Source organism: Sciurus vulgaris (assembly GCF_902686455.1).
Source record: "Sciurus vulgaris genome assembly, chromosome: 2".
Classification (NCBI taxonomy): Eukaryota; Metazoa; Chordata; class Mammalia; order Rodentia; family Sciuridae; genus Sciurus; species Sciurus vulgaris.
This window is the reverse complement of record NC_136462.1, coordinates 193,809,886-193,950,690: the sequence shown is the minus strand read 5'-3', so window position 1 is coordinate 193,950,690 and position 140,805 is coordinate 193,809,886. Positions and strand designations below refer to the sequence as shown.

Below are 140,805 nucleotides of genomic sequence, written 5' to 3'. Positions count from 1 at the left end.
GAGGGCCCTCACCAGAGCCCTGCAGATGTTTTTGCCATGCTCTTGAACCTCCAAAACTGTGAGCTAAACAAATTTCTTTATAAACTGTCTAACCTCAGGTACTTCCTTATAGTAACAGAAAACAGACAAATGCACCAGATCTGCAGGTGGAGTCATTGTCCCCAGTTTACAGAGGACTCCCAGGTAGGATAAGCAATGTGCCAAAGCGGCACGCGATCCAGGCCCATGACCCTGCACGGCCCGGTCCCACAATGATCCTACTGAAGCAGCAACAAGAGGGAGCAGGGATGGGGGGGGGCCTAGAGCAGACACCGCTCTCCAAACAATCATTCCTAGAAGCTCAAATGCCAATGTTGTCACTTCCAGAAACTTCAACAAGCCTGCCTGTACTCGCTCAGGAGAGGGCGGGAGGGGAGTCTCCATTTCCATCTTGTTCCCGCTGGTCTCCAGCAAGCGCTCTCGTCTTCCCCGACTATCTTTCATTTGCACCTTGACCCAGAGAGCTGTGAAGGGAAAACAAGCGAGATAAACACAACGTGCACCCACACTGCCCACAGCAGGAGGACCACATAATTGAAAAGCAAATGAAATAAACAGTGCCCGGGATGGGTGCTGCCTGCAAGTGGCATGTGAGGATCTCAGCGAAACGCAGTCAGCAGGCGACTGTCACTGCAAACTCGAGGCCTGAGGTTGTGTCTGCCTTAGGGAAGGCAAAGAGTTGCCCTCTCCTAGGCAGGGCCAGAAGTAGCTGGCGCGGTGACCTGAGGTGTCCTCAAGCATCACTACTCAAAGTGTGGTCCGCGGACCAGTGGCACCTGGAAGCTTGTTGGAAATGCAGACCCTCGGTGCCCAACCAGCCCGAGGGACCGGAGTCTGCACTTCAGTAAGAGTCCAGGAGACCAGTGTGCACGGTGGACTCAGAGGTGTTGGTCCAAACCCATCCTGGGGAAGAGGCGGGAGCAGGCTGGGGTTAGGGTGAGGGGCTCGCTTTCTGGGGGCAACCGCCTTCCTGGTTTGCCCAGGTCCTTCCTAGGCTCAGCCTAGGACCTGCTGATCACCCCAACCACCTCTGCCAGCTTCTGGGGCCTGGCTGCTAGAGAGTCCCAGGGAGAAGCTCCTGGCTCCCCAGTGTCCTTGGGTGCCCTCCATGCCCTGGTCCCTTGGGTCTCCCTCTTCTGTTTCCCCCTTCCCCCTTGGAAGCCACCAGGCAAGGGTATGCAGAGTGGGGAGGCCACACAGGCCAGCCAGCCGCACTGACACCCTGAGGGTGCACGTCAAACCTCCCGGGTCTCCTGCATGACACTGGCCAAGTTCCCCTGCCTGGGAAGCTCCTCCGGCTTCTCCTCCCTCCCTGCCCTGGGAAACCCCACGGGGCCGCAGCCACCCCGACCACTCTCCGAGGCTGTTCCATGCCAGCTCCTGCCTGAGCCTGCTCAGGGCCCTCCCGCAGAGGGGCACTGCCAAGCCAGCGAGCCGGTCTGGGAAGCCGAGGCCTCAGCAGCCTGGCTGGACGGCTCCTCCTGAGGCTACCAGGGGTGCTCAGGCCTGCTCACGCTGTGATCTCCTGCGGCCTTTTAAAATCTATGGCTGCTGGGCCCTCGTACTAGAGGTTCTGGCCAAGAAGCATGGAGCTGGACCCTCAGAATCTGCAGGACGTTTTTCTCTCAACCCACCCCGTCCAAGGTCTCGGGACGGGACAGGGACATAGCTGCAGGGCCCAGCTGGGTCAGATGGAGGAGGCCGTCAACAAGGCAGCCCCAGAGAGCAGGCCCGGGGAGCAGTCGGGGGTCGAGAAGCTCCAGCTGCTGCGGCTTTCTGAGCCCACATGCTGGTCATAAACCCACCTCACAGTGTTGTCGCCAGGATAAAGTAAGTCGTTGTGCGCAGGTTGCTTAGACTGTCCCTGGGCACGTGGTAAGAGTCCCTGGCATTGCTATCAATACCATCATCTGCCACCAGGGCCCACGACCTACCTGCGGCTGCCTGAAGTTTGCGCCCCCGGGCCGCCAGCTATTTCTAGGGTTTGGAGTGGACCTCTGTCTGTTTTCGTGCTGTGGCTCTGAACGTCCTTCCTATTCTGAAGAATTCACATCGTTGTCGTGCAGAGTCCAGCTCCCCGTTGGGCTTGTTTTCCCAGCCTCCCTTGCAGCCAGGAGGCTGGCACATGACACAGGATCCACCAATCAGGTGTGGTGATTGGGAAGAGGCTGGGCCGGGCTTCGTGCCTGGGCTGCTTCTGTGGGGACCCAGCCGCCAGGTGTCCCGCTAACCCTGACGGTGGCTGGGTCTTTAAGGAGAACCCTCCTGCCACACACAGCCTGCCACAGGCTCAGCTGGGGACATGGGCACTTCCTAGCATTTACAGGAGGGTGGCATCATGGCTGGGGACAGAGGCCCGCGTTCAGTCGCTCACTTAGCTGGGGTCTGCTGAGCACCTGTTCTATCTGCACCCTGTCACAAGCACCAAGGTGACGTCAGGGACCAAAACAGGTCAGAGTCCTGACCTCATGGAGCTTGCATTTCATTCAGGGAAGTCAGACAATAAGCAAAACAAGCAAATATGACCTATATTATGTTAGTGATAAGTGCTAAAGAGAAAAATTAATTTGGGAGGTGGGGCGAGTGTGTGTGTATGATTCAGGTGGAGGGATCTGGGGACTTCCTACTAAATGCAGAACTGCACATGGAGAGACCTTTTGCCTCCCCGCTCCCTCCCTTCCTGTTTTGGATGCTGTCCTGAGAGGACATGATACCTGGAGATGCAGCAGCCATCTTGTGACTCTGAGGCAGCAAACCAAGGATGGAAGCCAACAAGCCAGGGAATGGAAAGAGAACGCACCTGGGTCCTGTGACATCTGTGAACTCCCAGAGCAGCCCTGGGCCACCTGCCCCCCAGCTTCCTCTAAGCAACAGTGCCACCCACAGAGGCCAGGCTCCCTCCTGTTGGCAGCCAGAAACATTCTGACTGAGAACTCCAAGCAATTCCTGGCTACCAGGAAGCTCAGTGCCAAGCTGGATAAATCACACCCCGGGCTACTCACCTAATGGTGCCTTCCCGTTCCATCCTCTCGTTGGTTACTATGGAGTTCGCTATAGAAAGGAGTTTTTCCTCTCGTGTTCCAGCAGGCTTCTGTTTCCACTGAGCACCAAGAGAATCAAGCACGCAGAGGTCATATTGTATGAAAAAGGTCACATCTTCTTTTATGCTTAGACTCTGCAGTTTGTTATAAGAATTCAGTGAAAAAATGAAAACTCACATCTTTAAAGGCAGAAGCACAGTTGGCAGGGTAAGACGTCACCAGCCCCCAGCCCAGAAGTTGGGAAAGTGGGGAGTCTGCCCTCTGTCTCTCTCTCCCACCTCCCCCAGATGTTCAGTTGACTTTGCGTGAGTTAAACGTGTTGACTTGACCATTTATGAGATGTAGAACTTTCGCCACTGTACAAATTACTTAGTATCTCTGCGCCGCAGTTTGCTCATCCTTAATAACCCTCCATACTCAAAGCGTGGTCCAAGGACCTGCAGCCACTGCATCCCCTGGGGGCATGTGGAAAGGCAGACCTCAGCTCCAGACCTGCTGCCTCAGAAGCTGCTCTCAATTAGACCCAGTTAGATGTGCAGATGGCAACCCTTGAACCCGCTGCCTAAACTCAGACCACGTCACCAGGATGAAATGGTAGAGATCCCAGAACAGAGCCAGGCACCAGGTTCGTCTCCATAGGAGAGCAGAGGCAGAGGGACCCAAAGTCTGATCTACCCCTACGCCCGAGGGCTTCCTTTTTTTTTTTAAATGATGCTAAAATAGGCATAACGTAACGTTCACCCTTACAACCTCGGAGCTCAGTCGCAGTGCGTGCGACCGTTGGCGCCACTAGCTCGCTCCAGAACCTCTCCACCACCCCGCGCAGGAACCCTGACCCTTCGCCACTCTGACCCCACTTCCCCAGCGCCTGCCCCTGGCAACCGCTAATCTGCTTTCTGCCCTTACTGATCTGCTGCCTCTTGCTGCTCCATACCATGGCCTTCTGTGCCTGGCTCCTTTTGCCTAACCTGGTTCCTCCATGTTGTGCAGGGCAGTCCTGTCCGTTGTGTGGACAGACCACATTCGGTTTGTTCATTCATCAACTATGGACACTGGGTTGTTTCCACCTCTGGTCACTGTGCAGAGAACTGCAGCTTCTCGATTCCTGCTCACTGACTTCTGAAGGAGGCATGTGGTCTAGCCTTGGCTCAGGCTTGTGGTCCAGCCTCAGCTCCCACTTTGCTCTTATTAGCTGAGCAACCCCAGGGAAGCTACTTGACCCTGAGAACTCAGACCTCCCAGAAAGGTATGTCATAGGGTGGGCAACGGGCAGATGAGGTGACACAGTCTCCTCCCAACACCAGGACACATGCTCTGCAGACTTGAGTGCAATCAAGTCTGCATATAACTCTTTCAAGAGATGGAAAAGTGGTATCAGGGAGACCTGCATCCAGTCCATCAATGGAGCTTATTTGAACACACATTGTAGATGAGCGCATTTTAAAACCTGGAGTTCTTACCTGGAAGTCTGGATTTCTGATCTTTTGACAGTGCCAAGTGGCCACTGATGCAGCTGTGTAATGGCCGACCCCCTTGGCTCACTGATCCTGTAACTGCCTGCCATCCAGTCAGGTCCGCTGCAGCTTCTCAGGGCTGCAATCTTTCTTGGAGTAGAAAAATATTCCGCTTTAATTCTCAGCCTGAACGGGCCAAGGGTCTGAGTCACCTTGCCGGTTCCTTGTCCTTCACCCCCACCTACTGGTACTTGTGAGAATTACAACCTGGAACCAGCGTAAAGCTCTCCCCTGTGATGTTGCTGGTGAATATCCAGGTTTGTACAATTGCAAAAGAAGTAGGAACTTTAGCCTCCCCGCCGACCTGGAGAAGTTCTCTCCAAGGCACCCCTTACTTCACGGTGTTATTTGGGGCCCTTCCACGAACCTTTCTATGTCATCTAAAAACACTTGGTGGACTTTCTTCATGGTTGCTTCATGATCCCAACCTCAAGGTAAGAGTCAACCCCAAACCCAGGATCAGGTGAGTATGAGAAGAGCAGACTTCTCCCAGATCTGTGCATGCCTGGATACTCCTCCATCTTTAGTCATTTACTGAAATGCCACCTCCTCTGTCTGGGGCCATTGGCCACCTGTATAAGAAGCCAGCAGCCCTACGCACCCCTTCCCTCTGTCAGTTTCCAGGATGGACAACCTGTATAGCTACAGCTGTTCTTGGCTTATGTGTTTTATATCTATTTACCATCCACTGACCCCAGTGGAAAGTAAGCATCCTTCTATTTTGGTCACTACCATTATTCAGGACTAGTATTATCTTTACAAATATCCTCTAAAAAAGAAAAAAAAAAGAATAAGAATGTTATCTCACGGTCCAAAATTGAAAGCATAGGTAATTTGGGTGTGGGGTGTTCTTGGGATTGAAACCAGGGCCCTTTACCACTGAGCTACATCCCAGCCTTTTTGTGTTTTATTTTGAAACAGGACTTCATTAAGTTTCTGGGTCTGACCTTGAACTTGGTGATCCTCCTGCCTCTGCCTCCCTTAGCTGGGACTACAGTTGTGCGCCACCACACCTGGCATGAAAATATTTTTAAGAGGAAATACAAAATGGCCTGTAATTTCACCACCAAGAAATCACATGTATCCGTGGGGAGGCTTTTAAACTTATAAAACATCATTTTCTATTTTTAATTTTTGAGGAAGTGCAGTTTCCCAGCAATCTCAGGGCTCTGGGGCCCTCGGACTCTCTTTTATCATCTGTTTTTTCTAAAGTGACCATCCTAGTGGGTTGATCCTGTCTACTTTGGACAGATCGGGACATCCGGAATCTGAGCGCGGAGCAGCCAAGGTAGAATTTGGAGAACGCATCCATGATTCAGCTCCCTGGAAGGAGTGAGTTGTTGTGAGGATGATTCCAAAACATCAAAGTCGGGAGAGAGCTTGCAGGACTGGGTCAGGCCCTTCCTTTTACGGATGGGGAAACTGAGGCCAGCGAGGAGGGGCGGTTAGCTCTGAGCAGCCTGAGCCGGGAGCCCGGTGGGGCTCTGCAGCACAGCTCACCACTGCCCCTCAGGTCCAAGGTGGATCTGCCTGGTCACCGGGGAGCGTGGCTCTTCTTTCTGCCCCAAGGCGGAGTGCCGCTGTGCTCCAGGCCGCTGACCCTCGGGGTCGGGAGCGGCAGCCCTCCCGGGGGGCTTCCTCCCCTCCGCGGTGACACTCAGGGCGGGGCTGTGGCTCACCAGGGTCTCTGGCTGGCGAGCTTGTGAAGGGCCTCCCCTCTCTGCCCGAAAAGGGTGGTACTCAGATCCCTGGGAAGAACTGCCTCGCAGCCCACCTCCCGCGCCTGCGCGCTGCCGGGAGAGGACCCGCGCCGCAGCGCCCGGGGCCCCACGTGGTGTCTAAGCATCCCAGCTCCTCTCCGCGCCCGGCCCTGGCTCCAAGCTCTACACGTGACAGCACCTGAGACGTCAGGTGCACGCCTGCGAGCAGAGGCCGGGCTCCGATTCCTCCTCTAACGGCTGCCTCACAGGGGCCTGGGTCTCCCTGTCCGTAACGCAGGGACCCTAGCACTGCGCTCCCGGGTCGGCGTGCGGGTGGAAGGAGCCAGTATGTCTAAAGCTGAATAAGTGTCGCTGTCGTTGCCATAGTTGTGATGTATTTACTTTAACATATTAGGAGAAATTAATGCAGCATAGAAATGCCGTGGGGTCATAGATCTTGTCGCTAAAAAAGCGAGTCAAGTATATTTTTAACGAATTTCTTAAAAGCTGATTTAAAGAGCGACCCGCTTGGAAGAGCCCGCGCTCCTGCGACGCAGCCTGGGGCGCGATCTCGCGCCCCCTGCTGGCCCCACGTCGCCGCTGTCCTGCAAGCTGGGGTTCCGGGCCGACCCAAGCACAGGCTGACGTCCAGGGCTTGGAACAGATACGGTCGTTCCCACGTGAAGACGAGGTGCTCCGAAGGCCGCATCCTGAGAATGTGGCCCCGAGGGGTCGAAGTAGCTCCCCTGCGATCAGAGATGAAGAGCTGCGGCTACCCTGTCCCCTTCCAGGGACCCAGCATGGCGCTGCCCTGGGACCCCCTGGCCTTCTCCTGTGCACGTCTACGGGTGGAGGAAGCGCCAGGAACAAGCCACCCAGGAGGCCTTGCTGGCGGCCAGGGCCCTGCTGGGGCCTCCTGCCGAGGCCGAGCCTTTCCTGCAGGTCTCTGCCAGGCCTCTCCCTGTGCCACTGTCCTGTCGTTCTTCTTCATGACATCCTCAGTACTTCAGTCTTTGCCTTTATTTCCTTCCCTACTCACTTATCATCCACTTTCCCACCAACTGTGAGCAACAAGGGACAGGTGCCTTCCTGACTGGCTCACTCCACACCTCTGGCCCCTGTGCAGGCTCCCATAAGCATCTGCTGAATGGCTGCACCTAATCCCTGCTTTGCCCACAGGAAGCTCAGAGAAGGGCAGCGACTTGCTTAAGGCCACACAGTTAGAAGTGTCCTAAAGCTCACACCTTTGGCCTATGCCACACTGCCCTGGGTCAAACATCCCACACTGAAGTCACTTTTCCCTTTGGGGTTGGGGGCTGCCTCTGGTCCATGAATCCTTCCACATCTCTGCCTCTGGTGACATCACAGGGGGAGACTGAGTCATTGGGTCTGCTCATGTGGGCCAGCCCCATGCTGCAATCCCTTGGCCCGTGAGTCATTCCCGCTGACATTTCAAAGAATGTGTAGGCTCAATATCAATGGAACTTTTCACTCACGGGAAGAGCCAGGGGTTACTCACTCCTTCAGCCACCAAACTGGCCAGCCAAGTGTTACGGCCTTTGAGACCTGGGACAAAGGCAGACCTATTCTAGATGTGCGTACAGGCATACCCAAAACCCAGACTCGTCACACAGATGTTTAGAAGAGTCAGCAAACAGTCTGACCCCTTATTCATAAGGTTGCCATAGTGACAAAATCAATCAGCCATTCCACAAATAAACAAGGAAATAACCTTCGTATGTCGGAGGGCAAAACCATGAGGATCAAAACAGCAGTCCCAAGAGATGGTGTGGTTGATAATTGTGTTTGGTTGTAAATTACTTGAATTAAGTACTAAGGGAAGACCTCCTTGAGAAAGTGACATTCAGACAAAGCAGAAGGAACAGCAAAGGCCCTGGGGAGCACGTGGGGCCCTGAGGCTGTGTGGCTGGGCAGAGCTGGGGCCCCTCTGGCTGGAGAAGAGAAGGGGGCAGATCAGAGAAGGTGGAGCTGTGGGGTTGGACAGCAGATGGAAAGCACACATAAGAGAGAGAGAGGTCCAGAAGGAGTCCAGGAGGGTGGCCTCCGCCCCTGGAAAGACACCGTGCACTGTAGAGGGGACAGCTGCAGGAGGAGAGAAGTTGGGACAGTGACCTCGGGGAAGGCCCACAGATCAAACCAAGCTTCTCTGGCTGCACAAAAGTCTAGGCGACCCCAAAATGATCACTCACAGAAATCCCAACATCAGGAGGTGCCGGGAAACACCAAGGTCCAGCCGTCTGCAAGCAGCCGGGCAACGCAAGGCGGCACAGAGCCCAGCTGAAGGCCAAGGAGAGAAGGCTGGGGCTCGGGCGACTCGTCTGTGCAGGAAGACTCCCCACTCCGAGCCCGGAGCCAGGCCCTCCCGTCCGACACATCCTACCCCAAAGCCACACGGAGGGCCTCCTAACCTGCAGAGCTGCCCGCCCGGCTCCCTTGGGAAGGACCTCTGCAAATAAGAATGGGGGACAAAAAGGGCAAAGTCGCTGGGACAGCCAGAGTGGCTCGAAGTCTGACAGCCTTCTCGGCAGAAATCGTCCAAGGGCGCTGCCTGAATGCGCGTCTCTCAGGGCCCAGGCCGCGCCTCCAGGGTGAAGAGCGGTCCTGAAGACAGACTTTCCACATTGTTCACATCACCTCCTGCTCCTGGCAACACCAGGCACTGATCCTGGACAGTTTTAAATAAAGCAAGAGGGCCGGGTGCCCGGGGAAGTGACAACCAGTCGCTGGCAGCTGCCAGCTTGTGCTGACAGTGATGTGGAATGAATGGTGGCGGCAGATGCTGCCCCTCAGACCCTGTGACTCAGAGCAGAGAAGCGCTAACCAGGAGGCGAGTGGGCCCCCTAAATCTCAGGAAGAAGGTCCTCCCGTGAGCAGGAGAGGGGGTGAGGTCTGGTGAAATTAATGGAGTCCTGAGTTGGGGTGAGAAGTTGCTGGAACTTCGTTGCTGTAGTGGGCAGCTTTAGTTTCTGCCTGCTCAGCATATGTCTCATTTTCATCTATAAAACTGTTCGCTGTGTCTTTTGATTATGTATTTTTGATGCTTGGGCATCTCGGGACCTCGCTGACCTGGAGGGCCTACTCCCCATGCCCAGGGTCAGCCAGTTCCTAGGAACCATAACCAACAACCCAACCCCCTCCTGTATAGGGCTCCCCCCATCCACCCACCCTAAGGCCACTGACGGTTAGGAAGGCAAGTGACCCCAAAGGCTTGGAGAGCTAGGCCATGTGGCGGAGATGAGAGAGGGACTATCACAGTAAGATGATCGAAATTATTATTGGGTGACTTTCAAGGTGACAGCGGTTCCTCAGGGCAGGTATGACAACATGGTACAATTGCCAGCTCTCAGGGCAGGTTCAGCAAAGACAAGACAAGTGACATTGGAAACCGAGGCTGAGCCCAAGCCCGGCTCAGTGCTGGTCAAAAGATGAGCATCTCCCAGGGCAGAGTCCAAATCAAGAAGGAAAGAGGGGAAACTCGCCTTCTTGGGGGTGCTCCCAGCAGACCCTGGATGCACTGATTTCATGCATCTCACAGGAGAGACCTCACAAAGACGAGATCTAGAACAACATGGAGGGCAGATGTATGGTAGGGCCAGAAGGCAGAGGGAGAGCCGAGCAAGCCAGCACCGGCTGGCCTGCACGCAGGAAGGGAACAAAGCAGCCCGAGGAACAATGTCAAGCAGAGGATGCCACACCACAGCCAGGGCCAGTGTTCACCTGGCCTGCAAACTGAGAATCGTTTTTTACATTTTTAACTGGGTGGAAAAAAATAAAAAGGAGAAGAATATTTCATGTTGTGTAAAAATGATTTTTAAAAAAGATGGAAATTCAAATTCCAGCATCCACTGGTGAAGTGTTATGAGGACGCAGACACACAGACTCCGTTCTTTGAGTGGCTGCTTCCCCGTAACAGCTGCAGAGTGAGTGGAGGTGACCAAGACAGCTCGGCCTGCAAAGCCGGAGGTACTTGCTGTCTGGAACCTCTCAGGGAGCTTGCTGACCCCTGTGCTAGATCATTAAACGCCAACTGGCCTTCCAGCAAGAAAAATACAAAATGAGTTCAGGGTTCTTAACGTAGGTCCAGAGACTGTCTGTAGTGTCTACAGATAGAATTCAAGGGTGTCTGCAAACTTGGATGGGGAGGGAAAATACATCTTTGTTTTTACTTACAACACACACAGTGCACTTTGGCATCAGCATATAAGTAGTCCCTATGATTGGGTCACCAATAAAAATCACAGTTATTCTTATAACTCATTAGAGTCGTTGTAAGTATCTCGAAATTCTATTTGTGCTCAAGTACACGATGGTGGACCTGCCTTCCAGGCCTCTTATTCAAGGTATCAATAACACAATAACCCTATAATAAATATCGCTGCCTCCCCACCGTGTGTTTATCAGAGGCTAACAGCCTTTCACTGTCGTTGGCTTCCTTGTAAGCCTCTGTAAGGCAAAGGAAGCCGACTAGATATTCTGAGAAGAGGTTCAAGGGATCCCCTAGACTAGGAAAGTGGCCAGGACCCAGAAAAACGTGAGGTCTCCTGCAGTAGGGCACGGTTTGCTCCTGCAGGCAGGAAACAGTCTGGCTGGGCCGTCGCCATGTCCAAGAGACGTTCTGGAGGAGCCTGGGACAGGACAGTCCTTGCTGGCCTTGGAATCAGCAGCAATGACCTCAGTTCTGGGATCGGCTGCTGAGACAGAAGCTCAGGAAGGAAAAAAAGTGTCCCCAGAAGCCAGACTCTGCAGGCCAAAGAGACCCCCAGAGAGAGTCAGGGGCCCAGCACTCAGGGCCCAAGGGGAGACAAACACCATGTGGCTCTGGACCCACCCAGACCGCCTGGGTCCTGAGCCTGTCTCTACCACTTTCTAGCAGTGTAGACTCAGACAAGCTGAGTAACTCCTCTGGGTCTCAGTTTCCTTTTGGGAAATAATGGGAGCATCTGCGTTTTGATTTCTCCCGCAAGTCAAAGGGGCTGAGCATAAAGCACTCGGGACAGTCCGGCACGCAGTCCACAGAAGGGGACCCGAATGTTTAGTAATTATTATTCTGAGTAGGAAGGAAAGGACCTCAAATAAACCCTCACACTTCAATACTGCCAGAGGACAGGAACATCTGAATTGCTGCACCCAAGGACGGAGACCCGGGCACAGTGGGTTCTACCTGAGCAGAGGGAAATGCTTCATGCTAAATGCAACCTGTTGGCAGCCGGTTTCTCCAGCTGGGGTCAGCTAATCACAAGCCACCCCACCACTCTTGAAAAGAAAGTATTACTGGCACCCAGTCCTACCTGGTTGTCCAAGGATTAGCTATGGCTGCTGTCACGCTGCACGGGGACAGTTGGGTAGTTGTGACAGAGACTGTGTGGCTCCGAAAACCACAATATTTACTTTCTGTCCCTTTCAGCAGCAAGTGCACTGCCTCGGCTCCATCTGGACTTACCACATGAGTCGGGCACAGGCGATCCTCGGCCTGGCCTGCCTGCTGGAGCTGGGTCCCTGCTAGTCCTCTGCTGTCGTCTTTGACAGGAATAATGTGGGGCTGGAGCGGGCGGAAGGGCTGGTGGGAGCTCCTCTTGCTGGGGGCTGCTCAGGACCAGGCTGGCTCCCTCAGAAAAACCCAAGGTGTGGGGCAGGTACAGCCGCCTCCTTAACCCGGGGCCACTGAGGAGGAGGGCCCAGGGGCCACATGCCACCTGAGCTCCCGGGGGAGCTGCCCCTGTTCAGGGAACAGCCCAGGTTGGCTGAAGGACCCCCTCCTCCAGCAGTGCCAGTGCCGTGGGACCTCTCCCGGCGACGCCTGAAGGAGTCAGAAGCCGGAGGAGCTGGCCGTGGGCTCTGATGGCTTTTGTCTTCCAGTCATAAGGGCAAGGGGATCTGGGTTCCGCCTTCAATTCCTTTGAACTCCAATTATTTTTCTTGCATTTTCAATTTCAAGGACTCTTGGGACATTAATTTACCCCAAGGAATGTCATAAAGAGTTTATATTCAAATGTGAAGGTTTGGGTTTAGATGTGGTGTCCCCTCAAAGCTCACGTGTGAGACAGTGCAAGAAGGTTCAGAGGAGCAACCGCTGGGTTGTGAGAGCCTTAACTCAATGGGTGCGTGAATCCCGACGGGATGAACTGAGTGGCAACCGCGTGGCGGGTGTGGCTGGAGGAGGTGGGAATTGGGGCGTGGCTCTGGGGATATTTTGGGTCTGCAGAGTGGCCTGTCTCTCTGCTTCCTGATCATCCTGTGAGCTGCTTCCCTCTGCCACACTCTTCTGCCCTGATGTTCAGCCTCACCTGGAGCCCCAAAGCATGGTGCCAGACTCCCATGGACTAAGACCTCTGAAACCTTGAGCCCACAAATAAACTTTTCCTCCTCTTCGATGGTTCGGGTTGGGTCCTTTAGTCACAGCATGGGAACAGTGAAGATACCACTGGCTTCTATTAGAGGAGGGGTTTCATCTCCTAACCAGAAGATGAGGCACACGGAAAAGCAAAGCCGGATGTAGAGCCAGATGGTGGAAGCACTGGAGCTCACTTCCAGTGGCCACCGCGTAGCCTTCACCTGACTTACTGAGCATGCCCCCCCCCCCCCCAGCCCGCTGCTGAGAAAGTCACTCAACAAGAAGCCCTGGCAGACAGGGTTCAAGAAGCCAGGACAACCCAGAGACTGGGAAAGCCGAACAGGAGGACCCCATGTTTCCTCGGCTGCATTGGGAGCTGGGCCCTCTGGACCCAGACCTTCCCCTGGCCTTACTCCGGCCAGTTGGGCTGCCCTCCCCCAGGAGACCCTCAGCAATTTAGGGAGACCCTCAGCAATTTAGGGAGACCCTCAGCAACTTAGCAAGACCCTGTCTCAAATTTTTTTTCAAAGTTTTTAAAGGGCTGGAGAGGTAACTCAGTGGTAAAGCGACCCTGGGTTCAATTCCCAGTACCAAAAACAAAAAACAAAAAACCAGGACTGGTTTAAGACAAGCTTGAGAGGAGAGAGATAAAAACGCACCCATGCCTGACGCTGAGGCTCTGGCTCACTGGGCTGGAGGCTGCCTGGCACGGCTTCCTCTAACCCCCAGGCTCCTTCCGTCTGCAGCCAAGGTGGAGGCCGCTGCCTGGAGTAACCGGCTTCCCTGCCCACCTCCCAGTCTCAGGCCCCTGCAGGCAGCACGACTGACAGCTGACCTCCGGCAGCCTGCCGTGGGCTCTGCTCGCTCCTTGCTCTGCTTTCCCACCAGGTCCTGTGGGAGGGGAGGTGTTCTGGTGAGCAGCAGGGCAGTGTTGTCCCTCTGGTGGGCGTGCAGCCTGGGACAGCACGTTAGCAAGACCGGCCATATCTGTGCACAGACCCCAGATAACTCTTGGGTGGAATTTTCATCTGGTCGACCTAACTCAGGAGTCTCTCTCTTGCTTGGTTTCGAACCCCAGGAAAGAATAAAAGGATGTTAAGCATTGGTCCCTTAAGATCCCAGCGACTGTGCCTCCCTGCTTGGCTGATCCACCTGCTTGGCTCCTGACCCTGTTCTCTTCTCCAGGAAGCCTTCTCCAAATGAAGGCAAGTCCCTTGGCTGTGCCTTCACAAAACCCCTCAACGAATCCCCAATTTCTTTCTTTCTTTCTTTTTTTTTGGGAATGAACTCAGGGGCACTTAACCACTGAGCCACATCCCAGCCCTTTTTAATATTTTACTTAGAGACAGGGTCTTGCTGAGTTGCCTAGGGCTTCACTAAGTTGCTGAGGCCGGCTTTGAACTCATGATCTTCCTGCCTCAGCCTCCAGAGCCACTGGATCACAGGTCCCCCTTTCTGACTTCTATCAAAAGACTGAAATTAACAGAATTTCTCAACCTTCACACAGTGGACACGGCAGGGCCGGGTCTGTCTTTGTAGCTGGGCAGTCCAGGCACTGTGAGCTGTTCACCAGCATCCCTGGCCTCTGCCTGCTAGATGCCAGCAGACCATCCCCCTCCAGAGTGACAGTGTCTACAGACGTCGCCAAATGTCCAGGCCAGCTTCACGAGCATCACAGGGCCTGTGCTCGGCCGGACGCCCTGCTGAGGCCGTCCTGAAGTTCTTTTTCTGGCCGGTGCCAGTTTAATTGTAGGCACCTCACGGTGAAGAGCGCAGCGCGTCGTCGTCCCTTCCGCAGCAAGTCATCCCCTGGTGACAAAACGCTCACCAGCGGTTGAACATGGGCCCCGCCAATTCCGTTGCTGGGGTCCACTGGGTCCCTACGTTATTAAGGCTGCTGTCCTGCCACAATGGGAGCTCTGGTGACTTCAGAGTGCATCCCACCTCAGTCACAGCCATGTCCCCAAGTGCTGGCAAACGAAGTGCCCAAAACTCTCCAGGCTCGCTGGAGAAGTGGGACCCAGGCCTGTGGCCACCCTCACACCAAGGAACTGAGGGGAGGAGCCTCGGCCAGGGACAGGGCAAGGGCTCCTGCCACCGCTGCCCTGCCCGAGGGACATTTGTCCACTCTCCTGCGTGTGGAATGGCGATCTGGCTGCGCGGCCTCGGGGCCTCTCCCGCAGCCCTCCATGTGCTGGGCGGCTGGACGGAGCAGCAGTCCCCGGAGGCCCTAAGATGACCAGGCCGGCGGCGGAGCGAGGGCCTCAGCTGCATTGGGAGCTGGGCCCTCTGGACCCGACCTTCCCCTGGCCTTACTCTGGCCAGTTGGGCTGCCCTTCCCCCGGGACAGTCGCAGAGGGCCAGCTGTGGCTCTCGGGGTCTGGCCAGCTGACAGCTAGGGAAGCATGGGTGCCAGGAAAAGGCCGCTGGGACAACAGCACTTGCAGTGGGAGCCGAATTCCAGAGTTCACAGTGAGGGGAACCCGGCTTCACCCTAGGAAGGGAGGCGAGTTTACAAGGATGAGCTTCCCCGTCCAGGCAGCTTTCTTCCACAGCCCGGCTCTGGGCCCCTCCCGGCGGGGGTCAGGGGAGGGCTGCAGGGAGGCCCGGGGCTCCCCTCACCGTCCGTGGCTTGGTCTGGGATTGAGCCGGTGACAGGGGTGTGTTTGGTTCGTGAAGAACCATCAGGTCGTTTTGCGCACATTTCTGTGTAGAATTGTGTGGAATTTCTAATTTTGAGAACCACGGGTCTCCCCTGGGTTGCTATCAGCAGCCCTGGGCACTATTTGGGCTTCAGTGTGGGGTGTGACGTCCCTGCTGCTGGGCTGGTTGGCCTGGGAAGGAGGGTTCTCCACGAGGGCACGCTCGCCCGGGGTGGCACCAGCCTGCTTCCCCTGCGGTGTGGCTGGTGTGGCTTCATCAGCAACACGGGAGGATGAAGTCTATTGGAGGGGAGCACGTTTCTCCTCTGCTCTCCTGGCCGCCCAGCAACACTCCCATCTCAGGCCCGAGCACAGACACCCAGCCGCTCCCCCCAAGACACAGTCCAATCCGTCTGCTCTGGCCTCCGACCACCCCACCCCAGCCCTGGTGTGCTCGGCCTCCCAGGACCTAATATGTTCCTCTACCTGGCAGAGGGGGCCCTGCAGGTGTGGCTAAGCATCTTGAGGTGGGAAGGGTGTCTCGGGCTGCCAGATAGGCAGGAGAGGAGGGAGGAGGGTCCAAGTCAGAGTGAGCGAGATGATGGTGGAGAACGAAGGGAAAGGAGAGGCTGGCAGGGAGAGACACGGGCCAGCTGGGATTGTCAGGCCACTGGTATTGGTGACGAGTAGCCAAGTTCAAGAAATGCAGGCAGCTTCCGGGCACAGGAAAGGCAGGGCATGGAGCCTCCAGAGAAAACGCAGTTGGTGACTCTGAAGACCTCTGACTTCCAGAACTCTAGGATCAGAATCCCTTGCTGTGAGCGCTACACTGGTTACAGCAGCTGCCGGAAACGCTTCCCCAGAGGACGTCCCCTCTCCCTGTGTGCCTACCACTGTCTGCCTGGCCAGCTTGCAACCTGGCCCCATAGTTCTCCCTCTCACGGAGCAGCCAGAGGGACCTCCGTGATGTGCCTACGGGGTCAGAGTGCCTTCCTTCTCCAAGCCCTCCTCCGCGGAGCTTCGGCTGTGGTTTGTCCCCTGAGGATTTACGCTGGAAGCTCGGTCCCCAGGCTGGTGATGTTAAGAATGATGGGATCCTCGTGGGTGTGGTCATTTCTTGTCTCACCATGTGATCCCTCCTTCTTAAAAGCACTTCTGCCATTACAATTCCACGCCATGACATCCTCACCTGCACTATGAGCTAAGGAAGACTCTTTTTTTTATAAAGTACTAAGCCTCAGGTATTTTGTTATAATAAAGACTAATACAGACTAATACACCTTCTCATGGTTTTCCCTTGCCCTTGAAATAAGACTCCTTGCCAAGGTTCACATCGGCTTTCCTGACCTGGTCTTGCCTTCCTCTCATGTACTCTGCCCCAGCCTTACTTGGCTCCCCTGTATATTCCAACTCAGGATGCTCTTTCTAGCCTCAGGGCCTTTGCACTTGCTATTTCCACTGCCTCGGATGCTCTTTTCCCAACTCATCTCATGGCTTCTGCCATCTCCTCAGAGATCCCACGGGTGCCACCTCAGCCATAATTCCTTTTTGAATAATCACACTCTATGATTGTATATTTGATCACCTCTCATCTCGCTTCTTCACTCAAAGAAGCCCAGTTTGTGTGTCTCTACTGCCCTGCATTAGGTGCCAGGGTCTGCTCATTAAATATTTCTTGTGCCAAGCAACTGTGTTTCCTTGGCATGATCTAAATGACTTCTCCACCGCATATCCTCTGTACCTCAGCTGTCAGATTCTAAGTCTAGCAAAGTAGAAGCGGGCTGGGAACTCGGGCCCTTGTGGTAGGCCAGGGCTCCCAGGCCTGCGGGCTGGGCAGAGGCTTCTCTGCAGAGCAACAGGGATGCGGGTGAGAGGTACTGCAGCGTTCTATTAATTAGTCCTAAAGTCTTTCTGTGAGTCCTTTTAGTTAAGTGCTCGGAGAACCTTCCGCATAACTCTCTGTGACAATAAAGGTAAAGGCAAGCATTTTGGAGGAGAAAGAAAAGGCGCTGCTTGCCTTCCGGGCACTGACGAGACCCAAGCGCATGAGACCGGGCTCACCCACCAGGCGGTTCCTGTCTATCAGCGGGCTTCGCCACACTTGAAACCTTGGTCCCATGGCTGAAGATGATCGAGCCTAACAGACATTTCTCCTCACCTTTTTCTCCTGTTCTCTGGATTTCAGGTGCACGGATTGGGCACAGAACACGTTCTCATTGCCAGGCACCCATGGCTAGTGTATCGTTTTTGACAGTCCACCACTAAACAGAGGCAGGACATGAGCAGTTGTGGGCTGCTGCCCACGGGGTCCTCTCCCTGACCCATCTCTCCCCTCACCCAAGGGAACTGCGTTCTTGGTCCTGAACTCCACAAGCCCCGCTTTCCTTTATGTAGTTTTATTATGCGTGGGGGGCAGTTCTAATACTGCAATGGTGAATTTGAATTGTCGACTTGATTGGATTAAGAGATGCAATGGTTAGGAGGCCGCTGGGTGTGTCCGTGAGGGCGTGTCTAGGAATGATTGGCATGTGGATAATGAAGTGAAGTGGAGCTCCTCCCTACGCGTGGGTGGCACTATCCAATAGGGTGGTGGCTTGGATGGAATAAAAGTTGGAAGAACAAGGAAGCAGATGCAGAGCAAGCTCGGCTCTTCTTGAACAGGATCTTGATTGCGGCTTCCATCTCTGAGGATATTGGACTCTCGTTCCTTCATTCTTCCAAAGCCGAGTCTGCCAGTGATTCTCCAGGTAGCTTCCATAACCTTGGTCTTGCTCGAGGGGTAGCACTGTTGATCCCTCTTGTTCTGGGGCTTCTGCGTCTTGTACTGCACAACTGCTGGTTCCTCCAGGTCTCCAGCTGCAGACGGACGTGTGGACTATCCAGCTTCCAATCATGTAAGTCAATCTAATAAATCCCCTTTTATAACCATACCTCCTGTTGATTCTGTTCCTCGAGAGAACCCTAATACAAATACCAAGACTTCAAAACTGTCCTGGACCTGGAAAAGTATGAATCGCTGGGGTCATTAGCCTGTGTATCTGGCGTTCAGGAATTCAACCAAGAGGACCCATTCCCATCATGTGCTTGCTTCTAAACCCAGAAGCCCGAGTGTGACACCATGCCTCAAGTCTACCTGTCGAGTGTGTGCCTGTGATCGTAAGCACACAGAAGACCTCAAAACCCTCCCTGGGAATACAGAACGTGTGCCAGAAACACCCACGGCTAGTTAATGACTCGGCTGTCCCGCCCCTGACTCCAGAAAGACCAAAGCCTGCCTCCAAGTGGTTGTGGCCTCGTGGGGAGACCATCCACGATGCACAGGCAGACGCTAGCCTCTTTACGGGGTAGTTCATTGTTCTCACAATGTCCCTCCACGGCTCCAAAGAAAATCATTCCTGGAGCCGACTGGCACATAAAATGCTTGGGAATAGCTAAAAAATGCACCCAGAACACAAAGGAATCTCTTCTAAACGCTCTGGAGGGACTAGAGAGCCGGTGCTCATTAGCCTCAGGATCCACTTTGAGGACGAGACTCACTGCCAGCTAAGTTATTTCAGGAAATCTATGGTTGCCTAGGACATGTAAGGGGACCTGTGAACAGGAGATGACTCCTGGCATCTCACTCAGTTGACAAAAAATTTAACGAAATCAGGTAGGTGGAGAAGGACTCCATAGTTAGAGACATAAAGTCAGAAATGAGCTGTGAACACCTGGAAGGCAGCCAGGTCCTCACTGTCACTCACAGCACTGGGCACAGAGCAGTCTTTCAGTGAATCTCTAAAGGACGGTGCCCCCTTTCCTAAGGGGTCTGTCTTAATCATATATACACACATATGAATATACATAGATATGAATATACTACAGTAAATTGTACAGATATGATCAAGGACACAACTTGGTAGAAATACTAAGTAGTATTTTTTAATGAAAAGTCTTTAACATGTGAAAAGCCGCTTAAGCTTGATCATAATAAACATGCAAATTAACAATGAAAACGTTTTTTGACCATCGGATCAGCAAGATCTAGAAGTTTGAAAGACTATGTTGGCAAGGTGTAGGAAACAGCCCTCTCAAGTGTGTCGAAGGCTGTTTAATACTTTCTCTTTAGCTGGGAGTTTAGCACTGCCAAAATTAATTCAAAATTAGAACCAGTCATGCTCTGACGGAGCAAGCACTTTACTACTTGTTAAATGCATTTGTACACAGCTGGGCACAGTGGCCCACGCCTGTAATCCCAGCAGCTGGGGAGGCTGAGGAAGTTCAAGGTCAGGTTCAGCAACTTAGCAATGCCCTAAGCAACTCTGCCAAACCCTATCTTTAAATAAAACATAAAAAGGACTGGAGATGTGGCTCAGTGGTTAAGTGTCCCTGAGTTCAATTCCCAGTACAAAATAAGTAAATAAATAAAGGCATTTGTACACAGATATAAACATTAAGAGATATATTTTTTAATTTAGTTAAATCAATTAATTTGGTATTGGGGATTGAACCCAGAGGTGTTCTACCACTAAGCAACATCCCCAATCCTTTTTTAATTTTTTGACACAGGATCTCGCTAATATGCTGAGGCTAATCTCAGCCTTGTAATCCTCCTGTCTCAGCCTCTCAAGTCACTGGGATTAGGCATGTGCCTACTGTGTCCAGCAACATTAAGATGTTATTTGAATGGTCAACAAATATAAGAAAAAATGTTCAACATCTCTAGCAACTAGGGAAATGAAAATCAAAATCACATTGAGATTTCATCTCTAGGCAGAATGGCAATTATCAAAAATACAAATAATAAGTGTTGGTGAGAATGTGAGGAAAGGGTACACTCACACATTGTTGGCAGGCCTGCAAATCAGGGCAACCACTCTGGAAGGCAGTACAGAGGTTCCTCAAAAAACTAAGAATGAAACAACCATATGACCCAGCTATCCCATTCCTCTGTATATATCCCAAAGAGCTAAAATCAGCATACTGTAGGAATGCAGTCACATCAATGTTTATAGTAGCACAATTCACAATAGCTAAGCTATGGAACTACCCTAGGTGTCCTTCAACAGATGCATGGATAAAGAAAATGTGGTATATATGCACAATGGAATATTACTCAGCCACAAAGAAGAATGAAATTATGGCATTTGCAGGTAAATGGACGGAGCTGAAGACTGGAATGCTAAGTGAAATAAGTCAGACTTGGAAAGTCAAGGGTGGAATGTTTTCTCTGATGTGGAAGCTAGTCTAAAATTAGGGGGGAAGAGAGAAAAGAAATGGGGAGGAATGTCATCAAAATAAAGATTAGGGGAATAGAAGAAGGGGAGGGAAGAGAGATAAGAGAAAAACAGTAGAATGAATCTGGCCTAACTTTTCAATGTAAGTATATGAATATACTACAGTGAATCTCACTATTTTGTATATGTACAAGACACCAATTTTTTTTTAAATGTAAATAAATACAAATATCAGTAGAGGAGAAGAAAGGCAAAGGGAGAAGGAGGAAGGGAGGGTAAGGGTGAGTATTGGGAACTTAATTGGAGCAAACTATACTCCATGCATTTATAATTATGTCAAAATAAATCCTAGTGTTATTTATAACTATTATGAATCAATAAAAATTTGCAGAAGATGTTATTTGAAGCATTGTTACTAATAGCAGAAAGACTAAGAATTCTAAGCGCCCATTAATGAGGAGCACGTATGCAGAGGCATTGGGAAAAGGTTAAGCGACAGGAACTGAGAACAAACGGAACAAAAAAGTGAGGCATGAGAAGAGTGTAAATGGGATGTTACTATGTGCATCTTAAATAAACACGTAGGACAGGCAGCAAGTTGTGGAGGCTGAGGCAGGAGGATCACAAGTTCTAGGCCAGCCTAAGCAAATGAGTGAGACCTTGTCTCAAAATAAAAAATAAAGATGGGGGATGTAGCACAAGGCCCTGGGTTCCATACCAGCACTGCAAAACTAAACATTACAAAAATAAAAGGTATATGTCCCTGGACTTAGAAGTAAACGCCTGTACATCCAGCTGCTCGGGGGTTTGAAGCCACGGGGCGGGGGTCACTCGAGTCCAGGAGTCATGGCCAACCTAGGCAATGTCCCATGACCCTGTCTCAAAACATAAAAAAGCACACATGCAAATCTGCATGTACAAGAGCATAATGAAGACTGATTACAGGGATGGTGTGAAGAAGGACCTGGGAAGACTGAGGGTTAGGAGAGGGAAGACTTTCACATTGTGTAAATACAATTTTTTTTGTTTGTTTTTAAACATAATGAAATAATTTTTGAGTTTCAGACATAAAGTTCCCATATACCCTCGGCCCAGTTTAACATCTTATAAATCCTTGGTAACATTTATCAAAATCAAGAAATGATCACTGGTGCAATATTATAAATGAAACTCCAGTCTTGATTCAGATGCCCACTTTCCTCCTGATCTTGTGCCCAGAATGTAGTCCTGGATGCCACAGAGCACTTAGTGAGCATACTCCCAACTGTTTAAATTTTACCCTGAGCATGAAAATCTAACCTTTAGTTCAATTATTTATGAGCATGAATTGCTGTGTGTGTGTGTGTGTGTGGCTGGGTATTGAACCCAGGGCCTTGTGCTTGCAAGGCAAGCACTCTACCAACTGAGCTATATCCCCAGCCCATGAATTACTTTTTAAAGCCTCAACATGTTTTAAAAAATAAAGGTATGCAGGATGCAGTGGTGGATGCCCGTCCAACAGTTCAGGAGGCAGAGGCCAAAGGATATCAAGTTATTTTGACATAGGGCCTCAATGAGTTGCTGAGGGTCTTGCTGCTATTGAAGCTGGCCTTGAACTTGTGATCCTCCTGCCTCAGCCTCCCAATGGAATTATGGATATGTGCCATTGCACCTGGCTCATATCTTCTAATTTTTAAAGCCTGAAAACAAACTGAAAGATTTTGAAACTGTAACACACCCACAGGCTCGATGGAACATTTAGGCCTCAGTAGAAAAATAAGTAATCAACCATGAGGCAAAATGAAACCACCATCAACTGTGATTTAGGTCTTTTTCATTTAGGCGAACCTGGAGGAAGCTGAGTGTTAGGGGGAGGCCTAAAGCTGCTTCAACAATTTAACACCTGCGTCTTGTGTTTTCCATTTATAATTATAGGTTAGTCATCACGGGCAGTGAAAGTTACAAAGAAAGGTATATTTTTGCGGAATCATTTTAGTGTCATTGAACATCAATTTAACATCTGTAAAATGACTTGAGATTCATAATTTCAGAAGACTAACAAATTGAAACTGGGATGGTACATATACTATCAGTCTATTTTTTTTCCTTTCATAGTATTTTGATGAATTGGTGATTATATGTAATTTCTTGCAGTGTACCTGCATGATAGATCACCAGAATGAAGATGTGAGTGGGTAACAGAAACAAGTTTACAAATGGTTACTTTTGGAAATTTGTACCTATAGTGTTTCAGACTGAATTATACCCATAAATTCACACTTAACACTTAAATGAATTAAGTTAAAAAATACTAAAAGATAGATTCAGTATTATCTTTAAAAATAATTTTATCCTTTTAAACATTTATTTCTATCTTAAGAAAACAAAATGTTTTCAAAGTATCCATATTATATGAACATTATGATCACACCGGTTTATATTTTTGCACTGTGGTTTGAACCCAGGGGTGTTTTACTACTGAGCCACATCCCCAGCCCAGTTTTTTTGTTTGTTTGTTTGCTTTTTGAGACAGGGTCTCACTAAGTTCCTTTGGGCCTCATTAAGTTGCTGAGGCTGAACTTCTGAACTTGACTTGTGATCCTCCTACCTGAGCCTCCCCAGTAGCTGGGATTACAGGCATGTGCCACCACACCTTGCTTGTCATTCTTTTTTGCAGTGCTGGGGATTGAACTCAGGGCCTTGTGCTTGCAAAGCAAGCACTCTACCGACTGAGCTATCTCCACTGCTCTTGCTTGTCATTCTTAACAGCCCATGTGTTTGAAAAACCTTCCACTGTTTGGGGAAACCCCACATTAGGAACTCTGCCTCCCCACTGCAGACATGGGGACTCATTCCCAACTGGGTCATAGGAATGTGACGTGGCAATGCCTGACCTGGTAATTCGGAAAAGAAAAACCCAGCAACTCTCATCACAAGGTCTGTGGCAGAAGCTATGGGCCTTCTGGGTGAGCAGAGGCCAGCTCAAGGAAGATTAATGATGGCCATGGTGGCAGTTCTCTCTAGTGCCCGATGGGGCAGTGCAGTTTGATCTTACGGGCCCAGTTCCATACGCGATTCGGGGCGTCATTCCTGGAAGTACAGCCTCAAGTCTGTCCCACAGTCTCAAAAGCACCTCCCATCACTTTAAAACCCCTCTCCCCACTTAATCAGTCAGTCAGCTTCTGTGGCCCAGTCCCACTGACAGCCAGGTTTGCAGGAACAACGACACACTGCCTGAGTTTAGGACATGAGTTTTCACTTGATTGTTCCCATATACACATTAATCAGCTTTCCCTGGAATAAGTTGAAAGACACAAGCTGGCCGCCATTCTCTCCGCTCCAGGTCTCAGTCACTTGCTTCCATAATGTCTTGTCTTTTCAACAAGTAGTTGAAAGTGACCTGCTCCAACCTCTCAACAGGGATTATACCTGTTCAGAGAATGAGTTACAAGGTCCTGCAGTTAGAAGCGATGACTATTCTAATTTTGAATTAGATAATTCTTAAACAATAAGAAGGTAATTAGGTAATTCTTAAACAATATGATCCTTTCATAATAAAACCAGACTCTGTACCAGAGGTTGCAAATTGGTGTGGAAACCTGGCCTACAAAGGGTTCTGTCCTGCCCACAATGCTTTTTAACTTTTTTTTTTTTAAAAAGGATTATTTGTTGCCAGAGATACAAAGACTTCACAATTACATCTGTGATTTCTGCTCTCTTAAGCAACAACAAAAAATTCTGATTCTGGCCTGCTGCAACAAGCAGATGGAGGGTAGAGGCCCCTTTTGACAGGCCATGTGTTCTTCGACTGGCCACTGATGTACAAGTGCATACCAGATTTTTACTTTTAATTTTGTTGTCTACATTGGAAGCTGGGTATGTGACCTGCCATTTCATGAAAGTGTTTTGTAATAAGTAAACAAACATAAAAACACCTACAATGTATACTGTTATAAAATGCTGGAATAGAGTAAACCAAAATAGAAAAGGTAATTAAAGGGGAAGAGGTGAAAAGAAAGCTTGGACTGGAAGATTTCAAAGCAAGGCAAACACTAATACGCAGTTTAGAAGACGTATGTATAGAACATAAGGTGGCCATCGAAGCTCACTACAAGAAAATTATTAGCAACTTACGAGGGAAACTGACAGACTACAAAGGTGGTTTATTTCAATAAGCAGTAAAGATCTCATTTTAATTTGAAATGCTTAATAGTATGACCACTTCCCAGATTATTAACACTTTACATATTAAACACTTATTTCTGTAGGATATATTCTATCATTTGAAGTAGAAATAAAACCCAAAGAATATCTTATTAAACAACAAACTGACACCAAATATATCATCTGTGATCAATTCAGTAAGACTAAGTTTATATCCTAATTACCGATGTATGATCTAGAGTTTCTGATTTGGAGAGGCGAAAAAATGCAAGTCGGGTAAAAAACACAAAATCCTATCACATGACATCTGATGTTCAAGACACTCTAAATGCTGAAAATTCAAGATGCCTCTCAAAGACAGCATTATAACCCATTAATATCAGTCATCTGATATATTACAACTAAAAAGGAGGCTGTGTAGTCACAGATAAAGAATGCTGGTTCTTCTACATTATTGAAAAGATGTAAATAAATTCATCTTTGAGGTATGCTACCAGTCACTTCAGTACTGGGGAAATGTCCCATCGACTTTGGCAGCCCAGGCCATAAGTCCCCCCACAACATCCTGAACCATGAAAGAGTCCGACTCTCGGGCTGCTGTTAAGGACTGCAGGATCCTCACGGCTTTCTGGGAGTCATTTCCTAGTTTGCAAATCACATAAATGGGGAGCACAGCCCCTTCCTGGATGGCCCGTTTCCCTTCCTGGATTGCTTCTCCCAGGAGTTTCAGGCTTTCTGCATCCCTCTGTTCCAAGTGTCTCAAAGGGATGTGTAGGGCATGAGGCAAACGACAGATGTCCACCTCCACTTGGGGCCTGACATCCAGCAACAGATGGGGTGCCCCAGAATCCAGAAGTCGCTTATAGTCGGTGACAGAAACCCGCTCCTCTGGGCCCAGTAACTGCAGGGAACGGCATTTATCAGTGGCTGAGGAGCCACAGAAGGCCTCATAGTCCTGCAGGTCAGTAACGGTGGGGCACTCCCCGCAAGCTGCACAGTCGGGTCTGCGCCTCCGCAGCCGAATGCAGCGGAAATGCCCTCTGAGGGCGTCGAAGAGCAACAGGCTGCCACTGTAAGAGGGACCCAGACCCGCAGCGATCTTCAGCACTTCCAACGCCTGCAGGCAGCCCAGAACCCCAGTTACTACACCGAGCACCCCACCGTCTGCACAGTTGGTCACCGTCTCTGCCGGGGGTGGTTGGGGGAACACGCAGCGATAGCAAGGCCCGCCGTCATAGTGGTAGACTGTGATCTGACCCTCCAAGCGGAGGGCACTGGCCGACACGAGAGGACGGCCGGCCAGCACACAGGCGTCATTAACCAGATAGCGAGTGGGCACGTTGTCTGAGCAGTCTGCCACCACGTCGTAACGGCGGACCAAGTCGAGGGCCGTGGCTGGGGTAAGCGCCTGAGCGTAGGGCACGCACTCCACAGCCGAATTGAGGCGGCGCAGCGAGGCGGCGGCGGAAAAGGCTTTGGCCTGTCCGGCCAGTGCTTCGCCATGCAGCACTTGGCGGGCCAGATTGCTCATCTCTACCACGTCGTAGTCCACCAGGCCCAGGCGGCCCACGCCGGCTGCTGCCAGGTACTGCGCCAGCGGGCAGCCGAGCCCACCGCAGCCCACGATTAGCACAGACGCGGTGGCCAGGCGCAGCTGTCCTTGCACGCCCAGCTCTGGCAGCACTAGCTGCCGGCTGTAGCGCAGAATCTCGTCTCGGGACAAGGCGGCCTTGGGCGGCAGCGGCGACGCCGGAACCAGCCGTTCTGGCTCAGACTCTTGTTCTGCCAAAAGAGCTGTCGCCAGCCGCTGCTTCAGAGAATCCAGCTCCTCCTCACGCTGGGCAACTTCAGCCTGTAAGGCGAGTACCTGCTCCCGGGCAGCCATGGCGACCTCCTCCGGAAATCGTCGTGAAGCGCACTTCCGTTTCCGGCTTACCGTCCCCTAGCGACTGGAATAGACTAAAACAACTTCATGAACTTGGGTGAAGACGACAAATAGGTAGGCATTTCCTGAAGAAACCTTCCGAATCAATTTAAAAGGTTCACAAATCCTGTGTACTTCCAACTGGAACATACGGAGGGCCTAGAGGTACAACTCAGCCACACGGGTCACCCCCCCCTTCCCGGATTTGGTACGGTCCGCGCGGCGTGACGTAATTCCGCCTCCGGCGTCCCGCGCTGTTCCGCCATGGCCTCCGTGGAGCCGCGTCGCCCTCCTGCCAGCTCTCGGCAGGAGCCGGAGGGGCGCTCCGGGCGACAGGACAAGTACTCGGTGCTCTTACCCACCTACAACGAGCGCGAGAACCTGCCGCTCATCGTGTGGCTGCTGGTGAAGAGCTTCTCCGAGAGGTAGCGCGCCCGGCCCTCCTCCCCGAGGACTGAGCTGAGCTGGCTTCCCCGGACTGGGTGGCGGCGGTTGGCTGCGCGAGGCGGCCCTGCCGGCCTGCCTGGGGCTACGCAGGCAGCCTCGCGGAGGCGGCCGCCCGCGAGCAGGAGAGGCGGACCCTTCCCGGGTGTTCCCGTGCCCCGGGTTCTCGTGCCAGCTCTCGGGTTTCGTGAGACACTCGTTGTCGTTGTTACGAATGCCTCTCGCCCCCGCCCGCACCCTTCCTCTTAAAGGACTGACCCCCACTTTTACTTTGGGGCGCAGCTGAACGCCTGACGCCTCTCCCTCGGCGGTCACGACCGGCCGCGGAGCCGGGAGCCTGGGCGGGCGCGCTCGCCCCGCGCCGGTGCCGCGTGCTTATGTAAGCGTGGGGTTGGGGCGGTGCGGGCTGGGGAGCTGCGGCCCGCAGGGTCAGCTCTGCAAAGGGGAGAGACGGGCATCTGCCCCGGTCCCTGGTGGATGTTTGGTGTGGTTGTTAGAAACCAGAATTTTGGGGTTTGTATTTGGAAGTGTTGCGCAATTTAAAAAAAAATCCAGAGTCGTGGTGGTTGAGAGTAACTTGTTTTACGGTTACACAAATAGGATCATGCTGCGAAGACTAAAGATTTTTTCCATAGCAACACGTACAAACGTGGCGTATTATTTTGAAGAGTTAGGCGATATTACATATGACTATGTTGTTTAACCGGGTCATGTCAGTAACCAGATTATGTCCAGAGGTGTTTTTTTGTTTTGTTTTGGTTTTTTGCTTTACAAATGAGAATAAGGATTTTGCTCACGTCATGTTTTCCAGCAGTTAGAAGAATGCTTGCTTGACACGTAGTGAATTTTCCTTTACTTAATAAATATGGCAGCAAACGCTCATGGGATCAGCCAACCTGAGTATTGCTAGACTTACATTGTTGGAAATACTTCGTGGTGGAAACCACTGATGATATGATCATATTTCTTGGAATAACTATGCACGTTTAAGGCCCCTCAAATTTTAACTCATTTCTTTTCCATTTAGTTGTACGTCTTTTTAATTTTATTCTGTAAGCTTTTTCCAAATTAGAGAAATTAATCATGTAACTAATCTTGTTCCGGTTTTATATGCTGAATTTTATGTATATATACACATATCTACACACACACAACGTACACGTGTGTGTATATACACATATGTACATATGTATGTGTATTATGAAGTTCACATTTTTTTTAATGGTTTTTGGGCATGCTTTTTTTTTAAAGTTGTCAATTAACCTTTATCTTATTTATTTATATGTGGTGCTGAGAATCAAACCCAGTGCTTCACACATGCTAGGCAAGCCCTGTATCCCTGAGCTACAACCCCAGCCCTCTGGGCATGCTTTTAAAGATCCAAATGAAGTTTACTAAAGGAAACCATTACTTTCTTCTAAGGTGCAAATGACATTAAGTCACCTCAGCTTTATTTAAGCTTCCTCACCCTAAGGTGATTTGGCTGATTTGAAGAGGGAGAGGAAAGTTTTGTATATGAATGATTCCATTTTTGTGTGTGTGAAATATGCGTCTTTCAGCATTTTCAGAGAATGCTCATCTTACTACTTGGCTTGTAAAGTTCTGTTCTCAAAGTTGGTGGGAAACCGAAGTGACCATATCTATTGGCGAATAGATTGACTGTTTTGTTTTTTCAAAGTTTGCTGGGCTCTTTCCGTCAGCAGTGGGATGTGTTTTCTGGTTCATTTCTTTCATATATGTATTACAGCAAAATCAGGAGGAAGCAGTGTTTCCTCCTTCCTTTCCCCCTTAGCTTTGCTTTGTCTCAAAGGGGGAGGTGGAGGGAAGCATGCTGGTGATCAAGGGTACATCCATAAAGTATTTACTTATTCATCAAATATCGTGTTAGCTTGTTTTTAAAATAAAAAAGAAACTATCATGTAGAGTTAATAGAAAGTGACAGATGTTGAAGCACAATAAAATCTGGTAATTTCTGTGCTTTTTAATTTGGTAGTGTAGGTTAATGGGTGCAACTGTTTGAAACGGGTTTAAAAGATTATGAAATCATTCTAAACTTTAAGAGTGAAGTTAAGTCAGATTTATTCTTGATATTTAAATATGCTTTTATTAAACTAAAAAAGACAATCAGAATACTCAATTTGATATGAGTTGCCATTTTAAAGTACTTTGAAATATTTTATATATCTAAGATTTAATATTAAGATTCTACATTTTCATTTTGAAAGTAGGTAAATAAAATTTCATAGGATATCATATATGATATGTGTGTATGATAAGTGTATATAAGGTTTTCTAACTAAAGTGTATTTTTCTGTGGAAGAATTTTTCAATATCTTGAGACATCATAATAGCATTTTCCAGCAAACTACTAGGTTTGAAGGTGAAGTATTAAATGTTTGACTTTAATTTGATACTTGAAGTTTTCTTTAGTGACTAATATGGCAGTAAGTCTTCACTTACACTGAGGAATCAATTATTAAATTATTTTTAAATTTGAGAAAGTCTCCAAACATTAATACAAATTCAATTTTTTAAATTTTAGTGGAATCAACTATGAAATTATAATCATAGATGATGGAAGCCCAGATGGAACAAAAGATGTTGCTGAACAATTGGAAAAGATCTATGGACCAGACAAGATTGTAAGTTAGATGAGCATTTTTCTGTCATATGAATTGTGTTTGTGCATAGGAAAGATGGTAAATGAACAATGCTCAAGTACAGTCTATTTACCTAGAACTGAAAAGAAAAAGAACTTATGCCCTTGAAAATGAAATGCTTTTTCATTCTGCTTAAAATTTTACGTATCATTGGTATGTTGGGTCAGTGCTAATTTTAAAGCAAAAGAGTAAACTTTTGGTTGAATGCTGTTTTTATGACCAATTTCTGCAAATAAGTTTTCTTTGGCAAAATTAAAGCATGATGTTCAATTTACAAGGAGTTTTATAGAACTGAGTTGCAGTTAGTGTGAGTCTTCGCCCTTTATGTACTCTCATTCTTTAGTGGAGAATACTACTTGCAGCTAGGTGCTTGTAGGTGAGAAAGGTGATTGGGTTTTTTGTTTGTTTTTGGTACTGGGGATTGAATGCAGGGACACTTGATTACTGAGCCATATCCCCAGCCCTATTTTGTATTTTATTTAGAGACAAGATCTCCCTCAGTTGCTTAGCACCTCGCTTTTTGCTGAGGTTGACTTTGAACTTGAAATTCTCCTGCCCCAGCCTCCCAAGCGATTGGGATTGCACACGTGTGCCACCGCGCCCAACAAGGCGACTATATATGTGAAACACAAATAGCTTTTTAGAGCATTTGGCATTTTCATTTTTGTATTTTTAGCATTATTTTGTAATTTTGTATTTTTAACTGTTCTAGGGACTGGGGATATAGTTCAGCCAGCACCACTGATTGATTGATAGATAAATAAATAAATAAAACTGTTCTAAAAATAAAATGTAATTATGTTGGTTATATTTTAAAACATCAAACATAACTATACATTCAAGAGATTTGGCTACTTAAGAGTATTGAACTTTATCCCCATACCAAAATATCTTTAACAAGGTCAGTACTCCAACTAAATAACAGATAATTCGTAAAATAAGAGCTATAAATGACCAGTAAACGTGAAAATATTGAACCATGCTAATAATTGCACAATAAAAGAGTATAATATCCCTTTCTTAGTTGAAGATTTATTTTCTTCTTTTTAACCCAGTGTTTTTGAAAGTATGGTAAATGGTTGGATTCAAATACTATTGATCCTAGAATAAGTTGACATAGTTTTTCTGAAATCTCATCTGACAATAATGTCATGACCTTAAAAAATATTTATACCTTTGATGTATTAAAGTATACAGTGGGTTATAAAACTGCATGTGTTTTGAAATACAGTAACATAATTTACTTGGAATATTTTTTACTAATTTTATTTTTTTCAAGATTGCCTGATAAAAATATTTTGCAAAGTAAGTTTCTTGTTGATCAAATTACAGTATTTCACAAAGTGTTTGATAAATAAGCATATTTCACAGAATATGTGCCTGGCACTCTTGTAAGTGTTCTACATGAATTCACTGCTTATTCCTCATGCCAACCCTTGAGGGGTTCTGTTGTGCCCCTGTGTACCCAGGATTCAAATCAAAGCAGTGTGACTCCAGAGTCCAGGTCCTATGTGCCATCTATTCTGCCATACATAAAAAGGAGCCGTTAGATTGGTGTGAGGAAGCAGAAAATGATCCCGGGAATGTGGAGAGGTGGGGTTAAGGGTCTGAAAGTAAAGCACACTAAATAGAAACAATTTGAACTTAGTACAAAAGAAATAAACAAGCATATTGTTATAAAACATAAATATCACCTGTAAAATTGAAGTTGTCTTTGATGGACATTTTCTGATCTGCATTCCAGTCCTTTCCCCAGAAGAGACTCAGGTCAACAGTTTATATGTTTTCTTCTGCACAGGTCTGTAGAACTAGGTAGTGTGGTAGGGTTTTTTCCTTTATAAGCACAATCACTGGTACTTCTAATGTTATCTTGTAGATGTTACTGTATTCCCACATTACTTTTAACTTTTCATAATATTGTTTAATAATTGATAAACCTTTGAACATTCTGAAAATAATAAGTAATTAAGTGATCTTTATAAAAAGGAATTACCAGCTAAAACAGGATTATAGAAAATGTCATTGAGCTTTAAAAGTTTTTCTTGTTTAAGGTAGACACCAGTGTTTTGTCACTAATGTATCAATCACAAAATCAAATAAAATTTAAAATCTGTCGTGTCTTTTTAGTGACTTGTAATTGTAGATGACTGAATCTCCTCCCTTTAAGGTCTTATTGGACAGGAATTATTTTATCCATCTTTGTTCCTCCCCACAACCCTTGCGTGTTGTCAAAAAGAAAAGAAATCCCTCCTGCTCGAATTGAACTGAGAAGGCTGTGTTTAGAAATTTGGCTGTCTGTGGTGACCTGCTCATACACAGCCACATGCAGAAGGGGCAGGATATGCTCACTAGTTTCCAGCCAGAAGGAAAATGCTAAACAGTGAAGTCAGAGGCCAAATATAAAGCAGAAAGTTTACAAGACTAAGTAATTGAAAAACTGTAAGAAGTGGGGGAAGAACTTCACCTTTTTCTTAGGAACATAATTTGTTCTTGGAATGGTAGAGAATGAGATGAAGTCATCTATGTGTGAAGTTAAGATTAAGTTGATGGAGGAAGGGTGAAGTCAGCATTGAAAACATGGGGAAATAGAGTAAACATGGCCATCAGCTATTCTGAAAAGGTATGGAACAATGAGAGCGTCAGTTTTGTAGGAAGGAATCAGAAGGTATTATTTTTAAAATGCAGATGTAATAGATGTAAAGTTAGTATTGTTGAAAATATGGTGGCTAGCCCCAGGAAAAAAATGGTTTGCCTATAGAGTTGGGGATAAAGAATATTGCTTTTCCTCCAAAGCTGCTTTAATGCATTTGGTTTGTTACCACCTTTTATTTTTTTTTACTTTGACCAAAAACGTTAAACATGCTCCACTTTAAGGTCTAATAAGTGCCTTGTTTCTGTTAAGATGAATACACACTTAAGCAGGAGTAAAATAAAATTTAGTCAGATTTTTTTATTGTGTTGAAGTATTGTTTCTTATCCTACAGCTTCTAAGACCACGGGAGAAAAAGCTGGGGCTGGGTAAGTAGACCCCCTAACCCTCCTTACACCTGCTACTTGCCTTGGTAAAATTATCCAGTGTGTAATTTCCCAGTTTGGAAAAGAACCAAATATAGTAATTGATTTTTAATGATCTTTATGACATTTAAATGGTTTAACTTTGGTTACCTGTGTTGTCAGTCAGGACCTACTCAGGAAAACAAACTACCGTAAGTCTTTGAGTATAGAGAATTTAATACAAAGAATTTGGTTCACAGATGAAAGAACTGCTGAGAAGCCAGAGGAATAGTGCGGGTCCTTAGAGATCTATAACAGCTGGAGGGTTGCTTGCTGCTACCTGTGGATGGAGCAGTGAAGGGGACTGGAGGAAGTTAGAGCCCAAAACCTGTTCTGCCCAGAGGGAGGTAGAAGGATCGGGTGGCCATGGGAAATAACCAGTCAATGCTGGGACAGTAAGAGAGGGAGGACTCTTAGACTCTCCTTTTTCCCCCCTTGCAGTCTTACACCTGTACCTTTCAAAGCTCTCTGTAAGCCAAATGACAAAAGAACCTGGAAATGTGGTTTCTGCGATAGAGCATACAGTAGGGAAGGACCGGAAAAAGAGTGTGACACCATGGACCAGCACGCTGCTTTAGCTGTTAACCTTTGGATACTCTTCAACTTAAAAGTTTAAAAGTTGCTTATTTTTTATTTCTAAAAAAGAAAGATTTTTCCAGCTTAAACATAGGACATTATAGAATATCTCAAATGAGCTCAGTAATTGAAACTCTGAATGCCTTTATTTCTGCCATTGCCTTCAGTTGCCCATGTTGAGAATTGGTATACTTAATGAAAAATTGGGGGATCATAGAGAAAGTATAGTTCTTAAAAACTGAAGCTGCTGTTCTGAAGACTTTCTGTTCTTTGGCAATATCAAATACTCTCAGTCATTTCCATGAAAGCTGCCAAGAAATTACCATAGTTCCTTCTTCCCCCTCACCCCAATTCAGGGAAGTTTTATTTTTAAAGCTGTAACTATTCAATTAAAAAACGTAGTAACTTTTTTTTTCTGGTACCAGGGATTGAACCTAGGGGCACTTAAAACCACTGAGCCACATCTTCAGCCCTTTTTATATTTTATTTAGACACATGGTCTCACTGAGTTACTTCGCACCTCCCTAAGTTGCTGAGGCTGGCTTTGAACTCAAGATCCTTCTGCCTCAGCCTCTCCAGCCACTGGGATTGCAGGCATACACTACTGCGCCCATAAAAACACATAGTAAACTTTTAACCTATTAGCATCTTATGAGTTCTTAAAAGAGCTCATAGGATACTAATAGGATACTTATGTTGTTTTAAAAAAATTATTTCTAATTGACACATAGTACTTGTTATGGGGTACAGTGTGACAGTTAAATATGTGCATAAAATGTGTAATGATCAGATGAAGGTAGGCATGTCATTCCTTTTTGTTAGGAACATTAAAAATTCTATTTTGGAATGTGCAATAGTTATCCTACTGGGCTGTGAAATATTAGAAATCATTCCTCTTAATTGTGATGGTGTAGGGCTAGAGAATGCAGGAATTTCCAGATCCTGCCCTTGACCAGCTACGCTACCTGCCATGGTAGACTTTAGGCATAAAAGTGGCTAAATACTTACTGGCAGTACCTTTGGCCCTGGAATGTCAGTGTCAAAAGGAGGGGTTTAGCGTACCATGCTGTGTGTAGAAGGCACTCAGTGGGTAACTGTGAAAATGGACTTAGACTGCTGGTAGAGCAGAAGCAGAGAAGCACATTAGGTAGTATAGTCACCCAGGCATCAGAAGATAGTGTGTAGAAAGCTGGAGAAGATAGACAACAGAAGGGAATTGAGAGATGGTTGTCTGTAGAATCAATAGGATAAGAGTCATTGATAAAGTCAGGGAATCAGAGATCATCCCTAGACCTGTGGATAGAACACTCAAATAGTTGGTCATTTCCTGAAAGGTGCCTATTAAAGGATTGGGTATTTAGGGGGTGGTTTTGGAATGTTATATTTGAGATTTTTGTAATATACAAGTGGAGACAGCAAATAGGAAGCTGCTATAAAAATCTGGAACTCTGATATCTGGCCTTATCAGTGTCTTGGAAGTACCAACACAAATATGACTTTTTTAAACCATGAAAATGTAATTTTTATGTATTTTGAGACAGTGTTACTATTTCTTTGTTAAAATATAGGTGGGATCTAGTAAATGACATCTGAATGTGGAGTGGGTGACCAGCCCCTTCTCAAATATATGTGTAAGGCATGTGAAGTATATACTTCAGATGGAAACAGACCAACTGATAAATAACACTTTAGAGAATTGATACTGCTTTCTGAGTGCTAAACAATTTTCTCCCTGTTCAAAGGTATATCTGCTGATTTTCCTTAATGGATATAAATGCTTTAATTTTTAGGAACTGCATATATTCATGGAATGGAACATGCCACAGGAAACTATATAGTTATTATGGATGCTGATCTCTCACACCATGTAAGTGGGATTTTTTTTTATTAGCTGTTTATGATAGTTTTAGCCTGTTTCACTGACTTACTATTTATTCTTTCTAAATTTCAGCCAAAATTTATTCCTGAATTCATTAGGTAGGTACTGTTTCTAATATTTGAAAGAATTATGATTGAAATCATTTATCTTATTTTGATTTTGGGCTTATTTCCATTTTTCATGAATTAAAAATGTACCTGGTATTTTAAGTTCACTTTTAAAATACAACCAACATACAGATTTAAGACTCACAAATGTAGATATGTAACTGAATAATATAATTTAGGAGCCCTGAGAGATGAATGAACAGATAATTCCTCTGTTATCTAACTTTTAGAGCACAAAGATTAAAGGTGGCTTCCTAGGAAATGGACGGAGCCTTGAATCATTAGAGTAAGACACCATGAGCAGATAGGGTTCACTCTGGGAGTGCCTGGGTAGATATGATTCATTCTCATGTTAGCAGAGAAAGTAGCATGACTGTCTGTAGATACTAAAAGGTATTTTATTCATTACACTTTTCTAATTAAAAACTCTGAAATAGAAACAGAAGGAAACTACTTAAGCATGATTAAGATGACCTAGTCCTAACACCAGTGTTGTGCTGAATAGTGAAATGCTGAGTCACTTCCAGTGAGTTCATGCAAATAGGTAGGCCAGCTCACATTAAACGTGGATTTAGGTAGTGCAGTAAGACAAGAGTTTAGTTAAATATTGATTGGTAAAGGATACAAAACTGTGTTTATTTGCAGGTGATATAATTATATTCTTAGAAAACCCAGGAGACCACAAAACCATGAATAAATCTCTGACAATCAGATCATGTCACCCCCCTGTTTAGAATATTCACAGTTTCCCTGAACACCTGGGGGGAAAGTCCAAACTCCCTTGTCCCTCCAGCTCCTATGTGACTGGTTCCTGCCTTCATTTTCCTGACCTGATCTTGTGCCATTGCCCATGCTCTCCAGGCCACAGCCCTTGACCTCTTGTTTCTGGGCTCTCCCAGAGCTGAAAACCTATCTCACTGCACCATAATGGCCAACTACTGCTCTTTGTTTAATCTCTACATAAAGTTGCTTAGACCTTTTCTGTTTAGCTCTAATACTCAATGTCACCTTTGACCTATAAGAAAATGGAACTCTGGGAATAGATTTTCTATTCCATTTTGGGTGAAAGACACAAGCTAGCCACGTGTAGAATAAATTCAAATGGCTAATATGAGAAAATATTCACCATCAGATGCAAAGAAATGCATAATAAAATAGCTGTTACCCATTAGTTTGTCAAAATTTTAAACTTTTAGAGCAGTTACATCCAGTACTAATAAGATTTTTTAAAAATGGACACACTCAAATATTGCAGAACAAATTATGAGTTGCTGTAACTTTTGGAAAATGATTTCTGCAGTATCTGTTAGAATTTAAAATATGAATAAACTTTGGGTAATTTTAGTATATTCCATTTTGGGGAGTCAAGGCACAATGGTGTATATTTTAAGAATGTTTATTGTAGTATTATTCATTGTGGTTTTTTTGGTCACTGGGGATAGGGAACCCACCATGAAAACAAAGATGTCTGACTTGAATGGGTTGAACACTTTTTGTGGCTTTTAAAAAGAAGAGGGGAGCATTCTGTTGACCTGTGAAGATGTCTATGATTCTGTGATGTATATTATTAACTGCCAAAAAGGAAGTGGACTTTTTTGGAGTCCATCTTTGTAAATGTAACCAAAAACTTGGGGGAGGGAGTGTCTTTGATTATTTTTTATATGCAAAGGGAAAGATCTAGAGGGATACCAGCCTGTTTTAGCATTTGTTTACTTTTGATGGGAACGGGCATGGGGGGATGAACAGAATGGAAGGCCTGGGAAAACTTATAATTTTACTAACCCTTTTAAGGGTAGTTTTACATGGTACACTCAGCAAATAGTACTATATTGTAGTTTTCCTTCATTCAAGATAAATAAAAGAAAAATAGTGAGGTTTGAAGCCCCCATACTGGAAGGTCTTTCAGTAAATAATTCATCTGTTTCCTTAGCATTGTGTTTTTTCTCTGTTTCTATTAAAAGTTCTGTTTGTGTAACTTACAAAAATACCTGTTGAACTCAGTAGTTTTTTCTCATTAACAGTTTTTTTTTTCCCTACAGGAAGCAAAAAGAGGGTAATTTTGATATTGTCTCTGGAACTCGCTACAAAGGAAATGGTGGTGTATATGGCTGGGATTTGAAAAGAAAATTAATCAGGTATATACATGTAATTTCTTTCTTCATGTAACAACTAGAAACAGTATTCTGAGGAAATTACATGCTGCCTTGGTTTGTTCTAGTAAGTATTCCCAGGTAGCTTCTTACCTACACTTTTTCCTTTGCTTTGAGTATTTTATTTTGGACATAAGTTACCACAAACATATGAACTTTTGATAGAAATGGTGTGGTTCAGCAAAAATTACTCTCCTGGACCTTCAGTTTTGATTTGAGTGAGTTCATCTATATTTTGGGACTGAGTAGGTAGGGTCCCCCCTACACACGTTTGTATTTTTATTACTTTAAGTAAATAAATATACCAGTTTTTACTAAGCAACATAAAGTAATGGGGCCCTAGAGTCAGACACACCTGGGCTAAGATCCTCTTTGTCATTTACTTCCAATTTTAACCTTTTCTGACCTTTCTCTCCTTCATCTTAAGATGGAAACAAAACCTACTGTTCCAATTTTCTGTTACTGACTTAACAGACCGTCCCAAAATTCAGTGACTTATAATAACCATCATTTCTCACAACTCGGTGGATTGGCTGGTGGTGTGTCTGCAGGCTCTGCTTGGGGTTGTTCACATAGATCCCTCCACTGAGGGTCAGTTGTGCTGGCAGGTCAGGCTGTAACTTCTGGCAGTTGGTGCTGCTTGCTGGCGAAGGAGTCTCAGTTTTATGCAGGTCTCTCATCTCCAGAAGGCAGGTGTAGCTTCTTCTCCAGGCATCCTCCGGCAGCATCCAAGGGTACAATAGTAGAAGCCGTAAGACCCCTTGAATGCTGGGCTCTGGGGTTCACACAGGGTTGGGTTTTTTGGTCAAAGCATTTCATGAACAAGAGATGGGAGCAGGAGAAATCCCTCCTTTGATGTGAACACCACAGAGAACATTTTTCATATTTAATATGCCTGACTTTTTCAGGGTTGTAGGCAGATGAGATTTATTCCTTGTCATTGGTACCTTTTATTACCCATTTCACTCTGGTTGAAGATTGATTTAAGTTCATCTCAGTTCTGTCTCTACTAGAATCTAGGGACCATCATTTAGAACATTTAAGAATCTTTGTCTTATGTAAAATGGAGTTGGATAAGGCAGTGGTTTTTGGTCCTGCTAAATATTGGAATCACGTAGGGAGAAAATCATGTACAACTACACTTATTTGTCATCCTTTCCCCCCACACACTGCAGACCATTTGATGAGAAACCAAAAGTAGGCCAAGGGCTTCAGTGCTCTTCACAGACCGCCCAGATGAATGTTGTGCAACCAGCGTTGAGAACAAGTGAACTTGATCTCTAAAGGCACTCTGAATTTGGTCTTTTACCTATGATTTAAAATTAAGGACTCCCAATCACAGACACATTACATCCTTTTATTGTACCTGATACTCATTGTTAATGTCTGCTGCAATGTCTTGGAGTATAAAGTTGAGGTCTCATTAGTATGATACATATTGTTAAATTGTGTGCATGTACGAATATTTAACAACAAATCACACCACTATGTACAACTATAATGCACCAATAAAAAAATGTGGAAAACAGAAACCTCAAGGCTTGAGTGGCTCTTACAACATGTTAATTGAAAGACCCCAGTTTAAAAATACATATTGCCTAGCATGGTGGCACACACCTGTATTCCTGACTACTTGGGAGCTAAGGCAAGAGGATTGTTTTGAGTTCAGCCTGGGCAACATGCAAGACCTCTCTCAAAAATAAAATTTAAATACACTGTCTTGCAAAGATGTACAAAAGCATATACACACATACATATATTCCTTTGCTTATACCCATTTGGGATGAGAAATAAACTATATCCTGTAATATTTTTATAGGTATTAGAAACAAATTGAAGGAACATGTTTTTGTTAACCATCATCCCACCCATATACCATACATAACCTTGGTGATTGGTATACAGACAGTCTTACCTAGGGAGGCTTGAACTTTGGAGAGAAACCTCTCACTTCAGACTGTCCCAGGAAACTTTTTCTGAACCTGAACAGGCTAAAATAGGTGCAACACAAAAGTCACTTTCTTTAAACACTTGATATCTTTTGAAATGCTAATAATAGCTATTAATCACTGTTATCTTGATGATACTATTGTGTTTGAAATAGTTACTTTGAAGTCATTGTTATGGACTGAGTGTGTTTCACCAAAGTTCCTGGGTTGAATCTAGAATCCTAAATGTGTTGGTATTTGGAGAAAAAGCCTTTGGGAGGTCTACAGAGGGTGAGCTCCCTGGTAGAATTGGTGCCTTCATAAGAAGCGGCTGGAGAGCTTGCTTTCCTCCCCTGTGTGAGGATACACAGAGCCAACCCTTGATCTTGGATTTCCCAGCGTCCAAAACTGAGCAATAAATTCCCATTGTTTAAGCCACCTAGTATATGGTATTTTGTTAAATACCACTGGCTAAGCAGATTTAAGACTCAGGAAGTAAATCAATTTCTAGAGATCATTAAAAGCCAACATTCTCATACTTACATACCTTTTTTAAATAAAAGTACCATTTTTGTACAGACGAAGTGAAAATTCAGTCTTTTTTGTGCTGATTGGAATCTGAAAAGGAAACCCTTACCAGATTCCTCTTTTTTTCCTTCTGATCAATTCCTTATCAAATTCCTGATCTTTTTCTGTCTGACAGACATTTATAATTCTAAGTAATGACCATTGCTAATATCAGTTCTATTTTCTGTTTTTGTTCTTAGCTAAAGTTTGAATGAATGGTTGCTTTATGGGTCTTAAGTTCACTTTCAAAGAATAAGAGTCCCTATTTTCTGAAAAATGAATATCAGGTCTTATTTCACTAAAATTTTCTCTTTGTTAAGGAGACAATATTTTTGTGGAATTCATGCTGCATTTATGAAATTAGCACTGTTAGCACTGTGCTCTGGGATATGTTTCTTGTTTTTCAATTGTATTTGTATTTAATAAAGAATCTGATTGTTTTATTTGACAGCCGTGGGGCCAATTTTATAACTCAGGTTTTGCTGAGACCAGGGGTATCTGATTTAACAGGAAGTTTCAGGTACAGTGAAAATTTCTATTTATAACTTCTTGCCTGAATTTCTTGCATTACAATGGCTATTGTAAACAAATGCTTTACATTCTGCCCTGTTTCTGTCCTGGAATGCTAGAAGGACAGACTGAAATTCCTTAGAAGCTGCTTGTGAAGCCTAAACATCTCTGAAGGGGAAATACTATACTTTTTTCTTTGAAAGTTGAGAGCATGGCTTAGGTCACTGTGGTGCTTACCCCTTAGTATTAGGCTCAGTTGCTCATGAGGAACATTGCTGGGAGGTCTTTGGGAATGTGCTACAGAGAACAGCATGTATCCCAGGAGTTTTCTACAGTTTTAGGAATACTTACAGTGTGCCTACAGGAAAAAAAAAAAAAAAAACTTAAAACTTTTACCATTTATGTAGAGCTTTTAGTGCTTTTAGTTACCTTTTCTCCATATAGATTTGGTGGGGAATGGGGTGGCAGTGCTGGGGATCAAGCCCAGGGACTCAGGCATGCTAGGCAAGTAATTAGTTTACCACTGTGCTACTCCCAGGCATATACACACATGCATGCACGCACACATAGTACATACATTGTGTGTGTGTGTGTGCACATACGTATGCTAGGGGTACTGAACCTAGGGCCTTGCACGTGCAAGGCAAGAGCTGTACCACTGAGCCCGTGCCCAGCCTTATGAATCGCTTTGTGTGACCAGGACAAATGATGATTAAAGATTGCCAGAATTTTTTTTCCCCCAATTTCTTAAATTAGAAAATGCCTTCTCTTTTAACTTAAGTCCCAAACCCTCTACATTACTTAATTTATGTTACTTATTATTTACTGTTTCCTATTAAATAATGTTTTTTTTCAGGTTCTTTAAGTGTCAGAATTCGTACACACAAATTAGTTGTTGGCTGAGAATTCATACACACAAATTAGTTGCTGGCTGTTGAAGGTCACATAAAAAGAAAAAATAGACCTGTATAGCTAACAAGTAAGTTGATTAGAAGGTAGAGCTTGGGCCAGGAGGTTGGTGAATGTCTATAATTCTGGCAATCTGGAGGCCAAAGTAGGAGAAACACAAGTTTGAGGCCAGCAACTTAGGGAGACCCTGTCTCAAAATTAAAAAAACTGAGCTACACTGGGATGTAGCTCAGTGGTAGCACCCGTTTAAAAAAAAAAAAAGAAAGAAAGAAAAAAAGAGCTTGGATGTATAAAGAAAGAAGTTCTATAAATATACCCTTTCAATTCCAAATTTAAAGAGGAGGAATCATGTGTGATCTGATTAAGATCTCTGGTTGCCATGCAGCAGTAATACAAAGAACAGTGGCACTCTCAAACTCTGTATGGAGAGGGAAGGCAGTGTGTATTTCACAGGCCAGTGTGATGGTTTTGAGGGATCCCCGAGCAGCTCAGCTCGTGAGTCATGGAGATAGAGGTTGCGAAGAACAGCAAGGATGGCAAGGTGAAGCTAGGGAGAGGCCTGGGAGTTCTGGATCTACGTGGCTAAAGAGGGAAGGGGCACGTTCTATAGGAGTGACAGCAAGCATCAAGTGCTGACGAAAGTGAGCCCACTAATCCCTCAGCTTTTTAAGTTCAATTTGTCATTCAACAAGGTTGTCATTAGGTCCCTAGAATTAGGAAGAAGGTAGACTTGTAAAAAATAGAAAAAGGAATCTCAGAAAGCTTGCAGTTTGGTATAAAGCCATTTAATAGCAAAGACCAGCTAGACGTTCATCATACCTGTGGGAACATGTGCTTACATATGTATCATTTTAATTTGTTAGCCATAGTTTAAAAGATACTGTGGGAGGGGGCAGTGGAGAAGAGGAAGGTAGCACTGAAGAGAAATGTCTTAGAAAATGATTCTTAAATATCTGGGCTCTTAATCTCAGTGACTTGGGAGGCTGAGGCAGGAGGTTGTAAGTTCAAAGCCAGCCTCAGCAATTAGTGAGTCCCTAAGCAATTCAATGAGACCCTGTCTAAATAAAAGATACAAAGGGCAGGGGATGTGGCTCAGTGGTAAAGAGCCCCTGGGTTTAGTCCCCAGTACCAAAAAAAGAGAAAGAAAATGAAAATGATTCTTAAAGGGAAAGAAACCATAGCCCAATTCTACTCTTAAAGGCAGTGCTAAAACATGTCCCATTCCTGTCATAGTCCTTCCCACCCCACAATCCTAATCCTCCCTCCCTCACTTAACATCATGTGACACATGACGTTTAGTTTTCAGTTCACTCCTAAAACATAGTAAGACTGTGTAAGTAAGTATCACCACCATCCTATTCTCCCCTCTCCATATTTATTACAAATCCCTTTAAATTCCTTCAGGACCTTGGCGGGAAAAGGAGTGCACACACTAAGCTTTCTTAGGTTCCTCTCAGGGCTGTGCTGCCTGGTGTCTTATACACACTTAAAAGCCAAAAGGTAGTGATAACCTTAGAAAATCCTGGGGGGAAATCTGGATTCCAGGTAACACATTTTAGGCCCAGGTGGTCTTAACTTGTCAAAGAATAAAGTTATGCCAAACTGCCTAGTAAAGGTATGAATTACTGCCATCCCTACCCACTAATAAAAACAAAAACTCTTTGGAAACAGCTCCCAGCTATTCGCAATTACTGAAGAAAGTGATTCGCCCACACGACTTCCCAGTTCCTCTCTCTGGCTTTGTAAATCTGTCAAGCTCAGTGTTTGACCTGCAGTCCACCTAAAGGTTAAGCTGCATGCTGGCCCCTTGCTAAGTGTCTGTAACCTCAGTGGGTGACAGCTGAATCCTACCAGGATCCCCTGTTCTGTGACGCCTCAGTCCCTGTCCTGACCTAGAGGCACAGCTCTTCCTAATGGGAATCTTATTATCCTAGGGAAATTCTTAAGTAAATCTTGGGAAATGGACATGTGTGGGGAAGTGCCAGTAAGTTATTGGATTCTTTCTTGACTTGTTGTATATATTGTTAACGCATTATTATCTGTCAATTGTATTTCCAATATTTGGAACAGTTTTTCCCCTTTCAACTTTAAATGTAAAGTTTTAGGAAATTTAAAAACTAAAAATAATAGGTCGTTCTGTATCAAATGATTCACTTTACCATGATTTAGCAATTCCCAGTAGTGTATGATAGGAAGATGATTCTCTAAAAGATACTGAGAATCCATTTTCCAAGTTACTCTAAACTACTTGGCACATATTCATGACCTTTCTTGTTGTGAGACAGAAGTCTCGGAGTCATCAAGTATGAGAACTTTTCTGTGTACCAGTGGCTAGTGAAAGTTTCATACTTGATAAATACCAGTGAACTCTAGAAGCTCAAGGTACATGTAGGCAAGTGAACTCATCCAGATGTTGATATATATTCTGATTTCTTACAGATTATATCGAAAGGAAGTTCTACAGAAATTAATAGAAAAATGTATTTCTAAAGGCTATGTCTTCCAGATGGAGATGATTGTTCGGGCAAGACAAATGGATTATACTATTGGTGAGGTATGTAACTGATAAGAAGTAGTAACGTCATATTCCCCATAAAGGAATAGTAAGGTGTAGGCTTTTTGTAATAAAAAGTTTAGCTTTTTAACTACTAAATTAATGTTGTGGCTTCCAGTTGTTCAGAATGTCTCCGCACTAAAGGGTAAAAATTCAGATCCCTTTTGTATGTAATACACATGACCTGAGATTTCAAACATCTGAAGACAGCTTTTCCTTCTAAATAATGGTACCTCCTCCATCTGAGCCGTATCTTCTGACCAGTCAGCCTGTTTTGAGTGCCTTAGCTGCTTTTTCTCTCAGAGCCAGCAGTTTACCATACTTTGACATGAATGATGAATCCCATGTGCCCATTTCCATTGTACAGGGTGGGAGACCTGTGATATTTCAGTCTATCAGTGAGCTCTTACTAAGACTCTGTTCACAGCAAGAAAATAGCTACTCTAGAATGCCACTTTTCTTGTGGAAGTTATAAGGTGTTTTTTAATTTTTAAAAAATTTTTTTAGTTGTCGATGAACCTTTATTTATCTATATGTAATGCTGAGGATTGTACCCAGGGCCTCACATGTGTCACGCAAGCGCTCTGCCACTGAGCCACAACCCAGCCCCATGAGATTTTCAACTTAATGCCCAAACAGTAACAGCTACACTGGACACACTGAAACAGCTCAGTGAAGGACATCATACATTTAAAATGTAGTTTTTCCTTGAAACTTCAGTAATCCAACACAACATTCAGGGTCCGTGTTTTTCAAACAGTTGTAGATTTGATTCTTACCACTTATTTTTAGATGAAAAATGTGTGTTTAAAGGCTTGGTAATGCACACAGTTGCTTTATGAATCCCCTTAATTCTGAACTCAACTGAAGGACTTGGTGTAGGACTGATCCTTTTTCTGTTTCATTAATAACGGTTGTATGCCTGCTGCACTCCCTAATTTTTTTTGAAAACTGACGTTAATGTATATTTTTTTAACCAGGTTCCAATATCATTTGTGGATCGTGTTTATGGTGAATCCAAGTTGGGAGGAAATGAAATAGTCTCTTTCTTGAAAGGATTATTGACTCTTTTTGCTACTACATAAAAGAAAGTTATTCATTTATGCTTACCGTGTTCATTTCAATTTAAACATAAAAGAAGCCTGGTTACTGATTTTTATAAAACGTACTCTTAAAGCATGAACCATGAGGTAAGGAAATTTTCATGCAAATCTTTTTTTTTTTGGAGAAACTCCAGTTTATATTTCATATTAAATAATTATATCAAATTAATGGTTCAACAAGCAATGTTTCAATTTTCATTTACATCTTACTGTATTAAGATCTATAAATAAATGTATACGGGTTTTTTTGCAAAAAATGTTGCTGCTTTCATTATAGTATGTGAATTCAGAGATTCTTACATGGAACAGAATCTTGAGTATTTATAAAAACTAGATTCATAGCTCCCTATACCTAGGAAATGTCAGAAGAGAAAGGTTCTATTTATAAGTAAGGCTGTTTGCATTATCAGCTGAAAAGAAGTACAAGTCTGCCCTTTTCTTCAAAAAGTATCAAATTTCTTAAACCAAATAATACACTTAGAGCAATTGGGGTGAATTGATGAAGCATTCCATCTACTCACAGCAAGTCTGTAAAGTATATATTGTTCATTGGAAAACAGTTGGCAGCAGGTGATTGTGTAGCTGGTTTTTGTTTTGTTTTGTTTTTAAGCAATAACCCTATCAGTAAAGAAATTTTGCCTTGCTTTATCTCAAAATCTTTGTTTATATATTATTTCCAAACCCTCAGCAAAGCTCATATCTTTATTAATGTGTCAAAAATGTCTTCCCTGTAGCTCTTTATCCAGAAAAGGTTCCTCCAGTTAAAATGTAGGATAAGTTGTACTGTAAAACCAGGGCAAATATTCCGCTTTACCTACCTTTTCTAACTACGTAATTCAAAATTATCAATTCTTTAATTGTAGCCTTGCTTTGGGGTTGTGCAGTATATTTTAATTTGAGTAAGGGCATACTTTGAGCAAATAGGCTTATCATCTAGTTGACTTTCTCTTGCAAGTAAAAGGAAGAGGAGGTGTCTCTAAGTTACTTACAGCTAAGTAACTTACTTAGTGAACAGTATTTATTTATTACATTTTCCTGGCTTAATTTGGCTACTGAAGAGAAATTGAAAGTCTGATTTGCCTTACTCTCTGATCCTACCAAAAATCAGTACTAGACTAAAACCTTCAGTGGCATTTTGAACATTAAAGTCTCTCCCCGACTCCCACAGTTAAACCCAAAGCAAGCCCTCCAGCGGAAGTGTTGCCGTGTTTCTTCTGCCCAAAGCTGTTTGGCTAGCCCACTAGGCACCACCTTTCCTTAGGAAGGAACTTCTCTTATCATCAAGAACAACTAGAACTTCACCAGTGCTTGATAAACTACTAGTTTTAAGCTGTAATGTGATTGTGATATTCTCTATTTATTTACTTATTTGAGCTTTGAGTGTCTGTTCTCTTTAAATGGAGTTTCCAGCAGCAAGTATACATGGAACAGAAATTAAGTAACCACCTCAGAGAACCTACTGTAGAGAAAGTGTTCCTTCCAGGCCTCACTAGAGTAGATTCTTAAAAATCTTTTCAATTCTTGTTCCCACAATCATTATAGCACTATCACTATTGGAATTCACGGAGAATGGTTGAGCAATGAACACTCTTTCACCATTTGGAAGTCATTTAGAAAAGAATCTGAACTATTTAGATGCATTTTTTGTAGTAAATCTGGTGACTTAAACACTGAAATCCTTTTAAACATTTACATCTGAACGCAGCATCCCTTTTTGCTTCATAAATGAGACCGTGGGTGAAATCCAGATGTTGTTCTTCGTGTCTGTTTCACTGTATGAGACCTAAGTATATCTGAGGAAAACGAAAGATAAGCTTGTTCTCGCTTATTTCATAGTAGCTTTTGCCTGTCTTCCTGGATGTGTGGATTCTTCACCTTCCGTCCTCTGGCTCAAGTGCTTTGCCCGGCCACTCTTAACAAAATTTTCTAGCTCGTTTTCCATTGCGATACTGACTTCACTTTTAAAGATGTATTTTATCACGATAGCATATAAAATACTGGAATACTGTGTTAGATGAAAGACAGGCTGTTAGATTTCCCTAGCAGTCCTAGACATTGAGCTGTATGTAGCCACAGTTCATAGACTTTAAGTCAGATTCTCTTGGTATGGTAAGTATGGTTTGAAATCTTTTTACTTGTAACTTAAACAGTATTTACAGACCACATGTTGGGAAAAAATGGTTTTGGTTCTTCGTAATTGGCATTTATTACTTTTAAATACTTTTAACCAATGATATCCTCTCAGAAGCACTCTTCTGTAAAAGATGGGTTTTAAAATGTTGAGACAATGTATTGGTTGGGGTTGACCTAAAGTTACAAAGCAAACTCCATCCATGTGTTGTCACGCCATCCATATTGTGCGAGCAAGAGAAGTTACTGGCCCTGGGACTGACTACCCAATGTGTTTCGTAGGGTTCTTGTGGGAACTCGTTGGCAACATCACTTTGCATCCTTAGGCTTCACCAAGGTGGTCTCAAAACACTAGGGATCCCACTTGTTTTCTTCAGGCCAAAGAGAAGAGTCCATCACTTTGACTTGGAAGAATGTCAAGAGCAGACCTGTAAAACTCAGCCCTATCCGCCGAGTGCCCCACCCCGCCCACCGGACGGGGCGGACGTCCACGGGTTGTCTCGTCTCCAGTGGGTGTGCGAAGCACGAGGCCCTCACACCTCATTAAAGGCAGGAGGCGTCAGGCGCGACCGGCAGGTATCCCTGCCCCTTCCCGCTGGGGCCCAGCCCATGAGCGCGCGCGCCTGGGAGCACGTGGAGCCGCCCGGCTGCCCCGCACACCCCTCCCGCCAGATGTAGTCCAGGCCCAGCTGGGCCCGCGCAGGGATCCCCAGCACGGCCACCTGACTGAGTGCTGGGCGTGCTGCGGCCCGCTGCTTCTGCCTCCGCCGCCGGCGCTGCGGCCGGAGGAAGTCGCCCGCGGAGCACACGGGCCCCGGGAGCGCACTGCGGCCATTATCCGCGGCGCCTCCTAGTGGGTCAATGGCAAATCCTCCTGCTTCTCGCGAGAGCTCCCCCTCAGTGGGGATTATATAATTTCCTCAGGCGGGGTGAGGGTGCTGGGCACCCTGCCTCAGGAAAAGTTGGGTGCAAGCACAGATGGGAGTGGGAGAGCTGTCCCTGGGGGGCACAGGGGGAAGGGGCACTGTCCCCCACTGCCCCCCCACTTAGCTGGACAATGAGTCCTCTTATGCTAATGAGGTACTTACGTCACTTCCGCTCTTTCTCGGCCGCCATTTTGGCTAGGGCAGGTTCGGGGACTCGCTCCGAGGCGCTTGTATTGTCTGCCGAGGGGAGACGCGGGATCGGCCCCCTCCCCCGCCCGCTGCCGCCGCCGCCTCCGCCGGCCCGGTCTCCCCTCCGCCGCCCGCCGGGATCCATGAGCTGAACTCCCGCCCCCCGGCCGCCGCCATCTTGTGCCCCCTCCCCCTCCCGCAGGCAGCGCTAAGGGGGATTTTGGCGTCTCCTCAGACACAGCTCCCTCTCTCGGTCCCCGCTGCCGCGGAGCGAGAGGAGCGCGGCCGCCGCCCGCCCGCCCGCCCGCGCCGGTGAAGCCGCCGCTCCCACACCCTCCGTCTCCTCCCTCCGCCCCTCCTTTGTCTGCACCGCTCGACGACGCTGCCGCCGCCGCCGCCGCCCGCGCGGGGACTGGAGGGAGCCGCTCGCGCCGCCGCCGCCGCCCGCCGCTCTGCTGCGCCCGCCGCGCCCCCCGGCAGCAGCCGCGGCCGCGGCGCGAGCCGGAGCCCGCCGAGCCGGAGCGCGACGAGGCCCGGGGCGCGCCCTCGCCGCCACCGCCGTGCCGCCGCCATCCGCCCGCCGCCGCCGCCGCCGCCCGGCCCCCGAGCACGCCGGCCCCGCGCGCGCCTCGAGGCCGAGTCAAGGTAAGCGGCGCGCGGACCGCGGCCCTGCCCTGCCCTGCCCCGCGCCCGCCCGCCCGCCCGCGCGGGGCGCATTGTGCTCCGCTGCCGCCGTCCACGCACACACTCGCTCCTCCGCGCACTCCGCTGCCGGCGGGCGCCCGTCCCGGCGCGGGCCGCTGCCCCGGCTCTGCTCGGGGGGCCAGGCGCCTCCTCCTACAGCCCGACCCCTTCCCCACCCCGCGAGCCCGCCGAGGCCGGCAGCCAGCCTGGCCGCCCGGGGCTTTTGCAGCTAATGGCATCTCCCCGCACCCCGCCCCCAGCCAGAACCCAGCTTCTCCCATCCCTGGAACTAATCCCTTCCGCCCCTCCCCCAAACGAGCCCCCCACGCACACCCCAGTGCCTGGAACGAGCCTTCTGCCAGGTCTGCCCACCCTTAGCTGGGGGAGGGGGGAGTAGGCTGGGGGGCGGGGAGCATGCATGGCATGGAGTGAAAGTCTTTGCCTCCCCGGCGCAAACCTGCCTCCCCAACATGCCAGCTTCCCTCCAGTCCTGACCACAATCCTCCACCACCCCCTTTCTCAGTCTCAGCTGCCTGGTCAGCACGGCCTCTTAGGAGCTTTTTGAGCCCCAACTTTGCAGTAAGATGGCAGAAATGCAAATCCAGAAAGCTGCGAGAAGATTTTTTTTTAATGCAATGAATGGGAAGTTTTTTGAGCACCCTCTTATTTTCTCCTCTGTTTTTCTCTGGGCTGCCTGCCTGTCCCCCCGCCCCCCACCCTAGATGTCTTGTCTGCTGGAAAAGGCGCGATTGCTTCTCTTCCTCTTCTGTCCAAGATCGGGCTCTAAAGTCTAATATCCTTTTTAGCCACATACACACACCCCCACACTAAGTCTTCTTAATGTTCTTGCATTCACCAGTTCCTCTGGACAGTTCTTGCCATAACCCCATTTCACAGACAAAGGCTTAGGAGGGAAAAAGAACCAAACTGTTTCCTGTTTGCCATTTTAATGCTGTCCATCCCCTCACACCCAGTACCCATCCCTGATGCTTCTTGTGCCTGTGTCTTGTACCTTCAAATTGGGAGGGAAGGGGGAAAAAATCTCTTGGTTAGCTTGATACAGTTTCTTTATAAATCTGCATTGTTGCTTCTGGTTTATGGCCATGAAGAAAATACCAGCCCCCACCCAAAATGCACCGCAGCCAAGTCGGCTAAAGGCGATGAGTGTTGGAGTCAGTAGGGGGCGCATTCTCTGCACTGGGTAAGGCTGCAGAGGGGGGAAGGGCCCCAGAGCTAGAACAGGATGTGCTTCACAGCGCCTTCTACAGACCATGGGAAAATGGGCCCAGCAAGACACACAATTTGCACTCTTAGTGGGGAGCTGACAGCAACATGGCGAAGGATTGAGTCAAGAGCAGTGATTTCACTTCTCTTAAGAAATCCACTCTGCATTTTGAAAGTTTTCTCTTTACTTTTTCAAAACTGTTGACCCTCAGAGGATCCATACTTGTTCTTGATGAATCACCTTGGCACATCCTTGGGTCATAGATTCCCATTCTCTGGAATTCTGGAATACTCCCTTTCAGAATATCTTTCCAGGATCAGGTGGTAAAGGGGAGCATTTTTAAATCTGAGAGGAAGAGGTTTGGGGCATTGCTGATTAGTTCAAATCCTGGTAGTCCAAATCTTTCCAACTCTTTGAGAGTTAAAGATCATCCTTGAGGGATATTAGGTTTTTGTGGGGTGTTAATTTTCATAAGCATGATAGATGGGTGTCATGATTTGCAAAGCTTTGTTGGTAAACATCAGACCCGTGTTGAGTTCTTCACTGTCAGACTCAACAGCTGATTGTAAAATTTTGCTTCCTTCCAACTTTGTACTTGTGCTTGCCATGTTATGTCAGTAGCCAACCACCTTTGCAAGTGTTGACACCAGTCTTCTGTGAGCACCCACTTTCTTAGGGTGTGTTGATTTCTATAGATTTTACTCCTCTTATTATTTCCATAGGTGTGAGATGCACATTGCGAAACCTAGGCCCCAGCTTTTGCACCATGATGCACAGGGTTGTACTTTTTGTACTGAACTGATAGGTGGCCTAGTGGTTATGCCCTGTACTGCCATTTTGAGGATCTGGACTCCGTTTCCTGCCTTGCTCTTTGGACTTCATTGTCAATTCACACCGGTGGGTATATTCATTTTGGAGGGTGGGAACTGCAGCAGCAGGGGAGCCAGAGATTTCTTCCTCCTTGGTCACCACCAAAGCCAACACTTCCACAATTTCAGCCTCCACGATTCCTCAAGGAATCGGTTAGAGCTGGTTGCAGTAGTGGGGTTTAAACACTTAAAGTAAGAAATGATATATGGCTTATTTAAGAAAATTTTAAAGTTGCCAATATTGTAATCAATTGCATTTTGCATTCTCATATATGATGTTTAAGTTCTCAGTTGCTGCTACTTTGATAATCAACTCCAGAGTCAGTAAGCTAAAAAAGCCTTAAAGACCTGATGAGATGGGTATGTAGCTCAGGGGTAGATTACTCGCCTAGCTTGCACAAGGCCCTGGGTTCAATCCCCAGTACTGCAAAAAAAAAAAAAAAAAAAATTGAGAACATGCCTTTCTATGAACTCCTCCTTTCTACCAAAGATTGACCATGGTTGTTGATGCCTATTGATACTTGAAGGCATTGTTACAAGTATCTTAAAGAGATATGCCAAGACACATTTATGAGAAACCAGAGGATGTGTTTGTTACATAGTTAACCAGGTGGTGCTTCAAGGTGAATTTTTCTTTGGATTATTGCTACCAAGTAACGTTTTGGTGAGTGAACAGGAGATAGCTTGGTTCAGGTATTTCTCTAGAAATTAACATTGCTTTTGCAAATGTTTAATAATTATAGACTAATAATAATAAATGATATTTTCATTCTAAGAGTAGTATTTGTTAAACAGACATAATTTTGACCTGAATTTAGTGTTTGATACACAGTTAACATAAGTTCTTGAAATAAGTAATTTGAAGACAGCTTGTTAGAGGTGAAGTTTGTGAACATACTTTTGTTTGATTTAGTAAATTATAAATAAGATACAGTTGGTAAGTGATATCCTTGGTGGTAATAGTCATTTTTCCCTTACAGGAAAATTTGTAGTGAGGTCTTAGCATGTATTCTATTGAGTTTCAAAGGTATCCTAGTATTTAAGCTCATAAATTAAAAAGTAGAACAATTGGGCTTGAAGGCTGGAATTGACAGTAGGTAAACTGAAGATTCATATAGTATAGTACATAGCCTCAGTTAACTAGAATGGGGAAATGGATGTTGTATGTAATTGAACTTCAGCTCAAAATTTTTTCTTTATCTTGACCCATACTGAAATATTTCCTGACTCCTGACTGCAGAGTCTACTATATATTGTCATTAACCAAATCTTTAGTTTTGGGGCTCTATAGCCCCTGTAATAGAACATATAGTCAATTGGGCTGTGAGTCTCTAATGACTTCAGGTCCTGCCAGTCCTAGAAGTTGTTGATTTTTAAACATATCCACTATGAATTTGCTTTGATTAAATTTCTTTTTCTCTTTAAGCCAGAGTGCAAAAAAAAGTTCTGGTACTATTTATATTAACTAAAACTTCACAGTGTTAAATGAATTGTTTCATTGCCACATCAAGTCACCAACTAGTAGGCTTTTACCAAGTGAAAATGACTGTTTTTTCTTTGTAACATACCTACCTTTACAATTTATGTTCAGTTACTAAAAGCTTAGGTGTATAAGGTATACTACATAGGAAATTGTTGCTGTCTTTGGAGGTAACAAATTTTGAAAATATCTATTAAAAATCTTTGTATTTAGAAAATCAAAACATTCAGAAATATGTTAGTTGATTATTAAATGGTACACACTGTCTACCTATTTATGAAAATTGTAATTTAATAGGGAAGACAGGGCTGTTTTGATTTAAAGGAGAAAGAGTAATTATGGTAGAACAGGGAAGAAGATAAAAACTTGGGAATTTAAGTGTACCTTTCCTTGTGAAAAATCATTTGAATAACAAAATAGCATGAGAGACCCCGGTAGGTTGGGTCCATTAGTGGAGGGAATTGTTGCACATATGTAGACGGACATAAAAAGTACAGTTGGAATTTAGAGTTGAAAGTGATTGTTGTGTTACTGTGTACAAATAAAATGTGAGAAAGGTCATTTGGGGGTAATACATAATACATTTACATGTAGGTGTGAAATAGTTAAACTTGATTTTTTTAAACTATTTAAATCTTAGTGGGGTAAGCATTTATAAATGATAGGATCATGAACAAAAATGAAATTTTTATTTTTTAACATGAGAATCTAATTTGTGGTTTTCACCAAAGTGCCCGTGACTGTTGTGCAGTAAGCTACTTACTCAACCTGAACTTGCAGAGAACTTTAAAGGAATGTCATAAAGCCTGTTATGTCTTAGAGAAGGAATAAAATACTCAGAGTTGGACTTTCATATACTTGCCTGAGAGGCACCTACATTAGGGCACACACCCCTGCGAATATGATTTAATAATAACTAGATTCAGAGCACTCAGCATGTTATTAGTGTCGCGTAAACTCACAAAGTTTTCTTCCTCTAGTTCTGGGATAACTGGTATTACCCTGAGCTTTCGCTGTGTTTTGCTGGGGTGCATTGCTGTCAGTTACACTTTTTTGTTGTTAGTTTAGAAACTTGGTGTTTGAAACCAAAGCCCAAGCCCCACGCTGAGTTGATGAACTGAACTGGTACTTAAACGTAAAAGTGCTTCTTGTTTATACGTGGGCCCTTTCCACCCTGATCCTCGGGACCCTTTGTAAGCCATCCGGGGTTTGCCCAGCCTGTGTTGCCCTTGTGACCTCGTGGTTTTTTTGATCCGATTATGTTCCCATAGTTTCTCTGTGTCTTAGTACTCATCGCACCTTCATTTGTGATTCACCTTTGCTGTCTGCCAGTTTAACTAGCTCTCGTGAGACTCCATATTCTGCTTCACGGGAAGGAAAAGGCTCTTCTCACATATCACCCTGTTTCTCAAATTGGGAATATACCTGTCAGTTGGATTATGTAGGGGATATACGAATGTGTGTATGTGTGCATGTGCCTGGGTGTATATGTGTAGCAAGTAATAGGTAAACGTGAAGGGACGATTTAGGAATGCACATTTTATTCTTTTCAGTGGAAAATGAAGAATTCGAATTTACTGTCCTCTCTTTGAGTTTTTTGAGAGGTACTCCCTAGCTTCTTCAGGATTATTGATTTCTGCCTTAGTTCGAGGACAGCTGCTAAAGAAACCCTGGAACCTAATAACCACTGTTAAGGTTTAAAATTCAACTTGAAAACATGTGCATAGTCTAAAAGAGACTCATACATTTATTTGATCAGCCTTTAGAATTAAAAATAAACCTCTGCACATTCCAATACTTTCTCCAGGAAGGGTATAGATTTGTAATTGAGTCACTTAGCTGTGGGTTGGTTATGTGTCTTTTCTCGTGTGACTTTAATAAGTGTGAGTCTGTAAGTGTAAGGCCCCATTGCTGGCCTTTAAGGTATTATAAAATAACATTGGTGGTTTGCCAGTTTTATTATTTAAGCACTTTATAAACCATTCTCAGTTCAATTCTCTCAGTACTGCCCTTGTTTGACAAGTAGGGAAATCAAGGCACCATCACATACAGTGATGAAGTGAGCCACAGAAATGTCCAGGCTGCTTCCCAGGCCTATGCTTGGAGCACAGGCCTTTATACTGTTCCTTAGAACTGTTCGGCTAATGAGGACTCAGGCACATGCTTCAAATTTTTATAGTGATATTTTGTGCTTATATGTCAGCTTACACTCAAGGATTTCAAGTGGCCTCTGCAGTTAAAGAAGCTGGTCACCCCACAAAGGGAAGTGTGGGTGTAAAGTGTGCAGTGGCATTTATTTGAAATAGCACGTCTGGCTTGGAGTTAACCTGTATGAGGCTGTGAAAAGAAACCTCTAACTGTGGTCCTCTTTCCTTCCTCAGTGAATTTGTTTGGAGTAGTCTTACTGCTTCTCTCCTCAGAGCACATATTTTTGCTTATATAATTGCTGACTCTTTCTCTCTCTCTCTCTCTGTGTGTCTCTCTAAATCCTCTGTGTTCCACTTGAGAGCTCATGGAAACCTGTGCTTCCCTTTAAAATCTATAATGAATGCTCCCTTTATGGTGAGAGCTGGTGACTTAAAATTGAGAACCTTGGAAGTGGTCAGTTTTTTAAAACCTGTCATATCTGAAGAAACTTCTGTCTGCTGAAAAGAGGGAAGAATTATTAAAATTTTAAATTGAATTGTAAATTTATTTGACAAAATTCTTGCTCTTGTGAAGAGATGAACTGAATCTGAGAGCATCCTGATGCAAAGTATACTCAAAATTTGGGTTCAAGGTCAGTTATACTTAAAAATGGCAATAAGAAAAATACTCCAGGGAACGTGTGAAGGTTGAGCCATCAAGTGGCAAAACTTGCTTGCAAAAATTATGACATTTGCTGGTAAATGGATAGAACCAGAGACTATCATGCTAAGTGAAATAAGCCAGTTCCAAAAAACCAAAGGCTGAATGTTCTCTCTGATATGTGGAAGCTAACCCCAGTAGGGGGTGAAGTAGAAATTCATCACCATCGAGTACAACCACAGAAATTAATTAAAAAAAAAAAAAAAAAAAAAAAAACGGGGTAAATGGCAGTAAGATCAATAGAGGGAAGGTAGCAGGGGCAGGGAAAGAAAAGGAGAAGGAGAGGTACTGGAGTCTGAACTAGAACACGATATGTTCCATGCTTTTATTATGTCAAAATGTATTCTCCTGTCATGTATAACTAAAAGAACCAATTTTTAAAATCACAGATTAGCCAAAACAAACTAAAAATAACTTGAAAATCCCATCACAGATTCTTTTTTTTTTTTTTTTTTTTTACCCCTAGGAATCCATACTTATTTATTCACTTATTATTAAAATGTGCTTATTGGTCACATTGTTTGGTAAACTGCTTTGTTACTCAACACCATATTGAGTACAACTGTTAAATATTCTTCCAATTTTAAAAAATGCTTTTGAAATACCTTTGGTCAAGCCTAGATCCTGGGAGATAGCTTAGAAAAACTTGAGAGCATGGTTTAGAAAAATTACTCTGTGATTCAAGAACAATTTGGAAAATACATTTCCCATTAATTTGGGAAAATTATTTCTCAGTAGTTTTGGCAGAACATGAAAAACTTATTACTAGGGAATCAAAATAATTTTTTGTCATGTGCCATTTAGACGCAAGGATATGGCATGTTTCTGTAATGATTATAAATGGACGTATCTGCTTGTCCTCTTAAGCCCAATTAGGAATTTATTTCCCTTTTTCACATTTCTCTTGAGCCATGTGGTCTGCTTATACTGATAGCAAGTGGCAGAGTGCTGAGGTCACTCTTGATGCTGCCTTGCTGCAATACCTGTTTTAAATGTGGTGAATCAAGAAGTGTGTCCCATCTCACACTCCCCAAGTCTAGGTTGGTGTGTTAGAAATTGTTTTCAGTCTTATCCAGGCATGTGACTCACACCTGCAGTCCCAGTAATTCAGGAGGCTGAGGCAGGAGGTTGGCAAGTTTGAGGCCAACCTCAGTAGCTTCGTGAAATTCTGTCTCAAAAAGGGCTAGGGATGTGACTTAATTGTTAAGTGCCCCTGGGTTCATTCCCCAGTGTGCCAAACAAAGGAAGAAATAAAAAAAAGAAAGAAATTGTCTTCAGCCTTTTTTCCCTCTAAGCAGTGAGACTTCCCCTACACACACACACACACACACACACACCCTTTTTATAATAAAAATCTAAGTGAACTCAAACTGATGAAGGTTTAAGGACTCACCCTTCAGGTTGCTCAGCTTTCACTTTCTCCTTCAGGCATATCTGCCCCTCCATCAGTGTATACATCTTACACTTCCTCAGGAGAATAACTTGAAAATCACAGGTTCCGTCAGTGTGCTAGAAATTCCTGGTGGTCATGATTAGGATTCTTGTCTGAAACCTAATCAGAGGATAAGTAGTGATGTAATAGCAGCTCTTCCAGTTGTGGGCACTAGTGTTTTGGTATGAATGTCTTAAAAAAGGAGTAACCCATGTGTTTTTTAAATAAATAAATAAATAAATATGCAAAATCTATATCACACCTTTATGTTTCTGCATAACTGCAGGGCACTAGGTTTATTTACAGGAGTTGCTGATGTTCTGGTGCATAACCATTTTAAGTAGCATGAGCTCGTTAAAACCAACTTGAATGCCTCACAGGGATGCATGTAAAGTACTGCAAAAGCACTGCTTTGTGTACATGTAAATGCAAATGCACGTTGTCATGTATACAGGAGCAGATGTTATGGCCACCCCTTCTGATTCTCAGGAATAATAGTAGTCCAAGTTTTTTGAAAGATTATACCCTGGAATGAACTCAGAATTTTCAAAGTGATTATTTCAGTATCTGATCTGGTTTAAGGTAATAATGATTTTTGCTTCAAGCATTAACTTGTATCATCTCTTTTAATCTTTCTGACACTTGAACAGTGGGCTAGTGTCCTTCTGGTTTTACCATAAGGAAACAGACCTGTAGGTTTTAGGGTCACAAAGCCAGTAAGTCAGTGAGCAATAAACACTTCTGTCTAGTTCTAGGGTAGATTCTTAGTCACTGTACGTTAGCCTCATTTCTAACAAAGAACAGCATTACGTACTGTGTTACCCTGAGTTGTCTTAAAGAAGTAAGACTGAGGTAAAAAAAATTTTTACATGCGACTTGTAGATTAAGTAAATTTTTGTCCATGAAAACAGGAATCTTCTTGGAAAACACAAACTTTGACTAGACTGTAAGTTCATCCTTGAAAAGGTTCTTTTCCTCTGACCTCTAGGTCATATGTGAGGCAGTGTGGTTTTAGTGGACCTTCCAGATGGAGTGGGTCTGCAATGGGTATGAGCTCCCATGGGTGACTCTGATGATTGGCTAAGCGTCCACTACTCTGCTTAATCTGCTTCTCCAGACATTTCTTAATGGGACCTGCTATCACAATCAGAGTAATCCTCTTAAAGTACCATTAAATCATCTCACTTCTTTGGGAGCTGGGGGGGTAGCTCAGTAGTAAGAGCACTTGCCCAGCATTCCAGAGTTTGATTCCCAGCACCATTACCAAAAAATTGCATCACTTCTATACTTCAGTACCTGCAGCCTCTCTAGATGCCTAACAGACACGTAGTGGACTGTAGCTCCTTGTTCAAGGCCTTCTTGCACTTGCACTGGCCTTTCCAGCCTTGTCATCATTACTCAGAAGCTTGACCAGCAGCCATTCTGACTGTGCAGTAGTTCCTAAAACTCCTTGATTTCCTGCCTGTGGCACTATGCCAGTTTTTTGCTGTAGTGTTGAACAGTTCTCAGCCTTGCTTAGCCGCCCCAACTCAGTAGCTACTTCCACCCTCTCTGTTGAGGGTGAACTTCATCCTCTGAAGCCTCCTAGCACTTAGTTGATGACACCTCTGATACATTGCCCCTTTGACTGCGGATATTGATGGGGCATCACTTCTGTATGCCTTTTCTAGGCGGGAACTCCTTGTTCATATAGGTGCTAGAGATACAGCTAAAAACCAAGCAGTGTTTTTGTTTTGTCAGTCATGGACATTGAACCCAGGGACGCTCTACCTCTGAACCTACATTGCTGGCCCTTTTTATTTTTTGAGACAGGATCTTGCTAAGTTGCTTAGGGCTTCACTAAATTGAGGAAGTTGGCCTCAAACTTGGGGTGCTTTTGCCTCAGTCTCCCTAGTAGCTGGGGTTACAGGTGGAAGCCTCCACACCTGACTAGCCATGTATTTTTGGTGGACCTTCTTGAATAGTTGGATGGTATCCTTGTCATGCTGCATAGTTTAAGGGTTCTGTTTAGTCCCTCAGTTGAGATCAGGAAAATTAATCTGCTGAAAAAACATAGGTTATAATTATAATGTACAGGTATGAGTACCTCTTTACTAGCTGTATAATTTATACTTATAAGTTATGTTTTTTTTTTTCTAAATCCCTTGAGATCACCTGTGAATAGCATTAAAATAAAGCTTTTAAATCACAGCGATTATAAGTTAAATACATGATAATGATGGACCAAGCTATTTATTTACTATTTTGTTGTTGGTCTATTAATGAACTACACCAACTTGAAGAAAAACAGCTTAAAGAACCACATTTTTTTTTTTTTTCTTTCATTCTGCTACCTTTCATAAGGATTCCTATCCCCCCTTCTCCTCCAGGACCTTTTACCCTTTTGTAGTTCTACCCTTGTACTCTTGTAGCTAAAAGAAACTTAAAGTGATTTTATTTTATTTATGTATTTGCTTGTTTATTTTTTGGTACCTCCAATTGAAACCCAGGGGTTCTTAACCACTGAACTACATCCCCAGCTTTTTTTTTTTTTCTTTAATTTGAGACAGGGTCTCACTAAGTTGCTTAGGACCTCAGCCTCCCAAGCTGCTGAAATTACAGCATGTGCCACCACACCTGGCTGATTTTTTTTTTTTTTTTTTTTTCCAATTTAACAAAGAAATTCTCTGAAAGGTGCTTTTCTGTACTGCCACATACTCAGTTCTGCACAACTGAAAATCATTGAACTTCTCACGGAGGTGACTCCAGCTGTGTTAAATCTGTTAGTTAGGGCAGAGTGATTAGGACCTTTAGTTGCAAAAGTGATGGGTTGCACTGTTCTGGCTTCTTGAAGCGGAGCAGATTTGCCAAAATGGTGAACTCTGCTTGGTTGGTTGGTTGGTTTTTGTTTGTTTGTTTGTTTTAGTACTTAAAAGTTTTGGAATCACCCAGATTCCATTAATATATCATCATAGAATCCCTCACTAAGCGATATCTGGACATTTGTAAAGACTTCGGTTCTGTCCTACATCAACTTGCTCCAGACAGCCTGTCCTATCCCAGGGAATCTTAACAAAAGCACAAAAGTCACAGTTTTGGCAGATACCCATCAGTGATAAATGCCTCTGGTTTTGAACACAAACTACTCGCTGCTATTGTAATTGTAGGCAAACCTTATCTGCTTCCATAGTCATTGCTGTTGCCTTAAATTTTGTAATGGCTACATTTAAAAAATTTTTTTTTTTATTTTAGTAACAGAAATAACAAACCTCCTTTATCCATTTTTAAAGTGCACAGTTTGGTGGCATTAAGTTATAGAACTTTTTTTTTTTTTTATCTTGCAGAATTGAAACTGTACCTAGTGAACAAAAACTTCAATTCCTCTGTCCCTACAACTCCTGGCACCATGATTATTCTACTTTCTGTTTCTATAGATTGAACTACTCTTAAGTACCTCATGAGTGGAATCATACTTTTGTGACTAGTTTATTTCTCTTAGCATGATGTCTCAAAGTTCATCCATGTTTCTGGTAACCACATTTTTTAAAGTAAAAAGTAAAATTAATTTTAGTAATATTTAACCCTAATAGACCCAAAGTGTTGTTATTTCAGCGTAATCTAAAATTTTTTAAAGTATTTATCATACATTTATTTTCATAATAAGTCTTAGAAATCCAGAAGGTGTTTTACATTTTAAAAGCATATCTCAGCTGGTCATGATGGTGCATGCCTGTAATTCCAGTGACTCTGGAGGCTGAGGCAGGATTACAAGTTCAGAGTCAACCTTGGCAACTTAGCAAGGTCTCAAAATAAAAAAGGCTAGGAATGGGTTGTAGCTCAATGGGAAAGTGACCCTGGGTTCAATCCCCAGTACTGTTTTTTTTTGTTTTTTTTTTTTTTTTTAAGAGTGTGTTAATTCAGATAATTCAGAGTGGTCACGTTTCAAGTGTTTAATTAATCCTCTTATGAGTAGTATCTTATTGAAAAGCACCACTTTTTAAACAAAAATTAATTTACAAAATTTTCAAGCTACTTTGGTTTTTTTTTTCATGAGTAAACACTAAAATACATAGATTGTTTTGAAAAGGGAGAACAGCTGTGAGTAGCTCAGTGTTGGAGCTGTTACTCAGCATGTGTGAGGCTCAGTGTTCAGTGCCTAATACTGCCAGTATATGTGCATACACGTGTACATATAAAAATCTGGAAGGATAAATTATGTTAACAATACCTTTTATTAACTGTGGTTGCTTGTCTTGAGGTAAATTTGTAGCGGTTGTGTTCTTTGCCTCATCAATCTTTTGCATTTTGTTTTCATTTATTTATTTTTATGTGGTTTTAAGGATCAAACCCAGTGCCTTGCCCATGTTAGGCAAGCACTCTGCCACTGAGCTACAGCCCCAGGCCTGATAACAGCTTTATTGAGATACAGTTCAGGGGATTTCCCTCAGTAGTAGAGCTCCTGCCCTAGTATGTGTGAGCCCTGGGTTCAATCCCCAATATTGCAAAAAGAAAAGAAAAAAGAAAAAAACTACAAAATGATATTGATACATATGGTATGTAATGTACCCATTTAAAATGCCCAATTCTGCACGCCTATAATCCCAGTGACTGGGGAGGCCGAGACAGGAGGATCATGAGTTCAAAGCCAGCCTCAGCAACCAAGAGGTGCTAAGCAACTCGGTGAGACTCTGTCTCTAAATAAAATACAGAATCGAACTGGGAATGTAGCTCAGTGGTTGAGTGCCCCTGAGTTTAATTCCTGGCACCTGGAAAAGAAAAAGAAAAAAAAGCACAATTCAGTGGTTTTTAGAGTATCCAGAGATGTACTGTTACCATAATCAAATTCAGAACATTTTTATCGCTCCAGAAAGAAACCTAGTACTCTTTAGAAAGCAGTCTCCTTCCCACCTCCCCTAACCATAATCCCCTTTCTGTGTCTACATCTGTGCCCATTCAAGACATTTTCTGTAAACAGGATCATAAAATATATAACCTTTGGTGACTGGTTTTATTCACTTAGCTTGTTTTCAGGGTTCAGTTTTGCCGGAACATATATTAATACTTTATTCCTTTTGTTATGAATTATATCCCATTATATGAATATATTCTACATCAGTTAATTTTTAAATTATTTCTACTTTGGGGGTATTATGACTAATACTGCTGAGAACATACCTGTACAAGTTTTTGTGTGAATGTATGTTCTTGTTTTCTAATATATTTGGAACAAAAAGAACTTTTCTTTGGAGAAGGAGGTTGGGTAGTTGAGCAGACCAACCTCCTGCTAATACCTCCTTCCAAACTAAGATAAAGGGTGTCAGAGCCTCTGGAACTTTCAGAAGAACACACACACTGAGGATAAGCAATGGGAAGGTAAAAAGACGGACATACAGCAGACATCTACTTTTTGAAAAGCTGTCATGTCAAGGATACCAAGGTTGTGGTTTTTCTTTTTCAAAGTAGGACCATTATGATTTGGACAGAAAGAGAACCTGCATATGTGACTATCTAGTAGCTGTTGACATCCGAAGTGATAAGAGCGTTGTAAGACAGTGTTTGCAGAGCTGAGTTCTTGTTTCCATCCTTTTTTCGATGTGAAGGGATCATTCAGCTGACCTTAGATGTGTGTCTCATCTGATCTGTCACCTCTGTGCTGCTTAGCTGAGCTGTGTAATTCTTTAAGACCATTTCAACCTGTGGTGTTGAGGTTGTACTTTCAGATGTGAGTACACAGAGCGTGCTGTTTGTGATGGACATTAGATGATCAGAGCCTGGTCTGCGTGGGCAGTGGGAGGAGCACTGCACCACGGACCTGGCTGGTGACGAGACCCAGCTCTCTGAGGGACAAGTGATTGCTTTACCTGCTTGTCTCCTGATCTGCAAAAAAGGAGAATCCAGGTGCGGCAACCCTTGGGTTCCTTTCAGTGATTGAAAGTACTGCTTTTTGTTGACAGATTTCAGTTAATATTGTAATGAGGAAAATGGATCTTTTTGCCTTCTTTTTCATTGTAATAGAATGCTTATGCCCCTATAGCTATAAGACGCTGAAAGACTGCAGGTGGTTCAAATAAAAGTATCCCGCCGGGGTGCGGCTCATTGGTAGAGTGCTCGCCTAGCTGGGCAGACTCATGGATTCTATTCCCAGCTCTGCAAACTGCAACAACAAAAAAGTACCTTTTTTTTTTTTTTTTTTTCCTTACTAGCTGAACCAGCTAACTGAAAAGGGCAGCACAAGTTTTATTGTTGTTTAAAGATTTTAGTTCAGTATAATCAGATGAGAAGTGTCTACTTCTGTACATTTCAGAAGCACTAATTTAAAAACTAATAGGTTAATCAAATCATATTATGGGCATCCACAAATATGTCACAATGAATCTCACTGTTATGTGTAATTATAATGCACAGTAAAGAACCATTTAAAAGTAATAATGCCCAGAGTTCACTTTCATTTGTCCCATCCAAAGTAACAGCTTGTACGCAAAGTTCAAGGGAAATTGACACACAGGAGCCCGTCCATGGGAGAATAGCCTGTAAGATCACAAGAGTGATGAAAAGAACTGAGCGTGGTTAGCTGGTAGAAAGGGGAAGATTAGAAGGGCAGAGGGGACTGTCTTAAAAACTTGGAAAGGCTGTCAAGTGACTAGGGAATTAGTCTTCTACAACTGAATTGAGAGCAATGTACAGGTTATAAAACACTGTAAAAAGTAAACTTGTAAACAGAGCTGTCCAAAGTGAAATGAGCTGCTGGGTCCCCTTAGAGTGATCAGAGAGACAGTGGCAGCAGGGTTGCTGGTAGAAGGGATTCACTCATTGTTACAGAAAGTTGCAACAACTCCTATAAATGTTTTTGTATAGGATGCTGCATTTCGATAAGCATTATCATTTCAATCATTTCACCTTGCGTAAGTTTAGTCTCCCTACTCCAGAAAGTCATAAAACTTAATTGTAAAGAAATAATTGAAATTTTTTAAATGTGAAGAAAATGGTCTGTGTGTGTGTGTATAGGCAGTTTTGTGTGGTGCTTTATGAATTGAGTTTCTTTTATTATCAAACTGGGAGAACAGTACAAGTTCATTGCAGTTAGTAATTAAAAAGAAGAGAAAACAGAAATTAGTAACATTTCCTGCCTGCTGCTTGTCTATTGAGTATTCTAATAGGATTATCCTGGCAGTATAATTGATGTTCATTGTTCAGATTTTAACTTCCAGTACAAATGTGTCATCATTTGCAAAGTTTTTCTTAGTCCTCCTGGCTTTCCAGTAAACCCCCTCTTTTAGTCTCAGCTCTTCTGCACACTTTCTGGTTAGCTTAAGGAAAGAGGAGATTAAACTTTATTTTCTTACTTCCTTCCTGCTGAATGTAGTTTTATCATCCTGCTCCTAGACAGTCAGAAAATGACCTGTGATTTGGCTTTTTGGGATTGGAAGGTGGTACAAAGGAGGAGACACTGGAGCTGCCTGGCATCTTGCAGATCTTCTTCTGCCTGAGCAAGAAAGAGGAGCTCCTGCTGCCCAGGGGCTTGTGTTTTAGAAAAAGCTGGAATCAGGGATTGCTTTCAGGCTGGATGCAAGCTTTCAATCTGGTCCCTCACTGCAGGGCTGTTGTAACCAGGTTGTATAAGGTTCATTTGTGAAAGTACAACTGTATACACCTTTTTACATATAGCGTAATTTAAATATAAATGTAGCACTAAATGACACTCTTGAAGCAAATATAAGGTGTCTGTTTGCTTCTTCAGATGCAAGTCCCAGTAGAGTCAGGAAAGACAAGGGCTTATGGGCTATCAAAAATTTTACTATGACCGCACTTTGACTCAGTGATTAATGTAGACAGGTATTGGTCATGTTGTCATAGGAGAGAGACTGTATGAATACAGGAATTGTATTTTATTCTGCCTAAATGTTTTATTCCTCCCTACCCCCGCCCTTTTTCTTTCCCGTACTGGGGATTGAACCCAGAGGTGCTTCATCCATAGCCCTTCTTATTTTTTCATTTTGAGAATGGTTCTTGCTAAGTTGCCAGAGCTGACCGTGAACTTGGGCCCTTCTTGCCTCAGCCTCCTGAGTAGTTGGGATTACAGGTGTGCGCCATCAGAAGATCTGTTCTTAAGAGGAATAAAATGTGCTGTCCTGGCAGCAGTAAAGTAACTGATGCTTTGATTCTGTTCATGAGACTCATAGATGCTTCCCCTTAGAAGACGATCAGCGTAGTAGAGCATTTTAAGTTAGCCCACTGATCTAAAGAAACTTCAGAAATCTCTGAAACCTGAGTGGGGCTTACGAGAGCCTCAAATAGATATCAGCTTGCGTCAGCATTAATTGGAGCACTTCATTTTGAGTTTCGTATCAAGGGTTTGAATATCTTACACATAACTGGATTGCTGGGGTTAGGGAATGGCAGTAACTTGGATGTCTTCCTTATTTTCTGTTAATTTGGAACATAGAGCTGCCATTTTTCTTTACTTGTAAAAGCATCATTTCCAGCTTTTAAACCCTACTACCATTGTATTTTTCTTCACAGCTTTAATGTAGAAATACTAAAAAGACAGCGTCACAGTACGAACTTAGGTTCTGATCCTTTGGTCTTGCTGTGGACTCCCTACCACTTCATACACTGATAAGACTAATTTTATTTATAGGGATTTTTCAGAAAACTATTAAAATTTTGCTTTAGCAGAATTGTCCACTGGGCCTAGAGCCTACATTTCAGTAGACTCTCCTTTAGCATGAATTTACACCATTTTCTTGATTTGACTTTTTGACTGTTTTAGGGAGATTGAGACTTGGGAGCAGGGTACTTTTCCTTCTCCCTTTAAAATGTAACCATTTCTCTCTGTTTTTTATCTCTAATATTTGACCTGAGATTCCTTTGGAAACAAGGGTTTTGCAGCTTTTGGGGTGGGTGGGTAACTGGGAATTGAACTCAGGGGAACTCAGCCACTGAGCCACACCCCCAGCCCTATTTTGTATTTTATTAAAAGACAGGGTCTCACGAGTTGCTTAACCACCTCCCTTTTGCCGAGGCCGACTTTGAACTCACAATCCTCCTGTCTCAGCCTCCCAAGCCACTGGGATTATAGGCATGTGCCACTGTGCCCAGCAGTTTTGCAGCCTTAAGAAAGAAAAATGAACTCAGTAGAGCACCGTCTAGCATGCATGAGACCCTGGGTCCCATTCCAGCCCTGCAAAATAGTGGGGGATTGAACACCATTGATTTGCACTAAGCAGCTTATGTGTAGGTGTTACCAGAAAGAAGTGACCATCCTTGAACAGTTCCCAGAGCAGAGTGGAGCCACGACACACTGTTGCATTCGTTGTTATATTTATACTGACATATTGAATAAGCACCATATACTGTTACTGGAAATTCTGGAAACATCAAGTAAGAACGCACACTGAAATAGGAAAACTTATATTCTAGAAAATGCTAGAATACTAGGTCCTTAATTGACATAGCTTAAAATGTAATCTGAACAAGTTTAATTTGGAGGCTTTTTTTCTTCCTGGTTTGATTGCTTTTTGGTCTTTGTTTTTTTTCCCCCAAAACCCTCCCCGTGCCTGGGCCAAGGGTTTACAGGTGGAGTTTATTTTTTTATTATTTTGTTTTGTCATTTTACTTTCTGGGTAGCACAAAAGTAAACACTTTTTTCTGCTTTTCTTTTCTCAAAGTAGGAATAGTGGTATCATTCTGACCCTGGTAGCTTTGCAGAGAGACTACCGTAGACAGACAGAGCCCACTGGCTTGTATTGTGTTGTGTTGCAGATTTATCCTAAGCTCCCAAGTGGGCACTGTCATCTGTTGGGTTTCCTCCATTGAACCTGAGTACAGACTACTGGACCAGAGCTTTTGGCAGAGCAGTTGTTACATAAATTATCGTCAATAGGTTTGTCAGTTAATGACCTCTGCTCGGTTATTAATGGTGTTTGATCATCCTTCCCTGTTGAGATTTGGCCTGCATATAGATTAATTCCTTTTGAGCTGGCTCTTTCTACCTTTATTTACCTGCTTGGTACTTGAACTAAAGAAGTGCTTTTTACTTTTGATATTTGGAGGGGTGGAGGGAGGTGGGGACATAGGTATTATTTATGTGGTTTTAATTTAACCATCACCTTAAGGCGTAGATGAATCTCAGATCTTCATTTCAGCCAGTTGACTCTTGTTTTGGAAGAAAACACCATGAGTAGGAGGTGGCCTGGATTAGTAGACTTCAATGTTGGGGACCTCATCTGTAGGTGGGAGTATAATTTGCCAAGATTGATAGGAAGGAGTGTGGTTAATTCAGTGAAAAATGAATTTAAATCATTCTCAAAAACTAGTGGTTTTAGTCTAGTTCATCAGCTGGCTTATGCTTACCATAAATAGGAGAAGAACTGTTAACTTTTTAATAGGTTATTAAACGTTCCCCCATACTTCTTAGAATTTAGAAGATGTTTTGACTCCTTGTGTACCTGTTTTTGTTTCGGATTAATGAAATAAGGAACAGAGGCATTTTTGAGAATAACTATATCTTCTGACAAACTTTTTCCTACTAGACCCATTTCACAAGGACAATTATTTTGTATAAAATGTCCCATTTTCCCTCTTGATTACTCACTTCCTCTTCTATGGTCACTGCCCAGTGGGTCTACCAAGATTTAGTTGGAACAAAACTTGAACAGAAATCGTGTGTTTGTTCATGTATCTGAAGAGACGGGCAGGGCCAGTGAGGGGGTGCTCTTTTGGCATTTTCCCTCCCTCTCCCTTCTTCCTGTGGTGGCCGTCCTCACTCTCCTTGAACCTCATTGTGCCATGTTTGGAGCATATGTTCACCTGTGTTCTGATCAAGGTCTACAAAGATTAAATACTCTAATAGGTCGCCCTAATAAGGAGACTTACTGGTCATGTACATTCTGTTCCAGTGGAGAAGGCACCTCCTAACTGATGCACATCTGTATGGTGTGTGTGATTCCAGGAGGAGGCTGGGCAGGCGCAAGTGTCTGAACTCTGCTGCCACCCCAGGACCCAGCTTCCAGGAGCCATGCATTCTTAAAGGAGCAGGCTGTGTGTTGTCCACCTCTCTTCCTAACAGAGTGACTGGCAAAGTATAGGTGCTCCAGAGATGACTGGTGAACAGTGAATGTAGATCCATTAAATGATAGTTTTCCTTTTTTTAATGCCATGAGCTGAAAGAAAGCTCTACTTGGGATTAGGATTGGGATAATGATAATGATGCTGACCTGGTAAAAGTGACCATGCTGATAACCAAGAAGGCTAAAGACATTGTATTGGCCATCAAGGGAAAAGTAGACCCATCCCTCTGAACTGCTGTCAGAACTCCTCTAGGACAGTGGTTGGCATTACTGTAAGGTGCCTTCGTTCTTAAGAGTAATTATTATAAACAGTTTATTTTGAACTCTCTTTACCTTCACAAGTGAAGAAAGAGCCCTTGATCTCAAAGACAGTTTCTTTCCCACCCCTCAGTCCCTTGAGTGTGAACCCCTTATCTATCTAAGTTTCTAATTCAAAGGGGTTTTGAGACTTGTGGAAATTCTTGTAAAAGTTTTTAAACAAAAATCAAACAGGTAACAGTAATGAATCCTGGAACCAACTATTGATTTAAACTTAGGTTTCTTAACAGCTAGAAATAGGATGAAAAGATATAGGGCCCTTGTTCTGTTTCACATCCATCCCTAATAATTCAACAGTGACCTGTAGAGTCTGGTGAGACTTGAGGGATCATTTGGCTTATAGTAGGCATAGAAAAACTTAAGTTTGTACAAGAAATGGTAACAGTGGCCCTTTGTGGGAGGAGGAGCTCATGGCTAGAGGATAATGAGAAGGGAACCCTCTTTGTTTATATTCCTATAGTGGCATGACAGAGAGAACAGGGTACATGAAAGCCACTGTTTTAAGTTAGAAGTTCCATCTGGAGCTTGATAAGGCTGAGAAATGGTTTCAATGAATGCTTTTCTCTTTGGGGCCCAATTAAACTTTCAGTGCTGTGTATGAAATATTTTCAGACTTCTAAATTTTAGTAACATCCAAATTCAGACTTTCTGGGAGTTGCTTGTTTTGGTAGTTTCCACCCTCCCCTTTCCATTTTTCATAGTTTTATGTTGATTTTTGGATTAGACCAATAAATGAAGTAACATATTACTTTTGGATTAGTGGACTTGCAGTTTATAAATGGTAGTGGTATTAGAGAGTAATAGCCTTTATTAATTAGAAGGCCAGATTTGCATATATTAAATTTTAATTCCTGGTGTTTTGGCATTTGTTTTTGCTGGTTTTGTCTTAGAGCTACTTTATTCTGCAAAATTGCTTTGGATTTGGATTATTAAATTGACAACAGATTCTTGCCAGACTTATGGAAGCTTTTATGGTTATATTGGAAAACATGCAAATTCTCAACTGCCTGAATTTTACTAAATTTTATTTTCTTTTTAAATACAAAATCTTTGGATTTTGAGGAACTTGGGAAAAGGGATCTAGATTTCTGATCTGATGTATTAGGACAGTCAAACGATTCTTCAGTTCCTACATATAGACTTCTGGTCTCCTAAGGGTGCCCTCAGTTAGCCTGAGCAGTCGCCCATTTTTTCCCCTGTCTCAGCATTCACTCAGTGGCCATGAGTGAGCGCCTTTGTCCAGCTGTGTTGCCAGCTCAGGAACGAGTCACACCGCTGTTAGTGTCTTCAGTTTGGGGAATACACAGAAACTGCAGGACAGTTCCCAAACAACAAAACCCTTTTTTCATGACACGATTGTGTGGTAATCATGCTGAAATGCTGAGCACTTTTCTATTTTCAGAGGTTCAACATCACAAGGAGAAAAGCAGTCATACTTGATTTAAAAATAATTGGTTGGTATTATTTTCCTAATTCTCAACTTTAAGATCATCACTGAAATGGTTTTTTAAAGCCTAATCAGAATCATGCCAGATTAGACTCAGAGGTCAATCCGTAGCTTAAAATACCCTGTCAGAAAATAAAGACATCTGCCAGATGTGATGGCGCACACCCCTAGGCCCAGCTACCTGGGAGATTGAGGCAGGAGAAGTGTGAGTTCGGAGCCAGCCTGGGCAGCACTGCAGGGCCCCCTCTCAGAGTAGGCCTGCCTGCTTTAAGTATTCAAACTATACCAGATAAGGATATCTACTCACCTTTTTTGTGAGATGGAGCCAGGGTTTGGGAGTCTATCATCAGTGGATTAGTAAATATTACAAGTTGTACATGTTTTGACTTTGACTTAAATTTTTTTTTCCAATAGAAACTATGTTCCAACTTCCTGTCAACAATCTTGGCAGTTTAAGAAAAGCCCGGAAAACTGTGAAAAAAATACTTAGTGACATTGGGTTGGAATACTGTAAAGAACATATAGAAGTAAGTAGCATGCCGTTTTTTTAATTTTAACGTGACTCCACTTCTGATCCATTACTTTGTATCAATGGTCAGGATCGCTAAATGTTAGGTGTGATTCTGAATTCTAACCATAGCATTAGCTTCGCCAAAACACTGAGCATAACTTGTTCCTTTGTCCCTAAAGTGGGCTCTTTGATCTTTGCATCCTGAAGCAATCACAGCTGTCATGGAGGGCTGAAGCATGTCAGACAGTGCATTACGTACTTTAAGATTGTCTGTGAATTTAGTCCTGAAAACAACCTTTGTGGGGGGGACAGAGGAATTCTCATCTCCAGTTTACAATAGGAGGAGAGAAGAGCTGAGGACGGGGGCAGTAGGACTGGAGCCTGTTCTTACTCTGATAGGCCTGAATGTTCTGGTGACCTTCTGATTGTTGAGGCATGGTTGTTTGGGTGCTTGTCGTCTCTTTCCTTAGGATTTGAGCATTTGTTGGCCCTTTTGACCCATCAGGGACTATTTTCTTCCCCTTGTTAACAGTTTGGCCTTTACAAACTGTTTTTCCAACCTTTTTATTCTGTGAGCTTTATACAGCCCAGTGGGATAGCAAGTACAATGTCTCCTCCTTTTCCAGTTCTCATTGCTCCAAATCTTACGGTTAATTGGTCAAAACCTCTGATGGAAAAGAAATGTTTCAAGCTGTTTTCCCCACTAATGTGTAAGTTCCACCTGACTAGGGGCCATGACCACCTTGTTTGTCCGTTTATCCCCAGCACCTACACAGTGCTTGGCACACATGAGGTGCTTGGAACATGTTTGAATAAAATTGGGAGATTAAAAGCAATTCATTTCACAGAACAAGTTTTCTTTTTCTGAGTCCCACTAATAATACTCCAGGGGCATATTGTGGAGACTGAAGCTTCTCAGAAGTGGGCTTCTCTAGCGTGTGTTCCCCAGAGGGAGGTAGCCTCTCTCCAACCCCTTGAGTTCAGGTAGATCAGCCCAGATAGAACAGTCCATTCAACTCTGTGTATTCCATGGGGTCATCTTCACAAAAATAAGTAATGCAAATATTAAGGTACCTTTTCTATCCTGCATTTGATTTGTTCCTCCTGTTACTATATACATTATATACTCTGGAATTTGCATGTACTTGATTTTTCTACCCCAAACTGTGGACCATTTTTAGAAGCAAGGGGAATTTTATCCTATGATTTTTTTTTATCTTCCTAGTGTGTTGCAGGGTGGGGGCTTTAGTTTTTACAGAAGACTATAAATTTAACATCACATTGCTTACTATCTTTGATTAGCTTTCTTTCCTCCTTTTTGGGTTTAAAAATCCTGTGTTTTCTTCCTGATTGATCTCCCACTCCTTCCCCCAGAATATCTCCCCCAACCCCCCCACAGAACCAGAATATTGACCTGCAGAGCTATTAGTGAACATTGCTGCCTTAGATTCCCTCCCAGTACTATCCTTAATGAGTTAGAGTGCTTACTGGTATTATCATGTGACTGGATTTTTTTATTTAAATAGAACTTCCAGCAGTTTCATTGGAAGCCTGGCTGACCACTAGGGGAATGTTCTGTAGATAGAAAACGTTCAATGCCATATGTTTTTTTGGAAATCCTAAGAGCTTTATCATTCCTAATTTGGATCTTGGGGTTAGTTTTCCTGTGCTTCCTCACCAACCCTGGCTCCGAGGTAGGATTTACATGTAAATGTAAAGTCGATGCCACTATGTTTTTGTAAACTTCTTTCACTGTTTTCTAGGATTTTAAGCAGTTTGAACCTAATGACTTTTATTTGAAAAACACTACATGGGAAGATGTAGGACTGTGGGACCCTTCACTTACAAAAAACCAGGTAAGTAGCACAAAAGACTTCCCCAAATGGCAGCACCCTTGGTACACTTCAGTTTCGGATCTAGACCTTTCATAGTAATGCAGATTTTGTGGGTAACAGCCTAACATGGAAGATACCCAGACTGTATATTTTACTTTTTCCTCAGTGATAGGGAAAAGTAAGAAGAACTTCTTGTCTTTTGTCACTGGACTGAAACTTCCAAGTGAAAGAACAAAAGAAAACACTGTCATTAAAGCTTTCTAAGGCCCTTGGGTACAGCAGACCGCCCTTACAAGTGCCTTGGCACTTCCGTTCTGAAGTGTTCTCTCCAGCAGTCTGTGTTCTCTGTGTGAGTTGCCATCCTTGTTTAGAGAGAGAAGGCTGTACTCTTCTATTGAGGTGTTCTTATTTCTCTCTGGGTGTTACCCCAACTCTGAGAGATTGGGGTAGGTGACTGTAGTATGGCAGTGATGGATATTTAGCTTCTTGTAAATTGGCGTTGAAAACAATAGTAATGATACGAGTGCCAATAAGTGAAAGAAGGGAGTTATAGATGGTGTTTCTTTATCCATAGGGAGAAATGATTGTCGATTCAAATTGGAAGTTCTAATTCTGCACTTGTGATCTGTTCATCTGTTGGAACATACCTACCAGGGAATTCATATTAGGAGATTCTAACACAGATATTCAAGGTGGTTTTTTCTTAGTATCCTAGGGAAAGGTATTAACCAGCAGTCTTAGCTTGTGAGAGCTTTCTAGTTGAACACATCATGTCGGTTTTATGAATCAAAGTTTCATAGCTTAATAATATTACAGAAGGGTTGAGCTTTGAGGAAAACCCGAGAATTTCATTTTGGTTCAAGCTGACCTCTGAATAAAAGCAGGTTTCTAGGGAGAAACAACCCCTCTTTGAGCACTGACTGTACAAATGTTAATAGTCATGATTGTGAAAGTTGTTCTTTGATATCAGTGTATTCCATGTGCGTAATTGGCTTTTAAACACCAAATACCCCTCACCTCTATGAGATATTTTTATTTTTATTTAACTTAATTTGAATCAAAGCAGCTTTTACTTTATAACCCTTTTGAAGATACGCTTACTTGAAAAGAAATAGCAAAACTTACAGAAAAAAAGCTGACTTTTCAAATCAGTAAGTTTTTAAATAAGCATTGAAGTCTGAACACTACAGTATACTTTGAGGATGATACAGCTTTGTCTCAAAATTGTCTAATTGCAGACCTGGGGTTGTGGCACGGTGATAGAGAATTTGCCTAGCATGTGTGAGGCACAGGCCTTGATACTTAGCACCACATTAAAAAAATTAAAGGTATTGATTGTGTTCATCTACAACTAAAAATATATTTTTTTAATTCTCTTAATTGCATTAAATATGCTGGGCCCTGAATTTTACTGTATCATAAATCTGAAGCCAATAACAGTTTCCTGATTCACAAACTGAGATTGATTTCATGGGTGTTTTTTTTTTTTTTTTTTTCCCCCTGTACTAGAGATTGAACCCCAGTGGTACTTTACCACTGAGCTACATCCCTTTTTTTTTTTTTTTTTTTTTAATTTTAAGGTTGCGTCTCACTAAATTGCTGAGGCTGGCCTTGAACTTGAAATCCTCCTACCTCAGCCTCCTGAGCTGCTGGGATTATACCACTGCACCCAACTCATTATTATTTTTTTTTTTTTAAGAGACTTTATTTTAGTTATTTTTTCAGATGTTGATAGACCTTTATTTTATTCATTTATTTATTCGTGGTGTTGAGAATTGAACCCGGTGCCTCACACATGCTAGGCAGGCACTGTACCACTGGGCCACAGTCCCAACCCCTCATTATTATTTCTAACTGTAAATGTTAATATTGAAGTCATTTGTCTTTGAATTTGTCTGAAGTCAATAAGTATGACTCTAGTCTTTTCTCAACAGTGAGGAAGAACTCAGTGTTGAGTTTTAAATTTACATATGGGGACATAAATGAAGATATCTGGTTTAAAATAACTTTTTCATATGAGTATCTCTTTTCATAAATTTGTTCTGCAGGAAGAATTAACCATGCTGAAATCAGGGCATTAAGAGTTGTTGCTCTAAAAGTAGCATTCTGAGAATATGTTGGTGGGGGGGTCACATAGAAGCTGTTATTGCCTGCCCAGAGTGACATTCTGATTCTAGTTTCTGTTTTCTTTAGGACTATCGGACAAAACCTTTTTGCTGCAGTGCTTGTCCATTTTCCTCAAAATTCTTTTCTGCCTACAAAAGTCATTTCCGGAATGTCCATAGTGAAGACTTTGAAAATAGAATTCTCCTTAATTGCCCCTATTGTACCTTCAATGCAGACAAAAAGACTTTGGAAACACACATTAAAATATTTCATGCTCCAAACGCCAGCGCACCAAGTAGCAGCCTCAGCACTTTCAAAGATAAAAACAAAAACGATGGCCTTAAACCTAAGCAGGCTGACAGTGTAGAGCAAGCTGTTTATTACTGTAAGAAGTGCACTTACCGAGACCCTCTTTATGAAATAGTTAGGAAGCACATTTACAGGGAACATTTTCAGCATGTGGCAGCACCTTACATAGCAAAGGCAGGAGAAAAGTCTCTCAATGGTGCAGTCCCCTTAGGCACAAGTGCCCGGGAAGAGTGTAGTATTCACTGCAAGCGATGCCTTTTCATGCCAAAGTCCTATGAAGCTTTGGTACAACATGTCATCGAAGACCACGAACGCATAGGCTATCAGGTCACTGCCATGATCGGACACACAAATGTGGTTGTTCCCCGATCCAAACCCTTGATGCTAATTGCTCCCAAACCTCAAGAGAAAAAGGGCATGGGACTCCCACCAAGAATTGGTGCCCTTGCTTCTGGAAATGTCCGGTCTTTACCATCACAGCAGATGGTGAATCGACTGTCAATACCAAAGCCTAATTTAAATTCTACAGGAGTCAACATGATGTCCAATGTTCACCTGCAGCAGAATAACTATGGGGTTAAGTCTGTAGGCCAGGGCTACAGCGTTGGTCAATCAATGAGACTGGGTCTAGGTGGCAATGCACCAGTTTCCATCCCTCAGCAGTCTCAGTCTGTGAAGCAGTTACTCCCAAGTGGAAATGGAAGGTCTTATGGACTTGGGACAGAGCAAAGGTCCCAGGCACCAGCAAGATACTCCCTGCAGGCCTCTAATGCCTCTTCTCTCTCATCAGGCCAGTTAAAGTCTCCTTCCCTCTCCCAATCGCAGGCCTCCAGAGTATTAGGTCAGTCCAGTTCTAAACCTCCCGCAGCTGCCACAGGTCCCCCCCCAGCCAATACTTCCGCAACTCAAAAGTGGAAAATTTGTACAATCTGTAATGAGCTTTTTCCTGAGAATGTCTATAGTGTGCACTTCGAAAAAGAACATAAAGCTGAGAAAGTGCCAGCAGTGGCCAACTACATTATGAAAATACACAATTTTACTAGCAAATGCCTCTACTGTAATCGCTATTTGCCCACAGACACCTTGCTCAACCACATGCTAATTCATGGTCTGTCTTGTCCATACTGCCGGTCAACTTTCAATGATGTGGAAAAAATGGCTGCGCACATGCGAATGGTTCACATAGACGAAGAGATGGGACCTAAAACGGATTCTACTTTGAGTTTTGATTTGACATTACAGCAAGGCAGTCACACTAACATCCATCTCCTGGTAACCACCTACAACCTGAGAGACGCCCCAGCTGAATCTGTTGCTTACCATGCCCAGAATAACCCTCCCGTTCCTCCAAAGCCACAACCGAAAGTTCAGGAAAAGGCAGACATCCCTGTCAAAAGTTCACCTCAAGCTGCAGTGCCCTATAAGAAAGATGTTGGAAAAACCCTTTGCCCTCTTTGCTTTTCAATCCTAAAAGGACCCATATCTGATGCACTTGCACATCATTTACGAGAGAGGCACCAGGTTATTCAAACGGTTCATCCAGTGGAGAAAAAGCTCACCTACAAGTGCATCCATTGCCTGGGTGTGTACACCAGCAACATGACCGCCTCAACCATCACTCTGCACCTGGTGCACTGCAGGGGTGTTGGCAAGACCCAGAACGGCCAGGATAAGACCAACGCACCTTCTCGGCTCAATCAGTCTCCAGGCCTGGCACCTGTGAAACGCACCTACGAGCAGATGGAGTTTCCCTTGCTGAAGAAACGAAAGTTAGATGATGATAGTGATTCGCCCAGCTTCTTCGAAGAGAAGCCTGAGGAGCCTGTCGTTTTAGCTTTAGACCCCAAGGGTCATGAAGATGATTCCTATGAAGCCAGAAAAAGCTTTCTAACAAAATATTTCAACAAACAGCCCTATCCCACCAGGAGAGAGATTGAGAAGTTAGCAGCCAGCTTGTGGTTGTGGAAGAGTGACATTGCGTCACATTTTAGTAACAAACGGAAGAAGTGTGTCCGTGATTGTGAGAAGTACAAGCCTGGGGTGTTGCTGGGCTTCAACATGAAAGAGTTGAATAAAGTCAAACATGAGATGGATTTTGATGCAGAGTGGCTGTTTGAAAACCATGATGAGAAGGATTCCAGAGTCACTGCCAGTAAGACTGTTGACAAAAAGCTTCACCTTGGGAAGGAAGAGGACAGTTCCTCTGATAGTTTTGAAAATTTAGAAGAAGAGTCCAATAGAAGTGGTAGCCCTTTTGATCCCGTTTTCGAAGTTGAGCCTAAAGTCCCTAATGATAACCCCGAGGAACATGTACCGAAGATAGTTCCCGAGGATGCTTCAGAACCTGATGAGAAGCTAGACCAAAAAGAGGAGGATGGTTCAAAGTACGAAACTGTTCATTTGACTGAGGAGCCAGCCAAACTCATGCAGGATGCCTCTGACAGCGAGGTCGACCAAGACGAGGTCGTCGAATGGAAGGACGACGGGGCCTCACCCTCTGAGAGCGGGCCTGGCTCCCAGCAGTTGTCAGACTTTGAGGATAATGCGTGTGAGGTGAAGCCAGGACCCTGGTCTGATGAGTCTTCCCAGAGTGAAGATGCTAGGAGCAGTAAGCCAGCTGCCAAAAAAAGGGCTCCCGCACACGGTGACAGAGAGCAGTTGAAATGGAAGAATAGTTCCTATGGAAAAGTTGAAGGGTTTTGGTCCAAGGACCAGTCACAGTGGAAGAATGCATCCGAGAACAGTGAGCGCTTATCTAACCCCCAGATTGAGTGGCAGAATAGCACAATTGACAGTGAGGACGGGGAGCAGTTCGACAACATGACTGATGGCGTGGCTGAGCCGATGCACGGCAGCTTGACCGGAGTTAAGCTGAGCAGCCAGCAGGCGTGAGTGCCTGCCGAGGCCTCACTGTGACTCGCTGCAGCAGCGGGGACTCTTCTTTCAGTCTGACTGCAAAGCTCTTAACTGGTACCGCCTCGTGAGGACTGGTCAGCAGGCTGCGGGGACACGTGGCCACTGCGGTCCCAGTGGTCATTTCTAAGTCTATGGCACGTTTGGCTGATCTTGGCTTCAGAACCTTCTCTGACAGACATGGTGACTTAAATGTGAAAAACCCTAAGCTGGTGGCTCATGAACGCACACGAGGAAAAGCAGAGGCTTCTTTTCTCCGCCTTTTCAACATCTTTCCCTCTGTGAAATGTCGGTTGGATGTCCTTGAGAAGCGTTGTCCTGGTCCACATGGTAGTGTAGGGCCGACAGACAAGCTGCCAGTCTAATGTGTACAGTAGACTTTGGGAAATTCGATTTTTTTTTTCATGTATTCATTCTGAATAGTTGAAATGTATATTTGTACAGTCTTTTAGACCTATTCAAGTGATGCTTATGATATTGTTATTGTGTGCCCCCATCATAGATTTGTTTCTTTTTTTAGTGTTGCCCTTGCTGTGTAATAAATGCTATATCTAGTTTACCTAGCAAAAGCTTGAACCTGCGCTAGTATGGACCTTTGGACAGACTTAGTTTTTGCACATAACCTTGTACAATCTTGCAACAGAGGCCAGCCACGTAAGATATATATCTGGACTCTCTTGTATTATAGAATTTTTTCTTGTTCTGAATATCCTTGACATTACAGCTGTCAAAAACAAAAACTGGTATTTCAGATGTTTCTGGAATCTTTTAAGCTAAAATCACATCAAGAATTGACTTTGCAGCTACTAATTTTGACACCTTTTAGATCTGTATAAAAGTGTGTTGTGTTAAAGCAGCGAACCACTGAGTGCTGCCTTTTGGATATTTAGTTTTATCTTTAGTTGAACACCACCCTGGTGTATTCATTTATACCATCTAATATATGACACACTGTTGTAGTATGTATAATTTTGTGATCTTTATTTCCCTTTGTATTCATTTTAAGCATCTAAATAAATTGCTGTATTGTGCTTAATGTAAATATTTGCTTTATTGCACACGACAGACCTGTGTGTCCATTACATCTCGTGCCATTTGATGCTGTGGCACTCTTTCATCAGAGACGGAAGCCACACTCACCAAGGAAACGTGTGGAAAACCAAGATCTGCTATTTACAGAGAATGCTTTCTCACAAGGAACCTGTTACAGATTATTTTGGTTTTGTGGTGGTGTTTTTAACTGCAAAAGTAACATCCTTTAGTTCTTCAGTTCCTTTTGTCAAGGAGCAGAGCCTGCATATGTACGTGAATGTTGTGGTGATAGAAGGATGTAAACAAACATTGGCACTAACCTGCAAGCAGAATCTTAATGCCAGGAAGTTTTCTTCTGAAGGAAGGATGTGTTACTCTTCACCTTGTCATGGGAACAGTTGTGCTAAACAGGCCTTTGACTGTTAATAAGCTTTGGAGAGCCTCATTCAGGGCCTTGGGGTAGCCAGAGCTGGTGTGTTCACTGTGCAGATTCCCCAGAGCAACTTGAGGAGGTCACAAAAAGGCAGGGTTGGTTCAGCATTTCCAGCCTCGAGGCAACAAGGGGCTGCTGGAGTCCATACCATGGCGAGTCAGTCACCCCTTGGGGACATTGACCTTAAAAAGTCTAAAGTGGTTGGCTTCCATAACTTTCTAACACCTTCTCCAAGAAAGACTTGTGACCTGAGACTCCCTAAACGTTTCTCAGAAACAATACAGGCAAAAGTACAAGAGGGCTGGAGTGTGGAGGGCCTGGGCCAGCCTGGGACTCCGAGGTCTGCTTCACCAGCTGCGGTAGGAAGTCTGTGCAGCCAGCACGTAGGGCAGGGCACCGCAAGTTAAGATGCTTTAGATTACCAAATCAGAAGTAGCAGCTGGATTCAAGCCATCTCATGTTTGTGGAATCACTCTGCCTAATTTAAACAGGAGGAACTGAGCCCGGGTGGGCGTCCCGCATGCAAAACGAGGTGCTTGTGCAGAGGCGTGGGTGTGAGTGGTCCAGGGCCCTCGCAGGTCGGACTTCAAACAGATGAGGCGGCTTCCTAGCTAAGGGGGTGGGAGGGGCCTCTGCCATTCAGAGAAGGGTTTTGGCCACTTAAAAGTTGGAAATAACATTCCCAGCTGGAATTGTTGAGAAACCCTGAAAGTGTCTCAATAAAAGCCTTTTAAAAGAATGTTGTTGGTGCCATTTGCTTTTGGAATAATCTGGTGATCATTTAATTTAAAACCGCAGCAATCTTCCACCTTGCAATTAGAATACCTATAACTGTAGGAAGAACAGTTCTGTAGGTTTCTAATTTTTAAAAAATAATTACTCATTCTGGAGAGCTTTGCTATCTTGCCCTTCAAATTTTCTTGTAACAATGAGTTCCAGAGTCAAACTGAGGTTTCTCTCCCTTTTCAGCATATAGAAGTGCTTTTTAAGATCCCATCTTTGGTTCTTTGTTATTGAGCGAAGAGAGGGAGAAGTCCTTCCAACAGCTTTGTCCCCTTTTAAGATCTGAGTAGAAATGGACTTGACCATCTTACTGCCTGTGATTGTGTCCATGCGATCCAAGCGCCTGCCCCTTTACTAAGGTGCCCATTTCACAAATGGGCCAAATAAGCACCAGCTTTTTGGAAACCCCTGTTAAAGGCTGGAATTCCCCAAATTGAAACACTTCACCAGTAGTCACCAAACCTGCTGCTGCCATGCTCAGGAGGGCTTCCTTTACTTCATCTCAAACTGCCAGCTCTAATCCCTCAAGATGCGGGTCATTTCCACGTGGGACTGTGCCTGATGGAAAATCTCTACCTAATTAAGTAGAACACACCATCAACTTTATAAACAAGGTCAGGCACTGGGTTTTCTACCCATCGCACTCCTCATCTCTTACCCACCCTGCAGCTCACCAAGATGGTAGCTAACAGGTCTAAGATGGCTCCCCCAAGTGTCGACATGGACATCTCACCAGACAAATCTCAGAAGACCGAAAAGAAACAAATAGGAAAAGGCTGCGCCCACCATTCCAACTGCTGGAGATGACATCAGCATTACTATTAACTGGTCACCGGCAGAGAGTCTAGGAAAAAAAGATCACTCTCAGCCCAGGCTCTGGATGCTTCAAACTTGAAGATAAACTCTGCTGGGAGGTTGACTCAAATCAAATCCAAACCTGTGACCAAGGACACTGCCGTTTGGTAATTGCGTGCTGCTACCTCACCATCGACTTGCTCCAACTTTAATACTGGAATGTGCTAGAAACCCCACGTCTGCGGTGGGATTGTGCTCAAAAATTAATGTCTCAGGTGAACGTTTCATGTCGTCAAAATCACCACCTGAAAATCCTCAAGTCCTGCTTTCAAGTGCTCCAAGACAGGGACCCAGCAAGACGGGTCCGTAGTCATTGCCAGGACAGGCTCCAAGTGGAATCGGTGGCAGAAACCCCCATTCTAGTTTCCTTGTGTTTTATTCCAGAATACGGTGTTCCTGTCCCCACTCCAGGCCACCGTCTGGCCTTAAGGTGCCAAGGCCCTGTAAACCTCGACTGGTTTTTGCTGAACCTTTAGTAAGTAGTTGCGGCACTGATGGCAAATTGGATCCCTTTTGGAAACTGATAAAGCAGCTACAAATAAAAGGGCTTTTCCGGCGCGCTGGCTGCCTCTCCACTGAGCAGACTGTGGCAGCTGTGTGTGTGACAAGTCGTCTGGGAGGGTGGGGAGAGGAGGACAGCTGTGGGACCTGCCTGGCGACAGGGCCGATGAACCTGTGTTGGCGTCTGCAGGAGAAAAGCCTCTGTCCCCTGCGAGGGGCCTCTGAGCAAGGGCTGGACCACAGCTCTCCTGCAGGGCAGCCCAGCTCCTAGGTCCACCAGGAGCTCGGGACGCTCAGCGAGTCCACGTGTACTGAGCAAGTCTTCAAAGCACTGCTGAAGCTCGTGCCTGGGGAGTTGGACACCTGAGTCCTTGAAACAGCCTGACAACCCAGACGGCAGCCCTGCAGAGGAGTTAGCCCAGTGGGGTTCAGATGCTGACCTGAAGGCTGGGGGCAGGTGCCTCCTGAACAGGAGGCCCAGGCCACAGTCACTGGCGTCCCCACCACACCGCAGCTCGAGCTGCCCTCGTTCCCACAGCCACAGTGATGTCCTGCCACATCAGGCTAGCAGCTGTTCTGCTTCTGCTGTGCTTTATCCCCTTTCCAAATGAGGGAAGCTCGGTACAGAAGAGGAAGACCAGCGCAGCTTGCCATTAACAAAGATGTCCCCAAGAATAAGTGCAGGCCGTTTGTTGGCTGCTCTTGACTGTGAACGAGACTTGCTCAGAGCAGGGGCCTGGACACGGCATCACTCAAAACTCCCCAGCCGGATCAGAGCAGCCTTGTCTCAGTGACTCCTGTCATTTCCTACATGCTGGTGGCACTGACCTGGGAGTGGACAGTCCCAAGCCCAGCTTGGGCTCAGGCTGCATATTCTTTTCCAGGGACATCCACTTCCTTCAGCAGTGCCTACCCCACTCACTTCGCCTGGCCTCCGCCCCTTACGTAGATAATTAGGACCCTCCCTGCAGGACAGGAAGCCCAATTAGACTGTCTCATTATGGGGACTGGCAGCTGGCTATGTCAGGACGTCACTGGCAAGCACTCCGGCTCCTGTCCCATCACCCGCAGAGCCTGTTGGTCTTGGTAGGTGCTGGGTGTCTGGAGGGGGACTTCTCACCCACCCGCAGAATTCCCCTCCCTCAGTGTTGAACAACAGTCCTGCACTCAGCCTGCAGGACCTTCCAGAAACAGTCTCTGGGAGGTGGAATCAGGCCACAGCTCCTTGGCCAGGCACAGAGCTGCTCTGACACCCAGCAGCTGAGGTGGATTTGCTTCTATTCAAACACAAGTCCATGCTGCACCCAAGAAGGCATGGGGGGACAGTGAGGACACAATCATGCTTAAAAGGACCTGTGCCCCGGGTGAACCCAGGTAGCTCCAGCTGGAAAGGGTCCTGGGAAATCTCTGCACTGGCATCCCTGAAACTGGACTCCAACTCCAGCTGCCTCTTGAAGTCACCTGGGGGGCTCTGAAGCTGCTCAGGGTCCCTCCAGAGGGCTGGCATCACTGGTTTGGGGTGCTGTCCCGCTGACTCCAACACACAGGGCCACACGACAGTGCACTGGCAGTTCTGTGTGGTTAGCGTAAACTAGCGTCCTAGCTAGTTCTGGGTGCTCTGGGGTACCCCAAGAGTTCTTGCCCCCAGAGGTCACTGCTGCAGCAGCCCTGGCACCACCAGGAAAACAAACTTGTCCTGGGCCACCACTCAGCCTCTGCCCTTACGCCCCAGCCTAGCTCCAGGAAGGTGACTTCCTGTTATATCCGCAGCAGAGTGTCTTCTGGAAGACCTGAGAAGGGCCTCCTGGTGGCCAAGGTGGGGCAGGCGTTCCTGGTTTGGTTCTTCGTGACCAAATAACACATCCCCTGTGTTTTCCCCCTCACTACTCCCCCACAGAAAGCCACCAGAAGCCCCAGCAAGCCTCAGACCCACAGACCCACTGCCCTCCACCCATCAGCTGATGATCGCCTGTTTGGCTCAGTTGCTGGCAATGGATTTTAAGTGGATTTTCTGGATAGGTAAAACCAAAATGTAAAAAGAAGTACAGTGGGGAGGACGCCGCTCGCCCCACATACCCTCTATTCTCCAGTTTTCATTTATCCTGAGAATTTTCGTGTGCCTCATTTTCGCACCGATGGGAGCATAGTATGTACACTTCTCTGCATTTGGCTTTCATATCTTGGCAATCTCCATGCCACCTCCTGAGGAACTCCCCATCAATCCCTCTACCCCACCTCGTGGTATTCCACGGTGGGGACATGCACTCGAGTTCTGCCCAGACCTGTGCTGTTTCAGTACAGAGGGGACAACCTTGTGCGTTCTGTCTTTCTCTTGTATAAGCTGGGTTCTGAGAGTTGAGGTACTGGGTCTGGGTACTTTTCATATTTTGATAGATACTGCTGACTGTCCACAAGAATGGTGTCCCCAGCCATGGGGCCTAAGGAAGCATATTTGTCTAAAAGTTCACCAACAGTGTCATCAAAGATTTTAACCTTTGCAGTGATATGTGAAGAAATTTCCAGAAATAATAATTATTTGTTTTTTATATATTTATTTATTTTTCATTTTGGCAGGGCTGGAAATGAACCCATTGCAGGCCTTGAACATGCTAGGCAGGCACTGTACCCCTGAGCTACACCTGCAGGCCCCTCTGAGCAGTTCCAATATTCTTTCCTACTTATTGGGACACAGGAGGTCGTGTCTTTTCATGTTTAAACACTTCCTGCATTTTCCTTTCTGTGAAATGCCTGTTCATACCCTTTGCCCATTTTTTATTATTTATCTGTAGGTGCTATTTACATATTAGAATGATTATTCCTTTGCAATTGAGTTGCAAACATGTTTTCCCAATTTGCCATTTGTCTTAAATTTACTTAGGATTTTGTTGTTTGGGGATTTTTTTGGTTGAATTTTCTTTTTGTTTTGCTATGCGAAAGGTTTAATTATATATATATATATATATATATAAAATCAAAGTTTTCTCCTTTATGGCTGCTGAGTTTGTATCACTCTCCAGCGTATTTGCCGACTTCCTGATTAGCTGCATTTCATACACGCAGCTCCTCGATCCGTTTGGGATTCTGGAACTGTGCCAGCCATGCCGAGCAAGATGTGGAGCTTGCTTTACCTTTTCCAGATGGTTATCCAGTTGTCTCAACATAAAGACACACTGGAACACGCCTGTCCCCCAGACCAGGGCTGCCTTCCTGACACCTCTCGCGAGGATGGACATGACGTCCACAGCCCAGGAAAGTGGGAAGATGGCGGAGCCAAGAGCCTTGCCCTTGTGAGAATCTGCAGTGTCCTTCCTACTGGTGACCAGACAGGAAGGGCCACAAAAGAAGAGCCACCTGTCCTGGGCTGCAGCGACCCTTCCTCTGCTGTGGGGGGCCGCAGAAGTGTGCAGTCAAGGCTGCACTCGACAGTGGACATGCCAGGGTCTGCCTTTGGGGAGGGGCCCTGAGGAGCCTGGGCCAGGCCAGGGGGCTCGAGGGACTAGGCTGGGATTCCTGGCAGGGCTGGTGTCCTGCCTTCCCTCTTCCCAGGTATCCTTTTGCCATTCACTACCTGGGAAACCAGAATGGCCTCTTCTGCACAGACTTCTCATGTGACCTCCCTCCTGGCTGACCGGGGAAAGTCCTCAAAGACTGTGCATCTTTAGCGGTTCACTCTTCCGCAGCTTGTTCTGTGACCTGAGCGTAGTCCTTAAGCCACTCACTGTTGAGGTCACTGGGTACCACTGCTCAACGGAGAAACAGCACAGTCCTCCCCGTCAAGCCACTGACCACAATACTGCCGCCCTTACTGAGTGCCCTTTGCCAGACCCCAGGCCAAGCACACACCACAGCCATGGGCAGGTGCTGTGTTCATAGGCCTCACTGGAGACGGCTGAGCTCAAGAGGATATGCAGCAAGGTGGAGGCCACGCAGCCAAGCTGTGCAGGACAGGAAGGCTGCCCGGGCAGGATGCCCTCCTGGCCACAACCCTACGTCTCTATTTTAGGACCCTTCTACTATAGCTTGAGCACATGCCATCCCTTCTAGCACTCCTTGGTCCCTGGTTCAGGGCCTGGAAGGAGCAGGAAGGCTGGTGTCTCCAGCAGTCAACAGATACTTGGCCTTCAGGAAATTGGTATCCTCAACTGCTTGTCTAAACAATTGGCTTTCCATCCCATGCATGCTGTCCCTGAGCAGATGGGGTGCAGGAGTGGCGGGCTTCCTGCGTTAAAAGCAGTCTCAATCAACACAGCATGGCCAAGGGGATTAGTGATCTACAGATCGGGTCCAGTGACAGCCAGACCAAGCCATCGCGTTCTGCACATGCACACGCGCTCTCCAGCCTCCATTCCGCTCAGGAGGATGGGGGCTCAGGAGCATGACAGGAGTGGGCCTGAGGGCATCTGGGTGTGGCAGTGTTGGTTGGGCTGCACAAATGTGTTCCACATGTGGGCACCATGCTCCTGTGCCGCTTTTTCTTTTCTGCGTATGTGTGTGAATTAAACCTGGGGTGCTTCACCACTGAGCCACATCCCCAGCCTGTTTTATTTTTCACTTAGAGACAAGGTCTCGATAATTTGCTGAGGCTGGCCTTGAACTTGTGATCCTCCTCCCTCGGCCTCCTGAGTCTCTGAGATTACAGGTCTGCACCCCTGTGCCTGGCTCAGGGGCCCTTTCTGTAATGTGAGTTCTACTTCCATAAAGGTGTTCAAAGATGGCCCCAAGAGGAAAATGTTGACTCTTCCTGAAACACAGGATCCATCTTGGTCTTTTAATTCTGGAGATTTCCCCAACATTGGCACCACCCAACTCATCCCTGGCTTTTCCAGCACTATCTTGTCAGATCCATTCATCCTCAAAATTCTAACACTGCACTCCGTGGCGAGTGTGTGACTCCGTGGTGAGTGTGTGTGTGTGTGGTGTCTGTTCGGCTCTTAGAGGAATTCCAGAATCTGGAGTATTAAGACAAGAGCAGGAAACTCCTCTATAGAAGAAAGGAAAAGACACACACCTTCCGGGGCCTGGGAGTCTGCTGACCTCTGCATCCTGCGCGGGACCAACCACAGGTCCGGCCTGCAGCCTCTCCTCAGCCAGAGTCTTAACAAGCAGACTGGACCAGGCCTTGGGGGTGAGGAGCAGGGTCGCTTTCAAGAAAATCCCCATGGGCGAAAAGGAAACCCACGCTCCCATTGTTCTCAGGCTGACCACAAGTGAGCTCTCCACCTTCGCTGGGATGACTGGCAAGGTCAGGGCCGCACCGCAGCCCCCAGCTTCCCTGCATGGCCTGCCCACCCAGAGCCTCGCCCCTTAAAATAGCAGGCAGGAGGTGACACCCTGGCCACCAGATCTTGAGTCCCTGCCACACATGGCCCCTCTGCAGCCCCACACCCATGGGGAAGAAATGCACCAACAAATCAACCACAACAAAAGCACAAGAAACGCAGGTGCTGCAAATAATACAGCTCCACTCCAGGTCCCACGAGAGCATGCGGCCTCAGTGGGGCTGGCACTTTGCCTCCCTGGCGTCCATGGGAAAATGGTCTTCGGTTCTGTACAACACGGGCAGCTCGAAGGTCGGCTCTGGCGCGGATGGCTTCTGCAATGGCAAAAAGTAGGACACTGTCAGCACCGAACTCGCTCCCCAGAGACCCGGGAACTCCAGCTATCCTGCAGGGGCGTTTCCCTGCTCCTCGGTAGCACTGCCCGTGACAGCCAGAGCCACCGCCCCAAGGGGCCCGGCCCACCAGCGGGGCGCCCTCTCCACAGCAGAGTTCATTGCGGGCCTGAGATGAGGCTCAGAGGCCTTGCGGGGAGGAGCCTGGAGGACAGGAGGGAGGCCATGGGCCAGTGCAGCTGTTGTGACTGCAGGACATGTGGGCCAGGAGGGAGGCCGCTCCTTGGGCCTCCCAGAGCCCACACAGCATGCCACCAGCGAAGAGGGGCTGCTCCCCAGCGCCCTGCCATGCAGGAGGCCGAACCTTGGCCAGGGTGCCAGTGCCTCTTCGCAAGCCAGACCCTTAGGAGGCGCCTGGGGCCTGGTGTGTTGCACAAGCGTGGGAGGGAGCAGGGGCTCCCACCAAGCAACCCCCGCCCACTGGCTGGAGGGACCCAGGGAAGGCCAGGATCGGAGGACACCCCCAGCAGGGGTTCCCGAAGCCGGCGCTGGACGCTCCTGGGATTTTACGGGGAGCTTGGGCCTGGGCCTTGCACAGGGATCCGGGATCACTGGTCTGGGGTGAGGCCTGGGCCTGGGGGTGTCAAAGCTCCCATGATTCTCCGTAGAACAAGGCCGGCTCCATGGCTGTGAAGCGCCAGGGAGGAAAGGAGAGTCTTCGTGGTGACTGGGCTCTGCTCCTGGGGCCCCAGCGGATTGGCAGGCACATAGGGTCAGGGGGACAGAGGCAGGGGACCTCTCGCCGCCCTCTCCCCCACCGGAGCTCCAGGGCCATTCCATCTCCTGGTCACCTCTGCGCCCTCCAGCCTGCAGCCGCAATGGAGATGCAGGGCAAGGACACAGCCTGGCTGGAGGTGACCAAAGCTGTCCTCGCGCTGTGCCCCGCACCGTGCTGCACCCTTACCTGCCCTCCCCACGCAGCCAGCAGGACAGAGCAGGTGAACCCAGGCTCAGCAGGCCGCTTGCCCAAGCCACGCCCTCCAGGTCCCCATCTCATGAGGACACGTCAAGGCACAAAGGCCTGGGAACCAGGAGAGGCGCCAGCTCTCCCTGGAGGGGCTGGGGGGCCTCCGAGGCTGTCATCTAAGATGCCACCCTGCAGCAGGACTCCGGCAGGAATTAGAGAAAGACCGTCCCCAGCAGTGGGCAGGGTTGCTCCAGGCTGGGCAGCAGCAGGGGCCAAGGGGGTGTGGCGGGGGCTGGGAGACTGACGCTCCTGGCAGAGCAGGCCTGGCAGTGGAGGCAGGGGGCAGCCCTAACCAGGCCAGGCCATGGAGGCAGCTGGCAGCCCGTGAAGAACCTCCCAGGAGCACCCGGAGAGCAAAACCAGTAAGCCAGGGCCGGGATCCAACTCAGAGGTCGAAGCTACCAAGCAAGATGGCGCGGTGTGTATGCACTCAGGCGTGGCTTTAGGAAGAACAGAATAGAACAGGCAGTAGGGGAAAGAGGAGGTTGCCGCGAGTGTCCCATAAGGTGAGTGTGACAGGTTCCACCTCTGAGCCACAGAGCCCTGGACTTGCCACCACACCAACCCTCCCTCTGTCAAGGAAGGGAGCCATCCAAGGATTTTAAAGAAGGTGAGAACATGTCCTGGTGTCTAGGGACCTCCCATCCGCCTGCGTCAACACCTTCACCTCTAGAACACCAGGACAAGAGATTCACCTTGGCCGAGGGTCAGCCTCAGGAGGTTAACAGTCAGTCCTGGGTCAGCCACTCTTGGCTTGGCCTGCATGGGGGTGATTTGGGGGACAGGACCCATCTCACCTGCCCCTCTTCTCCCAGAAACTTCCCTGGCTACCTCCTGCTCCGGTGAGTCAGTGGACACAGGTATCCCTGCAGCACCTGGGGAGTGAGCCCACAGGCCTCTGTGCAGTCTGAGGGAGGCAGAGTGGAGACCCAGAGTTGAGGGTATCTGCACCTCTTCCTCCCAGCCCTGGCCCTGGCGGTTCCTGGGAAGGAACTGGTGCTTCAGCCCTCATCCGGGTACAGAACTTGAGGCCAACAGCATTCCGTGATCCTGAAGGGGCATGGCCCTTCTCCTGACCCATGGGACCCAGGCATGGCAAAAGGTCCATACAAGGTCAGTGTCCAGGCCAGGCCTGAGCCAGTGTCCCAGCCCTACCAAGTGGCCTCTCCAGGAACCCCCTGTTCCTTTTGAAATGAATCTACTAAAGGAGGCAGACTTTTGAAACCGGAGGAAAACCAAAATAATTATGAAGGAACCAAGGGACACGGCAGTGGGAGACCCGGGTAGCTCAGGATGCAGCCCTGCCTGCAACCTAACGCGGACAGATGGGCACAGAGCCGCTTCACCAGGTGTGGCTGCTCGGAACCCACGGGTCTCCCAGGAAAGAGGCCACTCCAAACAAGCTGGCTGTCCTTTTTCAAATGGGTCACCAGCCTGGCACATTTGAGAAAGGCTGCAGAGGCTGGTATGGCTCCGTTTCCACCCAGGGCCAAGATCACGACATCTTGGAAGAGGCACTGGAGACACGTGGGTAAGTGACAGCCCCTATGGAAGTGGGTGGCCTCAGCTGCGCAGGGGCGACAGGGTGGTGGGGAGGGGATGCCCGCTGTCCCGCGAGGGGCTCAGTGTGGGTGGGGCCTGCCCACGACCCCTTCTGGCAGCACCCCCTGATATTCCTAAGGGATGCCAGGCGCCGAGCTACTCCGCCAGCAGCGGCACCGACACGGGAGGTCCGGCCCAGTCAAGCCCCACCCCTTATCCACAGCGATTGGGCCAGAGCCAAGCATGTGATCCAAGTGGGCCAATGAGAAACAGCCTTGGGATTCTCGCTGTGGTGCTGGAGACTACTCCGGTCCTGTGAGCTGGCCGAGAGCCTGCCAGGGCAGAGCCACACTGTGGCCTGGCTGAGAACAAGCCAAGGCAGGGGAGATGGTGCAGGACAGTCCTGACAGAATTATTTGATATTGAGCTCTGGAATCCGATGCTGCTTGAGGCTAAAATAACCCTGGGGCTTTTTCTGTTCATGATCCATGAAATATTCTTCCTATTTCAGCCCAGTTGACCCAGGCTACTGTCACTTGCAACCAAAAATTCTGCCTAAAACAAATAATAAATCCATAATGGTGCCAGCAAAGGGCCTAAAGGCCAGTCTCCTGAGTCTGCAGGTGTGGTAGGTGTACGAGGTTGAAAAAAACCAGACACACCCCTCTGAAGCCATGGAAGTGCACACAGTTTCTAAGGGCAGTGAGCAAGACCCCCGTCACTCGCACACCAGATGCCACCGGAAACCACGCCCATTTGCTCTTGGATTCCATGGCAACCTGCAAGGCAAGGTCTCTCCATATCTCAGAGGTCCCAGGAGCAAGGGGACCAGACGGCTGGGGCCCAGCACCAGGCCCAGCTCTGCCCATCAACCCACAGGCTCCATGGGGACAGAGCAGCACACTCAAACCTGAACAGTCTTGCCTGTGCTTTGCACCCCCGAGAACCTCAGAGGAACACTTAGAGCCTTCCAACTGGTCACCAGGCCCCACTGAGGCCAGCCAGGTCAGCAGGGGCATCAGAGGCTCCCCACCCCCACCCCCAGCCTGCAGACAAGAAAGCTCCGCTGCTCCAGGACAGAGGTCAGGGCAGGAGCGCCCACACCTGCTCCCGGACCTCCCCAGCCCGCGCCTGGCCCAGAGCCCCCGTGCTCTGCTAGGCAGCCTGGAGCCTGCCTCCATCTTCTGCAAAAGGGAGGCTGGACTGCACACTCTGCCATTCCATGTCACTCCCTGCTTCTGCCCTGGATCCCCAGCTCCCAGTCTGCAGCCCGCAGCCCAGGAACATGCATGCTTGGTGTGCTCAGTGATTTGTCAAAACAGAGTTGCCAACCTGTAAAAAATCAGATTTTCCATGAAAAACCAGACTGCCGATTTCTCCTGGAAAATCATCTGGCAGCTCAGGACCCACAGTCCCTGGTGACCCAAGGTCACTGTGCTGAGGAAGTTGTCCTGGGACGCTCACCAGGTCTGTAACCTGCTGCTTCTGGCAGATGCCTGAGTCCCCCCTGGCAGCCTGCACCACCAACCACTTCTTTTCTGACAAAAACCCCAAATGGCTGTCACAGCACGTCACAAGGTCCTAGCTGGCTAGAGCCTCTCTTCCGAAGCCCCTGTGAGACCACCATCTGCGCTGAAGCCAAGCCCACCGACCTCAGGGGCTTTGCTGTCCCTGTGCCACTCCTACGCCTGCTTCCAGAAGCCCTTCCCAGCGCGTCCCAGGATCCACCCCATTCCCATGTCTCTGGGCAGCGAAACCCCACTTGTACCCCCAGCCCTGGACTGTGTCTGGTGCTGGCCAGGGTCAGTGAGTCTCTGTAAGGAGCCAGACAGTGGATAGCCCAGGCGTCGCGGACCACACAGTCCGTCGCCACTACTCTATTCTGCTCTTGGAGCACAAAAGCAGCCGTCAACAAGATGTAAACGGAGGGCGTGGGCGTTCAAATAAAACTTTATTTACAAAAACAAGGGCAGGCCAGATGGGCTCAAGCTTCTGAACTAAACCTGTCCTCCCCCAGAGAAGAGAAGTGACAAGCTCCTCCCCACGTTGCCACTGGCCTCCAGATGTGGGGCCAGGCCTGCCTCGCTGACTGTCCTTGGGCCTGAATTCATTTGGCTGGTGGCTGGTGGGTAACCACAGCAAGCCCAGTCCGTGGGGCTCAGAGCAGCCAGGAGGTGCACGTGAGCAGGCTGCGGCCCAGAGGAAGCAGCCGCTCTGCAGCCCTGCCAGAGGCCAGCTCCTGAGGTTCCCGGGGTCATCCTGACCACCCACTGCCTCCCCCTGCCTGGGAGGCAGAAGTCCTTAATCCCATCTTGCAAAAGAGGAAACTGAGGCTCGGAGAGTCACTTGGCCACAAACCCCCACTCAGAATCGGCAGAGCTGGGATCTGAACCTGGGCCTGCCCAGCTTGAGCGTCTGTGCCCTCAGCAGAGCCCAATGTCCCCTCGGCCTCTGCTTCACCACCTCAAAACTGGCAGGACTCTCCCCTTCCAGGCAACTCAGAGGCCACACCTGGTGACCCTGGTCAGCAGCCGACTGTGCTCACTTACGACTGAGTTCGTCTCTAACACTGGAGAACTGGGGGTTTCGCATAGATGTAAAGTGCCTATTTCTCTTTCTTAAGAAGAAAATGAGCTACCTACCTGCAAGAGACCCACGTTCCTGCAGGGTGAAGAGAGATGGCCCCGCTGGACAGACGCGTGCCTTTCAGGGAGCCACAGTCCCTGCGGAGTCCATGCAAAGTGACTGCTGCCCTTTACCCCGCTGTCTCCTCTAGTGTCCACAAGGGCCAGTGAAGCAGCACCTGGGGCAACGCCCCCTTCAAAGCAGCTCGGAGAGGCTGGCGTCACTCAGCTGTAAACGCTGGCCTGCGGTGCCAACCAGGCTCCTCTCAGCTTTTGGCACCAGCCACTGCCCTGGCCAGTCCCCAGGGCTTTCCCCCGGGCTGGGCCTGGCTGCTCCACCCTGGCTCAGGGCTCTCTGTACCCCAGGTTGCACCCGACTGTCCTGCCTGCAGGGTCGGTGTCTGCTCCAGAGTCCCCTCTTCCAGCGCCGAGGGCTGCGAGCAGAGCCCTCCCCTTTCTCCGTAAGCGGCGCTGGCCCCAGCCTGTCCACTCCTACCCCGGGGCTGGGCTGGGCAGCTTCGCAGAGCCAGCCCCCTTCCCACCAGAGCCCTCTTGTCCAGCCTGGCCTAGACCAGCCTCTGCTGGCCCAGTGACCACAGCAGCTAGCGGCAGAGGGAGCCCACAGAGGCCTAGTGACAGAGCATGGGGCTGGGCTCCCAGGGTGGCCGCAGTGCCCAGGCTGCCCTCGTCACATGGACCAGCTGGGCAGTCTTGTGGAGGCAATGTGAGCCCCCAGCAGCAGCTCCGGAAAGTTCCTGGATCCCCATGGATTCTGCTTTCAGCTGGAGGAAAGGCGTTAACACGGAAACCAGCAGAGGAGGATCTGAACCAGGCTCCTCTGAGCTCCTGGCACCGGCCACTAGATCCAGGCTCACTCAGAGACAGCCCAGTGGGGGCAGTGGGGCCACCGCAGCCGCCAGGACTAGGGCTCTCTGGAGCATCTGCTCTGACCCAGAACCTGGTCTGTCCAGCCTTGGTCGAGGGACAGTGCTGTCTCTGCGCCTGGTCCCTCCTCCCCGCCAGCCCTCTCTCCTGGGTTCGCACCCTTCCTGCTGCACCAGGGTCACCCCGCAGGGCCTCGGGTGCGGGACACCGCCTCTCATGCGGAGTGATCCCCGCTTGGTTGCCGGCCAGGCCTGCTCAGGGAGCGCCTGTGCGCACGGGTGTCGCGGCCCTTTCTCAAACGAGGACGCCAAGATTCCGTGAGGGACTCTGCAGACCTGCCCACTGTCAGGTTCGACTTACTGAGCAGAACCTCTGTCTACCCCAATGGTCCCAGCCAGGCACTGGGGTCGCCCTCAACTCCGCCCACCCCTCACACCCCGTCTTCGACTCCGCCTGCTCATCCTCCCAAATTCATGTTGGAAATGAAATGTCATTTCCCTTTTTTGGGGGGTGGGTACTGGGGATTGAACCCAGGGGCGCTTAACCACCGAGCCACATCCCCAGCCCTTTTTATCTTTTATTTTGAACCAGGGTCTCACTAAGTTGCTTAAGGGCCTTGCTAAGTTGCTGAGGCTGGTCTCACACTTGTGATCCTCCTGCCTCAGCCTCCCAAGCTGCTGGGGTTACAGGCATGCGCCACTGTGCCCTGCTCCATTTCCCTTTTAAAAATGGATTTCAATCTCCTTTAAGAGCAATGGAAAGATCTGGTCTCTGGACAGTGCAATGGGCAGCCACCACTCTGCAGGGGACGTGGGCCCTCCTCTGCAGCGGTCTCCCAGCCCTCCTCACTCGCTTCTGGCATCTGCCTGGTGCCTCAGAGCCCGTGATCAAGCTGATCTGCCTCCTGAAACCCTGGCCTGAGCTGCCCTTCCCTAAGCCATCTGTCCGGGGACTCTTCTGCTCCTGGTCCTCGCAGGGGTCTGTCCTGACTCAGGTCCTTGCACCTCTGTCCCCTCCAGACTTTCCGATCTCATCGGGGTTGCCCGCGGATGCCACTGTGGTGTGCATCCTTGGTCTCCCTGGTTGTGCCTGCCCCATCTCCCTGCCAGAGCCTGCACCCAGGGGACTCTGGAGCAGTGGGTGACAAACCCAGAAGCAGATTGCCATCCAGGGCAGGGCCGGGGGCTGGCCTCCGCCACGTCAGGGCTCAGAGGCCCAGGACACCTGCCAGGGCCGCCCTAGGCTGCTGGGTGGTTAAAGCCGGTGTCCGTGCCTGACCAGGTCCCAGAGCCACTACGGGAAACTCAAGTTGAGGCCGGGACAGGAAAATCTGGCGAAATCCAAATACAGACTAGAATTGAGTTCTGATAAAGGGTCTTGGTCTTGACAATTGTCCCAGGGTCTCAGATGACAACAGCAGGGACACTAGAACTCAGGCAGCCACGGGAACTCTCTGTGTGTCTTTGCAACTCTCCTCTAAATCCTAAGTTATGCAGTAAAAAGGTCATTTCAAAATAAATGACACACACAGTGGTGGCTTTTGCAGAGTGCACCTCCCTGTGGACACCAGGCTGAGGCCCACAGTCAAGCCCGAGGCCGTGACTGCTTACTCAGCCCCAGTGGTGGGGTGACTCCTCCCCAGGTGTGTGCGATGGGCAGGGCGGGCGGGGTGAGCAGCCCTCCACCCGCCGGCCTCTGGCCTGGAGCAGCGCTGGCGCGGTTCTGAATCCCCGGGACCAAGGGGCCATGCATTGTGCACTGGGCCCCAGACGTTCCTTAGCCGTCTTGGTGACAGAACTGGATTTTAAAGCAGGATGGGTGTGGCCTTGGGGCGTGGTCTTCGTCTGCACCGCCCCTCTAGAGGCTGCTCGCGGAAGGCTCCACCGCCAGCGTGGACCTGGAGCAAGGCCCGCAGGGGACCAGCGCTCCTGGCCAAGCAAGCCCCCGGGACAAAGGGCCAGGCCGGACGGTGGTGGTGGAATTTGGGGGACGTTAGCAGATGACCTAGTCAGAGCCAGGATGACGCACGGGAGCTGCCCCATGGAGGAGAGTCCTCTGTGCGTGGCACTGGGGGTTGAACCTGGGCCACTCTGCCGCAGAGCCACATCCCAGCCCTTTTTACGGGACAGGGTCTGGTTAGGTCACCCAGGCTGACCTTGGACTTGCCATCCTCCCTCCTCAGCCTCCCAAGTGGCTGGGATCACAGGCGCGCACCACCACCGCGGCTGGCGAGTCCTTCCTAGCTCGGATGACAGACCAGCGAGCCGTGGCCAGGATGGCCAGGGGCCTTGCTCGTTCAGTGGCCTCCCTGGCAAAGGAGATTTGCCACCTCCCCAGGGGCAGCCTCACGCGGATGCAGCCAGTGTCCGGTCCCCACGTCCCTGTTCTGAGCTCACGCAGTAGCTGGCCGAAGCCTGGCAGCGGGTTGCTGTCAGCTCACTTCCGTGCTGAATTATCGACAGGCTCCTTGCCGGCCTCGCTGGCTGGCCTGGGAAGTGTCCGTCTGCACAGACTGGAAAGTGCACCAGTGAGCTCCGGAAGCAAGGAGCAAAGGCAACCTGGTGCTTGGTCAGGTTCCACAAGGCCACCCGGAGAAGCCACCAGTGCCATCAGCTGTTGGCCATCGAATAAACAGGTTGTCCAGGCAGAAAGAGAGATGCCCCCGCTGCAGGCCCGCCTGGAAATCTCCCGCTTGCAGTCGCTCCCGCTGCAGCAGAAGGACCCAGCCTGAGGCAAGGCCTGGCTGCCCTGCCCTCCCCCACTCCAGACCTCCTGCCGGTGCCTCCCAGCCTCTCTCCTCGGTGGCAGCCAGGCTCAGCCAGCCCACAGGGGCGCCTTCACCTCCAGGGCCCTGGAGAGAGAAAGGGAGAGAGAGAGAGAGAGAGAGAGGGAGAGGGAGAGAGGGAGAGAGAGAGGGGGAGAGAGAGAGAGAGAGAGGGAGAGGGAGAGAGGGGGGGAGAGAGAGAGAGAGAGAGAGGGAGAGGGAGAGGGAGAGGGAGAGGGAGAGGGAGAGAGGGAGAGGGAGAGAGGGAGGGAGAGAGAGAGAGAGAGAGAGAGAGAGAGAGCCCAAAGCTAGAGAAAGGGTCCAGGGACCAGGAGCACGGGGGTGAGCACACTCAGGCCAGCCCTGGCCACACGGGACCCGCCGGCCCACCCCACTGCACATGATCCATGTGCTTGGTCCCCGTCCCTCCCAGGCCACCTCATTCTGCCCTGGTGCCTGGTGGCTGGATACCTCCAGCCCTGCGCTCCACCCTCCGTATCCACCTGTCACCTGCTCCTCCCCGTAGCCCCACTGGCTCCACCTGCAGCAGCACATGAGTCTCCAGGGAGTCACTGTGAGTGAACAACTCCAGTCCTCAAAGGTCACAGGCTCTGATTCCATGTATGGAATATTTTTGAAATGGCAAAATTTGAGAACTGGAGGCAGGTTAGTGATTCCCAGGGGCCGAGGGGGGAGGGGAGGGGAGGGGAGCTGGCCACCAAGGGCCGGAGGGGGCCTCCAGAGGCGGGGCTGCCCAGCCACGTGGCGGGGGCCAGAGCCCTGAACCCAAATCCAATGCAACTCGTCCAGCGCAGACCGAGGGGCAGGGAGCCCAGGGGGAAGGCAGGGCAGCGGCCACCCTGGAGAAGACCAGCAGGTGGTTGGTCGCTGTCCTGGCTGACTGTCCCGTCCTGCTGCTTCACTGGCCGAGGGCACTGGGATTGCTGTTGGATGCTTCCTTTCTCTGCACACCGGACGGAACCCAGGGCTGTGCCCGCCTCGGACGCCTTCCCACTGAGCCCTGCCAGGTGCCTCCAAGAAGACCTTGGGCTTGACACAGGCACACATCCAGTCACCTCCACCTGAGCCCGCGGCCTCCCAGCTGGGCAGCTCCATCCAGGCCTGCAGAGCCATCGGGTGAGACTGAGGGCAGAGTGCAGCTCAGGACCTCCGGGCCCGAGTCCTCGCAGACGGGGACCCTGCTCCTCTCGCGGCCAGAGCCCACGTGCCCAGAGCCCACGTGCCCAGACCCCTGCAGCCACTGACCTTCCTGGGGGGTCGCTCCCGCCACCTCCCCGCCCCAGACGCACCTTCTGGCTTCCCGTAACCCTCTCCCGTTCTCTCCACCGCACCGTGCGCTGCTCTGCGCCCTCTGCTCTCCCTGCACCCCAGGGCTCCGAAGCAGCCGCGGTTCACAGCTCAGCATTAACAGCGAGAATCGAGAATCGGGTCGCTAGACACGCAGCAGTTAAGCCTGGCCTCGGGCTGGGGACCCCGGGCCCTGGGGAGCAGCCCAGAGGCATAAAGGAAGAATGGGTGTCGGCCATGGCTCCAGGGCGCTTCCAGGCTCCACGCAGGGTGGGGAGGGAAGGCCCTGCCCTGAGTCCACCCAGGAGAGCCAGCAATGAGGGCCTGGGGTAAATGCCGACTCGTTTCTGAAGACCCAGGGACACCCTGCCACCTGTCTACTCCCTCCTGTGAGACTCCTGCTGCTCCCGGGAATGAGGGTGGGCACAGAAGCGGGAGTCACGGAGGATCTGGGATCTGCAGTTTGACACCCTCTCAAAAGCCCCACACAGCGTGGACAGCAGCGTCCCTCCTCCAGTGCGACGAAATGTGTCCCAGACCCTCAGATGGCAAAGTCTCCCTTCCTAGCTGTGTGACTTTGGCCAAGTTACCAACCTCTCTGTGCCTGTTTTCTCATCTGGAAGGCAGAATGACGATAGCTCCTGCCTGGTGGGGTGTGATGCTCACAGAGCCGCGGGGGCTTGGAAGCTAGTTAGTGCTCAGTGAAGACGGGCCGGTTTCAATGTCATCACAGCTCCCTGAGTTCAGACGCCATTAATGCCACCCTGAGCTTGTGAGCCGCCCAGGCAGTTTGGTAATGCTGCACTTTTAGCATTAAAGGCGCTCAGACCTGGCGCCCGCACCACCGCAGGACTCAGCCCGAGCTCTGCTTCCGTTCAGTTTAGGAGTCCCCAAAACTAGAAGCTCCAGGACATTGCTTAGCCACTAAGAGGCGTGGCTCACCTGTCAATCAGAAGGCCTGCCCCGCAGGCTCTCAATAAATGGCCGGCGAGAGGCCACAGGAGGCACACACATGGCCACAGCCAGCCCTGCCAGCAGGGCCCCCCTTGCTCTTCCACTTCTCTTCCTTTCTTTTTTTAAAAAATAAATTTATTTATTTATTTACTGTACTAGGGATTGAGCCCAGGGGTGCTTAGCAACCAAGCCACACCCTAGCCTTTTCTGTTTTATTTAGAGACACATCCTCGCTAAGTTGCTGAGGCTGGCCTCTAATTTGCAATCCTCCTGCCTCAGCCTCGGGGATGGGCCCCTGTGCCTGGCTTCCGTTTCTCTTGAAGTGCCAACACTCTGCTCCCATCATCTGAGCCCCTCCTGCCGGCTCCCATACACACTCCAAGGGGCACTGCCGGGGCCTCTGGGGCCAGCTCTATCCCAGTAAAGAGGTGCCAGACACACGAAGGGCGAGGAGGCCAGAGGGTGGAGAGTCCCAGGCCAGGCCGTGCCGCCCAGCCCTGAGCGGCAGCCCCTGCTCCAATTCCCGCTGCATGAAGTACCGGCATCTCCCCTCTGCCCGAGGCTTTCTGGTGAACTATAGGGACACCCCAAGTACCAGGCACTTTGACCTTGGCTTTTGGGCCTGGCGTTGTGTCAAGGCGTGACAGCGTCTGTCAGAATGGGCACCTGGACGGATCACTGCCGATCGAGACGGGTTGACTTTCCCAGCAGAGAGCCGACCCGAGCAGAGCCAAGGTCCAGGGCTTCTCGGCAGAAGGACTGTCCTTCGTGCAGGTGCCCAACCCCAGCTGGGGCATCGCGGGCATCACTGTGACACTCACCCTTCTGGGCCACGGAACGCAGGGCCTGCCGCTGCTGACCACGCCGCCCAGCCCCGCCAGTCTGGCCTCGCCCGCGGGCGCCAGGCGCTCCCTCTCCCAGTCCTCCTCGCCTGTTCCCCGGGACGCCCCTGACCCCTCTGCTCTGTTGGGCGCAGGAGGCAGAGCGGGCAGCCCGCTCCAGGCTCCCAAGAGCTCTGGCCACGAGCCATTCTCACCGTGGTGCCGGGGGTGGAACCAGCGTCTCGTGCGCACTGGCTGGAGCGCTGCCTGCGCCGCGGCCCCAGCCCGCTTTCTAAAGCAACACAGAAGCCAGAGGTGGGCACGGGTCGCCTGGCATCCGTGCACATGGTGCTTCCATGGGCTCAGCCGCGGGGCTGGAATGGCGAGCAGTTACCAGCTGGAGGGGCCGTGGGGCAGTGGGCAGTACCGGTGCCATGGAGATGGGACAGGAGCGCGGGCGGGCACGACCCCGTGGGGTGGCAGCTGGCAAGGATGGAGTTGTGCCACGGGCAGGCCTGGCTCAGGCCGAGCCGTTACTGATGCTCCCCACACATCAGGGTCCCCAGGGAGCCTCTCGGGGGCACTTAGGTCCTCATGAGGACACCAGGGCTCCCAGGGGCAGTGGGCGCCATGCTCTGCCCACTGGCTGGCGGCAGAGCAGCCTGGACCTGCCCAGACCCTCCCGCCAGTCAGCAGGGTCACCAGGCCACCCTGTTTCCTTGGGTGGCGGCAGGAGGAGCTGGAGGGACGGGGGCGGGCAAAGTGGGATTCGTGTGTGTGACACAAGGAAGACGCGAGAAGATGGGCAGGGACGGAGGGGGCAGAGGCACGGTGACAGACGTGGTGACGAGCAGAGGCAGCACAGAGGACGCCCACGGAGCAGGGACGGCTAGAGGTGGAGATCTCCGCGCAGCAGGAGCCAGGGCCTGGGGCGGAGGCCTGGGGACACCTGGGAAGGGCAGAGGTGGCCCCCTGTGGGTGTGTGACTGTCCATTTCCTAGCGTCCGGGGACAAATCCCCAGGCTGGGCCCGAGGAGGCCTGGTCCCCCGCCATGGCCTTGGCCAGGCTGGTTGTGCGTGAGCAGAGGAGCTTGTCCACAGAGACGTGGCTCCAGGGACAGCCAGCTGCCCCGTCCCCTCCTGCTGGTGGGGCTGAGGCCTAGCGGTCGCTGCAACACTCCCTCTGGGGCGTGTTCTGACACCACAGCTGTGGGAGCCCGGCTGGGATGGTCAGCCCCCCAGTGGGAACTGTCCACAGAGTCCCAGCGGCAGGTCCCTGCTGAGCGCCTACTATGTGCCAGCCCAGGTAAGGGACGCCCTGGCACCTGCTTTCGCCTCTGCCAGCTGAGCGTGGGCCTGCCTCAGTGGCACTTCGGGGCCAGCGATGGCAACCTGCCTCCCTCCAGGACAGCGGGAGCGAACAGGTGAGGAGGGCCTGAGCACCGGCCGGCGTGGGGACACGCAGACCCGCCCTCCCGTCCAGTCTCCGGGTCTCGGTGCCCTGCCCAGGGCCCGGGTGGGAGCAGGCACCTGGAGGGAGGCAGCCAGGGAGCAGCGCCTGCACCTCCGTCCTCCACCGATGCCCCCAGGAAAGGCTGCTGCCCGGAGGGAAGCCAAGACCTGAGCCGGCCCAGGGCAAGCGGCAGGTCAGGGCACAGACCAGCTCGCGGGCTCCAGAGCCCACGGGCGCCCGCAGCCAAGCTCCTCCTCCTGGAAAACGCCCCCGTCTACAGGAAACGCGCGGAGGGACTAAAATGTGTCCCCACAAACGTCACCGACGTTGCCACCAGGGCCAGAGGCTTCCAGCACCAGGCCGTTGGCCTCCCAGGAACAGGCGGGCACCTTTAGGTTGTTGCGACCGGGGCTGGAGTGGCACCCAGCCCACAGTGTGAGTCCAGACGGGGAAAGCTGCCCGTCCCTTGGCGGGACGATGGGAGGCCAGCGCCTAGTGGGTCCCACAGCAGGGGGTCAGGCCACGCCCCAGGCCTCAACCAACAGCCCCCGGGTACAAAGTCCTCCCTGCAGAGGACCTTCCTCCCGCCGCCTCAGACCTCGGCCAGGACGCCGCCCCACCAGCCTGCCAGGGCCCGTCCCTCCCCACACGTGAGCCACCCCCCCGTCTGTGACACAGCAAGCCTGTCACAGGGCTGCGCTGCGCCCGGAGCCGCCCGGCAGCAGGTGGGCAGAGCTGCCCACCACTGTCCAGTTACCATCGCCATCTGCTCGGGTTGCCCAGTGCCGCAGGGGCTGCTGGGGCAGGAGAAGGAAGCAGGTTTGGGGCCAGAAGGCGCCAGGGAACCTCTGGGTCCGTGTGGCGGGGGGTCACTCTCCGCCACCCGATAGGCCCCGCCAGGCTCCCCCAGAGGCGCCCTTCCAGGGGATCCTGCAGCGGGAGGTGCCCCGGAGGCAAAGCCTCCTTGCTCCAGGCTGGATGGGGCAGGGAGGGGACAGGGCTGGGGGGCCACAGGGGTGAAAGGGGAAGGACGCCAGACCCGGCACGCCGACAACTCCTGGGCAGCTCTGCCCGGGCACCATGGCCTCTGTCCCAGCCATGACGACCCTGCCGGCTCCTGCCTGGAGACGCCTCCAGAGCCTGGAGCCAGCGAAGGCCTCGGAGGCCTCTGAACAGCCACCGAGGGGCAGTCACTGAACACCCGCGGTGTTCAACCTGGGCAGCGACTCACGTGCCACAGACAGGTACTGAGAAGGGAAGGTGGGCCCAACGAGGGAGGAGCCAGATGTGTAGACTGTAAATTTTTTTTCTAAAATACTGGCAGTGGAATGAGCCAGACACCGTGGCACATGCCTGTCATTCCAGCTACGGGGGAGGCTGAGGCAGGAGGATGGATTGTAAGTTCGAGGCCAGCCTCAGTAACTTAACAAGATCCTTTCTCAAAAGAATGTAGAAAGGGCGTGGGATATGGCTCAGTGGTAAAGCACCTCTGGGTTCAATCCCAAAAAACAAAGAAACAAAGAAATAAAACACTGCAATGAATTGAAATTAAAGACATCCAAGTATTCAGCAGCCCAAAGAACATGTGCGGTTGGAGCAATTTTGGCCGAAGATTCTCTAGTTTGCAACCCCAGGCACTGGGGCCACGGTTCCGCCCAGGGGAAGAGAAGAGACACACTGAACAAGCTGAGGGCTGGGTCAGACCCAGGCTCTGTAACCACACTGTGTGGCCCTGGGTAAGTGAACAGCACTCTCTGATGCTCAGGTCCCTTTCTTATAAACTGGAAAATGACACCTATCTCTGGGGTTATCATAGGACGTTGAGACTTCTTGTGTAGTAGATGCTCAATAAAACTGCTGGCCGCTAGGCAACTGTTAATTTGGTTGCTGCTAAAAGCTGAAAGGCTCGGGCTGCAGCTGGTGCAGGGCACTGAAGAAGGGCCCACCACGCTCCCTGGTCTCCAAGGCCTCCAAATGGGTGGGACCTGAGGGGGCCCATTCAGCCCCCTAAAGTGCACAGCTGGGGAGGGTGCTGGGCACAACCCGGGTACACAACAGATTTTTCTGCATGATGTTCAGCATTTTGAAAAACTGGTCACTGACTTTGAGACATTGGAAGATTCAGATAAACCCCGTGTCCAACTTTCTCCCTGAAACAGGAAAATCTGGCCACTTTTGGTCCCTAGTTCTGCAAGGCTGGTGCCAAGCAACTTGCATCCCTTTAGGTGAGGGGTGAGCTTCGCTCCCTGCTGCCTCGGTGGCAGACACACCCATTTCTGTTACCAGTGGCCCCAGGGCATCTGTGGGTGTGACAGCCGCGGCTGGAGGGTGGCAGTCAACCTGCCGCCCTGTCCCTTCCTCCACCCACGGCCTGGCCCTGCTGCTCCAGGGTGGGAGCTGGCCCACTTGGGCGCTCCCACATTCGAGGCTCAGGAGACAGCGACGCCCTCCGCCTCCGCTCAGCAGAACAGATCTGACCAAGTCACGCCTGTGAGCTCGCACTCCCCTCTGAAGGCCCCCTGGGGCCCAGTGCCTGCCACCTCCCTGACCTCTCCGCCCCTGCGCCCACTCGGGCGCCCACACTGGACTTCCCACCATTGCTCACGCGCCGAGCCCAGTGGCTCCACAGCCCTGGCGTCTGCAGGTCCCTCTGCAGGTCCCTCTGCCAGGAGCTCCTTTCTCCTGGCTCCAGACCAGCTCATGCTCCTCATCCAGCTCCTGGCTTCAGGCCCCTCCCCAGGGGCTCCGTGACCCTCAGAGCAGCAGGCCAGAGGGAGCAGCTGTCCACCGAACGTTCTCGGGATCTGGTCAACGCCTATATTCTCCCAGAGACACAGGCTCCCCAGACGGCAGACCGCGCCTACCCCAAGGCGACAGGAGGATGGACAGCCAAGCCTTCAGCCAGGGGAGGAAGCCCTGGCAGAGATGTCACGGGGTGGGGGACAGGGGACAGAAAGGGAGGTCAACCCGGCTGGAAGCTTGCAACAGTGAAGGACGCCTCGATATATCACTGAAAACTGGACCTCGATGTGGTGCGGCACGAGGACACGGGCTGCTGACCAGAGAGCGCGTCCCCTGTGTCAGTGGGAATGGGCCCCTCCTGTGCCGGGTAGTGCGGGCCAGGCCACTGGACCCAGTGCGTCTTCCTCGGCTGCTCAAAGGCAGAGGGCAGCCCGGGCTTCAGCGGGGACCTCTCACGCCCCCAGCGCCCCCAGCGCCAGCCCCCCACAGTCCACATCCAGCCCCAGAGCCAAGGGGGGGGGGGCAGGACCTCTGTGCTGGGAGGGGCTGGGACTGCTTCCCCACCCTGTGTCTGGGGTACTGGGGACCCAGGCCCGACCACCCCTCAGGCCTCCCACTACAGCTGCAGAGTGAGGAGGAGGTGGAAGGAGGACCTGGGAAGTAGGTGGCCACGGTTCAGGACAGGCCAGGTTTCCTGGGCCTCTGCCCCAACCACCATCCCAGCTGAGGAGAGGGCAGGGAAGGCGGATGCCCACGCCCGGCAGGGCTCCCGGGTGAGGGCTGAGGCCTGGAGGGGTCCCCACACACGCATGGGGAGGCTGTGGGGGAGGGGCGCAGAGGAAGGCCTCCTCCCTTGGGAGGGGCTGCAGGAGCAAGGCCTGCCGGGGTCCCTGGGCAGAGGAGGCCCCACTCTGGGGACCTGGGGCAGAGCAGGGTGAGGGGTGGAGAGCAGCCTCCTGGGGGCAGCCTGGGCTGGGCTGGCCTTGAACTCCTGCAGGGGAGCCAAACCCAGGGGAGAGCTGAGCCCCAAGAAAGGACCCAAGGAGCCACTGCTCTCTCAACCCCACCCTGCCATCCTGCCGGCCTCGGGCCTGGGGGCAGCCACACAGGGAGAAGGGCTGGGAGTGGACCTGCCTCAAGCCACAGCCTCAAGAGAAGGGCCCGGGAGCAGGCGCTGGGGCTCAGAATCCTGGCTTTAGGAATAGGGATGGAACCATCGGAGGGTGGAGGGTCTGCAATCACCCGCGGGGAGCAGAGCCCCAGCCCTGGGCCTGGCACCCGCACACTGCCTGGGACAGGGGACCCCTGGGGGCCTCAGTCTCCTCGTCTTTGAAACAATGATCAGACCTACTTAACGAGTGGGGCCTGGAGTCGGCTCGGCTTGCTCCCTGGAAGCCTTCGGGTCTGCGCACACCCCTCCCCCAGCAAGCCCAGTGGGGCCAAGTTCAGCACCCGGTTTGCTGAATGACTCACCCCTGGGGCTGGGATGTGCTTCCTGGAACAAGTCACCACAGGTAGCCTGGGGCCCTGCGCCCAGCGTGCTGTGCGTGCTGTGCGGTGGAGAGAGGGGGCAGGTCCCAGCGTGCCCAGCCGCACCGCGGGGGACCCTGCAGCAGGAGCAGCTGGGGGACCCAAAAGGCCTGGCTTTCCAGCCCAGCTGACCTCCTCTGCCAGCCTGGCCCTGGCCGTGGGAGCCTGGGGACACCTTGGGGGCCACACAGTCCAGCAGGGGAGGTGAAGCCCAGAGCCCAGGGCCCTCAGCACTGGCGGTCTAGTGGGCTCAGCGTGGCCACACCAAGTCATCCGTCCTCCCCCCCCCCCACCCGACATCCTCTAAAGCAGTCAGTGGCAGAGATGGGCTCCTGGTCACCTAGGAATGTTCCCTGGGACTCAGGGAAGGCAGGACAAGAGTGGCCCCTGTGATTTCATTGTCACTGAAAGGCAGAAAGACCGAGTTTGTCTGGAGAGGTGCCAGGAAGTGGCTTGGACTCTGATGGATCCAGAGGAGCTCCTGGACCTTGCGATCCGTGAGGCCACTGTGCTCTGGAGGCAGCCAGGTGAGGGGCGCGTGCCCTAGGCAGGGACAGGGCAAGAGGAGCTGAGCCGAGGAGCCGGGGTCTGGCACCGGAGAGGGACTCTCCAGGGGACATCCCAAGTCTCACGGTCTAAATGCACCGCCTGGCCCCGGGGGGAGGTTACAAAAGCCAAATTCAGTGCAAGGGCTGCATAGGGGCCAACGGGAAAGGTGCGTGGGTGCACCTGGAGGCCAGCAGGGCCTGGTGAGCAGTGGGCGGTCAACAAGCCCTGGAGCAGCGGAAAGACACAGGCAGGTACGGGACAGGCGGGAGGGCCACAGGCACAGAGGGGGCCTGGCAGAGCCCAAGGACCGAGACCCGACGAGGGCAGGACAGGGCAGCCGGTGGGCCAGGTGCCCGTCCTGTGAGGGGTGAGGCTGCCCAGCCAGCTTGGCGGGTCTCCCCCTCTGTAGGACGGTGTGACGACACGTGTGCCTTTCTCAGGGCTGTCTGAGAAGCCAGCGCCCAAGAAGCGCTGCGATGACCAACGCGAGCCCTGGGTGCCATCATCCACCGCAGCTTGGCGCGCACCTCTGGGGCTGGGAGGGTCTGCAGTGGGGCCACCCGTGCGCCGTGGGCGCCTATCAGCATCTGAGGACTCCACTACTGCACGCCTAAGCCCCTGGCCCCAGCTGGGACGACCAGACGGTCTCCAGACGGGACCAGCGTCCCTGGGCTCAAGGATCAGCAGGCGGCGAGCGTGTTCTGAACAGCGAAGGTCTTCGTCGTACAACCCACCCGGCCTCAGGTTTTGCATCAGAAAAAGCGACATGACAGTCATTCCATCCCTGTGGGGTCGTGGGGAGATCCCAGACGGGACAGAGATGTGGAACTCAGACCTTTGACCACCTCCACCCTCCAGGCTCCTCCGTCTGCTTCAGGCTGACGTGTGCAGCCTCCCTTACGAGGCCCTTCCTGGCCTCCATCCTGGATGTGGCCTTGTCATTGTCCTTAGTTTATAAGGACAGAGTGGTGGGGTGGGGGGCTGCTTCTGCTTATCACGGTAATCCCGAACGGGGCTCAGTATTTGGCAAACAGCAGGTGCTCGATACATTTTGACTGTGTTACGTGAGCAGTTACGGCGATGAAGCTTGAGGTGCAGGGCGAACAGAGACACGTGCCCGAGGAAGGGGAAGGTGGAGCTCCCGGCCACCCCGCAGCCCTCAGGGCCAGGCAGACCACTTCCTGCCTGCAGAAGGGAAATGCGACCCTTGAACTCTGCCTCCCGACCTTCTCCCCACTCTGGGAGAAGCCCTCCTCACTTTGAGGGGCAGATACTCACGTTTCTGAAGGTGGAGCCCAGCCACCTCCTCAGGGCCTGCGGAAAGGCCCTGTGGTCCCGCTCAGCCTGGAGCACGTGGGCTTCCAGGAGGGCAGCGTGCTGCCCAACCATCTTGACGAAGGCCTGGCAGAGAGACAGAGAGTCCATGAAGCCACATCTGTAGCGGGTGGGAGCACGTTCCTGGCCGGGCTCCCTCAGCCGGCAGGGACGCCAGGCCGTGATCACCGGCACCGGCCTCCCTCCTCCAGGCTCCACAGCTCCCTGCAGGGCCTGGCAAGGCCTGCTCAGCAGAGGACACATTCGGAGGCCCCGTCGTAACAGTGGCCACTTCTGCTGGCACCCTCCCAACCCTGGCTGGTATCCTGTGGATCTTTCCCCCGGAACCCTATTTTCAGCCTCTATTTTACAGAGGACAACTGAGGCTCAGAGAGTTTGGGACACCCACCCAAAGTCACATAGCCTGGAGGCAGTAGTGAGGAGATTCAAAGCACATCCGTCATATTTCAAAGCCTTTTAGAAATTATTATGAAGAAGGGACTTTACCAGCTAAGTGTGGTGGCACACGCTGGGGATCCCAGCAACTCAAATGGCTGATGCAGGAGGATCTCAAGTTCAAGGCCAGCCTCAGTAACTTAGTGAAATCCTGTCTCAAAATAAAAAGGGCTGGGATGTGGCTTGGTGGTTGAGTGCCCTGGGTTCAATCCCCAGTGCCAAAACCAAAAAATGAAACAGAGATATTTTTAGAAATTGCCAAAAGCTCACTTTAATAGTTGATGAACGCTGGAATCTGGGATCTTCCAGGGCCAGGCAGGTGGAGAGGACCAAGAGGAGATGGAGGGGACAAGGTCGCCAGGTCCAGACCCACAGGAGACCAACCAGCCCAAGGCCTGGGGTACCCAGTTTCCAACTCAAAAAACTGTCTGGAGTCAGACTCTGATTAGGATCCAAGTCCACCCTCACTAACTGTGTGCCTCCTGGCAGGGGCTTTATGTCTATTAGTCTCAACTTCCTCATCTGTAAAATGGATGTAGCACCTATTAAAGAAGTGCTCAGCACCTATGAAGAGCTCGATGGGGAGAGGGAGAGAGGGAGAGGGGGAGAGGGAGAGGGAGAGGGGGAGAGGGAGAGAGGGAGAGGGGGAGAGGGAGAGGGAGAGGGGGAGAGGGAGAGGGAGAGGGGGAGAGGGAGAGGGAGAGAGGGAGAGGGAGAGGGAGAGAAGGAGAGGGAGCGAGAGAGAAAGAGAGAGGGAGGGAGGGAGGGGGAGGGAGGGAGGGAGGGAATGTTAGACATTATTATTTTAAAAAAAAAGAAAAAAGGACATTCTATTTTTATGCAAAGATTCCAGTTTCATCCATGCTGGCAATGAACCTACACTTTAAAAACACGTAAGCCCAGGAAAATCTGACACAACCATTAGTGACCTTGGGTGTGCCTTCCACACCTCTATCTCAGCATGTGTGCTCACGTGCCCGTGTGTGTGTGTGTGTGTGTGTGCGCGCGTGTGTATAAGCAGCCAGGGCCACTAGAGGTGCCACCTCAGACAAGGCCCCCTCCCCAGGCTCCTTCGTTTGCTCCAATAGTGGAAAGAAAACGACTCCTGCAACAGTAACAGGCACCAGGTGTCCCTGCCACCTCCATCCAGCCCTCCCCGCTGCCCCCATCCCACAGCACCCCCTCTGTCCCCTGGGTTCCACCAGAGTGCCCAGCTCACTCTGCCTCCACAGGGCCTGTGCCTGCTTAGGGTACCCCCTGCTTAGGGTACCCTTCTCTCTGCTCCTCAAGGGTGGCGCTGCTTATCTTTCAGGCCTTGAATTAAATGTGTGTTCCTCAGAGGTCCTCCCAGACCACCTGATCTCATATGCCCTGAGCCACTGTGGAGTTGCCCTGTCTCCCTGTCCTCAGCCCTTGTGGCCCTGTGCAATTCTGTCCAGGTACTCTCAGCCTCCCCCAGCATGTGGCACTGTGAGGGGAGGTACTGAGCCAGCCTGGGGGGCTTGGTGCAGTAGAGGGGTCTCCTGAGGGCGAGGGCAGGTGCAGGAGTACACACAGTGTGGGGACTGAGTGCAGGAGCAGGGGCGTGAGCAGGTGAGCAGGAGAGCTGGTGAACAGGAGAGTTGGTGAGTGGGAGAGCAGGAGAGCTGGAGAGCAGGAGAACTGGTGAGCGGGAGAGCAGGAGAACTGGTGAGCGGGAGAGCAGGAGAGCAGGAGAGCTGGTGAGCAGGAGATCAGGAGAGTGGGAGAGCTGGTGAGCAGGAAATCAGGAGAGCAGGAGAGCGGGAGAGAGGGAAAGCTGGTGAGTGGGAGAGCGGGAGAGCTGGTGAGCGGGAGATCAGGAGAGCAGGAGAGCTGGTGAGCAGGAGAGCAGAGAGCTGGTGAGCGGGACAGTGGGAGAGCTGGTGAGCGAGAGAACTGGTGAGTGGGAGATCAGGAGAGCGGGAGAGCTGGTGAGCGGGAGATCAGAAGAGCAGGAGAGCTGGTGAGCAGGAGAGTGGGAGAGCTGGTGAGCGGGAGATCAGGAGAGTGGGAGAGCTGGTGAGGGGGAGATGAGGAGAGCGGGAGAGCTGGTGAGCGGGAGATCAGGAGAGCGGGAGAGCTGGTGAGTGGGAGATCGGGAGAGTGGGAGAGCTGGTGAGCGGGAGAGTGGGAGAGCTGGTGAGGGGGAGAGCGGGAGAGCTGGTGAGCGGGAGAGTGGGAGAGCTGGTGAGCGGGAGATCAGGAGAGTGGGAGAGCTGGTGAGCGGGAGAGTGGGAGAGCTGGTGAGGGGGAGAGCGGGAGAGCTGGTGAGCGGGAGAGCGGGAGAGCTGGTGAGCGGGAGAGTGGGAGAGCTGGTGAGCGGGAGAGTGGGAGAGCTGGTGAGCGGGAGATCAGGAGAGTGGGAGAGCTGGTGAGGGGGAGATGAGGAGAGCGGGAGAGCTGGTGAGCGGGAGATCAGGAGAGCAGGAGAGCTGGTGAGTGGGAGATCAGGAGAGTGGGAGAGCTGGTGAGCGGGAGAGTGGGAGAGCTGGTGAGGGGGAGAGCGGGAGAGCTGGTGAGCGGGAGAGTGGGAGAGCTGGTGAGCGGGAGATCAGGAGAGTGGGAGAGCTGGTGAGGGGGAGAGTGGGAGAGCTGGTGAGCGGGAGATGAGGAGAGCAGGAGAGCTGGTGAGCAGGAAATCAGGAGAGCAGGAGAGCGGGAGAGAGGGAAAGCTGGTGAGTGGGAGAGCGGGAGAGCTGGTGAGCGGGAGATCAGGAGAGCAGGAGAGCTGGTGAGCAGGAGAGCAGAGAGCTGGTGAGCGGGACAGTGGGAGAGCTGGTGAGCGAGAGAACTGGTGAGTGGGAGATCAGGAGAGCGGGAGAGCTGGTGAGCGGGAGATCAGAAGAGCAGGAGAGCTGGTGAGCAGGAGAGTGGGAGAGCTGGTGAGCGGGAGATCAGGAGAGTGGGAGAGCTGGTGAGGGGGAGATGAGGAGAGCGGGAGAGCTGGTGAGCGGGAGATCAGGAGAGCGGGAGAGCTGGTGAGTGGGAGATCGGGAGAGTGGGAGAGCTGGTGAGCGGGAGAGTGGGAGAGTTGGTGAGGGGGAGAGCGGGAGAGCTGGTGAGCGGGAGAGTGGGAGAGCTGGTGAGCGGGAGATCAGGAGAGTGGGAGAGCTGGTGAGCGGGAGAGTGGGAGAGCTGGTGAGGGGGGAGAGCGGGAGAGCTGGTGAGCGGGGAGAGCGGGAGAGCTGGTGAGCGGGAGAGTGGGAGAGCTGGTGAGCGGGAGAGTGGGAGAGCTGGTGAGCGGGAGATCAGGAGAGTGGGAGAGCTGGTGAGGGGGAGATGAGGAGAGCGGGAGAGCTGGTGAGCGGGAGATCAGGAGAGCAGGAGAGCTGGTGAGTGGGAGATCAGGAGAGTGGGAGAGCTGGTGAGCGGGAGAGTGGGAGAGCTGGTGAGGGGGAGAGCGGGAGAGCTGGTGAGCGGGAGAGTGGGAGAGCTGGTGAGCGGGAGATCAGGAGAGTGGGAGAGCTGGTGAGGGGGAGAGTGGGAGAGCTGGTGAGCGGGAGATGAGGAGAGCAGGAGAGCTGGTGAGCAGAAGAGTGGGTGAGCAGGTGAGTGGGTGAGTGGGAGACCTGGTGAGCAGCACCTTCTCAGCAAAAGGCATGGAGGAGCCCACGCTGCAGGCATCTGCTGGGCCATGTTACCTGGTTCTGGCTGCAGCAGGGGAGATGCTGAATGAGTGACATGGTGTGCGTGTGCATGTGCGTGTGGGATATGTATGTGTGTGCATGTATGTGTGTGTGAGCATGTTTGTCAATGTGTATGTGTGTGAAGATGTGGATGTGTGTAAGTCTGTGTGCTATGAGTGTATGCATGTGAATGGGGGGTGCATATGAGTGTGTATATGCATGAGGCATGTGTGAGTATGTGCATATGTGAGCACATATGTGTGAGTGTATGTAAGAGTATTTGTGTGTATGTCTGGGTGAGGATGTGTGTGTACACGTGTAAGTGTTAGCAAGTTTGTGTATGTGCATGTGTGTGAGCATGTTTGTGAGTGTTATATGTGTGTGTGCACGTATGAGTGTATATGTGCATGTGTATGTGTGAGTAGGTGGGGGCACGGGTAAGCATGGGTATGTGTGAGAATGTGTGTTGTGTTATGTGTGTGTACTTTTGTAAGTGTATATGTACATGTATGTGTATGAGTGTGAATGTGCACGTGTTTGTGAGTGAGTGTACATGTGGGGGCATGTGTATGTGTATATGTGAGTGTCTGTGTGAGAGTACACTTGTGTGACTGTGTATATGTATGTGTATGTGTGTGCATGTGCGAGTGCATATGTGCACAACTGTGTGTGCATGAGTATGTGAATATATATGTGTATGTGTGTGAGTATGTGAGGGAGTGAGTGTAGGGGCATGTGTGTGTGTGCATATGTATATGTGCACACATGTGTATGCGTGTGCATGTGTGAATATATGTGTGAGCATGTGTGTGCACATGTGAGTGTATGTGAGTGTATGAGCATGAGTGTGTGCACATGTGTGAGTGTGTATGTGCACGTGAGTGTACATGTGTGATGTGCGAGGCCCTGGGGCTGGCGGGAAGCTGCCCCTGGCCAGCACACCTTGTGAACAGGGAGCTGCCATCCTCTCCTCCGGCCGCTGCTCCGACCCCGCCCTGCGTGCCAAGCACCTGGAAGGCTGCGTCTGGGCAGGCCTGCAGGCCTGACTTGGGAGCCCGCGGCTGCTCGTCCATCTGTCCACAGGGCCAGGGCGCAGTGGCAGAGGGAGAGAGGGCAGCAGGCGGCTGGAGCCAGGAGGTTTCTCTTCTCTTGAGTGAAAACTGCCACGGTGACCCTGGGTGGGGAGGGCAGGGAGGGCAGGGAGGGCAGAGAGGAGGGACCGAGGCATCGGGAGCTTCTGCAGAGGCCCCAGCTCCAACACCGAGGGGCGCAGACCTGCAGCCTCGCCGGCGGGGCCTCCCTGGGGTCTCGGCCAGTCCCTTCTCTCGGGGCTCAGCTTCTCTTCCTGCGAGCTGGGGCTGGCTCGGGGCTGGGGCTGTGGAGGAGAGGCCTCCTGCACTAAGGCCTTGTACCCCTGGTTCACAGCAGGGGCCCAATAAATGTTCATCTGTATTAATGAAACCAAGTGGCAGCCTGAGAGGTTGCTTGTGGTTCCCAGGCCCCACCTGGCAAGCCACACCCATTCTGAGAGCAGGGTGGTCTTGTGCTCCGTGAATGCCACTGACTTGCTGGTCACCTGGGGTCCCCACAGGGCCAGGGCATTGATGCGAGGGATGTGCCTCGCAGTCTCAAAGTTGGTGAGACTCTAGGGCAGAGTGGGGACTGTGGTAGCCCAGAGATTCTCTCCCCGTGGAAGGGGACAGTTACTGCTCAACTCCAGCTGTTCCCATAAGGGAGTGAGGGCCGGTCCTCCAGCACCGGGCCCCTTAGCAGCACTGGCTCCCGTTAACAGGCAAATTGGCAACCTCCACCTAAAACTTCTGGGCATTGCTGCCAGGATATAACAGGGCAATCGCTTTGGAAAACAGCTTGGAAGTTGCTAAAAAGAGTTACCGTGGGCCACAGCATTTCCACTCGGAGCCGTTTACTCCAAACCACAGCAAACATAACCTATGCAAAAGCTCATCCACAAATGTCCAGCAGCGATATTCTTAATAGCCACAAAGTCAAAGCAACCCAACGTGCACCAACTGACGAACGGACAAGGACACCTGGCAAGTCCACATGCTGGAATACAACTCAGCTGGAACAAGGAACGAAGTTCTGACCAGACCACGAAATGGCCAGCACTGTGCTAAGTGACAGGGATCAGGCGCTAAAGGCCACAGGTATGGCTCTGTTAGTGAAGAGCCCAGAGCAGGCCGGTCACACGGACAGTGTACCCTGGCTCTGCTCGGCCACCCTGGGCTGCTCCCACAGCCCCGCCCTACCCAGCCTGCTTCCCTGTCTGGTGCTCCTAGCGGCCAACGTAGGGGACCAGGGGTCCCACCTCAGGTGTCCCAGCACCATGCTGGGTGGGCCATGGTTCAACAGATGCTTGTTCAACACAAGAAGCTCTGAAGAAGTTCCAGGTGACTCTCCTGATGCAGGGAAATGGGCTCGCCACTGGGACCAGGAAGCCAGGAGTCGCCCCCAGGGGACATCTGCCACATCTGCAGACATACTTGGTTTTTGCAACTGGGGGGCGGGAGGGAGGGGTGCTAATGGCACCTCGTGGGCAGAGCTGGGGCTGCCAGGCCCGCGCCCCGCAGCAGGGCTTTCGGGCTGGGGTGTGGAAAGCCAAGGCCTAGATGCTCGGCCCTGAGCCTGCGCACACCACAAGGCTGCACTGCCCTCCCGCAGCTTCCTTTTGGGGATAAAGGCTGAAAGAGTCGGCCTGCTGCTGACGTCCCCAGCCCCACTCAATCACAAGGCCTTGGCCGGGGACCCTCGGTGCTGCAGCCCCTTCCCGCCCAGCCCAGCCCTTCCCGCCAGAGCTTCTGCGTGAGCTGTGCCGGCCCTGCCCCTCCAGCCCCGCAGCTGCCCCACTTCCCCTCCAGGGTCCTGGGGACCCCGCCAGCCTGGCTGAGCCTGTGGTTGGCAGAGTAGGGTGGCCCAAAGACGCTTCTGTCCTGGTCCCCAAATGTGCCACCCTGCTGGCCAAACAGACCTGGCAGGTGTGAGCGAGCGAAGGCTTTTGGCCTGGAGGATCTCCCTGAACCACCCCGGGGCCCAACATCACCACGGGGGTCCTCGCTGAGGGGGGCGTCAGAGTGGGAGAGGCAGGAAGAGCGAGGAGGTGGGGAACAGGCTCTCCATGGACCCCTGGAAGGAGCCAGACCCCGCGCCCTCCTCTCAGCCGGGCACTTGGGCTCCTGCCTCCAGTGCAGGACGCTCCTGTCCCTCCACTGTGCTGTGACAGCCGTCTGCAGGCAGAGGGTAGGCCTCCGTGTCGGCACACGGAACGCCAAGGAAAGAAGTAGCTCCCAAGCCAGCCGCCGGGCGGGGGCTGAGCAGAGCTTCGCACGCCCCCACCTCTGTCAACGCGTGGAATGAAATTCCAATGCATCGGCTAATCCACGGGCGGCCTTCTAATCACGTCCCTCGCCGTTCCCTGCTGACAGGAATGTTGATTCTCTGCTAAGTCAGTACTGACGGCCCTGCTGGATCCTCCGCAGCTCCCAGGGCCCCGCCCCTCCAGCCAGGTGACCACCTACCACTGCCAGCCCAGCCCCCTGGTCTTCCACTGAGCAAGTGGCCAGGGACCCAAGCCGAGGACCCCAGGTGGATGAGAGGTCAGCCTCCGGTGTCACGTAACCAGTGGCGTCTCCAGGGGCTGGGCTCAGCTCCCAGGGCTTGAGCCCCTCCTCTGGGGGACAGGGACAGGGAGGGAACCAGCCTGGCAAGAGCAGGAGGGAAACGAGATGCCAAGTCTCAGAGCTGGTACCCAGCCAAGGATGAGGTGGGGCAATGAGTGAGGGGGTTGGGCAACTGGGCATGGTGGGGACTGTGGCAGGGGGGCACCTATTCAAGATGCAGCCTGTGACTCTCATGACCTGGAGGCTGAGGCAGGGGTCACAAGTTTGAGGCCAGCCTCAGCCACTTGGTGGGACTATCAACAACTTAGGGAGATTCTGCCTCAAAACCAAAAAATAAACAAAAAGGATTGCGGATATAGCTTAGTGGTACCCAGTGTGCAGAGAGAGAGACAGAGAGACAGAGAGACAGAGAGAGAGAGACAGAGAGATAGAGAGAGACAGAGAGAGAGACAGAGAGACAGAGACAGAGAGAGACAGAGAGGGAGAGAGGGAGAGACAGAGAGACAGAGAGAGAGACAGAGAGAGAGATAGAGACAGAGAGACAGAGAGAGACAGAGAGAGAGAGACAGAGACAGAGAGAGACAGAGAGACAGAGACACAGAGAGAGACAGAGAGACAGAGACACAGAGAGAGACACAGAGAGACAGAGAGAGAGAGACAGAGAGAGAGAGACAGAGAGAGAGACGGGGGGGGGGGGCGCAGCCAGGCCTGCAGACGTTCTGTCTCATCCGGGTCACCTTTACGTGCTTCACATGGGGTTGGCACAGGTGAAAATCCACCCAACTGTACTGGCCATGTGCACACCTGAGTTATTTATATTTTGAAAAATAAACAGATTAAAGTACTTAAAGAAATGTGGGCCCAAGTTTGTCAATGCTTCTGAATTTTCAAAAGAAACTTCAAATTTCAGATTTTGATATAAAGCAGCTCAGTTTTTAAATGTTGGAAACAGACTTTGGTCATTTAAAAAAAATACCACAGTATTTTAAAAATACCACAGCCCCCTCCCTTCACCCCAGCCCCCCACCAGGCCCACGCTGACACCCTCAAGGTCAGACGGAGCCCGTGGTCACGGGGAGCCTCCTCGTCCTGGACGTACCTCCAGCCGGTCCACTTTGGCGTAGATGCCACGCATTTCTGTCACTTTGCCCTTCAGGACTGGGATGTTCTCCTCCAAGATCTGTGAAGTGTCGCTCCTGATCTAAAAGGAGGCAGCTGGTGAGGCCCTCTGCCCGTGACGGACCTCACAGGGGTCTGCACAGACCTCGCAGTTGGCCGAGGTGTCAGGCAGCATCCCGCCTGAGGACGGGCCCAGGAACAACGTGGAGTCCCCATGGGGACCGACCTATCCCTCCAGGGACCCACACTCACCCAGGTATTATTTACTGAATTGAAAATGAACCATCTTCCCCCGAACACCAGCCACATGAGCCCAGACTAAATATCTTCATTTTGCAAACCACTGATCTAGAGCAAACGGAAAGAATCAAAATCTTCTCTAAATCAAAGCAGGGGCGAGTCCAGCTTTCCTTGTGATGGAATTAATACTTGCAGGTTGATAGCTGTCGTTAATATTCATTAATAACATTATGGGGGCCACGGTGCTGGCGGATCCAGGTGCTTCCTATACATGGTGCTGGGCTGGGTTCTTTCTTGTACCATCTTATTTCATCTTCAATTTCTTCAGCCTGCAGGGACCTGAAAAGGGAATGGGGCAGTGCACCTACTGCCCTCCAAAGCTGGGCCACTGGGATCCCTGGTGGAGGGCTGCCAAATGCCGGTCCCCACACCCCTGGCAGCCTGCTCGGTGTGTCTGGGACGGTTCCTCAGCAGCCCTGGAGCCAAGGGCTGGGGTCCACGGTCAGAGGAACTCCAGCCGACTCAGTAGAAGCTGGACTCAGGGTTCAGGACGATGTCTGAATTTAGCTCTGGGGGTGGCCCCGCCATCTCCCAGGGCACCCGGCTCCAAGCCCAGCACTCAGGGACACCGGTCTCATGCCGATTCCACAAGGTTGAAGGTCAGCCCTGGGCAGTGGCGTGTGTCTGGCCTCAGCACCTACCCACCCCTCACCAGGACCCCAGGCCAGTCCCTGGCCTCCCCGCGCCTTGGTTTCCTCATCTGTAAAAGGAGGTGCTCAGGAGCCTCTCCCACGAGAACCCCGTGGTGAACAGACCGCCGGGCTTGAGCGTGGCCCTCAGGGGCACCCCGCCCGGCCCCAAGGTTCTGGTGTTAAATCTACGGCCTTAAGATTCAAGCAGAGAAGTGGGTGATCCCAAGGCTGGCTTGGGGAACGTGTCAGATGAGCCAGGAGGACCTCAGCACTAGAGGCAGGGGACACAGGCTGGGGACACACCAAGGGGCTCAGGAGCCAGCTTGAGAGAGCAACAGCCAGGCAGGAACGCCCTAGTGACAAATGAAACCATGCTGACGGGTCATAGCCCAAAGCCAAGGACGCGGCCACAGGAGCGTACCAACCAGGTCAGAAATATTAAGAAGATCTGGGCCTGTGCCCGCGCGTACAGATGTTGGCACTTGTCACAACAAGTGACGTGGCCTTGCACTGCATCCGGCATCACGGTCACCTTGGGATGGTCTGGAGTAAACCGGAGGCGGGCGGGTCTCAGCAGTAGAGCTTGCTTTGCACGCCTGAGGCCGAGGGTTCCATCCCAGCACTGCATTTAAAAAAAAGGCGGAGGGAGGGTGGGGACAGGCCACCTGCTAGTGCTGAGCCGGTTTATATCAGGGATGTGAGCCTCCTGGCACTTTAGTGTCCAAAGACAGCCCTGGAGCCCGTCCCCGAGGACACCGAGGACCAGGGCACGCCCGAGCGTGAGATGCATCATGAACAGCATGAGGACACAGCAGGTTCCAGCAGAGGAACCTGCAAACACCCCCCTGCACGGGCAGCGGACGTCACATCAACAGAGATGCCCTGGGGCATCGTGAGCCCCGCAGAGTGAGGAGAAGGTGTCCCCCTGGTGGGCCTCTTCCCATGAGCCAAGACTCCAGTCCGGCCATGAGGAACCCAAATGGAGGGACCAGCTACCAGACACTGACCACCACGTGGCAGAACTCTCTGGAAAAGCAAGAGAGAGACCAAAACTGCCTCAGCCAGAGAGACCCAGGAGACACGCCATTGAGCCCCAGGGCGCCCGAGACTGGACCTGGGGCAGGAAGGAGGAGACGGCGGGAACCAGCAGAGGTAGCACCCCATGTAGCCCCCGGCCCACCAGTGCGCCCTGGCGGGCAGCCGCTCTGAGCTGTCTGGAGAACGTGGACTTCTGAAGCTGTGCCAAGGCAGGCCACAGAGCACATCAAAAGTCCGGGTGGCCAGGTCTGCGTCAGCCTTGGTGCCACCAGCCAGGCAGCCTGGGCTCCGTGAACACAGTCCCCACCCTACCTGCAGGACCCCACAGGGAAAAGCCCTCAGGAGCCCCACTTTCTTCCCTGAGGCTGAAATGCTGGAGACGCCCATCCCCACCCAGGCTCGGCCCCAGAGACATCTGTCACGCAGCAGAGCGGATAATCGGCTCCGCGGACCACAAGGCTGGACCACGGGGAACAACGGCAAGGACCTTCTCTCTGTTAATTCTAAAGAAACAGACGGGGTGGTGAGAGGGAAACTGGTCTGAGTGAAGGAAGGTCGGGGACAGGAGACTCCAGAACCACCCGCCTCCACCTTCCTGGGAACCTGAAGGACCCCGAGGAGCAGAGGGGCTGCTGGGCTGAGCAGGAAGCCCTTTGAAGCAGCCTCTCCCGAGCTGAAGCTGTAGGCAACAAGGAACTGCAGTTTCCTAGAGTGGGGGCCTCCCGGGGGCTGGGAGAGCCCCAAAACGTCCATAGCGTTCCCACACCGGCTGGGGAGAGGGCAGGCAATGTCAGGGTCACTTAATGTAGGCCCAGCCGAGCAGGCGTGGAACCCACAGGCAGCCCCTGCAAGCTGTTACCACGTGCGGACAGGCCTCTGACCCCGCACTGGTCCAGCCCCAGCCTGATTCCGTGGGAGACAAAACAGACCCAGAGAACCAATGAGCTCCCCAAAGTCACGAGCTAGAAAGGGGGAGATGTGGGATTCCAGCTTAGGGTGGTCCCCGAGCGCGCCCCCTCGTGGGTCTGCACGGGACTCCCATGGGGCCCCTGCCACGTCTGCCTGATCATGCCTAAAAACAGCACCAAAAGCACAACCAAATGAAATGCCCAGATCTCAAACTCAGGCTATTTCTCTTAGAAGCCCTCATTTCTGGCTTCTTGTGAAAAATCAGAGGAGCTGGCCACACAGAGCCGGCCAGTGTCCCCTCCCACATGGCCATGATGCAGCTAGAGCTGAGGGACAGCCGTCCCCTTTGGTTAACCACAGACCCCACCGCTCCCTAGAGTCTCCTAGTCTGTGGCTGCAGGGGCACTTTTCTTCTTAGAAGAGAGTCAGAAGAAAGTGACACATTTCTTTGTTCACACCCAACCCACCTCAGGCGTCACGCGGCAGGCGTCTGAGTCTGCAGGCCTCGGGCTGCACGCTGAAAAGAGCAGAGACGACAAGGAGGAACCGGTGCTTGTTGGGTCTCTGCCAGGACAAACACCCAGAGGTCTATCAGCCCGGAGTCCCCCGGCCTCCCAGGAGCCCGCAGCCCGGCAGCGGGTGCTGAGGTCATCACAGAGCGGCAGCTGTCCAGGACATTTCAGCACCCCCAGGAAGGAGAGCCACAGGCCCAGGACCCCATGCAGATGCCAGATGCAACTTCTGGGCCAACAGGACGTTTTCTGCTGTGTGTGCGCGCAGCCCGCCACAGGCAGAAGGTGGGTCTGGCGCCTGGGGCTTCGAGGGCCTGGACGAGTTGCCCTGGGCCCGGCTGGAAGGCCCTTCAGATCCAGCCGCCAGATAACATCACCACCGCGTGGCCTCTGGTGCTTTGGTAACGATGACGATCAGCAGCTTCCATCGATTGGTCCTCGCATACGTGGCCGACGCTGCTCAGAAATGGTTGATTGACATGAAGTGCCGGTCTTATGTGCACGACCTGAGGGATCTGAACGTGTGTCTGCATCTGCATAATTACAGCCAGAGCGAGGTGCGGAATGCCCATCTTCCGGGAAGTCCCCTCCTGCCTCCTGGCAGCCACCACCTCCCTCCCAAAGCTAAACACCATCTACCATTGGCCCCTGTCGACGACACTGCCTTTCCGAACTCCCTATGAATGGACTGCACAGAGGCCTCTTGTATCTGGCTTCTTCCTCTCAGCGTCGTGCCTGTGAGACTTGTGAAACCCTGTCACTATGTACAGGAGTCCATCTTTTTTATTGCTCGGTAGTATTTCAATAAACCATTTATTCACCCACTACCTTGCTGACAGTCATGGGGGCTGGCCCAGTCTGTGGTCTTTTGAACACGGCTGCTACGAACATTGGTGTCTGAGCCTTTGTGTGGACACTGGTTTTCATTTGTATTTTGTAATGGCCTCAGATTAGGAAGACCGGGGTATAGAGTAGCACATTTAACTTGATGAGACACTTCTCCAAAGCAGCTGTACTGGTTTGCATTTCCTCCAGCAACATGTGAGCTTCAGTTTCGCTTCATCCTTGCGAACACGTGCTCTCTTGGTGGTTTTAAAATTTCAGCCATTCTAGTGACATAAATCAAGCACACGCCTCTGTCTCACCTACTCCAATGCGGGGCAGAGTAGTTTGGGATGGCCACACCCTTCCCCCTTGGTCCTTGGTGGGCTCTGTGGTTGTTTTGACCAGTAAAGAATGACCGAAGGGACCCTGGTTGGTTTCCATATCCAGGCCTCATGAACCTGACAGCCATGCAGTGAGGAAGCCCAAGCAGCCTCGTGGAAGGTGGCGTGGAGGAGTCACACCCACGTCCCCAGCGCACTGGCACCCAGCCCAGGTCTCAGACACGGACCTGAGTGACGGAGCCAACGTGGGCCTCCCCAGCCAGTGCCACATGGCTCCAATGAGCGGTCCCCTCTGTGCCTGCAGAGCCCACTCAATAGAGCTGCTGTTATTTCCTACGCTAAGTTCCAGGTTTTAATCGTGGGAACCGTCATCTCCATTTACAGAGGAGAAAACGAGGTTCAGGAGGTAAAAGGCTGGGAGGCGCCTGGTGCCCGCAGCGGGGAGACGCAGGCTTCACGTACCACCAGAGGGCGTTACGTCGAGGTCAAAACGGGTCCCCGGACAGAGTGATGAATTTCAGTCACAGACGGGGACCAAGGACAGGCTGGTGGACAGACTGACGCATCAGGAAGCTGGGCTTTGGCCTCTGGGAGCCTGGTCTTCACAGCAAGGAAGAGGCTTCTCCCTGGGCCACACAGTGCAAGACAGGCCTCTCTGGGGACTCTAAGTCCATCAGTGTTTCTGAAGGCTGAGCCGAGTTGGGGACTCTGAGCGGTCCACAGCATGGCGTCACCTGCTCCCTGCAGGCCCCACTCATCCCTACCTTGGATCTGAGGGCAGTTCTAAGAGAGAGGAGGCCCCACCCTCAGGCTGGTAACCAGTGCCCCTCCGCAGTAGGGGGCCTCCTGACACAGGGGCAAGTGCACCGGGAGGCCAGGCCTGGATGGCCAGGGCTGAGAAGACACTGGCATCAGCACAGAACACGGGGCTGCAGAAGCATCGTGCATCAACAAACGGGCTGGGCGTGTCTGTCACTACTGGCGAGGTAGCCACAGGGGACACGCTCCCTTCCACTTCCTGGAATGGGGACCCCCTGCGTCGGGCTTTAGCGTCCTGCTCTCAGTTGGGTTCAAAGCACAGAGAATTATATTCTATCACCAAACACATAAGCTCAGGGTGGCCCCCAGGCAAGGCCCCCCAGGGAGCAGCAGGCTGACAGGTTGGGGGGTCACACTTGCCACCCACGGGGGCAAATGCTTACCAAGTGGGGACAAGCACTCAGGGGGACCAGATCTCCACTTCTCCAAGGGAAACCATAAAGCCAGACTTTTTGGCATGAAATTCTAAAAATATCAGCAGCTGATTCCATTTTTTTTTTTCCCAGCAGCATCAACATATCTGGAGGCAGTTCTGGGCCAGAAGTCACCTGCGCAAGACCTCGGCATTCGAGTCTGCTCGCAGCTGGGGACACTCCCCGGTGCTGCCTGCAGCCTCGGGGCCCCTGGGGGCGCTCAGAGTTCTGGGTAGTGTGGCCTCTGTCGCGCGTCCATGTGGAATCCTGCCCGGCTGTCCTCCCAGGGCCACTGGCTCTCCTTTCAAGGAGACTTGGGGATGGGCAGGGCCTTGAGGAGGCAGATGTCCTTGGGCCTCAGTCCACAGCACCTTCTGACCTGCCTCTCTGCAAGGTTGCCTCCTCCAGGCAGCACCCGCCACCTCCCGGCCCCCTGCTCCTCCCAGGCTGGTCCCTGCACCCAAACACTCTGCCTCCCCATCGGATGAACTTCCTGTTCTTCCTTCAGGCCTCAAATCCATGGCCCACTTTTCTGGAAAGCCTCCCCAGGTCCCCAGGGGGGCTGGACACCTCTGCTCTGGGATTCCTCCCTCTGCCTGGATCACCTTTCTGTCACCGCTCACGGTGGCTCTGGCACCAAAGGGACGGATCTGACCGCATCCTCCGGCTCGTCACGCGGCCTGGTCAGGAGAAGGGGCCCGGAGCCAGGTGGAGAAGGAAGGCTCATTCAGGCTGTAGAAAGCCCACCTGGTTATCTTGCTGCCACGTGGACCCACCTGGGAAGGAGAAGCTGGCCCTCCAGAGTGAACACAGGGCCTCCGGAAGGTTTCCATCTCGCCCCACAGTGTCCCCAGGGGCTGGCCGGGTGGGCACTGGGGTGCCCTTCGCACGCACAGCCCTCTGGGGCCGCTGTCACTGTCGCCCCTGGGTCTTCCCAAACGCCTCTCAGGGGACCCTGAGCTTCACGGGTCATAAGTCCACTGGCCAGACCCAGCCTGGCAGGCCTCATCCACCCTGGGGAGAAGCAGGGCCTGGGCACAAGATGGAGGCGCTGTGGGCCTGCAGGCAGAAGCCTCCAACCGGGGTTCCTGGGCTGCCTTTAATGAGCTTGTAATCTTCTAGAAAAGTCTATCGCTGTTCCTCAGGGCTCCACACCTGGCTGGTGGACGTGACCTAGAGAACGTGGACCTGTTCCCTGGGCCTGGGGATTCTCCACCTCCTTCCCCACCCATCCAGGGGATTTGAGCCAACACTCCAGGGCAGGGGGCAAAGCTGGGAGAAGGAACGGATGTGGAAGGGAGCTCCAGGCCAACCCCGCCCGGCTGCGGCCCTGCCAGAGGCTCCTCCCCGGCCTCCAGGCCCGCAGCCATTTCCTGGCCGGCTCCATGTTTGCAGCGAGCTGCTCAGAGCGGCCGAAGTTAAATATAGTCGGCAGCCCCGCGGAAGGCTCCCGCGTGGTGCCCGAGAGCGCCACCTTGTGGCCCGCTCGCCTCCTCCGCCAGGGAGCCCGTCTGGGGAAGGAGAGCAAGATGGCTGCCCAGGAGGCACCTGGGCTGGGAGAGGGTGAGGCTGCCTGGCCCTGCTGCCGCTGCCCACCTGCGGTCCCTCACCCACCACCAATGGCCCCCCAGGAAGCCCCTGCCCCCAGGCTGCACTCACCCCCGCGGCCAGGCTGCAGAACTCCTCCAGCACCAGCAACATCCCCTCGATGGCGGCCTCCACCTCCCTCGCCTGCAGAGAGAAGGTCCTGCAGATCAGCAGTGGTTTCCAGGGAGACGGGCACCTTCACTTTTTTTTTCTTTTTGTAAAGCAAACTGAGTCTCCGGATTATATGCCCGGTTCCTTCTAGACCCCTTCCCCTTCTCAAGACCTTGGCAAGCTTGTTTCAAGTAGCAGTGAACTGAGGGCAATCTCCACTCCGTCCGCAGAGGGCCACCTCCGCGCTGCACCTCTCAGTAGAGACAAGATGCAATACCAGCAGGATTAACAAAGCCATCCTTATCCTTCCTGTTGTACAGATGAGGAAACCAAGGCTCAGAGAGGTGAGGTAACCTGCCCAAGGTCACACAGCTAACAAGAGGCGGGCCCAGGAGTCTCGGGCGGGTTGGAGTCCACCATCTCAAAGCCTGCTCTTAGGAGCACCTTGGTGTGCCCCTGGCAGCACAGAGACATAGCAGGTGAAGTTCTTCAGAACCATTCACGAAAATGATCACAGCTCAACAGGGAAGGTCTCAAACGTGCCCATCTGGTTGTAGTTGGGGTGGACTTACACTAGAAGGTTGCTATTATTCATTGGAAATTCATATCTAACTGGGCGTCCTGGGGGTTATCTGCAACCTGTTAACCATGCTTGCTTAGCCCTGTGAGCGGCTCCGACAGGGAACTGAAGGTCTTAAGCATCTGGAGTGTCCAAGGCTCAACAGCCCTCTGGTCCCAGGACACTGCAGTGCTGAGGGAGTGGCTCAGAAGTAGAGTGCAGGTTATCATGCACCAGGCTCCGTGCCAGAGCCAGTACTGAGAGGGAGGGGGAGGGGGAGAGGGAGGGAGAGGGAGGGAGGGAAGGAGGGAGGGAGGGAGAGGGGAAGGGAGGGAGGGAGGGAGGGAGGGTTGGAGGGAAGGAGGAGAGAACAGAACACACTGGGTTCGTGGCTGTCCGAGAGGTGCTGGCCCAGGTCTCCGGGGGACCAGATCTTTCCATTTGCCAAGAGGAGACAGAAATTCTAATATTATAGGAAATGTCCCAATTTTTAAATAGTTGGCATAGGTTCAGAAAAAAATCTTTAACACCCCACGAGCCAAACCAAACAGGAGCAGAGAAAAGCCCTGCTCAGGACGGCCTGCCCCACCTGCGCAAGGCCAGCCTGGACTTCACCCCCGGGCGCGCTGCTTTCCTGACCTATGAAAGCGGTTCAGGCCGCTGCTGCTCCAGTGGAAGAAGGTCCACCCGGGACACGGACCCCTCCTCCGCTGACCGCAGGCCCTGCCGGAGACGGTGACCAGGGGCTGCTGGGCAGGCGGGGGCCACCCCACACCTGGAGACTCCCTGCCACCCCTGGTCCCCACAGAGGTCCGCACGGCCTCCAGCGTGAGCCTGGCTACAACAGAATAAGCCACTCGCTGCACAAAAAAGCTCCTTCCGGCCGGGTATAAATAGTACCAAGCTGCAGTTTTAAACCCTGGAGCTGCGTCTCACAGCTGGGACTATTTCTGGGCTGCAACAGGGCGGCCTGACAGGAGAAGGGGCCGTGGCAGGGGGAAGGCTGGAGGCACGAAGAAGGTCCCCTGGCCCCAGAAACAAAGTCGTGGTCAGTGATGTCACGTCATCACCGAGGCGAAAGAGGCGGCCCAGAGCAGGGGAGCCCGGCCGCTCCTTCCATCCAAGGGAAGCAGGAGATGCGAGGGGCAGAGCGGCTGCTGAGCCCCTGAGTGGGGTGCACACAACCCGGACCCTGGCCGGCAGACTCGTGGGGGCCACAGAGGCCCAGCGGCTGCTGAAGGAGGCCTCCTTCCCAAGATGCACCAGAGCCCCCACCCCCCACAGCCAGTTCAGATAGGATCAGGCACAGGGGCCAGGGTAGCTCAGTGAAAAAGTGGGCGTCGAGCACGTGCAAGGCCCCGGAATCCATCACCAGCACTGCAGAGAGAAGGGAGGGGAGGGGAGGGGAGCGGGGAGGACAGAGGAGGAGACATGGCAGGTTCAAGTCTGTCCTGGGTTCAAATCCTGTCTGCTCTTCAGTTAACCTGGGACCCTAACCCAGCGGATTCGCGTGTGCATCTTGGCTGGCTCACCCGTGACAGGAACCATCGTACCCACTTGGCTCGGCCGTCAGGAGGTCAACCTGGCATGGTAAATGTGACTGAGTCATCAGCGGATGCTGACACACAAAGGTCTGTGAGGGAGGTCAGCTGGTCCAGAGGCCCTCCCTTGACTCTTGCTCAGGGTCACACAGCTAATAAATACTGAAGCCAGAATTTGATTCTGAGCAATATATGCTAGAGCTAACGGTTTTGTTGGGTGGGGGGCATTTTGTATGTTTTTGTTTTTGTCTTTTGCAATACTGGGGTGGAACCCAGGGCCCCACACATGCTAAGCAAGTGCTCCACCACCGAGCCACATCCCCAGTCCTTTTTATTTTTTGACAGGCCTCACTAAGTTGCTGAGGCTGGCTTCAAACTTGAGATCCTCCTGCCTCAGCCTCCTGGGTAGCTGGGATTACAGGTGTGTCCCCCCCATGCCAAACCAGAGCTAACGTCTGTCGCCCCAGGATGCTCTGGGGAGAGGGATGTGTCCCCTTCACTGCTGCCTGGCTGTAGCTGCTCTCCCCAACTTCACCTCCTGGGGCCCAGGGCGGTGCCCAAGAGCAGGAAGGAGCAAAGGCGTTTTGCGACTGTCTGGCTGACTTCAGGAGAAACCAGCCCAAAACATTCCCAGCCGACAGGAAGGAGCTGGATTGGCCACCCCAGCAGGCTCACAAATCACTCATGGGACGATTTTCTCTCAAGATAATCCCCTAAATTGCCTCAGAAATGAGTCCCGCCGGCTGCAGCCTATGAGGCTTTTTAACCAGCCTGAAAGCTAAACGAATGTTCCTGCTGTTCTCTGTGACTCCCTGGGCGCCAACTGCTTCAGTTCAAGCGGAAGGAGCAAAGAGGCTTGCTCTAAGTGACACGGGGCATTACAGTGGGGACCTGCGAGCGGGCTTTTGTTTTGCAGGGCTGGGGACAGAACCGGGGTCTTGTGCTTGCCAGGCAAGCCCTCTGCCACTGAGCCACAACCCCAGCCCTCCCGGGCATTTTTAACGTGGGTCAGTCAAGGCTTCACTCTTCCACACCCCGTTCTCCGAAAACGCTCATCCCAGCTTCCTAGCTGGGCAAGCCAAAGGCTGAAGAGGGCTGGTCCTGCTAAATCTCCTTGCCCACTGCCACCCTGCCACAACTGGGACTATTGCAGTAGCCTGCTTGCTGGTTCCCCACTTCCTGTCTCGCTCCCCTTTGGTCTCCTCCGCTGAGGGATCCTCTGCTCAGCACCCTCCACAGGACCACTCTGCATCCACCAGGATGGCTCCGACCACAGAGACGGAGACAGGGTCACAGGGGAACCGAGCGGTGGGAACCATCCGCAGCGCGCGGGTGGGTAGGTACAGCTGTGCGGTTGCTTTGGAAACTCGTCTGGCGGTTCCTCGCCAGGAACGCGGGGAGTTGCCCTCCGACCAAGCGTCATGCCAGAAAGAATTGGAAACACATGCTTTTGCAAAAACTCGCACATACTACTCAGAATAGCAAAGACGTGGAAGTAACCTGATGTCCCAAGCTGGCGGACGGGCCGAGGCAAGGTGGTAAAATGTCCGTGACAGATTGATAACCTTCCCTCTGATGGAAAGGGATGAAGTCTTCAGGGGCTGTGACAGGGTGGTTCCTGAGAAGGTATGCGAGCGACAGAAGCCAGACGCAGCAGGTCACATGCTACAGATTCCATTTACCTGGAACAGCCAGAGCAGCGGGCCAGGGTAGCTTAGTGCCGTGGCTTTCAGGGGATCAGGGACGGCAGGGATCACTGCTAAGTGTTGTGGGGTTTCCTTTCTGCGGCGATGGAGACCTTCTGGAGTCAGTCGTGGAAGCATTTGTAGAACACAGTGAACAGACTGAACGCCACGCAACTCTGCACTTTAAAACAGTGGATTTTGCAAGTCACAGTGGTCACCCCTGGAATCCCAGCAGCTCAGGAGGCTGAGGCAGGAGGATCCCGAGTTCCAGGCTGGCCTGGCCAATTTAGTGAGATGCTGGCTGTTCCACCACCAGATGAAAGCTCTCCACGTGGCGGGTGTGGTATCTTACTTTTCTGCTCCAGGCCCTGGAAGAGGGACTGGCCCACAGGAGAGCTGGCATTTCTGAAGATGGGCCCCAGTCCCTTGCCGGCCACCTGTCCTTGGCCACTGTGCCTATGAGGAGGTGGAATCCCTTCCTCCCCGCTGAGGCTGGGCTGGCCTGCAACTTGCTCTGACCAACAGCACGTGGTAGAGCCCACTGCTGTGTTTGAAGGCTGGAGGGCTGGAGGCCAAACCCCCACAGCCGGGTTGAGAGGCGGGCGCCTAAGAGGTGATGAGCTCAGGAAGACTGCCCTCAGGCAGGGGTCATGTCACTGTCCTGGGAGTGGGTTCGTGACCTCCAGGGTGGGTTCGCTATGACAGCGAACTGAGCTGAGTCCCGTGCTCCCCTCCGTGAGCCCTCAGCCACACGATGCCTCCCGCCATGTTATGATGCAGCGGGAAGACCCTCACCAGACACGAGCCTCGACCTTAGACTTCCCAGCCTCCAGAGCCGTGAGCCAAACAAACTTGTGCTAGTTATGAGTGACCCTGTGCCATCTGTCATAGCGCACAAAACGGACCAAGACAGATGCTGTGTCACACCTGGGCCATAGCCTGGGTCTCGGCCTTGAGCCTGATTCACCCTCTTGGACACCAGCAGCCCAGGAAGTAGCCCAGGCAAACTTGCTGCAGAGGCCCTGGTGAGAGGCCCTGGAGGTTGAGAGGCCACATGGAGGCTGAGACACACATGGCCAGCCAGCACCAGCTGCCAGACCGAAGGCCAGGCCACAGTGGATCCAGAGCAGCAGACAGCTCAGCGGGCTGCGGCCAAGAGCCCTGGCACCTCCAAGTCACGGGTGATGCTAAGCCGTACAGGCCTGAGGCTGTCTGTTCCCCCAGTTGGTGACTGATACAGGCTCTGTGAATATTCTTTTATATATATATATGTTTTTTGTTGTCAGTGGACCCTCATTTTTATTTATTTATATGTGGTGCTGAGACTCGAACCCAGCACCTCACACATGCCAGGCAAGCGCCCTACCACTGAGCCCCAACCAGCCCTCTATGAGTATTCTTCACAGGAAAGAAAGGAGAGAGGAGGCAGGGAGGAGAGAAGGCCCAGCAGGGAGGAGGAGGACGTGCACCCCAAGGAGCCACAGCCTGAGGACCGCAGCCCTGACCGCTCATCCTAACCTCACGTTCTGTGCTGTGTGGTCTGTACTCCATCTTTGACCATCTCCGTACCTCAGTTTCCCCATTTGAAAGGGGGGGCACTGTTCTGACCCCCTGGGGCTTAGGATGGACATGAAGGGGGTCAACCAGCCATTTCCCAGGGCTGCTGGCCATTCCCGCAAGCCTCGAGCCCATGTCCGTGTCTGTAACCTGGACCCAGCCGGGGTCTCCAAACCCACATGGACACAGAAGCGCGTAGGTGACGACCAGCTTAAGGGTGTGTCTGCAAGTGGCTGCTCTCGTTTCCCACCTTGGACAGACAGACCGTCCTTTTCTCTCTCTTAAGAGAAACAGCAGCATAAGCAAAAGATACCCCTCAGCTGACGCTCAGCCTCTGGGGCAGGGGTGACGGGGAGGGGAGGGCACTCGGGCACACCAGAGACCCCTTGTCCCATCACCCTTGTCCCATCACCCTTGTCCCATCGAAAGAGGCGGCCACCACTGGCTCCAGCTAGTGCCAAGCAGGACATGCCAGACCCACCTGTTCAGGATGAACAGTGGCCCCAACATTTATGCAAATGCTCCCAATTGGCAGGCTTCTAAAACTAACCTGATAATTTTTAAAAACCCGTGATGGTCAAGCCAGCCTGTCGGGGGGCTGAATATGGCCCTCAAACCTGTGGCCACGCTGTGTCTTTAGAACACAAGTGTGAAACGTGCACAAGAGGCAAGTCCAGGAGACAGGAGGAGCTGGGCGGGCCCCCGCGGGGGAGCTGAGCGCTGCGGGGTTTCCCTGAGGGTGAGGACATGTCCCGAGGCCAGCGGTGACAGATGGCTAGTGGCCGAGAATACGCCAGGGCCATCGAACTGTGCACTTTAAATGAGTGAATCCTGCGTGCAGATCAGAGCTTGGTGATGCTATTCAAACTTGCGTGAAAGTTGTCATAGAAACCTCAGGGTCACTCAGCCCCGGCAGAGAAGCAGCCCTTCCCTGGGCCCAGGCGGAAAGGTCCGGGCCTGGGGGGCACAGAAGTGCCTCTGAAGGCCTGGGTGTGAACTGCGACCCAGGGCGGGCCTGGCAGGGTGGATGATAGGCCCCTCCCCAAGGAAGAGGCGCCCGTCCTGGAGCCAGGGACCCTCACCTCGAGGTGTAGGTGTCAGAGAGGACTGGCTGCTCTTCCACACTCATCCCGACCTCGACTTGTCTAAAATGCCCAAGCTTCCCACTCCTTGGTTTATACCCAAAGGACTTCAAATCATCATACTACAGTGACACAGCCACATCAATGTTCATAGCAGCTCAATTCACAATAGCCAGATTGTGGAACCAACCTAGATGCCCTTCAAATAATGAAAGGATTAAAAAACTGTGGTATATATACACAATGGAATATTATTCAGCCATAAAGAAGAATAAACTTACGGCATTTGCTGGTAAATGGTTGCATTTGGAAAATATCATACCAAGCCCAAAAAACCAAAGGCCAAATGTTTTCTCTGATAAGTACATGACAATATATAATGAGGGGCGGGTGATGGAGGAAGAGAAGAATGGAGGAACATTGGATGGTGTAGAGGAAAATGGGGTGGGACGGGGTGGGGGAAGGGAAGCTAGTAGACTGAGACAGGTAGTATTGCCCATGTATATGTATGATGTAGGATTACATGAATTAGTGTGAATCTACGTTGTGCACAACCATAGAAATTAGAAGTTGAAACCCCTTTGTGTACACTGAATCAAAATGCAGTCTCTAAAAATTAAAAAAATTTTAAATAAAAAAAATTAAAATATAAAACGCCCACGCCCCGAGACGGCCTTCTCCTCCGGGTCTACCCCAATGTGCACCAATGCCAATGGTGGGGCCAGGAGATGCGCACCACGGACCAGCAAAGGCTCCCCAGAACCCTAAATGGCCATCAGTGAAAAACGGTCACCTACCCTGTGAGTCAGAGAGCCAAATCCGTCCAGTGTCCTAAACATCAGGCAGAGGACTGCGGATGCAGCCCAGGGGCGGAGTGTGCCGGCATGGGGAAGGCCCTGAGTCCGTTCCCAGCACTGGAGAAAACCAAAATCGGACAGTGCCCTGGGCACCTTCTGGAAAGATCTCTGAGCCACAGTGAGAAAGACACAGTGCAGGAAGTGCAGCAGTGGGCAGCAGACGGGGTGGGGTGGAAGTGCCCGAGCACCTGCCCGCAAGGGGACCTGAGGAACAGGGTGCAGCCTCTGTGGACATCACCGACTTTTGGATTGTTACACACGTGTACTTTTCAAAATTTAAAACAAAGCCTATTGTTTAAAAAAAAATTCCAACTTACTTTTAAAGAAACACAAAGTGGGGCTGGGGAGATGGCTCGGTCAGTAGAGCGCTTGCCTTGTAAGCACAGGCCCTGGGATCGATCCCAGACCCACAGCGACAGCCAGGAATGCGCTCAGGCCTGGCGCCTAGCTCCAGGGCCCTAGGCCCCCAGGCCACGAGGGCAGCGATGAAGGTTTGCAGCGGCCGATGCTCACAGCGCCGAGTGGACACCAACACCTGGGCCTGCAAAAGGGCATCCTGGTGAGGGAAGACCCCTGAACTCCAGCGCAGAGGGGGCTGGACAGCTGCTTCCACAGGCAGCGGGCCTCCTAGGCCACCGGCGAGACCACGTCACCCTCCCCACAAGACCTCTCGTGCCCAGCGCCTGACACAGCACCTGCACCTGGGACAGCTCAACACACAACAGTGCAATAGCCAAGTCACGGTGACACACTACCAGAGTGACGGCCAAGTCACCCTGACACTCCCAGAGTGATGGAAAGTCACCGTGACTGTCACTACCAGAGTGATGGCCAAGTCACCGTGACTGTCACTCCCAGAGTGATGGCCAAGTCACGGTGACACACTACCAGAGTGATGGCCAAGTCACGGTGACACACTACCAGAGTGATGGCCAAGTCACCATGACTGTCACTCCCAGAGTGATGACCAAGTCACCATCACACATGGCAAGAGTGAAGGCCAAGTCAGCGTGACTGTCTCTCCCAGAGTGATGGCCAAGCCACAGGGACTGTCACTCTGAAAGTGATGGGCAAGTCACTGTGACACACTCCAGAAGTGATGGCCATGTCACCATGACTGTCACTCCCAGAGTTATGGCCAAGTCACTGTGACACACACCCAGAGTGATGGCCAAGCCACCGTGACCGTCACTCCAGAGTGAAGGCCACGTCACCGTGAGTGTCACTCCCAGAGTGAAGGCCACGTCACCGTGGCTGTCACTCCCAGAGTGATGGCCAAGCCACCGTGACACACTCTTAGAATGATGGCCAAGTCACCGTGACTGTCACTCCCAGAGTGATGGCCATGTCACCCTGACAAACTCCCAGATTGATCGCCAAGTCACCGAGACACACTCCCAGAATGATGGCTAGGTCACAATGACACACTCCCTGAGTGACGGCCAAGTCACTGTGACTGTCATTCCCAGAGTGATGGCCATGTCATCGTGACTGTCACTCCCAGAGTGATGGCCAAGTCACCATGACACACTCCCAGAGTGATGGCCAAATCACTGTGACTGTCACTCCCAGAGTGATGGCCAAGACACCGTGACTGTCACTCACAGAGTGATGACCAAGTCAAAGTGACACAGTCCCAGAGTGATGGCCAAGTCACCGTGTCTGTCACTCCCACCGCGATGACCAAGTCACCGTGACACAGTCCCAGAGTGATGGCCAAGTCACTGTGACACACTCCCAGAGAGATGGCCAGGCCACCGTGACTGTCACACCAGAGTGATGACCATATTACCTTGACTGTCAATCCCAGAGTGATGGCCAAGCCACAGTGACACACTGCCAGAGCGATGACCAAGTCAAGTCACAGTGACACACTCCCAGAGTAATGGCCATGTCACCGTGACTGTAACTCCCAGAGTGATGACCCAGTCACCGTGACACACTCCATGAGTGAAGGCCAAGTCACCTTGTCAGACTCCCAGAGTAATGACAACTTCACCGTGTCACACTCCCAGAGTGATGGCCAAGTGCCGTGACACACTCCCAGAGTGATGGACATCCACCATGACTGTCAGTCCCAGAATGATGGCCAAGCCAGTTACACTCTACCAGAGTGATGACCAGGTCACCGTGTCACACTCCCAGAGTGATGACCAAGTCACCATGACACACTTCCGCAGTGATGGCCAAGTCACCAAGAACACTCCCAGAGTGATGACCAAGTCACCGTGAAACACTCCAGAAGTGATGGCCATGTCACCATGACAGTCACTCCCACAGTGATGGACAAGTCACTGTGACACACTCCCAGAGTGATGGACAAGCCACCATGACTGTCAATCCAGAGTGAAGGCCACGTCACCATGACTGTCAATCCCAGAGTGATGGCCAAGTCACCGAGACACACTCCCAGAGTGATGGCCAAGTCACCGTCACACATGGCAAGAGTGAAGGCCAGGTCAGCGTGACTGTCTGTCCCAGAGTGATGGCCAAGGCACAGTGACTGTCACTCTGAAAGTGATGGGCAAGTCACCATGACACACTCCAGAAGTGATGGCCATGTTACCATGACTGTCACTCCCAGAGTTATGGCCAAGTCACTGTGACACACACCCAGAGTGATAGCCAAGCCACCGTGACTGTCTCTCCCAGAGTGATGGCCAAGCCACCGTGACTGTCACTCCCAGAGTGATGGCCAAGCCACAGTGATACATGGCCACAGTGATGACCAAGAAACAGTGTCACACTCCCAGAGTGATGGCCAAGTCACCGTGACTGTAACTCCCAGAGTGATGACCAAGTCACCGTGACTGTCACTACCAGAGTGATGGCCAAGTCACCATGACTGTCACTCCCAGAGTAGTGGCCGTCATCGTGACTGTCACTCCCAGAGTGATGGCCAAGACACCGTGACTGTCACTCGCAGAGTGATGACCAAGTCAAAGTGACACACTCCCAGAGTGATGGGCAAGTCACCGTGGCTGTCACTCCCACAGTGATGACCATGTCACCCTGAAACACTCCCAGAGTGATGGCCAAGACACCAAGACACACTCCCAGAGTGATGGCCAAGTCACCATGACTTTCAATCCCAGAGTGATGGCCAAGACACCGTGACTGTCACTTGCAGAGTGATGGCCGTCATCATGACTGTCACTCCCAGGGTGATGGCCAACTCACCATGACTGTCACTCCCATAGTGATGACTAAGTCACATTGTCACACTCCCACAATGATGACCAAGTCACCATGACACATTCCCAGGGTGATGGCCAAGTCCCCATGACTGTCACTCCCACAGTGCTGACCATGTAAACTTCACACACTCCCAGATTGATGTCCAAGTCACCGAGACACACTCCCAGAGTAATGGCTAAGTCACCATGAAACACTACCTGAGTGATGGCCAAGTAACCGTGACTGTCACTCCCAGAGTGAGGGCCATGTCATCGTGACTATCACTCCCAGAGTGATGGCCAAGTCACCGTGACACACTACCAGAGTGATGGACAAGTCACCGTGACACACTCCACAAGTGAAGGCCAAGTACCATGACTGTCACTCTAGAGTGATGTCCAAGTCACTGTGTCACAATCACGGAATGATGACCAAGTCACTGTTACTGTCACTCTAAAAGTGATGGCCAAGTAACCATGACACACTCCCAGAGTGATGGCCAGGCCACCACGACTGTCACCCAGAGTGATGGCCAAGTCACCGAGACACACTCCCAGAGTGATGGCCAAGTCACCATGACTGTCACTCCCAGAGTGATGACCAAGTATCTGTGACACACTCCCAGAGTGATGGCCAGCCACCGTGCTGTCAGTCCCAGAATGATGGCCAAGCCAGTTACACTCTACCAGAGTGATGACCAGGTCACCGTGTCACACTCCCAGAGTGATGGCCAAGTCACCATGACACACTGCCACAGTGATGGCCAAGTCACCAAGACTGTCACTCCCAGAGTGATGGCCAAGTCACCATGACACACTCGCAGAGTGATGGCCAGGTCACCATGACACACTCTCTGAGTGATGGCCAAGTCACCGTGACTGTCACTCCCACAGTGATGGCCAAGTCACCGTGACTGTCACTTCCAGAGTGATGGCCAAGTCACCATGACACACTCCCAGAGTGATGGCCAAGTGACCGTGACTGTCACTCCCAGAGTGATGGCCAAGTGACCGTGACTGTCACTCCCAGAGTGATGGCCATGTCACTGTGCCTGTCACTCCCAGAGTGATGGCCAAGTCGCCGTGACTGTCACTCCCAGAGTGATGGCCAAGTCACCATGACACACTCCCATTTTTGGGGCCCGGTCCCTGACGGCTCCTGTGGATGACCTACCCCCCCCCCCATCACCACATGTCCAAGGAGACTGAGGCGCAGAGTGTCCCCGCAGGCCTCAGCTGTGTCCTCCTGCCTCGGCCCTCCAGGGTGCTAACCGATGAAAGACCTTCTCCAACCCATCTCCACAGGGCACCGAGGACCCAGGGCAAGCACGTCAGTGGGTCCTGAGGCTGGGCATCCTAGACACTGGCTCTGGTCCTACTGCCACCAATACAGGCCTGTGACCCGTCAGGTCCAGGCAGAGCAGGCAGGCAGCCTGAGCCAGGATGACAGCCAGAATCACCTGGCAGACACGGAGAAGTCCAGGTCCCCAGGCCAGGCCCTTTGGGGCATCTGAACACGTGGGCTCCCTGCAGCAGCCACAGTGCTGTCCCAGACAAGCAGCCTGGGTCGTGGCCAGGCTAATGCCCTCCTGGGGAGGTTTTCAGATCCCACTGCCCAGCGCACCCACACCAGTCACAGCGAAAGCCAGTGCGGGGCCCTGGAGTGGCCCCAAAGCTTAGGATGCTCACAAAGCTTAGGAGGCCCACCCTAACCCAGTGCCCTGGACCTTGAGGTCGGCTGCCGGCATCTCCTGTTACAGATGCATCGAACTTGCTCTCCTCGTCTTCCGTGGGGTTACAGAAGATGGAGGCAGGGGCACGCGCCAGGTGGGCAGAGACCTCTGGCCGCAAGGTGTCCAGCCCGGAGCATCTGCCTGGGGACCAGCTGCTCACGGCACAGGGTTGTTTCTGACCTTTGGGAAGCTGATTCTTTTTAAAGCTTCTCCCTCGGGGCTGCGGGTCGGCCACCCGGGCTAGGGCCCGTCAGGGCACTAGGACAGCTCCGTCCCGGTCATGTAGACCCCAGGGTATACAGCTGGGAACTTCCTTCCAAGGACTGGACCCTCTCCAGTACTTGTGGCCTTGACTTCTCCGGCCCCAGAAGGCTCTGAGTCAGGGGCCTGGCCGGCACTGTCTTGACGTACCTGGCTGTGTTCAGCAGCCCTCTCTGGCTCCTGGCAGCCACTCGGCCTTCTGGTCCTGCAGCCGAAAGTCTTGATCTGACCCCAGTGCACCCAGCCCAGGGGTCGACCCATGACCCAAGAGCAGAACCCACACTCCTTCCCGAGGCCCCAGCCTGGCTAGGCCCCGGCTTGGCCCCACTCGAGGCCCAGCACTCAACCCTCCGGGTTCCTACTGCTGCCCCAGCTGTGCACAGGAGTGCCAGCTTTGCCTTGGGCCCTCCCAGCACTAGGCCTCTACCACCGCCCTCAGGCATCTGTCACCGTTGGCGGCAGCCCTCCACCAGCATCTGTGAGGGAACTCGTCCCAGGACCCACTCAGATACCAAGATCTGAGGATGAAAGGGTGCAAAGAACCTCTGTCCATCCTCCAGCAGACACGCCCTGGCCCAGGCCTCTCATCCCAGCTCCCGGGAGGCTGAGGCAGGAGGATCTCAAGTTCAAGACCAGCCCAGGGAACCAGCAAAACACTGTCTCACAATATAATTTTTTAAAAAAGGGCTGGGGATGCAGCTCAGTGGCAAAGTACCTGCCTAGCACGTGTGAAGGGACTGAGTTCAATCCCTAGTACTGTTTAAGAAAATCCTCCTGTATACTGTGGATCCTCTCTAATGACTTCCGTTGCCCAAATACCAATTCAGTTCTATGTGACTAGCTGCTGGTTGTTTGTTGTGCTGTTTTGTTCTGCAGTGCTGGGGACAGAGCCCAGGTCTCCAGTGTGCTGACAGGCGTGCTACCAGGCGGCCACATGCTCTGCATTGTTTTTATTATCATATTTCTTTTGTACATTTTCCCCAACATTTTTGATCCACAGCTGGCTGAACCTGCAGACGTGGACCACGTTACAGCACGCCAACCATCTTCCCTTCCCTCTCGATTATCTGCTCGTCTCCCAGACTCCATGCCAGTCCTCGAGGGCAGGCACCAAAGTGTGCCACTGGCTTGCCCAGAACCCAGAACGCAGCAGGTTTTCCCAAAAATTTGAGGCATGAATTCATACAGAACCACATCTCTGAGACAGACCGTGCCCAGGGTCCACCCACAGACTTCCAAAATAGGATCGGAAACTTGAATGCAAAAGGGATAGCAGGTGACAGGTGCACCCATGGGAGGGTTCCCCCTGGCATGTGGTGTCCGCAGGACAGACCAGCGGATATTATCAGACTCCACAAAGGAACAGCCTCTCCCACGTTTCTCTTGACATCAAGACCAGTTTCGGCTAATCTGTGCTTTCTTGACTTTGGCAGATACACAGTTTAAAAGGCAAGCATTTCCCTTTCCTCCTATCGTGACTACAGAAAAACCCCAAGTTCCAGCACAAGGGTCAATGGTGACTGACAGCAGCTTTAATGAGGGAGCGGTAGGGACCAGTGGGGACTATGGCAAAGACTGTCTCATAAAACAACAACAACTAAATAAATGAGAAACACATTTTCCCCCAAGAAAATTCTCCACTTAAAAAACCCACATTAAAAAAAAAAAAAAAAAAAAACACATAAATGGGACCAAAGCTTTCAGACCAAAGTGCTGACTTTTGCCTGAGTCTTCAGTTCCCAGTCCGCGCTCACTCTAGGGTCTTCACGAGTCTTCCTCCCGCTCGTGAGCAAAGAGCCGAGGAGGGTGTGGGCTTCCTCCAGCCCTGAGGCCCTCTGCCGGGCGTCCTGGCTCGTCCAGCCCAAGAACCACTGGACACCTGGGTCCTGGGCTTCTCGCGCCTGGGACTTCGGTCTCAGCCTTGCGGGGCCCAGCTCTCTTCCCTCCCAGAGCACAGGGGACCCACAGTCAGACAGATCTCTCTCCTCCCATCAGGCAGTAGCCTCTGGGGACCTCCAGAAACCTCCCCCGCAGAGGATGTGAGAGGGAAGAGAGAAGAAGAGGGATGGGGACAGCAGCTTGCCTGCCACCTGCCTTCCTCCAGCCTGGGACAGGCGGTGCCAAGCTGCTGAGGCCCCAGGTGTGGCCCAGAGGCCCACGTGATCCGAGTATCAATCCCCTGACCCAGGTTAACTGTGACTGTGGGTGGAGAAAGGCCCCGGGGGTGCCTTTGGGTTTGCATTTTGTCCCTAGTGGGCAGCTCCTTCACTTCCTGACTGGGGTGACCTCCTCTGCGCCCTCCACCACCACGTCCTGCCTCACTTCCAGCCCAGGGTCCCGGAGACAGCCAACCGTGGTCTGAAGCTCTGAAATCGTGAGCACCAATTAGGCTTCTCCTCTAGTTGTTCTTGCCAGGCCTTTCGGTCACAGCGATGAACAAGCTGAGGCCCGAGGACAGGTGCAGCTTCTGCTGCCCCACTAGCCACCCACACCCGGGGCTTCACTCCACCCCAAGGACGCCTGCTTCCTCCCACACAGCTACAGGCTCTTCAGTTGGCTCCCTCGCCTGTGACATTTTCTCCTGGGGCTGGCTACTCCTGTTCCTGCTTCAGGGCTCACCTAAAATGACACTGCCCCAGGGAAGCCCTCCCTGACTGCAGGCAGCAACTGACCTGCTCCTCACCCTCCTGGACCGCTGGGCTCCTGCCCGCACTTTCCCCCATGCTACCGCTCAGGTCCAGCTTTCTCGGATTGGCCCTCCCCAGCCCAACCCGCAGACACAGAGACACCCTCCAGCCAGGTGCCTCCGCAGGGCACTCACTATGAGGAATGGGTTTTATCTGTGCCTGGCTCGCTGTCTGACAGCCGGGAGGCCAGGGCCTGCCTCTCGCAGCTCTGTTGTCTCCAGCTCCACGCGGGCCCTGGCACAGAGCAGTGCAGGCCCCAGCTCATCGAGGAAGCGGGGACATCGTGGGGCTGGTACTGGCTGGACTGAGGAGCCAGCTCAGCTTCAGAGTCAGCAGTGACCCCGGGGAAGGGTTGCAGGAGGCGACCTGCTGCTTAGGCCCGTTCCCAAAGCAGACTTCCCTTCTCTGGCTCATTTGCCACCTGGAAAGAGCTCTGGCTCAGGGACCAGCTAATGAACGAGCTCCGCGGAGAGCGTGCCCATGGTGTGCTCTGGCTTGGTGTCTGTTTCTTTTGGTAAATAAACTCCGGCAAGCATGTTAAGCTGCAGGGAGTTGGAGTTCTTCATTGTGACCCTCACAAATGAGCAGGAGAACAGCCGTTTCCAAGTTAAAGGAGCCCGGAGTGAGAAAACAGCTAACATGGCTCCTTCAGGAGACTGCCCATGTGCAGCGGAACGAAGCTGGGGTGTGGCCGCCGGGCACTAGGACCCCACCACACAGAGCAAGTGAGAGGACCAGAAATACCTTAGGATCCACAAAGCAGGAGGAGACTGCAGACAACCCAGCACCTCTCCCTGGGTTCCTGGGCAGCCAGACTAAGATGCCACTAGGGACTGGGTCTCCTCCAAGGTCTAGTCTGGCAAAGGGCAGCAGCCCCGAACAGGTTCATACATCACAAATAGCCACATGCCCTGTGAAAGCTTCAGTCGCTGAGCTATAAAATCTACACAATAATAAAAAAAAAATCTACACAATGACTTCCCAGCCACTGGATCACTGCCCCCCGCAAGGGCGTGACCCACAAGCAGAGCAGCACACTGCTGGTGCATAGTAGATGCTCAGGTAAGAGAAGCAATGCTTATATCAGCGTGGATGCTAAGTCAAGGAATGATGTAGAGTAGATTCCCCAATACGGAAGCCACCCACCCCCAGGGACGACTGAGCATTTAAAATGTGACTGGGCCAGAGATGTGCTTTAAAAACCCTGATTTCCAAAACTTGGTCAAAAGAAAAGGATGTGAAATTTCATTATTTTGAAAATACCGAGTATATGTTGAAGTATTTTGGATCTATGTTATTTTGGATACACTGTTATTTTCATATGGTGAAATGATGTCACCTATTTCATGTGTGTGGTTCTTGGACGCTTTAAATTAAAAAGATGTCTCACATTTGTAGCTGGAATTTTATTGCTAGTGGACAGTTCTTAAGGATACATTCACTTACCCCAGGCGCACTTTACCACCGAGTTACATCCCTGGTCCTTTTTATTTTATTTTGAGACAGGGTCTTGCAAAGCTGGTGAGGCCAGGCTACAATCTGTAACCCTCCTGGCCTAGCGCTATCCCAAGTTGCTGGGATTTCAGGCATGAACCACTGCATCTGAATTGCATGCTACTTCTTTTAATTTTCTTCTTCTTCTTCTCTCTGTCTCTCTCTCATTTTTTGGGTTTTTGTTTTGTTTTGCTTTTGTTTTGGCATGCTACCTCTTAAACTGAGGTACAAGTCACATACCCCGAAATTCGCCGGCTTAATGTATAGGATCCTGTGGTTCCAGTACCTTCACAAAGTTCTGCGTCCATTTCTGCTAATTCCAGACCACTTTCTTCACTAGGAAAAGCATCCCCTTACCTTATATCCTCACCAGCCACTGCCGGTTTTTCCATTCCTTTTCTTTTGTCTTTCTTTTTGGTACTCGGGATTGAACGTTGGGTGCTGTGTCATTGACCTACATCCTTAGCCCTTTGAAAAAAAAAAGAATTCTTTTTAAATTTTGAGGGTCTAAGTTGCTTAAGGAAGTTGCTGAGGCTAGCCTTGAACTTGAGATCCTCCCGCCTCAGCCTCCTGCGAGATTACAGGCGCCACCACGCTGGTCTTTCTATGCTATTTTAAGTAAACGAGAGCAAGTTGCGGAACAGTAAGTATCATTTCATCTAGTATCTAATATAGACAGAGATGTATAAACACCGACATTTTTAAGGGCACTTTTAAGCGTCTGGAACGAAACACACCAAACTGTGAGTGCTGGTCTTCTGCGCGACCTGGAACCGGCGCGGGGAGACGCTCCTTCACTTGATCTCCGCGCTGCTGCTGAGGTTGAAGAGCAGGGCTCGCCTTCTGGCCCCGCATAGCTGCGGTGGACTTGGGTAACTAGCTCTCGGCGCCGTCGACAGCCTGCTTCCAGCCGGAAGGAAGGAGTCTAGTTTTAGATGTACTTTTTACTTAAGCGTTTAAAATAGAAAGTGCAGGGCGACGCGGGATTTTCCTCCTAGCAACCGTGGCGCACCGCGGCCTCCGGGCTTTGCGCGCCGCTCCGGGCATCTGGACCAGGCCGGGTCTCGGCGCCCGCAGGGCCGGCCTGGCAAAGGGCAGCAGCCCCGACCGCGCTCGACCCGGCGCCCCGGCCTCGGCCCCGGGGTCGGCTGCAGCAGGAACCAGACGCGACCCGCCGCTCGTCTCTGGGTCGCCCCGGCAGCCACCGCTCCAGAGGGAGGCGACCCCGGCCCCCAGCCCCGCGCCGCGAGGGGATGCTGCGGGTGCCCAGCCGGGCTCAGGGCCAGAATCCCCCGCCGTGCCTCCCTCGCCCTCCTCCACACCCGGTCCCCTACCTCGGCGCCGGGCTCGGGAGTCCGGAAGAGCGCGAGCTCGTGCGCCCCGCCGCGCACGGGCTCCGGAGGGTCAGCGTCCGCCGGCAGCATCGGGCGGGCGGACTCGCCCGGGCGCCTGTCACCGCGCCGGGGCCTCGGAGCCCCGCCCCCGGCCCGCTGCATGCCCCGAGGCCCGCCTGGCGGAGGCGGGGCAGGTGCGCACCCGGCAGCCGCCGCCGCCGCTCCCGAGCGCCGGCCGAGTGGGCAGTGCCACCCAGTGGTGCGCCACGCGCACTGCGTCCGCCCCGGCACCACCTGGTCCACCCGTGACTCGCACAGGGTTTGCAGATGCAGTCACCTGGGGCCCGACTGACACTTCCGAGGCCCGGGCTCCGCGCAGTCTTCTAGGGTGGAGACCTGAGCCTCAGAATTGTCTGAGGCTCGCCAGATGGCTCCAACACACGGCCACATTTGGGAAGGGGAACCAGCGGTGTAGACCACACC

At 50.4% G+C, this 140,805-nt stretch overlaps 4 protein-coding genes across 12 annotated transcripts; 2 read left to right on the top strand and 2 right to left on the bottom strand.

Moving 5' to 3' along the window:
• Positions 1-24,672: 24,672 nt before the first annotated feature.
• MOCS3 (molybdenum cofactor synthesis 3) lies at positions 24,673-26,685 on the bottom strand. The gene has a single exon (XM_079127566.1). The coding sequence runs from the start codon at positions 26,530-26,532 to the stop codon at positions 25,150-25,152; it is 1,383 nt and encodes a 460-aa protein (XP_078983692.1). The 5' UTR covers positions 26,533-26,685; the 3' UTR covers positions 24,673-25,149.
• A 2-nt stretch (positions 26,686-26,687) lies between these two features.
• Positions 26,688-45,192, top strand: DPM1 (dolichyl-phosphate mannosyltransferase subunit 1, catalytic). Of its 4 annotated transcripts, none has more exons than XM_079127567.1 (9): positions 26,717-26,996; positions 29,558-29,657; positions 32,660-32,693; positions 35,096-35,172; positions 35,257-35,282; positions 37,316-37,426; positions 40,388-40,456; positions 43,795-43,909; positions 44,890-45,192. In XM_079127567.1, exons 1-9 carry the CDS (start codon positions 26,836-26,838, stop codon positions 44,992-44,994), a joined length of 798 nt encoding a protein of 265 aa, XP_078983693.1. In that variant the 5' UTR covers positions 26,717-26,835; the 3' UTR covers positions 44,995-45,192. The 4 variants fall into 4 exon arrangements, with proteins under 4 accessions (XP_078983695.1, XP_078983693.1, XP_078983696.1 ...); XM_079127568.1 differs by having other exon boundaries at positions 26,809-26,996; positions 37,331-37,426; XM_079127569.1 differs by lacking the exon at positions 40,388-40,456 and having other exon boundaries at positions 26,688-26,996.
• Positions 45,193-48,474: 3,282 nt separating this feature from the next.
• ADNP (activity dependent neuroprotector homeobox) lies at positions 48,475-78,317 on the top strand. 3 transcript variants are annotated; one of them, XM_079127564.1, is made up of 4 exons: positions 48,475-48,902; positions 70,022-70,134; positions 71,882-71,974; positions 74,147-78,317. In XM_079127564.1, the coding sequence occupies exons 2-4, from the start codon at positions 70,027-70,029 to the stop codon at positions 77,258-77,260; spliced, it is 3,315 nt and encodes a 1,104-aa protein (XP_078983690.1). In that variant the 5' UTR covers positions 48,475-48,902; positions 70,022-70,026; the 3' UTR covers positions 77,261-78,317. The 3 variants fall into 3 exon arrangements, with proteins under 3 accessions (XP_078983690.1, XP_078983691.1, XP_078983689.1); XM_079127563.1 differs by lacking the exon at positions 48,475-48,902 and adding an exon at positions 50,925-51,063; XM_079127565.1 differs by lacking the exon at positions 70,022-70,134 and having other exon boundaries at positions 48,784-48,902.
• An 8,042-nt stretch (positions 78,318-86,359) lies between these two features.
• BCAS4 (breast carcinoma amplified sequence 4) lies at positions 86,360-140,547 on the bottom strand. Of its 4 annotated transcripts, XM_079126978.1 has the most exons (7): positions 140,323-140,446; positions 139,726-139,888; positions 122,318-122,389; positions 115,122-115,217; positions 114,850-114,951; positions 105,974-106,096; positions 104,966-105,880 (listed from the first exon to the last, which is right to left on the bottom strand). In XM_079126978.1, exons 4-7 carry the CDS (start codon positions 115,176-115,178, stop codon positions 105,593-105,595), a joined length of 570 nt encoding a protein of 189 aa, XP_078983104.1. In that variant the 5' UTR covers positions 115,179-115,217; positions 122,318-122,389; positions 139,726-139,888; positions 140,323-140,446; the 3' UTR covers positions 104,966-105,592. The 4 variants fall into 4 exon arrangements, with proteins under 4 accessions (XP_078983105.1, XP_078983104.1, XP_078983106.1 ...); XM_079126980.1 differs by lacking the exon at positions 115,122-115,217; XM_079126979.1 differs by lacking the exons at positions 104,966-105,880; positions 115,122-115,217; positions 139,726-139,888 and adding an exon at positions 86,360-86,478 and having other exon boundaries at positions 140,323-140,547.
• Between the last annotated feature and the right edge of the window lie 258 nt (positions 140,548-140,805).

Bases quoted from the DNA above. Each gene is read 5' to 3' on its own strand.
- ADNP (XM_079127564.1), top strand. From the start codon at position 70,027: ATGTTCCAACTTCCTGTCAACAATCTTGGCAGTTTAAGAAAAGCCCGG. The intron at 70,135-71,881 runs GTAAGTAGCATG...ACTGTTTTCTAG, and splicing joins ACTGTAAAGAACATATAGAA to GATTTTAAGCAGTTTGAACC. The intron at 71,975-74,146 runs GTAAGTAGCACA...TGTTTTCTTTAG, and splicing joins CTTCACTTACAAAAAACCAG to GACTATCGGACAAAACCTTT.
- DPM1 (XM_079127567.1), top strand. From the start codon at position 26,836: ATGGCCTCCGTGGAGCCGCGTCGCCCTCCTGCCAGCTCTCGGCAGGAG. The intron at 35,283-37,315 runs GTAGGTACTGTT...CATTAACAGTTT, and splicing joins TTTATTCCTGAATTCATTAG to TTTTTTTCCCTACAGGAAGC. The intron at 37,427-40,387 runs GTATATACATGT...TTTATTTGACAG, and splicing joins TTGAAAAGAAAATTAATCAG to CCGTGGGGCCAATTTTATAA.
- BCAS4 (XM_079126977.1), bottom strand. From the start codon at position 140,484: ATGCAGCGGGCCGGGGGCGGGGCTCCGAGGCCCCGGCGCGGTGACAGG. The intron at 106,097-114,849 runs GTACGTCCAGGA...TCTCTCTGCCAG, and splicing joins CCAAAGTGGACCGGCTGGAG to GCCTTCGTCAAGATGGTTGG. The intron at 105,881-105,973 runs GTGAGTATCTGC...TCCCTTCTGCAG, and splicing joins TGGGCTCCACCTTCAGAAAC to GCAGGAAGTGGTCTGCCTGG.
- MOCS3 (XM_079127566.1), bottom strand. From the start codon at position 26,532: ATGGCTGCCCGGGAGCAGGTACTCGCCTTACAGGCTGAAGTTGCCCAG.